Here is a 117,026-nt window from a genome sequence, read left to right as displayed (position 1 = left end):
TGATCAGGGAATTTAATTTAGTGAATAGAAGAAGAGAAAGGCATGCATGATGTGCAAAAAGCATTTGGATAACAATGGACCCTCCTCTGATAGCATATCATGCACCATTAACATACGTCCTGCTATTTGCTTCACCTTTAAGGCTACTACTCGGAGAACGTATATGAAAAGATATTCTGCATATACCATACTTGAACATACATTATTACAAAATACATGCTTCATTCCTCCGACCATCCATGTGATATGTATTATTATATCAACGCAACCAACTACATGATCAATTCTTTTTGGTACAACCCTATGATGCCAACAACTATATCACTCATTCATTATCCTTACAATCTACCATTAAAAAGAGTTATTAACAAGATACAATCTCATAACGTAATGGCTACATATGATGACCCTACGTCCTATTTTAGAGAAAAATATTGGTTCAGTATAAGTCACTATCTTGAAAAATCAAATTGTAACTAGTGATTGAAAAGTGTAATGCTTGGTTTATTATTATCGTAGACATAATGAGTCAGGCACTGAAACGATAAATAATTCACGACAGTGAGGTACTACTACTGTAAAATTTTAATGAAATTAGATACTGAAGTGGTTAATTACAATCTCAAGCTTTGGATTTATTCATTTCCTAATAATCTAAACATGGAGAATACGACAGTTTCCTTTTCATTTCTAAACAAATGCAAGTAAAGCCAGTATTTATGGCTTGACTATGATACGTGCTTCAAATGTGCGCACCGTTTAAAAAAGAAGTGCATGGATAAAGGGTGATGGATTGAAATTGGAGTGTGATTACCTAATAGATATACATACGAGTTATAAAACAATAACATACTTACGACTCAAGGACAGAGCCTTCAACAATTTTCCATCCTGGACCTGAAAAAGACATCTCATATCTTGTTGTGTAGGTTCTGCTGTTAGAAGCATCATGTTGTGGATGGCCTACGGCATTTAGGTGAGTAGACTCTGTGAGAGTTGTTTCCACCACTGCACGCTGCCCATTCTGTGATATGGTCACACTATCGATGTTGAGGTCCTCCAACATGTACTCATAGGACCACCCACGCTCTGCAATCTCAGCTGCACGATCAGTCCATACCTTCAACATCTCACCGTCCAAAACCTACCAGGTCATAACTTTCAGCAAAACTTCGTACACAAACAAATATAATTGCCTCAAGACAGTTGCCACCAACAAAATCAACACAATCTTTTTACTGGTCCAGGAAAAAGAACATACTACAAATAATAAAGTACATTCTGAAGTTGCCTCTAAATATCCCATAACATGGGACTTTGCCAAAATGTGATGATGATGCGTTTAATCGCCTGTAAGGGCTCATGTTATAATTTATAGTATTTGACCTGATTTGGAATTTCCGATCTGAAATAAAATTTACAAAGGTTCCTTCTCTATAACATTAAAAGGATGATGGAAATGCAACAACCATCTAAATCAGTGTGAGAGTTGGATAGCAAAGGGAGCAGATTGAGAAGGGAGAATAAATAGTTTATTAGTTTTGTATAAGGTGTTCTGCTCATAAATAGCCATCAGTGATACAAGCAACCCAGCCCGTTCAAAAACAAAAAACATAAATATTATGTAATTATATTATCTACATTAACAATAATAGGTCTATGGACAACCAGGGTCATCCAAAAATCATTGAGACCAGCCTACAATTACCCTAGTTTATTAACTTTAGGGGATTTTTCAGTGGCCGGATATGGAGCCCCTATCATGTGTGATTGAAGGAGTAGTTGGTTTATTATAAAGATTGTGTAGTAATCAGTTTTTAATATCCGTAAAACAAAATATAAAAGTGCTTCCTTTTCAGAACTCCAAAAGCATGGCCTACATGATAATGCATCATACCAATTGAGAAAAAGGTAAACAAGCTAAAGATGAATAATTGCACAGGTGTGACTGCATAATTGCCAGATTTAACATAACCAAGGGGGGAAATCAATTTACATAGATCATACCCTCGCTCCAATATGCAGATAAGTTAAATATTATACCTCCTGCAATCTTTCTAGGCAATGGTCAGGTCCGAAAGCTTGGGATTTTATACTTTGCCACTTGCGAACTAGAGCTTCTGCAGCCCTTGCATCCATTTTTGGTAGTTGAACTCCTTTTTCTCCATCTCCCAATGAATCTGTGCAATAATAAGCAATCAATGCATGAAGCCATGATTTTTACCCTATGAACTTACAAAAGCTAATTTTGGATATGCAGCAAATAAATCATTCAGATCATCTATAAGAAATTATAAGGATTGATCTCCCAAATTGCAGATATCTCCGAAAACCATACCTAAGTTGACAGTATCGGATGAGATTGCTGAACCAGTCATTTTATGAAGCACGGGCGAGCCATTCCTAGCAGGTAAAAACTTTAGACCAGCCAAAGTTACAAGTCCAATTACAACACCAGCACACATGATCTGAACACTTGCATTTTTAATTTCATCGGTAATAAATTCACCTTCAGTTGCCTCAGCAGTATTTTTTATTCCAGAAACATCAACACTGACAGAAGAATCCCCATCTGATAATATCAGAGGATTCTCACTTCCAGAAAAGCTAAAATCATCTTTCTCACTGTTTTCTAGATGTTTCACAATTTGATCTTCAGAACCAACAGGAAACACCTTTTTCAAAGCATTTATTACACTAGCCTGAACCTGGGTAATGACAGCAGTAGCCTCAGCTCCGATTTTTACTATGGCTGCAGCAGCAGCTAAGGGTGAATGGCCAACACCCTCCAGCCTTTCTAGATATCTAAGCACTGTAGGGTCATCATAATAATCTCCAAGCTTGAAACTTGATTCTTTTGTATCTCTAAACCTAGGAAACACCACCTCCATCAGCCATGTTTCTAACAATTTACAGAGTCCGGGAAGATCACTGTCTTCATCCCCCTTTGCATTTTCCATAATAAATTCTATAATAGATGGGTTTCTATAAGGAGAACTATCGGTATCTAGTCCCAACCATGACCTACATTCATCGAGCTCCCCAACAAGCAGTGCACAAAGACCCCTTTCTAAAGCAAAATCAATCTCTCTCTTCTCACTGGGAGTATAAACAGAGGGAGCGTTCCTCAAAGCTGTAACCTTAGTCTGTTGAAGTTGTTGGAACAAATTATCAGCATCTTGGATAAGATGCGGCTTTTTACCCACAAAGGCTTGTGCAACAAGAGCAAGTGCCACTCCGTAAGCTTCAAAACTTTCAGCTGGAATATTACTTGGTGTGGCAACAAAAAGTTCAACCTTCAAAAGAAGATTTCAGGATAACAAAAAGATAAATGTAAATTCATCTATTAGTTGACAAAGAAAAATAGAAAGAAAAGTCTGAAAACTTTATTTAGGAAAACCTGTTCGGATGCTGTCATGTGTAAGAATGCCTCATTCATGAAGTCTTCACGGGTGTAACCCCCAGCAATGGCAGCTGCACCCCCTCCTCCAACTGCCCACAAAATGTTACGAACACCAAGAAGACCTTCTTCTCTCCGCGTTCGATGTTCATCATCAAGCGGCAAGGCTAAAAGTTCCAAAACACAATGTGGGGTTATCTCTTCTAGCGTCTCATCTATTTGAGCTTGCAAATCGGGAGCTAGGCTGGTTGCTCCTTCTTCCTACATAATCAGGGAGGTTATTGTGCAGTATATAGCAATGCAAGTACAACATAGAAATCTTCAAGATACATTATTATATGCAAATTATGTTATAGCACATTAAATACAAGAAAATTTATAAATTTAATAGTACAAAGCTTCAAAAGAAATTATATACTAAATGCTTTTCATTCACAACAGGTCTCTAAGACCATTATTGTCTATACAAAATGACAGTGGCTTGGTTTGATATGACAACAGCAATCTATGAAATCATCAACATGATAACCTTTCCACATTGGAGGTTCAAAATTGTATTGGAAGAATAAACAAGAGACACAGTAGATGAGGCTCAAGATAGTAGTGCCACCCCGAGAGTCTATTTCTGACCCACAGGTCACAACATTGCAACGTTACCATTGGACATTTGCAACAATGCTTGCTCTCATAAAATTATGACGAAAGAATGGACCAAATTTAAAATGCACATGCTCTATAGCTTGTTAGCATTCCCCCAGTATTTAATGTGTTACTCCCTCCATTCTTTATCATTGTCAGTTTGGAAGATGATTTTTGTTCTTATTTGTCTCTCCTTTTCAAAGCCAAGTATAATTAACAACTACTTTGTCTATTATACCCTTCAATAATCTAATTCTTGACAAATTTATACAATTGCAGTAAATGAGTAAAAAATGATGGAGAGAATGCTAACATAACTAAGGAGAGAGAAATAAGTTAACTAGAGCAATAATAGAGAAGTTAACTGGCATATGTGCCATTAAAAACACAATTTAAATGGTGAATATAAGTTATCATGGCCTTAGAATGTCATATCAAGAAGTTAAATTGTAACAGAATTTGTGATTCGACAGACACCAAATATACATGAAACTTTGTGATTCAAAACACTACAAAGAACCTTTTTACTATCCATGCATAAATTATTTATTCTATGAACTACTTACTCAACGTTTAAAGAAGCAAACAGAACATATAGGACTGTGAATCACCTGCAAAAGCTTCAATGCCCTCTCAAGCATCTCACAAGCTGCAATGAAATCTGGTTGGGGCAAAGCCATGGCATCCCTTGAGAAGTCAACAAAAGCAAGCGCCATAGCCAACACAACATCCTGCTTGAACGTCTTCGGCAACCTCTCTCTAAGCAAACCCTGCCCAATCTCAAGCACAAGCTCCGGCTCTCCGGCTTCCTGCAACACGCACAACGCTCCAGGAACCTGCCAACCAACCCCTTCAGCTATCAGTGAACCAACTAAAAATCAAACTACATTACGTTAAAAAAAAAATAGAAAATAGAAGAAGCCATGGTTACAGTAATGGTCCCTGCCATAGACATGTTAATTTTTCTTCGCCTTGCACAAGTTCAATTGTTCAATTTTACATTCAACATTTAAAAGAAACACTCATCAAAAACTCTATGCATCGCCAAATAAACATTTCTCTTAGCGACACAAATTCCACAATTAAAATAATGATATCAAACCCGCTAAAAAGAAGAAAAAAAATGGAGACGTCAAATTCACGAAAAATAACTACAGTAAGAGAATTAAAAGTTCAATTAAGCTAAATAGAGTCAACTACTTTGTCGAAAGGGATTTGAGTGAGAATGGCGGCGTCTTCATCGTCGACGAGGCCTTGATTGTACTCTCTTCTGGAAGCAGGATCCGCTAGGGTTTCGCACGCGGCTTGGAGGATTTGGCGGCGGCTAATTAACGCTTCGTTGCTGAATGCATACTGAGGAGGCTTCGAGAACTTCGCTTCGTAGGCTCTGCGAATGCCGTCCCCTAGAAAATGCGACTCCGCGCCGAGTATGCGGTACAGGTCGAGCGGGATGGAGACGTAGCGCTCGGGCGGGTCCAGTCGCGGAGGGACGGAGGAGGGGCTCAGAGTGGCGGTGGCGCCCGATGAGGCGTCGCCGAGGAATTGGAAATCGGCAATGAGGCGCTCCGCCCATCTGCTGGTGGCGCAGGTGGCGGAGAGAGAACCTCCGCCGCGGCCGGCGACGGCGGAGGAGGAACGGGGCTTATTAGGTTTTGTAAAACGGTTAATTGTTGGGTGCGGAGCGCAGAGAGCGAGGCCAACGCGAGGTAGCAGCGTTTCCATTACACTTAAAACCCTGTTGTTTGCTACACTCTACTCTCTAGAGCATGTCGCAATGAAAAAGGTTTTGAACAATTTTATATTTTTACACAAATTGGAAATTTAATAAAATAAATGTGAATTGGATTAAGTAGAATGTGGCCAATTGACCTGTTACTTTATTTCAGTACTGCTACCATAGGTCATATATTAATAAAATATTGTTTTTGTAACATATAATTGAGTTGTTTAAGCACTTTTTTTTAATTGTTTAGTATTTGCATTAATGTAAGTGAGAAATGTGAAATCTTGAAGAAAATTAGATATATTATAATTTAAGAAAGTTGGCCTCAATAGAATTTTTAAGTGGATGGAATTGTTTATGAAAACCATTGGATAAGTTCTCACTGGTAATTAGATTTGATTATTCACTGTTTAATTCAATCATACATAAAAGATTAATTTTGTTCTTAAACAACATAAAATATTAACTTTTATTTCTAATCAAACACACGCTTCAAAAAGCAAATAATAATTGGAATGGAATGTACGATAATTAACGTGTTTCGTGAGACTGATAATATTATAGAAATTAATATTATATTTTTATATTTTTATTATGATTTTAAGAAAAATGAATTATGATATATTTAATTTATTTTTGATGTTTAGTTTAAAGTTTTATGTATTTATATTTTTGTTTTTATTTTATTTTATTTTATTGTATGTGTGTAGAAAAAAAAAAGTACGCATATTCCTTTCTATTTTTTATAATGAAATTAAAAAACTAAAAGAATAGAAGTTATGTATAAATTTTATTTAAAAAAAGCGAAGAAATTATGCTTGATATATGCAATTTCAATTTAAAAATAAAACAACACAAGTTGTTTGTCATAAAAGACTACTTAAAAAAATATTAGTCATCTTTATCGTAAAAATTGTAAATTGTCTTTGGACAAGGTCAATAAAAAAATGCTAGTCATATTTGTTTCATATGACTTTAATTAATTCAGACCATTAACCAAATTAAAATTGTGCACCTCGAATACAGTGTGCAAAAACAAATTTTGAAAGTTATTTTTTGCCAACAAAAACTCCTTTGGAGTTTTAAATTTAAAGTTCAATTCGCAATTTTTAAATACAATTTCTTTGATATAAAATCATTCAATTTTAAAACACGACTTACTTATTTAAATAACAAATTTTAAATTTGGTTATTCCGGTAATTTTTGTGAAAGATTATACCAAAATGGTATACTTTCCTATATTTGATCCTTAATAGAAAATTTTCAATCTAAGATAATACATTTCTGAATAATTTAACTGATTTAAAAACTAATTATTTCTTTTCGAATAAGACTTTCAACATAAATAATTTTCTCCAAAATAATTTAAATCAAACATGCTGCAAGAATTCTCGAAAAGTCTATCTTTTTTCATTTGGAACACTTCAAAAAAAGCAAAATGGGGCCAAAGGTCTTGCCTCTTCAATACAGCCAAGAAAAATGTGAAAGATAAGAAATAACAAATATACTCTTCACTCAAACATATTACATTATTTAAATTTCATTTTTTTTTTCTTATTCTTCAACCAAACAATTGAGATTATCAAAAAATAACAGTATACAGGTAAACAGATATCGTATTTACATTATAGTTGTAGTTGATTATAAATTTTCACTTATAACACAACAAATAAACAACCTAATAACAAGTTATAATGAACACATTTTAGTAATAAGATTTATATTACAGGTCATTATTTTTTAAAATGCCCTTTGAGATGAAAAAACCACTTAAGCATGACAGGACATGGCTTGAATTAAATTAATTAAGGAATTTAATTTTTGAAACAGTAAATAATCACAGACAGCACTGCACAGGAAAGAGATTATACTCTATGCTGAGATTATCCATTCAGGAAGGGATTCATGGTCTGGATCAGAACTTAGAAACCTGCGGCAAGCGTAAAACACAGCTGAATGAAAGCCACTTGGGTTGTCAATGAACACAAAGTGCCCGGCCTGTTACAATTGAATGAAGTTTGTTAATCTAAATAAGATTGAAAAAACTACACTATTTGGGGGAAATGGAGAGAGTGAGATAGATACCTGAGGAACCCTAAGTATTTCACAGGGAACCTTCATATTTTTGCGAGCTTCTTGAGCTCCTTCATAATTCATCCAGTCCTGAAAACCATATATGAAAGTTGTGGGAACCTTCCACTCTGATGCCCTGTGAAACCAGAAAAATGAAGTTTAAAAACTTCACACATGCCGTGAGAACATGCAGTAGTACACCATGTGTAAGAGAAGAGTAGATAATTCGATGCAATACACTGATAAAGTTTTGACACAACCACTGCTAAAGCCAATGGTCATATGGCACAGCCGTAGAAAACTACGTACTCAATCAAACCTTCATAATACAGAATTTTGGATATTCACATAGGATTTTCAAACCATAGAAAACTTCGATTTGTCTCAGTCTCGTTTCATATGATAAAGTAATTATCATCTGGAATCTGAACAACCTTCCAATTAGAGACATTGTATTTTGATGTCGAAATGCAGAAATGAAATGTTAATTCAATAATCAGTATAAGAGGAATGTGATCAACAAACCTGTCAAGAAGAGGCGACCTCGGCAGTGCTCCAAATGAAAATAGATATTTTAAGCACAGCTCGCCACTAGCTTTTGCTGCTAAAGTATGGTAAACATAATCTGCAGTAGCAAAATAACACTGAGTACTCCAAAAAAGAAGGGAAAAGAAAAGATATGTACCCTCACAACTAAACCATGTATGGTTATCTACGTCCAGCGTACCTGTCAGTAATCCTGATTCAGATTCTGTCAGCATTTCTCCAGTTGTATGTGTAACAAACCTGGCACTGGTATACTTGCGGACCATATCAGGACCCCAAGGACCTAAACCCCTGCCAAAAAATATGAGAAGAAAATATTAAACAGAGATAACACTATACAAACAAATGTTAACATGTGAAAAGAAAAACCAAAAAACAAAAACTGTAAATCACATTCTCTTCTATATTTGTATTCCTGTGATCAATTCTCAACTTTTTCTTTAATCAACCCCTTTTCTCTACAACCAACTCCCCAATATATTTAATAGGAATATTATGATTCAAGAATTCGCTTCACCAGAAGTTAGGTTCAATATGACAGACTAGACCAAGCAAAAACTGTTCTATCCAAAAGTATTTATATGTCCATGACTTGACGGATTATATTTAATGCCACCAATCATTCAATAAAGAGACAATGTGAATTGAACTCCATATATGCCTACTTCAGTAACAATGCCATTAGAAAACATAACAAAGAATCCGAAGTACAGACGTGAAAATGTGGATAAATATATGGTGCATGTTATCATCAGATATAAAATTAATTTTAATAACAACTTACTTGAAAACATTTTAAAGATTTTGGTGTCCATGCATGCATCTAGTGATCACCACATTGTTGTAATGAAATATCAGACGCAGCAATTTAACAAACATTTGAAACCCAATCATTTAGAGAGATGATATACAAGCATGCGATACACCACCAAGCCGAAAAAGAACTGAAATGATAAAGGAATGGCTTTTATTTCTAGTGTCTCTATATTTTACATTTTCTGAATGATATTTCCTTCATAGCTATAGATTAATAGAAAGGATAAAGTATAAATAGAATAGGATGAAAAAAATAGGGACCTGGTAAATTTTACCTGATGATTTTCTGAGGCGTAAAATTAGATTCCCATATTTGATTCAGGATTGATCCCTTCCAGGTAGTTAAGAACTTTGTAATTCTCTCTGATTCAAACGAAAATCCAGCAGGTCCCACCAGAATCAAGTGTTTTACATGTTCGGGGTGCTATATATAAGTTATAAGATATATATCAGTACAACAATCTTAAAAAGAAAACCAAACAAGTTTTTTTAATGCAATGCAGAAAGAAACTCACCTTAAGTGCGTATTTGGAAGCAACATAACCACCAAAAGAATGCCCTAGTAGTATAAAATTGCTCAGGTTTTTGGCTTTTCTCCATTCCTCAAAAGAATCAATGAACCACGCCTCAGTTTCTGTTGTATCAAGAAGTTTAGCATTTTGCACATTAATTTTCAAGTTAAACAACAGCATTAAACATTCCCAATTCCAAATCAACTCTGGCACTGACCTTCAGTACTTCTGCATGAAAAGTCAGGCCTGCTAGATCCACCCCAACTGCAAAAAGCGTTACTTAATGAATAATCAGGTTGCAAAAAAACACTAATTTGCAATCATGGATGAAGTGAAGCCAAAGCTCACCCAAGCTGATCGATAGCAATAACTCTGAAACGAGTGGCAAGTGCATCAAAATTACGAAAAAAGAAACCCTGTGACGCCGCATATCCATGAACCATTACCAACGTAGGAGAATCATCCTTACTGTCAAATGTGACAGTGTTAATAAACCGTGGTTCATTGCTCGATGAACGGAACCATCTAACTCTGGAATCAGGTGGACCAGAACCAATATTAATCTGTTCTTGAACATACGGAGTCCTGTCCAAAAAGAAAAGAAAAACATCACAACCTTATATATATACAACTTAATTTTACAATTTCAGGCTAAACACCCTTTGTTGTTACTGTTACTCGAGGAGTAAAAGAATCCAGCTTATCCTGCTAATGCCCCAGCAGTTATTTAAGATGAAGTTACCGCAGTTCTTCAGTTAGTTAAACTTAAAGTACCAATCTCATTCACAAAGAAATTGTTGTATGATCCGAAACCATCATGTGTATGCTTCCCACCTATCTCCTTAGAATAGGAATGTTAACAAAATATTTCTTCTAGCATATTCTTTCTTTAGCTAAAATGTATCGAACATTACAAAAATCATCAGTGAGATTAAGTAAAACCCATAAAATTTTTTGAGATTTCCAGATTGACCAGGGTGTGTTTCAAAAAATCGAATTTAACAATATGTTGTTAGTATTTCTCTATTAATCAGCATCAGGAAGAACAATATTCAGAGATTTAAAAGCACAGCAACAAGTGAACCACATCCATCGTCAGAAGAGGAAAACAGAAGGAAACAATCAGTTCATAAAAAAATTGTCAACGATTCGCGTTTAGTGCATAAAACAGGTGGCAATTGCAGAAACAGAAAAGAAGGATTTAGGTTTGGTGAAAAACGTACTTGACAAGTGAGAGAAGCCGCTTTTCGGAATTGATGATGTGGTCGGTGGAAGTGGGTATCCAACGTAAGACGGAAGGCCAAAAGCGTCGCGAGGTTGTCGTGGAAGCAGAAACAGCAGCAGCAGCAGAGGATTCGAGGTTGCTCTTTCCAAGGTCTTCTGCCATTCTCATAAACCAACGAGAACGAATTGCGTTCATCCAATAACAAACAAACCAACTAAGTGTTACTCTGTTTGGTATCAGAGTGGTTGAAAAGTTAGAAATGATTGTGAACAAATTGAGAAAGATTTGAAGCAGAAAAGAGAAGAAGAACTGTCAAATTACTGATACTGAAAGAACCAAATGGAGCAGAAAGAAGAAAAAGGAAGATGGAAGAAAATGCTTACGCGCGCAATGACGCATTTGGACCTCAATTTTTAGTTATTTTCCTAATAATAACAATATAAAATACTTTCTTAATTACAAGGAAGAACAACAATGTTAGTATTTTAATAATCGATTATTATGATTTTAAAAATATATAATTTTATAGCTGTTATATTTTTTTTGGCTGTTATTATATTTTCTGGGTATTTATCAAAATTTTGGGAGCTACAAATAAGAAAACAAATCCAAAATCTATGAACAGGTTTAAAATAGAAATAAATTTGAATCACATTATTTATTCTTCTTCTTTTTTTTTAATTTAGAGTCTCAACTCTTTACCAGAACATTATATAAGATATTGAAAAATAAAATTTGAATCACATGTTCGTAAAAAAGTTAATATTATCACAATTGAGATATTAAGATATTAAAATTAAATAAAAGAATCGCACAAAAGTAATAATTAAATAGTTTGTGTACCAAAATATGGTTACTTTAAAGAATAATTTTGAAAAGAAAATTGTAAACCAATTTTTCCGTTGTATAGTTGTGAATATTTAATTAATATTTATATATATAGTTGTAGTTTATGGTAAATGCTAGAAAACAAACCAAAAGAAATATTAAATATTGTCAATGTAATTAACCTACTTAAATTATTATGTTATTAATATTTTTATATGAGATGTCATTTTATTTACTTATTAAAAATAATAACAGGACGGTAATAGCTATGGCTCTAATATATTATTTCCATATAAAATTATTAAAATTCATTCTTCAAACGTTATAAAAAAATATGAGCAAATTTCTCGTTCTTTCATGTATTTACTATATCATTATGCAAACAAAAGATAAAAAAAAAGTTACATATTTTTTAATCAATAACAACTTCTTTTAAAAAAAATATTATTATTGTATTGTAAGATACATATATCAGTTAGAAACACATATACTTTACCATAATAATGTATATTTAATATCCTACAAAAAATATATACTTAATATTAGTTAGTTTTTTATGTATCAATTCTAAAGGAAGGTAGACTTGCACCGCACACAAAGGCTACATGTGAGTCATAGAGTCGTTCGTTAATTTGACTTTTCATTTATTTTAAATTAGTTTAGCTGCTAATGATGTGGAAGATATTTCAACATAAGGTGACTCAAAACTTTTAGTGAGTTTTAATTAAAAAAAAATTGAATAACATTTTTTTTTATAAGCTACAATAGTAATGTATATTTAAAATTTGTTGATACTAATAATGTTAACAACAAAAATGAATTATATACGCTATTTTAATCAGGGATATCTTATTTAATACAATGTGAAATACATTGTTTTTACTGATTGTTCAGAAAGAGGGAGCATTATTTCATTTTATTTTATCACAATACAGATATCTCATTAGATCCAATTGGAATATTTTTATTTGATTATTGACAAAAAAAAACACATTTTTAAGATAGAAATAATATTTTATTTCGATTACCCAAAAATTTAAGTTTTCTTCAAATCTTAAATTTCAATTTATATAAACATGTCTCAGGTTTTAAGCTGATGTGTATAACTCTTCTGATGGAAATACTCTAAGAGTAAATAGTTTGTAATAAATAGGACACCATTACTTAATCTTTTTTATACCATGTGTCGTGTAAATTCACTGAATAAATTTTGTTGCTTCAAATCCTAACTTTCTAAAACCAATCACCTAAGTTTTCATATAATTATTTTCTCAAATATAAATTACTTATACTCGAAACTTGTTGCTAAGAGTCAATATGCTAATTAAAACTCTAAACCAAACTATTTAATAGAAAAATATCTGTACATAACGAATTTTTATACAAAATTTTGGAGTTAATGATTGTTAGCCCAGAAAACTGGTAATTCCGTCATTCAGCATCAAACATATAGTATTACAAAACAAATGTAAATATTCAAGTAAAAGCCAATAACAGAGGGTAGCTAGCTTAAATGAAAAAAATGAAATGCAAATTATAAGTAAATGAAATACTTCAAAAGAGTGTCATAGTTTCATCGCGTAGATTTCACAGCACCACAACCTGTGTTGTACTTTGCCGATGCAAAACTATTATCTAGAGTGTGATCTTTAACATCCAATGGTTGGCAATCCAACTAAATATGAAAAATAAATTGAAACAACCTTTCGATTCATCTATAAAGGTAATTAGAGAGAAACAGCACTGTAAAGATTCAGAGATATCATCAGAAGCAGTGAAGCACAGAGATCAACACTGAGAGAACGTAATATTTTTTTACACAAGGGAACTCTGAAGATCTAGTATGCTGTGACATGAAATCTATGCATTATACAGTATTTGAGTTTTTTCTTTTTCATATTTTTTCTGACCTCTGTCGAATGAGAATTCAAAATCCAACATCAAACCTAGAAACATAAAGCCAAAATGGTTATAACAAGATGATACAACAAAAATGTGTATTATACAATACTATACCATAAAATGGTACAGTTTTAAACGATACCGAATCATACCAGAAATGCGTCCAATATAGAGTCTGAGGGTAAATTTTCCACTGGGGTATGTAACCAATTTGAAATAGCATCAATAAAAATTAGGGTCATTCCCCTAATGAATAAAAAAGGTATAACCAAGCAAACATCACAGATATTCTTGGCAACCAATGTTCACAATAGGTGCAACCAATGAGGGGAATTCACAGTGGAATTCACAGAGGAGGGGGGAGACTGCTGCAATGCAAAGAAAAAAAGGTACTCACCCCAGTGGAATTTAATTTCCCCACCAGCGACATTTTTTAATCCAATATCACATACTGGTGGCTTGAAGACAGTCTGCAGCAGAAACAAAAGCAATAGAATCATAACAAGGCCATCCACCTCAACACTTTAGAATGATACATACAGGTAAGAAAACAGAAGAAACCTGAAAATTTGTTATGAAGAAGGTAATAGTTCCTAAATACATCAAAACAGAGGGAAAATACAGAATACCTAGTTCCTCCCATTAGTGAATGAAATGATCTTTCTCAGCCTAGAAACCATAGGAAGAGCTGTAAGCATAATTAGTACAGGAGAACGACCATATAGAACAGCAGCCCAATAATTACACACAAAGTAAACAACCATATAAAATGTCTTGGGCTGTTGGCCATCCCACGGTGCAGTCCTTTGAATCATAATTATAGTTACATTGACGAGCTTGTTTTGCAAGGAGGCGATGTATCTATTAATTATTTTAAGCACACATGAGGAAGCTGACTAAACTATGAGTAAACAGGGTGTTCGCACATGTGCAACACAGACGTACAAGAGAATCAGATAGAAGAAAAATAATTGGAGTAACCAAGTATCTTACAAAAGTTGGCATAATTCTTTCCCCTATTTGGAGAATGAAGAAAAAAAGTTAGTAATTGATGTTAAACTTAAATAAGAAAAATGTTTCTAGTTGGACATAGAAAATGGATATGTATGCTTGTCATCACTAGAACAATGCTAAGCTGTACAAATTGAAGAAATTGATAAGGTCATTTAATGTCTTGCCCTTCAGAAACCCCTTTAATAAAAATGGGGTCTAGGTTTTCAATCCTCAAAGGAATAAACCTCAATGAAAGATGATGTATTACTCGACAGATGAATGCAACCTGCCGTCATCTTCAAACCTGCCAATGCCCATCACCCTCAACATCCAACTGATATTTTCAATGAGTCTGCTTAGGTGTCGAAGTCTGGTTACTGGCAATCTACCAGCTGTATTTGGAATGCCGTTCAAGATTTTGCTAAGAAGGAATTCCATAGAACCCGCTTGATGTGAATGGATCAAGTTGTGTCTTTTTAATTATACCTTCTAGATCATTTACATAGGCAGATTGAGGTGCTCATATGAGATCATGCTCATTGCATCAAAACTGTGAGAACTGAAGTAGGAAGAAGAACCAGACTTTGGCAACTGTTACAAAAGACGTACAACAAAGTACAAACAATTCCCATCCAAAGAACATTAAGATTTCACATCTGATTTCATAGTCATGTGCCTCTCAATCAGTATATCCACAAAGGAGCGAATCTGCATGTTAGGCATCAAATGAAAGTCAGTGAGAAAGAATAAAGTTAAAAGGGCATGTCAGAACTATATACATATTAAAAAGTAAAATAAGAAAATAAATAAATGATTATGGGCATATTTGATTCCTATATTTAAAATATATTCCATTTAAAAATATTTTTTACAACAGCAGTATTAGAAAATTATGTTAAAAGTAATTCTTTTTTCAGATTTAAAAAAAAAAAAAAAAAATCAGAACATTTTTGTTTAGGTTTACTACTATCAGTCTTCTATTACTCATATTATACCTTAAACTGTCCCATCTTTTTCCTCCACTCCCACACTCTAAACAATAGTTTTCTATAATAGCTTTTAGAAACTACAAAACAAAAATGCGATCAAACACACCGTAACGCAGCTAACCCAATCCAACCCCCACCCCACAAGAAGCTGGAGTCCAATCAGTAAATCATGCCAACATAAGTTACATGAATCATATTTTCTAGAGAAACAAGTCTTCTGCAGAAGTATAGCATTAGCCGTACCAGTAGATAAAACTATGACGCGGGAAGTAACAGAAAATTACCTTATTCTTCCTCTTAAAATCTAGAAACTCACGTACAGTCATGGCTTTTTCTGCGTCTGTGGCTTGCTCCATGACCTGAAACTTGTACCCACAAAGTTACAAAAAGGATGAAGAGCATATTTCACTGAAGATAAAATTCAAGATCAGTTAATCCCTATAACCTACTGCCAACCAGGTCACAGTAACACTTGCTTAATTTAGCAAATAAACAGTGTTAGAATATAGAGAAATATTTAAAAATACATTTTTCATATTTCACCAAACCTTTGTTTATCCTCTGGAATAAATTACCTGGTTACATTCTATTACAAATTACAATCAATTACAACATTTCTTAACCTTATCATGATCTGTTCTCCTAATTCTGAATATATCAAACACTTAATATCAAATAGCATTTCACTCTCTTTTACCTCTGGCTCCCTCTATACTTAAAAAACATAATTTCAACAGAAAGAAACAAAATGCAGAATAAAAATTACCTTTGTTGCACTTTTCTTCATTATAGCCTTGTATCCATCCTTGTCTAGTTTTCTTGCCTTATAAAGGGGCATAAGCAGTGATGCAACATAGTCCACAACAGCCTGTTTAATATGATCTGCTGCTCGGGAATGACTCTTCAGGGCCTCCTTATTTACAGTAACCTGTGAAATAGAGCTCTCATTAGCGACACCATCACGCTTCCAGCTTGGTAGCTTAGAACAGGCATTTGAGTCCTCCTCGTCCTTCAAATGAATAGTTGGATTAGAAAAATAAGAATCTGCAGCAGCTGCTTGAGATTGCCATCTCTCAATGGCATGATGATCTTTAATTGCAACACCACCAGCTGTGTCAATCCAAGCTTTCGTATATATGGTGCTGTCCCCAGCAGCACTTTCTCCTGAGTGCTCCCTGAAATTCAAATGGCTGGCAATCTCATTTGAATGACTCCTCTGTGAGAGGTTATCAACTGGCATTCTGGAATTATCAAGATTGACACAAGCAGCAGAGAAATCAACAGACCAATCCCTAACTCTGCAATTCCTAGAATCAATCTCTGAAATACAGTCTTGCCTTCCAAAAACACCACCTGACCATCTTTTTCTACTATCACACTCGTCATTTTGTGAAGACTGCTCACGTCTAGCAAATTTATGGAATGAGGGTATCTTAGGAAGCTGTAACAGCGAATTGGATCTGGCTTCTGCAGAAGCATATGCCTGCAAAGACAAACCATAGATTCTTTTAACAAACATGACAACCAGTTACTGACGTAAGTTTTCCCTATTATCCTATCTTCTTAAAAATAAGGGCGCTTCAGATAAATAGAAACAAATATGTTAGCAAATTCAGAGAAGAGTATAAAATTCAACTGAAAAAATTAATAATCTGCTAAAAGAAACAACGACTCAAATAGAATGTTCAGTAAAAACCATAACCAAAGCAAATTGTCCTCTAGCCAAATCTTATAAGTATGCACACTAACAATGCAACAGCATAGTGGCATGAAAAAAATCTAAACTCAAGGACAAAGCACAAGCACAAGCATCTGAACAAGTTTTGACATCAAAAACAGGATTAAAATTATTCAAATAAACGTGAAAACATGAATTAAAATAATATCCAATAAAATTCAATTTTGCCTAGTGTGTTAATACTTAACATATGTTGAAGAATTATTATCTAAACACAGTTATTTTAGGCCTTGTAGAACCACACATATATACTATACATTTGTTATTAGAAAGTGGATTTGGGCCCAATATAATCCAACAAAGTTGCCAAAATATTTCAAGTCTGAATGACCCAGGTTTGTGAATCAAATGAGTTCACTTGAGCTGGAAATCTGATTTCTTCTATTCAATAAAGAAGCTGGGTTGAATTACAAATTTAGTACATAAAAAACAATTTTATTAAGGAATCTTGAACAAAGGCTCATAATTCACATGATTCTTTAAAATTTCTAATATCAAATACAAGTTGTAAAAGGCAGGGAACTGGCAGAAAAAGAACTAACATAAAGACACACATACCGAGCAGATTAAAACTCTAGCAAAACCTTTTTACAGCAAAATCACATTATAATTCTGCGCCTAAAAGCTCATTATATTATGAAATCTAACCAATTTAGCTTGAAACTATCAACTGATATTCAGAAGAAGCACTATAACAATACACTTATGACATTAAAATCAAATATCCAAGGGAAACAAACCTCAGCAGCAGCAAGAGCTTTAGCACGTGCAGCCTCTGCAGCAGCTATAGCAGCCTGTTCTTCTTCAGATATAGCACAGTGGTTATCCTCCTCTGTAACCACTCTGTCTATTGAACCTTTAGACCTGGAAGAACTGACTTCATGCCTTGAGTCATATGCTGGAAGCTGTCTTCCTTGTTTGCAGTGCAACTTCTTCACATGGGCATAGGAAGGTGAATTGCTTCCAGCAGAGGTAGGATTCAGCAAGCCTCCTTTATTCTCATTGGTACCATGATATGTGCCCAGAGGTGGTTTTCCCGAGGCAGAATCTTTAACAGATTTTCTCTTAGATAAATCTACTGCAGTTGTTTGTCTTGTTAACTTTAATCCCCCATTAGAAGCTTTTTCCTTGCGAAAAACTTCAAGCCATACATTGACCAACTGGCTTGCTATAGCACGAATATCGCGGCTGGTATGTACACAAACTTTTTCCTTCACTGTTTTTCCCATTCCTACACCCAAGAAATAAAAAATAAATAAACACTAATACAGGGGAAACAGCAGATATTGTATTTCCACGTGACTTCATCCAACCAGAATCATCTAGAGGACCAAAAATATATCTTCCACTATAATTCATAGTTTCATTAGGCTGATTAGATAGGAACCGATACTAATAAGAAAAGAAACAAACTAGGTTTGACATCAATCTAAACATATATCCCATAAAGTGGTACAAATAAAATTATTTTCATCTCCCACTTGAACAACTATTTCTCCCTCGAAAGTATTACAAAGGGTACAGCACATAAGTAAATAAACAAAACCGAAGATAAACTAATGAAATAAATAAACAACTACCTGATAATCGTACAGCAAGAAGATCAGTTGAAACACGGACAAGAAGTCGCAAACAGTGCCTCAAGAGTTGGGTCCCATCCTTTCCCATTGAGTCCTGCATTTAGATATGAATTAGAAGCCCATAAACTAAGAAATTACATAACCCTAAGATCAATAGCATGTTGGGTCTAGCGGACTGGGGGGAAAAACAGCCTCATTTTCAAAATCTCTCACAAAAATGAACAGAAATAAGGTATTATTTCTTCAAAATAAGCTGAACCAAACACACTAACACGCTTTACTTTGTAATTGTGAAAATGGATGTACAGTCAATCAAAAATATATTACACGGAAGTTTAAAAAATGCATAAAGTGATATCATAATACCAGTATCCATGAATTGAGAATGGCTAGCCCCTCTTTACTTCCAGCAAAAGACTTCAAGTTTCCAACAGGAAGAGTTAACAATTGTTTAGCCACGTGCAAGCGTCCAGCAGTGGTTTTCGTATTAAAGAACATTTCCCTTAACAAAGCTTCCCGGGTTAAAATTTGAGCACCATCTAAAGAGTTCTTGTACATTATGTTAGAAAGTTCTACTGCATCAAGTCTCTTTATGATATCCCTCACTTCATCCCTTTCAGTGTCTAACTGTCCCCGTGAAGCTTCCAATGCCTCCACCTCAGCAATATAATCATTTCCAGTGCTCAATATGTCAATTATGCGAACAGACTCTCGTAGTCCACTCATCATTGCACCACCAACAGTATCTGGGTGCTCTTTGCAGGTTGCTTCACCAGCAAAAAACAAGCAGTTATCAACTGGTCTCCCTAATATATCATAGTCTTCTCCTGAGGCTCCAACTGCAACATAAGAATAAGCACCATAGCTAAAAGGATCCCTACCCCAATCAGTCACAACATAGGCAACAGGATCTGGAACTGAATCCTGTCCAAAAAGTTTTCGGAGAACCTTCAATGCATGTTTAACATGATCGGAAGAGCTCAAGCTTACACCATCTATGGCTGCCTTACCAACCACTAATGCAATAAGGACAGGAGCCCCAACTGTTTTCCTGACATTCCAGAACATGAAGCAGTGACCTCTACTGTTTCTCTCCTCAGCTGTCGCTCCAAAGTAGTCCACGGCATCATCCCAAAATACACTAGGAAATTCCAAAGCCACTTTATTTAGAACTCCATAGCCAAGACGCTGAACAGAAGAACATTTCCACTGTGGCAAAGGAGGGGAGAATTGTATAGTTTCAGCCTTTAAACAGCCAAGTGGAACAGTAACAAGGACAGCATCACCAAAGAACTCATTGCCATTTGATGTAGAAACTTTGACTTTATAACTTTGACCTGGTTCCTTGATACCATACGACACATTTGTTACAACGTGGTTCAAGTGAATTCTAATTCCTTCTCCCAGAGACTCAACAACGGAACTGTAACCCCCTTTAATCATACAATGAGCTCCGCCAAAACCTCCATACACATCATCTTGATTCCAGTAGGGAAGAGAAACATCATTAAGTGAAGCAGCACAACCATACTCCAAATGAGCAAAGTGCCAATCCATAACCCTCCTCTCCTGAGGGCTCAAAATCTCCTCATCAAGCTTTTTTTCCACAGAACTGTCCCTTTTGGAATCAAATGGTCTATCTGCAGAAATTTGTTCAGTTTCTTCACTGCTTTCGGTGCGTGCCATTCGCCGAATCTTGAGGGCATATTCTAAACCATCTTCAAGAGACATTTTCATTGCTTGTTCACCTTTCTGAGCAACAACCAATACCATGTCATCTATAAGGGTATTATATTCAGCTTCAAGTGCTTCATCCATATCTGCAGGAACTTTTTGTTCTGTCACTATGTCATAAAGAGGGCAATCACTGTTCAATACCGTCAACTCAAGGCCCAACTGAGCACAAATCAACGAGGAAGGATCTGGTCTTCGCTCAGTTGCCACATCAGCCTCAACACCAGTTATAATGCTAGCTCCAAGATCGACAGGGACAGAAAGTGAGGAGTGATCAGTAAACACACGACCTCCTATCCTACTCCTAGCCTCAAGCACAGTTACAGGAAATCCTTGACGTTGCAAGTGGCGAGCAGCAGTTAACCCAGCAGGCCCAGCTCCAATCACAATTACTCTCTTTCTCGGATCTAAATCAGGCTGCAGATTGTCACCTACCTGACCATCCCAGACAGATTTAATGCAGGTAGAGTCATTGCTTTTTTCTTTAGCTATCAGAGAAGTTAATTTGCAATCAGCAAAGTTGGAAGAAGGAACGGAACTGCCAATAGTTCCATCCTGAAATCCATCATTTTCCTGGTAATCAAAAACTTTTCCTTCTTCCTGTTGTGATATGTTTGATAAATCCACCTTCACTTCATTACTGTGGCCCATACCTTCTGTAGCTTCAATTGTTAGGTCATTGCAATCCTTTCTTAGACCATTGTTAATCTCATTGGAAGCATCTGACATTTTAGTCTGGCCAACAAGAAAGGAAACTCCATCTTCAGAGTCAACCATTGAAGCAGCGAGACTTTCCTCAAAACCTTTTTCTTTTACCAGTTTATAACAGTGCCTTCCACTACTTCCAACATTCTCCTTCTGGGAGGCAATTCCAACATTTATATAACCCTGCCAAAATTGTATTATCATGTTTAAATTTCAATTACAGAAGATAAACACCAATATGCTGTAATGTTTCAGCCAAAACAAACATGTAAAGAAAAGGCTCAATTATCCTATGTTTGGCAACAAACTAACCATTTTTTTCTTTCAAAACCTCTCAAAAAGATAGCCAAATAAAAAGCTGAAGCAAACAAACTAAATATTCATCTATATATTCCTCTAGTAAGAATGCAAAGAAAACAAAAACTGAAGGCCAACCAATATAACTAACAAACTTACATACTGATCGAGAAATGCATAGACCTCCCTAATAAGAGAAGAACGAGGACTTCCATCCTCAGAATCGGTATCATTAACTCCACATTCAGCAAGTGGCAAAATACGTGTGACATCTCGGCTCCACAGACTTAAAATTTGATTTCTGCAATGAATTAAATTAAATGAGGTGAAACTCGTTACAACAGGATACCTAGTTCAAAATAAGTGTATCAAGAGATGTAGAACAGTCCCAGATTACTCCTCTCAGCATGATATTCCCATGAGAAGTTTAGAGTATTCATCTATGACAAGGTGCTTCTACAGATCAAATATTATATAATCATAAAAAATGTCTCAAGTGCTTACACTGAAGCACTATTTAATGACCCAGCATTACCAAACACCCTCATAAGTTATCCCTATTTTTGAGCAGCAATAACATAATCCAAAACAGAATAAAATCCCTACACAACAAAAATTAGTTACAAAAAAAATCCAGATAACATAATTAAATAGCATAAATAAAATAATAAAACTAAACAGTTCAATCTATATCACACACTTGGGCCAAATTCAAAAAACAATAGGGATAAATCCCATGATTCCCATCATTTGAAGACTAAATCAGTACACGACATTTCACCAAGAAACAGACTGATGATGATAGTATTATATTGTACAACTAGTAAATATCAAACAAAATTATAGAAAACTTCTGAATATAATAAATTAACAGTAGTTAAGGGTAGCAGAATGTGTATGTATCACAATAGAAGTATTCCCAACTCACAACTAGCTAATCATGTTGAAAATTTAAGAGAAAAGTAGTGATGAAAACATCTGCTTAAATCTGCCTGTGAAAGGCTGTCGCAAATAAACTTTTAAAGGAGATAGAAGAGGAGAGATGGAGGATGATATTAAGACCAACAAGCAATAAAAATATTATAAAGTGGAACACACAACTACATAATATACAAGTAAACATGAATTCCCATATAAACAAAAAAAGAGGGAGAAAAATTCCATTGAATATAGGAAGTAGGCATAGTAAACTTTTCCAGTTCCAGCAAATACAGGAGGAAGGCCCTTCTTAAGCAGACAATGTACAAACAAATATCAAATCAGAAACAATGGACAACAATGAGGGAAAAATTGAACCAACCACAGCATCTCACCAAAAGTACGAGTTTCTTTTTACATGTTCAGCTCCCAGCCCAACTAACCATACATGTGAATCATTAACCAGAAACATATCCACATAAAGCAAACTTCATTATCTAAATTTCATTCTTAAGCAACTAAAATGAACAACACGTTGAAACATGACTCGTGAAAGGTAAAAATTAAAAAAATATATATATATATACAATTTTCATGTTTAAGTAACTAAAACAAATAACATTTGATCACCAGGCTCAAAGAATCAAAAAGTATTCTCTGTGTTTCAAGCACAAGACAACAAAAACCCAAAATATTGAAAAAATAACATCTGTGCTGCAAAAGGAAAACTGCAAATTTTCTGAACACTTGGAAAAAACAATTGCAAGCATATGAGAAAAACCTGTTTGAAACCACAATTACCTGCAATCCAAATATTCCTTGAGACCACCTTTTCGCTTCAAGATCTCTTTAAACTTTATTTTCTCGATTGGACCAGCTTTACGGGCTTTCAGCCCAGCTGATACTGCCACTACTGCAACATTTTCAGAGTCTTCACCAGTATTCAAAGAGGAATCATGCTTCATTCTTGTTTTAAGAGTGCGTTCAACATCTGTCATAACTTGACTTTCATTTAGAGCTTGATCATTAATTAAAACTTCCCAATCAGCATCCCCCTCATATGTCATGTCTCCATGCTTGCGCATTTTGGTCTTTCTCACCAACCGCGGAATGCTTGAAATCTTACCATCATTATCGACAAAATCAGTCACAGAGGCATGGTATTCTGCAGAGATCCCATTTTCATCTGGAATTGAAGATTGAAGAGAGGATCCATCTGATTGATTTGGATCTAAAACTGAGCTACATTTCAGAATAGAAGCAGTGGGGTCTTTTGGAATGTTGCAAGCTTCTACAGGTTTCTCTGGGTAATTTGATTGGGCAGCCAACTCAGCTTCGTTAGACACCATAGAAGAACCACTGACAGTTACATCATTTCTTTTAGGTGAAAAACCTTGAACAAAATCATGCACTTCAGCCTTTGTATCTAAATTACTATAACCACAGAAATTTCTATCAGAAACAAACTCAGTTTCTGATTTTCCAGCTCCATCTGCTTCCATATGGCCTCCATATAACTTTAGAACTCCATTACTTGAGGATTCCTGAAAATCTTTTCCAGAAACCATATCATTATTCTCATTCAATGCATTTTCAGTTGATTTAATCAAGGGTTCAGTGTGCGAAGATTTCAAGACATTTTCTTTCCCTGCAGAAGTAGAAATATCACGTTCTGAAGCAGTGTTGCTTGCCTGTACTAGGTCATCAGTCAATCTATTCTCAAGCTCCCGGACCTCAGTAAATTGTCTTTCCCCTTCCCCCAGTTTTGAGAGAGATGCAGTATCAACTATTTCATTGTTTAACATAGAAGATAAGTTATGTAAATCACCACTGGTAACAACACTTTCCTGCAGTGCAACCTTCTTCTCAGAATCACAAGAAATATCTTCAGATTGTACAGCACAAGAAAACTGCTTCCCATCTTCACGGTAGACATCATTTGACTGATTCGATCCACCTGGAATGTCCAAATCACATTCACCCTTAGCAATTCCCTCTTGAAAACAGTCGTTAACACACTTCTGGTCGTCCACCACGGATGTGACAACCGGTTCAGACGTTTGAGGCAAAGCATCATCAGACATGGCATTCCCCCCAACCAATTTCGAGCCAGAAGCAGATCCGGATCTACTTTCAACCACACCATCCACAGCTTCCACAAAACCTCCAGAGCTCAACCCACTATCCACCTTCTGAATCCCCTTTTTCTGCCTCGAAACCCCACGAGATTTCCTAGCAGAGCTAGACTGTGCCTTGTGAAAAATCGTAGACAACGAATCTTCCATGTGTTGATCAGAAGAATCCTGCATCTGTATGTCCTCACCACCAGGCACCAAGGCCACCCCTTTCTCATCCTTACCCTTAGCTCCCAATCCAACCAATTCTTCATCAGACACATGCAAAGCAGGACTTGCTCCTCTTCCAACCCCAGATCCCTGATCTCTTTTAGGACCCTTCAATCTCTTCCTAAAGCTAGCCAAGGTATCATTATCATCCATACCCCCCAAATCCTCCTTCTCCCTAACAGCCTCACCACTACCACTACCCTTCCTCTTGGACCTCTTCAGCTTAAAGATTGAGCCAATGGGCTCGTCGTCGTCAGAGTCAAAACCAATTTCCTTCTTGGATCGCTTCTTCCTGGTCCCAGACCTAATATCCTCTCCCTCCATTTCGCAACCCTAGTTTTTCCAAACAACAATTTCGGAACGATTCCTTTATGCCGTTGCTTTCCTCCACTTACCCATCACCAGATTAACAACCCTCGCGCTTCAATGAACATAATCGAAATCCTAATTCAAGAAAATCGAGTAATATAATACCATGGATAGATAGTGAAGAACCGGAAGCTGGAATAAACAAAAAAATAAGAAAAAACACACAGCACACTTAATGAGAAAATATTTGGATAGGGAAAGGTAAATGCATATCAATGTAAAAAAAAAAACAAAGGCAAAATAGTGAGGTTCTGGCACCTGCGTTCTGCAATTGCTATTATGTTACGTTGTGTGTTGAATCGTATCGGAGAAAGAAAGAGACTATGGTGTCTCTCTGTGAACTGCACGGTAACAGAGTAACGGCTTCTCACGGCAAGGGAAAAACGTTCATGACCTTAACCGTGACCACTGAGGAAGGAGAATAATAATAATAATAATAATAATAATAATAATAATAATATATTATTGTTATTATTAAGATTGGAACAAATATTTCTTAAATTATGTCCTCTATATTAAAAATTATACTCATTTTTATTCCAGAGACATCAGCTATTAAAAATTATTTGTAAAATTGCTGACAAATAATAAAAACTTTATTAGTTTTGTTAAGTGAAAATTAGTTTTATTCTAGAATGTTTTCATTTATGAATTATGAAAGTCATTATTAATTATTAATATACATGAAGCAAGTGAAATTCTAAATTTAATCAACACCTTCAAAATGTAAACAGGTTGAAGGGATTAGAAATCTAAAATGGTGAACATGGAAGAACAGAATTCAAGTTTTAAAATTATTAATATGGAACAATTTTAGATTCAGGAACAATTATGAAACACTGGTACTTTTCAAGAAAAATACGTGCAGAAATTTACAAAACACTAATACTAATTAACATTAATATCAACTTTTAATACGTAAAAATAAATAAAAAACATTAATTTAATTATATTAACCATTAATAAAATCCAAACAAAATTTACATAATTTCGTTAGTATTTAATTTACAAAATACTAATAATCTATCCAACTCTCATAGTTATTGAGAATATTTGAATAATCTTGGAAAAATTTAGACTCTAAAACAAATATGAAACACCAATACTTTTCAATAAAAATAAGCGGAGAAATACCAAATTGCACAGTGATTTTATTTTAATTCAATATTTAAGATTTAAATCTAGTTATCTCAAGAACCTGAATTGAACTTTTCTTTATAAGAAATTAAAGAAATTATAGGTCGGATTATAATTCAAATTTTTATTTTAGGTTTAAAGTTTTTTTTTTCCTATCTTGTTTAATTATTGTTTGCCAATTGATACTGTTTAATCTAAGAAATTGTGATTTTGACCACAGGAAATGAAATAACGCATTTCAACAAATTCTACATGACTCAAATAAAAATTTCAACCAAAAAAATATCCTCTGTGGCTTAAAATTATAGTCATGAACTCCATAATCTAAACTTAAACCCAAAAGATTGTACTGGGCCAGAGCACAAATTAAGCAACTGGGCCGAAACCCAGTTTTCTTTCTGCAACCCCACAATATCTAAATACACTCCATAATTTTTAAATAGCCTACAACTGATTTCCGGAATCCTTGTTCGAAAAATGTGTTGGAATAAGCTTTCCCGAATTTCAAGCACATGATTTATACAAAATGATTTTTATAATATAAATTTTTGAACAAACTTTATGAACGTTTTCTGAAACATGATTTCCCGAATTTTCTTTTTATAAATACAAAAATTTACTTTTTTGTTATGATCATTTTACTCATCTTGGATGGTCAAATATAGTTATCGATGTCAAATAATTCATTTTGAAACAAATTATGATAAAAATAACTACAAATGTCAGAAAAAATTGTATTCACAGATAAAACCTTTAATGGTATATTCAACTTTAAATTAAAAAAATAGGTTTAAATACTTTTTTGTCCTCATTTTCGTAGTGTTTGTTGCGGATGGTCCTCATTTTGACAGAATGTTTAAAATGATCATCATTTTTACCGAATGTTTAAAATGGTCCTCATTTTCGCAATTCGTGTTTTATTTGATCCTTTTCTGTAACGCCGTTTAAATCATTAATGGAGCGCACGGTTTGTATTAGGGTGTGTTACGTGTGATAATTAAATATTTGGGGATAAATCAGTGAGCTAGGGTTTTGGTAAGGAATGTTTGGACAGTTGGTGAGTTTTGACAATGTTGTTCCTCCATTCCCAATTGGTGTTGCTGCAATCTTCTTCTTCTTGCAATCTCATTATATAGGTATGTTACGGTCTCAATCTTCTTCCTTTACCTCTAGTTGTAATCGTTGGAGGCAACCGTGTAGTATCACTTCGTGCACTGTTGGTGATTCAACGAGAAATGGATTAACCCCGATTTGTAGCTTCGGAAAGATGTCAGCTTTGAGGATGGCAAGAACTCCAAAGAATATTGGTAAAAATTTTGGGTACAATCTGTTTTTATTTGTGTGCTAATAATAAATTGGTTTCAAAATTTTTGGTTTATTGATTTACAAAGTGGTGGTTCCAATAATGTGGGCTGCAACTTTTTCAAATGGTAGTGTTGATGAAAAGGATGTCATCATCATGACACAAATGAGGCAGATTAATGATTTGGATAAGCCATTGAAGGTTGCTGAGAAGAGGCTGCAATTAGTAATAGGGTTCACTTGTGTTGTTATTGTATTATTTGTACTGTTATTGTGTGTAATCTTTTAAAGTCCAAACTGTTGTGTACTATTATTAAATGAAGAAATGAATTAGTTTGATTATGTTGATATTAGTCCCAGCATGTTCAAAATGACATCTTAATATGAGCATTGAAGTAAGTGATATTGATATAAGCTTGGAAAAAATTAAATTGATCTAAGTCTGGAAGAAATTAAATTCATAACGTTAATTCATCCTCATCAAAATGCACTACATCAATGTTTGTCAAAAGTGAAATTGAACGAAGTTTAAGGAAAGTCAAAATGCAGTACATCAATAAAAAATTCTACATCAGAAATTCCAAAAAATAACTAAGACGTTTGTAGCTATTATCATGGCCTCCTCCTAATCTGTAATTTCATCCTAAACTGCTGAGATGGTTCTTTTGGTGTTGGTAATGGTGTTGTTTGACTCTCCACTTCACTCCTTCATTCCTTGGTGGTTGAGTTGTTTGAGTTTCAGTCGTTGGTGCATTCTCAGCAGTTTCAGCAGTTGATGCATTCTCAGCAGTTGGTGCATTCTCAACAGTTTGGGCATCTGGTGCAGTCTCAACAGGTGTTGCAGTCTGCTCATCCACCGACTTATCTGTATCTGGGCAATTGTTCTTGTTATGTCCAATCTGACGGCATATGCTAAATTTTTTTTATGACCTCTTTTGCTGATTTGTGTGTTATCCTTTCTCAACTCTCACTCTTCCAACCTTCTTTTTTTTTTGGGTATTCCTGGTAAAATCCTCTTATGTAGTGCATGGACATCAGGGTAGGGAGTTCTTTCTCATAAGACTTCACCATTGACTGGAAAGATGATGGATTGATATATTTCTTCGTAGATGGATCTCCTGAAGTCCTTAACATTGACATTGATGAAATTCATTGCTGTAATAGCATGGCAGCAAGGGATATTCATCATTCCTTACCAAAACCCTAACTCACTTATTTATCCCCAAATATCTAATTACTACACTTGTACAGTACACGTAACACACCCTAATACAAATTGTGCCACCTGTACAATGCTCCGTTAATGATTTAAACGGCGTTACAGATAAGGACTAAATAAAACACAAATTGCGAAAATGAGGATCATTTGAAACATTCAGTAAAAATGAGGACCATTTTAAACATTCTGTCAAAATAAGGACCATCCGCAACAAACACTACGAAAATGAGGACCAAAAAGGTATTTAAGCCAAAAATATATATATAAACATTGGTTTTGAATAGATTATATTTTATTAAATGGATTTTAAAAAATATTAATTTCTTTGTAAACTATCATTTATTACTATTTAAATAAACTATTTGGACTTTGTTTAAAATTTGTAAATATTATTTATCGTGTTTTTATTTAAAATCATAGTTAAAATATATTGTTAAATATTTATTTTTATTTTTTATTTTTTATAAATATTCATGGATATGAAAAAAGCCCACCATATCCGCATAATAAATATCTGCACAAATATAAAAACAAATACGAAATAAATATTTGTGGTATAAACCGGTCGTTGTCATTCCTAAAACAACAAGTATTCCTATTCATACAACTATTCCTATTCATATGGAGGAGGTGTAGTTAGCAATAATCTATTCCTATTCATACAATTATTCCTATTCATATGGAGCAGGTGTAGTTAGCAATAATGGATGTACGGGAAGTAAAACCACTAGAAATAAACGAAACAGATTTATAGGATACAATCCAAAATTGATAGATTCATAAGAAATTTTTTTCAAAGATAATAGTATTTAATTGAAACACATGTATGAGTTAAAGTTTATCTATCAATGTATGACATCTAAAATTTAAAATTAATTTAATTCATATCATTTAAACTTTAGAAAAAAAAGAGAGAAAAAGAAAGCACTATTTTCAATTTTTATTTTCTTAAAAATTATAATTTAAATTAATATATCCCTGTTAGTTCTATATGAGATGAAGTCAAATTATTTTATTCATTTGGGTTAAATATGTTTTTTGTCCTTAAAGTTTCAATGAAATTTGGAATTAGTCCATCTTCAAAAATTTTGACAAATTTAGTCATTCATCTTTAAAAATGCGTGAATTTAGTCATTTTAACCAAATTTTGTTAAGTTTATCCGACGTTTTAAGCGCATTTCATGATAATATTTGAATTATTTACACTGTTTGACACATTTTCGCTTAAATGTTAACTCAAATATTATTATAAGATGCGTTTAAAATGTCAAATAAACTTAACACAATTTGATAAGAATGACTAAATCCTCGCATTTTTAAAAATAAAGGACTAAATTGATATAAAGTTTTGAAGAGAAACTAATTCCAAAATTCACTTAAACTTGAAGAACTAAAAACATATTTAACCCTTAAAATATTTAGCAGACAAATATACAAGATTTTGAATTAAGTGAGCAAGAAGCAAATATTGTTTATTGAATTATTGAATAATTATATTTTGACACGTAATTTTTTTTTACAAATACAAAAGTTTAATTTTTGTGATTATTTTACATTGTAAAATAAATATAATGTATGTTATTTTATTTTTGCAACATGTAGGGCTAGGTTCGAACAAAAAAACTGTGCAAAAAGTGTTTGTTATGAAAGTACAAATGCAAACAAAGAAGAGAGTGGAAGAGATTGATAATAGAAGCTCCATGATCGAAAAGGTGGACCAAGATGAACTTGGTGATGGAGACTCCGAATGCCACATGCGTGCAAGTATTTATTACACTTATTCTTATTTACTTATTTATTATTATTATTATTATTATAACATTATTATCAAATATGATTGATTAGTCTTTAACAAATTATCGATCTGCTTTGATTAAAATAATTACAAATAATAATTTCTTCTTTCTTTCAAAAACCGTGACGTGATTAGGCTGCTTTGAAGCGTACAAGCAATTGTATATTAAATTTGAAAAATATTTGTCTTTTATGTATTTTTCTTTCATATCAACACTTGTGTCACACTACCCACATAAGATATGACCTATACTTCCTTTGGGTGTAAATACCTAAAATTATAATAAAGTAAAGTAAGATTCAATACTATGAGAAAAACCATATTTTTTTTCTTCTTTTTTTCACTTGTTAATAAAAGTAAGGAGATCAGATCAAAAAATTATTAAAAGAAAAATAAGTACGAGATACTTTCAATCTTTTTATTTCCGTGTATTTAAAGTATAATTTCAAAATTAGAAATATTTGTAAAAAAAAAATGAAATTATCATTCCTACGTATGCTCTCTCGTCTATTTTTTCATCACATTTTCCTTCATCACTTTCAATTTTATCATGAATATTATTATTTTGACATTCGATAAATTTTACACACATTTTATATCCATTATTTTATTTTTTTAATCTCTATCCAAATATCCCTGAAAGTAAATTATGAAGTTGTGCATATAATATAAAAGAAAAAAAAAATCTTTTCTAATTTGGTCTCTTTCTTCTTCTAGTTATACCATACAACATGACTTTTTTCAAGCAAATACCCTCCATTCCAAAAACAGAAGTTTATAATTTTTATTTTAACTTTCTACAAAATAGTAGAAAAAAAAAGTATTTTAAAGGAAAAATGATAATTTAACAAAAAATTTTTTGAAAAATGACAAACTTTATCTTTAAATAAAAATAAGTATTACTTTATTATTTTATTTTTAATAAAAAAATAAAAAAATAACTTATTTAATTATATTTATAAAAAATTTGTTAAATTTACCAAAATAAAAATTTATCAAAAAATAATGTTGCATTTAAAAATCATAAAAAAACAGCTATGTCTCGAAAAAGAGGGAAAAAAAAAATAAAACATTAAACCGAATGTTTCTAATGTTGGAATGCTAAAACTAACATTTCATATCTCACTTCAATCATCATCATTCTTCACTCAACATTCATGATCGTGATTCTTCGTCCTTATTACCTCACCATTTCACTACTTATTCTCACTTCACCAAACTCATTCTTCACTAATCCCCATACGTAAACAAAATGAGACAAACTTTTTCAATCCTCTTCACAACTCTCCTCCTCGCCACCGTCACACTCCCGCCGCCGTCTGCCGTCGTCTCCGCCGCCTCCGGCCAGTGGCAGCTTCTCCAGAAAAGCATCGGCATTGTCGCCATGCACATGCAGCTCCTCCACACCGACACTGTCCTCATTTTCGACCGCACCGACTTCGGCCTCTCCAACCTCTCCCTCCCAGGCGGCCGCTGCCGCCACGACCCTAACGAAAAGGTCGTCAAAACAGACTGCACCGCCCACTCCGTCGAATACAACGTCGCCAACAACACCTTCCGCGCGCTTTTCCTTCAAACAAACATATGGTGCTCCTCCGCCTCCGTCGCCGCCGACGGAACGCTGGTTCAAACCGGCGGCTTCAACGACGGCGAAAGGACTGTGCGAACATTCTTCCCTTGCCCCACCTGCGACTGGAAAGAAATCCCCGGCGGCCTCGCCGCGCGCCGCTGGTACGCCACCAACCAAAAACTCCCGGACGGGCGGCAAATCATCATCGGCGGCAGAAGAGAATTCAACTACGAGTTTTACCCGAAAAGCCACGCCACAGCCAAAAACATCTACTCCTTACCCTTCCTCGTTCAAACCAGAGATCCTTACGAAGAACTCAACCTCTACCCCTTCGTTTTCCTCAACGTAGATGGCACCCTCTTCATCTTCGCCAACAACAAAGCCATTCTCTTAGACTACACCAAAAACGCCGTCGTTAAAACGTTCCCCAACATTCCCGGTAACGACCCCAGGTGCTACCCTAGCACCGGTTCCGCTGTTCTCTTACCCTTACGTAGTAAAAACCCAGACTTTTCTTTTACCGAAGCTGAGGTTGTAATCTGTGGCGGAGCCCCGAGAGGGGCTTATAATCAAGCCAAAAAAAATCGTAAATTTATCAGAGCTTTGACCACCTGTGCCCGGATTAAAATAACCGACCCGAATCCAACCTGGGCCGTGGAGACAATGCCCGGAGGTAAAGGTAGAGTCATGGGCGATATGATTCTCCTTCCAAACGGCAACGTTTTGATCATTAACGGTGCAGGTTCCGGGAGCGCTGGCTGGGAATTCGGGCGCGACCCGGTTCTAGATCCGTTACTTTATTACCCGGATAGGAAACCCGGGTCGAGGTTCGAGATTCTTAACGCCAGCAATATTCCTCGAATGTATCACTCAAGTGCGATTTTGGTTCGTGATGGAAGGGTTCTGGTTGCGGGGAGTAACCCTCACGTGGGGTACAATTTCTCGCACGTGACTTTCCCCACCGAGCTTAGTGTTGAAGCGTTTTCGCCGCCGTATTTGGAAGCGGCGTTTCAGAACGTGCGTCCGAGAATCGTTGGTCCGGTGTCGGGGACGAGGGTGGCCTATGGGCAGATAGTGAAGGTTCGGGTCGCCGTGGCGGGCAATCCTTTGGTTCGGAGTTTGGTGCGGGTGACGGTGCTGGCGCCGCCTTTCAACACGCACTCGTTTTCGATGAATCAGAGGATGCTGGTTCTGGAACCTAGAAACGTGACAAACGTTGATGGACCAACAACGTTTGAGATTGAGGTGACAACACCGGGTTCACCCGTTCTTGCACCACCCGGTTTTTATCTACTGTTTGTGGTCCACCAAGAAATTCCAAGCGAAGGAATTTGGATCCAGATACTTTAATCTTTATCTCAACAAAACCCTAATTTAAAAAAAAGAAAAAGAAATTCATACTTATAAAACCTTATACTATTCATGTCTATAGTTTCTAGGGATATAACTATAACATCCTAGTTGCATGTGGATAGAAGGATTTGGTATGGTCGCTGGAAAATGTCCGTGACTAAATATAAAGATAGTCTTTAAATTTCAGTGCAATGTAATCAATAAATATTAAAGTATTATTGTTTTAATAGACATATTATGTTCCTTCTGTGGATCGATGATAAAGTACATTTTTTTTTTAAATATTATATATACTGTGTTGAATGACGTATTTTAAAAGACAAAGATAATGCATAATCTGTGCATGTTTGACATTGAAGATCACGCCCAGTGGGTTTGAGTTTGAAGCAGAACAATTGCAGTCATGTGATGCTGTAAACAGAACGCTAAAAATGACAGCGACAAAGTGGGTAGAAGCATATATGTTGCAATAAGAAATCAAAAATACAAATTTCTTCATGTAAGTAAAAGCACGAAACATGTCTCGAATTTAGATTTTCTTTTGGATTCTTTTGTGTTGTTTTGTAGTGTATCTTTATAATATATTAATTAATATTAATTTTTTGACGTTTTAAAATATATTAAAAAATATTTAAAATATCAACACAATATATTTTGAAAAATGGTTGTTTGAGATCATTTGATAACTATTTGATAACTTGTATAAAGATAAATTAGTCTTAACAAAAATTAACTTTTATAATTTTAGAAAAAAGAGAAAGTAAATAGTTATGAGGGATAATATCAAATGATAATAATGAAAAAAATGATGTCAAAATACCAGTATTCCTGTATTTTTAATGTTCATTAAAAAACAGCACAAAAAAATTCAGTAGAAACAAAATCAGCAAAGAATGTAAATTTGGAATTTGTGGTGTGTTTATTTTCAGGTTTGAGATCTGAATCGAGTTAACAAAATCTTGAAAGTTGAACCTCTTTGTCTATAAAATGTATTTACGTTTCCATTTAATGATAAAATGTATAAAATGGAAGTTACATTAATAGTAACACAATACATACTTTTATATATTCGTTACATTTATCTTCTTTAACTTAAATCCAAACATAGTAGTTGTTTATGAAAAAATATAATGAAATATCAGTACATATAAATTCCAAAAGAAAAAATAAATAAAAATTTTATAGTTGATTGAAATAAAAAGAAATTATAAATTTGAGGATGTATTTTTTATTTAATAACTAATTTAGAGGTGAGATTTCCTAAAATTTGATCATTTTTATTTGCATTTCTAAAACTTGTTAATTAATCATAATTTTTGTGTTTGTTTAATTATGCAAAGAAAAACTAAATTCACTTACAACAAGACTGAATTATCTGAGATATTCATATGCTAGATTAACAATTTACACGTATAAGGTGTCTTTTAAAAGAAATTATTTTTTCTCAGCAAAATTTAAAGGAAATTTTTAATCATCTTATAAGACATTCTATAATTTTTACATGATTTGTAATATATATTATATTTATTCCTATTAAACATATGAGTATTTATGCTTTATATCAAGGAAATGTAAGAGTTTTATTAAAAAAAACAACAATTAACAATGAAATTTAATTTTTATTTATTGAAAAAATCAACTATGTTAAATATTTCTATTATAATTATATTAAAAGTACGTTATATTAAAGAGTTATTCAAATTAGCTTTAACAGTAATTTAAATCTCTAAATATCCCTATTCTACTATTTCAATTATACACCCAATTAAACAATGAAAATGCTCTCAAATTCAGGTTAATGAAAATGTACTTTATTAAAATTTGGAAAGTGTTGCTGCCTAAATAAATCTATTAGATCTAAATCAATTAGATCAATCGTGTATCTGGACTTTTGTGATTAAAAGAAGCTTAATTTGATTAAATAAAAAATAAATAACAAACTGAATCAGAGAAATGTACACAATCCTCTTTGTTCTTACACTGGAAATGTTATTATTTTTTATTTACAATAACCTCGTTTAATAAATTCAAAACCTGTTTATATTTAGTGAGTTTGGTTAATCAAAATTATCTTTTATCAATTATCATATCCAACGAAGAAGGGGTGACATAAACTAATTAAAGGGTAAAATATGTTTTCGGTCACTCAAATTTCAGTGAAATTTGGAATTAGTTCCTCTTCAAAATTTTTGACCAATTTAGTCATTCATCTTTAAAAATACGTGAATTTAGTCTTTTTAACCAAATTTTGTTAAGTTGATATGACGTTTCAAGTGCATTTCATGATAGTATTTGAATTGTTTACACCGTATGACACATTTTCACTTTAATGTTAACTCAAATATTATCATCATAAAATGTGTTTAAAATGTTAAATAAATTTAACAAAATTTGGTAAGAATGACTAAACCCACACATTTCTAAAGATGAAGGATTAAATTAGTATAAAGTTTTGAAGAGAGACTAATTCCAAAAGTCACTGAAACTTGAGGGACAAAAAACATATTTAATCCCTAATTAAAAAATATTTACAATAATCCAGTCATTGTTCGATCTTTTAAACATATTATCGAGCACGATTTATCATGAAATTTTGAATAAAAAAATAATTTAATCCTTTATGATAAATCTTTCTGGAAAATCTCTAAGTTTAGGTTTAATATTGAGTAAAGTTTACAATCATATAATAAACACATTATATTCAAATTTTGGGTTATAAGTAGTTTTGTACATCTCTGGAGGTGGCAATGAATTTTTGTGTGTTGTCCTTTATTATCTATTGAACATAAAATATATTATGTTGGTACTTTAACAATATTTTTAATATAATTTAAAATTTTAAAATTAGGGTAATCTTCAAAGACACATTAAGAAACGTTACAGAAAAAACTCAACAGAAAATCTAAATTCATAATAATCACTCCTATATTAATCAACAGTATTAAGATATCAATTTTTGTTATACATGGGAGACCTATCTGACCTACCTCTACCTATGAAAGGAGAACTCTCTCGCGAAGTATACACTTTCATTCTTTCTCTTCCCTTACATCTAAATTAAAAAACCTATTTGTATTTTTAATGACTTGAGTGTCGAAAGATCTTCCGCAGGTGAATCATCCTCTATGCATAGATAGTTAGTTTCACAAATCCTTAATATTTGAAAGATCCGAACTCTTTTTGAAAAAAACGGGTGTCAATCTGTTATGTAGGTTAAACTAGAGGTAAGATTCTCTACTGGTTTTTTTGGTGCTATTTTCTGCAGAGCATTAAAAATACATTGTGTTAGTATTTTAAATAAATTTTTAATATATTTTAAAATGTCAAAATTAGTAATAATAAATGTAATATGAAGTCATAATAGAAGAACTGTACAAAAAGAATTCTGTAGAGAATCCAAATTCGTTAAACTCAGATTTTGTTGTTGATATCAGTGATATCATGGTGATAAATATTGAAAGGAGAGTTGTTGAGGTCTACCTATCCCCTAATATTAATGACATACCTAAGTTAGTTACAACTACATACAATGTTCCTTATAAACTTTAGGGATGCAACAATTGATGAAGCATTTGATCGGAAGTTTCTTTATTTCCAAAAGTAAAACAAAAGTGGTATCATATATGATATGGTTTGTAAGAGTGTATGAATCCTTTATCATTTTGCTTATACCGTGAAAATTCCAAACCATTTATCTCCAAATACTATCTGTTTGAGTTTGTTTTGAAATTTTCATGATATCAATAATTAGAAAACCTTATCTCAATGCATGGAGTTTCTCAGAAATCAATTCCAAATTCCAAAAGAACAGACACTGACACCAACAAATTTCAAAGATAGATTGAGTGCATTACTCAATAAAGAGCAAACTGTGTCAGCCTCATTTCTCTCTGTAAGAATAAAGATCCACAATATAATATCATAATTGTTACAAGGATTGACTTTTGGTTAAATTTTAGTTCGTCTTTTTTCTATTTTAGATTGGATGACGGAAAATAAGAGGGTGAAAAACAAACGTAAATGAAGAAAATTGTAGTAAAATATGGCATTATTTGTATTAGGTAAAAAATGGAAAAAAAACACAATTATCATGTTTATAAATGTATGGATTGATTTAAAAAAGAAAACATATTTTATGTAATACTAAAAAAAAATCCCCATTAAATATCAATTTTAAAAATAAAAATTAGTTAGTCAATGTAGTGACAAATTTATATATCAATTTATAAAATTAAAAATTATTAGTTACTAAAGTAATTACAATTATAAATAAGAAATTATAATTGGTCACTAATTAATTAGAGACTAATTTAAAAATTAATTTATTTTTGTAGTTAAAACTTAGGTAGCTAATTTTTAGTGATTAATTTTCTTTGATAGATATAATTATCATAGCTAATTTTTAACAATCAATTTAGTGATCAATTATAACTTTTTATTTATAATAGTAACTACTTTAGTAACCAGTAACTTTTATTTTTATAAATTGATATTTAGATTGATCATTATAATTATTAATAATTATTAATCATTAAAATTAATTATTATTTAAAAAATTTCTTGTAATAACTTCTTATAAAATAATTATGCAATCTAAAATGAAGGTAAATTAAATATTAGTACTTCAACCACTTATTTTGAATTCAAATTCAGTTAGAATTTTATAGTACAAAAGTAAATGATTAATTGTAGTTAGCTTAGTTAATTGATTAATCTTGTCTGAACTAAAATAATTTACATAATTGATTATGATAATGACACAAGTATCAAGTTTATAAATTGATTATGATAATGACACAATTATCAAGTTTATAACCGTATGGGTTGATTTAAAAAATAAAAACATGTTCTATCTATCTTTTTATAAAATAATTATATAATAAAAAAAATTGGCTAAATTAAATATTAGTACTTCAGCCACTTCTTTTGAATTCAAATTCAGTTACAATTTTATAGTACAAAAAGTAAATGATTAATTGTATTTAGCTTAGTTAACTGATTAATTTTGTGTAAACTCAAATAAGTTACATAATTGATTATATAATGACACAATTACCAAGTTTATAAATGTATGGGTTTGATTTAAAAAAGAAAAAACATATTCTGTCTAGCTTTTTATAAAAAAATTATTAGTACTTAGACCATTTCTTTTGAATTCAAATTCAGTTACAATTTTATAGTATAAAAAGTAAATGATTAATTGTATTTAGCTTAGCTAATTAACTCAAATACTTTACATAATTGATTATGATAATGACACAATTTTCAACTTTATAAATGTATGGATTGAGTTAATTGATTTCTAAACTCAAATAATTTACATAATGATTATGATAATGCAATTATCAGGTTTATAAATGCATGGATCAATTAAAAAAAGAAATAAAAAACAAATGTTAGTTAGCTTTTTTTGTAAAATAATTATACAATCTAAATTAGGTTAAATTAAATAGTAGTACTTAAACCACTTCTTTTGAATTCAAATTCAGCTAGAGTTTTATATAAAAAAAGGTAAATAATTAATTATATTTAGTTTAGTTAATTTGATTAATTTTTTCTAAACTCATAATTTAAATACTTGATTATGACAATAACATAATTGATCATGATATACTGTATGAAAACAATGTTTTCGGCTAATATTATTGATTAAAAACCATGCATATACTGTATTTCATAAACAATGTATGAAAATTATGGTTGTCCTGTGAAAAATTCAAAACCTTAATCTTTAAAAATAATAATATAATTGATTATGTATGTCTAAATAACCCCTCAATTATTCTACAAGCAACTTTCCTTAAATTTGAAGGAAGCAAATTGCTTAGTGCAAATTACTGTCCATCATCACTCTCTCCAACATTGTACCCACGGATTCAAACAAAGGCTTAAAATTGTGAAACACAGATATAATTTAACTCTTGAAACACTAAAAGATTCTGTTTTTTATATTATAGGATATAAGAGATTATTTTTGTTTTTACAATATAGTTGAAATCGAAAAAAATAGTGCTGCTTTTGTGACAGTTGAGTTTGACGGAGGAGTGTGTCTGAATATTGATTCACGGGTGCATCATATAAAAACTGATTCACTTCACGGGTCACATTTCATTCACGGGTCTTGCTCATTTCTCTTTTTTTATTCTCTAAAAACCCATAGCTTTTGCGATTCAATCTTCACTATTTAAATTCACCTTATATGTTCTCGTCAGAGCAAGCAAATGGGCTAAGCTAATAATCTGTAGGCCCGTTTTCCTTTTCCCGTTCCCTTTCAAAATTAAATACAATACAACAAAATTATTACACAATTTTCCATCTTTCTTTCACGCAGTTTAAATCCACAATCTAAAATTAATTAAGTAAATGCGTTTCTTTTACATTAATTAGTTATTTATATTAAACATAAAAATAGTTCATCACATTTAGCAATATAAGGGATTTAAAAACAGTAACGACTTCATTGTTCGATAATATTTTCCATCATTGAAACAAAAAACACCTTTAATTACCGAATATGAAAACTAGAATTTCACCAAAGTAATTTTTAATTTCACGAAAAAAAAATGGACAATAAAAGTCCACACAAAATCATGCTGATCTAATTTATAAAATCATGCTAAACAAAAATTAGATCAAGAAGAAACCAATCTGAATTTTAGGTAGAATACAACAAAATTCAATTAGTTAAAACAAATGATTAATAAAACTATAACTGATACAATCAATAGGAGTAAATTACGATTAAAAAAATGAGTATCTCGGTATATAATCTCAAATTGGTGTCTATAATAAAAACTAAATGATATCATTTGTTTATATAAAGACGAATTTCACCATATAATCAGAAAACTTTTTTGAACCCACTTACATTGCAAAAGAATCAGTAACTAGAAAGATTTTATTCTCAATCAAACACCATACCAAATCAGTAATGTTTTCTAATAGCGAGATTCTATTACTCAAATATCAGTCTTTGGGATGTAGAAATGCTACGAACTAGTTCATATATTCTATCTTTTGTACATCACATAAGAAATCTCGGATAAAACTAAAACCCTAAAAGCAAGAAATATATTGCGAAACAAAGAAATACAAATGCTTCATAGAATTGGTCTAAGCACGTTCTCCACGGATACGACGCGCCAGTTGAATATCTTTGGGCATGATGGTAACCCTCTTGGCGTGGATTGCACACAAATTGGTGTCCTCAAACAAACCAACCAAATACGCCTCAGCAGCTTCCTGAAGAGCAAGAACGGCGTGGCTCTGGAACCTCAAATCAGTCTGTCAAACACAAAACCAAAACACAGTCAATTTCAGGAAAACATCAAAAAGGAAGAAAGTACGAACAATTTGAGCTTTTGAAAACATAACAAACCTTGAAATCTTGGGCTATTTCACGAACCAGGCGCTGGAACGGAAGTTTACGGATAAGCAGCTCTGTGCTCTTCTGGTATTTTCGGATCTCACTGAAATCAATAAACGAACAGATTAACATTACTGAAAAAACATACTGGGGACAAATACGATGATTAAGAACGAGAACGAGAATTACCGAAGAGCGACGGTTCCAGGGCGATAACGATGAGGCTTCTTCACTCCACCGGTAGTCGGTGCAGATTTCCTTGCAGCCTACAAGAAAATCATAAATCAATCATTAAATACCCTTCAAAATCTTAAAATTAGTTAATCGGAAAAACAAATTCTCGAAAACACTTGGTCAGTTGACAAGAATACCCAATTGAATCCGAAAAACGTCATCAACAGAAACCTAACATAGGAAAAACCCTAAATGACACTTGAATTTGGAAAACCCCCTTTGTTTATCAACAGCAATATGAAATTCAACTTGAAAAACTTCAAAATCTGAAACTCTAGCGTATGAAAAACTTGAATTTGAAAAACCCTACGTTTATCAGCAGGAAAATGCAATTGAATTAAAAAAAAAAACTTCGGAATCAGAAACCCTAGCATAGGAAACCCGTAAATTGCACATGAATTTGAAAAAACCCTTTGTTTGTCAACAGGGAATATCAATTGGATAAGAAAAACTTCACAATCAGAAACCCTAGCATAGGAAAACCCTAAATTGCACTTGAATTTGAAAACCCCTTCGTTTGTGAACAGGAATATGCAATTGACTATGAAAAACGTCGAATTAAAAAGCCCTAGCATAAAGAAACCCTAGATTGCATTTGAATTTCAAAAACTGTCCGCTAAAGAACAAGAATATGCAATTGACTTCGAAAAAAACATCACAATCAGATGAAATCGAATACCTTGGTGGCGAGCTGCTTCCTTGGTGCCTTTCCACCGGTGGACTTACGGGCGGTTTGCTTGGTACGAGCCATCGGAGAAGAGAGAAAAGGGAAAAGAGAAGATTGGTCTTTCGATTACGCAAACGAATAATGTCTGAGATACGAAAGTTAGAGAGGAGATTTATGTATTTATATAAGCATGTGTAATACGAGGGTTAGGTCGGTTTAATTAGAGATAAGCGAGCGTGGACTTTGAATATTTTTAACTATTAATGATCGCGATCCGTGTGCTCGTTTCTCATTGGTTGGATTGTGAAGATAGGATTGCCAGCGTGGACAATTTGTGTTTCTTTCGTCAAAACTTTCGCTTCGCTAAATCTATAGGCCCCATGACGTATTATGTTACCCTTAGATTTACCCAAAAAAACACAAACTATAATATTAAAATATGAAAAATACACTTTGAAATCTTTAAACTTAAGCTTTGTTTAGAAAAGATTAGTTTATGGTTAACAAATTTCAATCTTATGAAGTTCTAAGTTAACAGAATTCTTTATTAGATCAGAACAATTTAGTAAAACTGATTACAAATTAATTTATTACTACAAAATTGCACACACAACAAAAATATAGCAACATAAATTTTATTATATATTAAAAAAATTATATATTCTAAACAAAAATATAGTAATATATAATTATAATTTGAGATTTAAAAGAAAATAATTATTTTTTCTAGATTTTTTAAAATTTTATCTACTTTTTTACAAGGTTTATATATGTGTCTCTGTGTCTCAACATAAAAAGTGTGTTGGAGATATTGCATCATACATAAAGATGAATACAATTCGGCCAAAAAGTTAGTTATAGTTATATTAACAAACATATTTGTGTGTGTATATTAACACAATATATAGTCAAACATCAAAAAGTTTGATTATCATTTTATACCATATATCGACAAAATATATGGTTAGTCTATTTAAATATTATATTAGTGTTATTGTTATGATGATTTATCATAAATATTGTAAATTTCTATTATCTTTATTTTATAACTTTTTGCAAGTTTAATTGGACTTAAAACTCACTTTTTGAGATCATACCAGGATCTTATGAAACATATCATAGGGAGGTTTATTGTTTTTTGGACATATCATGTCTCACTATGAGACCACTATTTCTATTTATACCCATTAATCTTCAGTCACACGCTTGATATGTATATGACTCAACAAAAAGGGATATGTTGGAGATCCCACACAAATTAAAGATACCGCAAATTTGCAAATTATCTGCAAATCTCACCCTACAAACAAGATTTGTAAAATTTAGTTAGACTTAAAATTCACTTATTTTGATAGTTGAATGTAAGCAAGCAAACACAAACACAAACACAATTAACCATTTAAGTTTTATCTTGAACAAACAATTAATATTTTTTGTTTAACATGTGCAAACCTTAAGCATTTTACATTACACGTTAAATTTTAATAAATATTTATTTTTTCCTTGTAAGATTATACTCTCCAATTTTTGTCAAGAAGACGATGTAATGTCTTATTAACACCAAAATCTCTTTAAGAACATGTTAAGTCCAATATTTTTACATTTATACGTGTAGGTACACAGACTAAGAGGTCGTGAAAGTTTTCAATATTCTAATTTCATCCAACTAAAAAGAATTGTATGGTAATGTTTGTGGGCAGTAATATGATTTCATGTTGTTTGGAATGCATTGTGATTTAAATACTAATTTGGTCTCTATTTTTATATAGTTTATTCAATTTGGTTTTCATTAAAGCATTCGATAGGTTCACAATTTTCGTTAATTTTCTTCAATTTAGTCATTTTCGCTAACATCGTCCAAATAATTAATTGTAAAGTTACAATGTGACATGTTACTATTATGTGACATTTGCACAACCTAAGCAAAATTTGCACATTTCTTGTGCTTTTGGACATTCCTGCATTTTTTCCAATTTATTCTTTTTTGTGCTAAAGGCAGAATCCCAAATTGTTAAAATTGAGGAACAAAACAAAAATTACAATTTGTGTATGAAAATTCTGGAGGTGAATGGAGTTCGATTATGGAGGTGAGGAAGGTGATGAGGATGAAGGTGAGGAAGATGGTGATGTGTGAAGGTGAGCGTGTGATGAAGAAACGAAGGAGATAAGTGTCACGTAATATAATGAAATACGATGTACACTCACCATTAATTATTTGACTAAATTGAACAAAATTGATGAAAACTATGACCTGGTTGAACACAGAAAATAAATAATGACTAAATTGAACAACCTTGATCAAAATGAAAATTAGATTAATATTTAAGCATTGAATTATTAACGTAACAATTACTTAGCAATAATTACTAAGTTTTAAATATTGAAAATCTCATAAAACATGACATTCATGTTTAGATGGTGTCAGAAAAATAACTAAATTGAACAAAATTCATGAAAACTATGACCTGGTTAAACACCGAGAAAAATAATAACTAAATTAAACATTAAACAACCTTAATCAAAATGAAAAGTAAATTAATATATAAGTATTGAATTATTAACGTAACAATTACTTAGCGATAATTGTTGAGTTTTAAATATTGAAAACCTTATAAAACATGATATATATAAACTTCACTAAAGGAGACCATGAGTCATTTGTATTACAATAGTTAAAATAATTAAATTAAGTCGACATACATTAATTACACAACAATACTAAAATATAAATATTTAAAATGTTAATTTTTGAGAGATAAAACTCAAATGATCATAAAATTTGAAAATGTAAAGAAAATGATAACATTTATCATAATTTTTTTACTTGTTCATTTGTTATCAATTAATAGTTTTATTACTAAGTTTTTAATATAATATTAAAAAAACCTAGTTTAAAAATTCAATTTAAATATCTAATAGTAAATATTTTCGACCATCCAAATTTGAAGAACTTATAATATTTTAAATTATGCGTCTTTGCCAAAAATAAAAAATATATTTTACTTGATAAAAAATATATTTTTCTATAGTGATTAATCAAGACAAAATTAAATAAAATGACATATAAATTTCTTACGCACAATATAATTATTTATATTAAAATAAATAATAAAAATATTAGATTTTATTTAATTATTGACAAGATTAATAATTTAAAGAAACAAAGAATAATTTATTAGATATATGTGATATTTTTATAATTATAATTAATTAAGTCAGATATTTATTTTTGTTATATAAGTGATAATAATAAAATCGATTGTTTTGGTTTTTCCAATTTCAGTAGTTAAGATCCGTCAATATACTCACATTATCATGTGGTTCATAAGAATAATAAATTTTTGTATCTGTTTTGAAAACAAAAAATTTCTCTATAAAAAACCATCAAAATTTATTAAGGTGTGGGTCTTTTGAATTTCCTACATCAAAAAGTGTAAAGAGAGTTTAAGAATAATGAGATTTACAAAAAAATTAAAAATATCTTATAATTATAATAAATTGTTATTATATCTATCACCATTTTAAATATATCATGATATCAAATAGTATACAATATTATAAAATTGAATCTATAACTAAAAAGTATTTAACGTAATTATAAAGTATCTATAATTATTTTATAAAATATTATAAACAATGTAATTTAATAATAAGTCATAATTTACTTAAATATGATTTCATATTATAATTATTATTGTAGTAATAATTTTATATTTTATGAAATGTATTTGTATATGCAAATAAAACCAGTATCTGTTTAATTTAGTTTACAATTGATAATTATATATAAAAATTAAGGAATCTCTCATATTTAAACTCATAATTTATACTCATTATATACTTCATTATACTACATGAAAATATCATCGTCTTTTCTTCTTCTTCGACTTTAATTTTTTAGACTAACTTTGTTTAAAATCAATTTTTGTACCCATCTTGCAAAGTTTAGAAGTTTAATTTGTTAAATATAATTATCATTTTTAAATAGACAAGGTACGAATATTTAAACACATAATTCATAACAAGTATTAAATAAGTATTTTTAATTAATATACGTAGGTATTTAATATGAATTTTATAATCATCCATCTATTTTATTTTAATATCTTTTCAAAAATCAGGTGACAAAATAAAGTTATCAAGAACAAATACTAGGAATCAAAGAATTCTTTAAAACTTTATTTGATATATATTTATAATAAAAATACATATTATAAACATATATTAAATAGTGTCTATATTTAGAGATGTCAAAATGGGTTTCAACCCGTGAGCCAATCCGGCTCACCACGGGTTCGAGCCGGGTTGGGTTGAGAAAAATTTAACTTTTTAAAAAGTGGCTTGAATCCAACCCGGCTCACTTAACCCACCAACATTTTTTTTACAATTTTTTAAATTTTTTTTTAAATTTTTTTAATAATTATTTACTACTTTTATATTTGTTCACAATTTAATATTTGTAAATGCTAGAATGTTGCTTAATTATATTTGAATAGTTTGAATGTTTAATTAATTTGATTGTCAAGTTATATATATATATATATATATATATATATATATATATATATATATATATATATATATATATATATATATATATATATATATATATATATATATATTGTTACTTTAATCTTTAAGTATAATCTTTATAGTAAATTACTCAAGTAACTGTCTTATAAACAATTTTTTGTAAAATTAACATGAAAAAAATGTATAGTTTTTTTATTTATATTTTGTTGAATAGCATGACAGAAAATTTGTAATATTAGTCATGCTTTCTTAGACTAATGGATATTTTCTTGGAAATAATTCTTCATACATTGGTGGTGAACATGATCAAAACATTGATTTTTTATTTTACTATGATTTTTATCTTAGGGGTTACTTAAAAATTTATTTAAATATTTAAATACTAAAAAAAATAAATAAATAATTTTTTTAGGTAGGTTGGTGAGCCAACCCACTTAACCCACCAACCCGTGGTGGGTTTAGCCGGATTACAAAATTTCTGGCTCACCAGAAAGTGAACCGGGTTGGATTCACTCATTTTCAACACGGCTCGTAGTGAGGCAACCTGTTTTGACATGTCTATCTATACTTATGGATATAATTATGTCGATAAATAAATTAAGATATCTAATAATTAAAAATAATAAAATACAAAATCACAATGATAATATCTTAACACTTCTATTCATAAAAAAATCAAAATGAAATTAATCAGGACAATTACATTATTTTTGATATTTTGTTTTTGTGAGAGAATGCTGAAAATTTTATTTGCTCTAACTAATTGAGTTCTTTTGTGTAATATAATGGGATGCAAGGTTAAAGACCGTTCATTATACCAATTTTGATAAAAAATCATTGTACCAATTTTCATAAAAAATCATTGACGAAATTTTTAAAAAAAACCAATTACATAAATTTTTATAAAATCAAAACCAATTTAAAAGTTAAAAAAACTAAATGACCAAATTGAAAGTTAAGCGAACTAAGTAACCAATTTGCACCAGACAAAAACATAGACTAAAATATTAATTAAACCATATATAATTATTAGTTAATTTTCAAGATTTTTATAAAATTAAACATTTTTAAGAAATTTATAGAAGAAATTTAATTCAAAAAAAAATTATATATTTTTATATCAATAATTCATTCAAATTTAATTTAAAAAACACTATTCATTTAACATGTTTTACCTTGATTACAACACCACATTAATCACATCCCACACAAGTCATGCAATTAACAAATTTCTAGAAATTCACATCCCACATTAACAAATTTCCTTAGTGGTTATTTCAATCACCATGTCCGCAACAAAATTATACCTTAGAACTTCTTTTAAATTAATATATTGCTAACTAAATTTGGATTATTACTTTTTTTTAAATTTGCATACTTTTCAACCAAGTCTTCTCATAAATTAAATTGCTTGTAATAATCACAATATTCAATCTTTTTAATATTTTAATGGATGGAGAAGTTATCCCTCATTTCAGTCTCATTTTACATTGATTACATTTTAACATTAAACACGTAGTTTAAAATAAATACCAAAAACTTAAAAAAATCCAATTAAGCCATAAAATTTTGATAATTTAATTTTGTATCTCAATTAACTTGATTATTTCATTAGTGACATCTTCAATGTTTTAAATTAGTTTTCCAAACACATTTCAAGCGTTGAAGGTAAATTGATTTACTTATGATTTAGGGTTTATGGTTTAAAAGACTCCCAATTTTGAAAAGCTAAATTCTTTTCACATGTTAAACATACAAATATGGAAGTTATTATTCAATACTATCTCAAATAATTCATATTTCAAAAATCTGCTTTTAGAAAATAATGCTTTCAAACATTTGGATCAGTTTTCTTCTCGTGCTAAAGAAAATAGACATTCATATAAATAAAAATTAGAATTAGGCAAACAAAACCAATTATGAAAAAAAACGACCAAGAACAAAAATTACAACCAGAAACAAAAACACCTACTACTTGTATGGAAGCAAACACTGCGTCAGATTACAAATTTTCATCACCTGCTATATCAGCCAGGGATAACTGTAAATTTAATACTTCTCATCATCCACAGCGCTGCTTAGTTCAAACAGATCAACATTGACAAGTAGTAACAAATGATAGGAATGATAAACAACAAAACAAACAATTTAAAAACAAAAAGAAAACAATATTTTAAATCGGATTCAGTAGCCTCAGACCGTCCTAGTTCAAAAATTTTCAACAAAAATGCGAAAATTCGCATTTCATCTAGTTATAATATCTGCATCATTGACCACTGCACCAATCAATCAGATACAAACTTTGAATATTTTAAAGACTGAGAAAGCAATGATTAAAACCATTTCAAACAATGAATGAAAACACAATGATGTAATATAAACAAGAAAGCGGAACAAGAAAATTGAATACGTATGAATGCGGCATCAGATCTTCCTATTCAATGAAAAGTATTCATCGCGCTCAAATCACAGTTTGAGTACTCAACATTTCGAAAGATTCATCAATTGGCGTCATGTAGAAGAAGCATATTGATAAAACCAAAACGATTGAGAGAAAATATAAAAGAGGAAGGAGAAGAGAGGATCTGCAAACGAAAACTAGGGTTTATAGAAAACCAGGGAGAGCAGCTTCACTTTATAGGACGGGAAAGGCACGCTGATACGAAAACCTAATCGATGGCTGTGGTTGTATGCAAGTTTACAAGCTCTCGAATTTGTGGGCCGGTTAATGATCCTTTGGCCCAATCTATCTGTCAACAAGAATTTGGGCCACCAAGGCCTATCTTAGATGGGGTCCTGAGTTGAGCCTCTTTTTTAACATTATGGACAAATCAAGTAATTACGTGATTGAAACAAATTTCTATTTGTAATTAACAATTTAATAGTTTATAATTATAGTAATATTGATGTTATACTTATCACACTAATATAATTTTATTTTAAATATAACGTAATTTCAAATGGCATATAATATTATCAAATTTAATGTATAATTAAAATGATTTAATATAATTTAAAACCTATGTAATTTTCTTATAAAATATTATAAATTGAATAATTTATACTCAATATGGCTTCATATTATAATCAATATTTTGAAATATATTTACAATAAAGTTAGTATTTATATAAATTTTATATAACTTAGTTTAAAATGAATATTATACATAAATATTATATAATTAATGTTAATTATAGAATTTTTACTAAATATCAAACAACAAGATGCACTACATGATGATCAGAGTAAGATATTCATATAAAAGCGTTTGTTTTTTTTTTCAGTTTTATTTATTTGTATTATTCAATCAGTTGAATTTAAGATTTAACATTAGAGTCAATGAAAAACAAAAAATCATTGGGTAAGATGTTTAAAGTCCACTTCCACTATTTAATACACAATTAAAATTTCATTTTTGTATTTGTTTTGGTTTATTTTTGTAGTCTCAATTTTCCTTAAAAAAATAAATTTGTACCTATATAGGAAATGTCAAAAGTTTAGTTTGTTAGATAAAAATGTCATTTTTAAAGTTGTGAAACCGTTGGGATAACAAAAATTGAAACAACGTATAATTATACATATAGGAACTAAGTAATTTAGTTATTATTTATACGAAGTCTGATGCATCCGTACTTCAATTTGTGTTACATATTCATATTCAACGTGTATTTATATTTGATACTTATCCATACTTATAAATGAAATATCTAATATATAAACTAATAATGTTCTTATGATGACAATAATTTTTGAACTTTTATGTTAAAAATATTAAATATATTTGATTTTAATTTCGATTTATACAAGAATAATCATATATTTCTCATGTTCTTTAAAAAATTTGTATATTTTTCAATATGTATGTATCACATATCGTATCCTATTATTTTTAAAATTAGTGTATCAGCGTGTCAGATACGTGTCATATCTCATACACATATTGTATATGTGAAGTATTGGAGAAACTTTCTATAAGAATTACTTATCTTTTATATATATATATATATATATATATATATATATATATATATATATATATATATATATATATATATATTTATAAATACCATTTTTAAATAAAAATTATGCAATGAAATAAATCATTCTCACAAAAATCTTAATACTTTCTTTTAATGTAATTTTATTGAAAATGTTATTTTTGAGAAGGGTGTGATAAGTAGTTGTGGGGAAATCTAATTGGCCCACACTGTTCATTTTTTAATTGGTTTGATCTATTAAAAAACAAATTACTTAAGATGTATTTTTATTTTAATCCATGTAAAAAAAAAATAAACTCATTTAGTTCAGATTCCATTAACTTCCCACCAATCTTACGAATTTCAAATCTATATTTTTATCGAATTACTTTCTAAATTCATACTTGGTTTAATAAATTAGCTATATTGATTGCAATAAACCATTGAAGTTATATGGGTAATTCTCATAAACAGTTATATCTACAAATGTTTTTTTTAATCATTTTGAGTTATTTTTCATGACTTTTATATTAGTTAGTCAAAGACTTCAAATAAATATTCAATTTTGACTTTAGCACACATGTATTGATTTTTTTTATTAATTTGAGTAAATTTCTAATTTAAATATTTTATTTTATACATATGACCCATTACAATAATAACAAGTAACAATGTATTCAACTTGATAGAATTAGTCTAATATTTGTAGGATTTTGTTAATTTTAAAATAATATTATATGTCTCACTGTATATATTTGTTAGGCTTAAGAGAATATTTAAACCTATTCCACATTCCTATTACATCTAACATGTACACATTATCAGTGATAATAGTTTGGTAAAAAATCTTAATAAATATATAATAAACTCAATACAATAATACGCACACAACACTCATTAACTTGATTTGTATCTTGAAACTCATATTTATGAAATATGTATTTTTCTTTATGTATTTTGTCCAACATCAATTTTTCTTTATGTGTTTTGTCCGACATCAAAGAAGCTAAAATTTGCATTGTTTCAATATTTTATTCTTCAGTTCTAAAATCTTAAAATAAGGTTGACAATCTCTTTTAGCATAATATTATTAAGTTTGAAATATGTGTACAAAAACGTACAAATTAGTCACCTTTAAAAATCATGATATTTAAATATATTAATATTTCTTTTAGTGTTGAACTTGGTCATTGTATGTATCATTTTGAACTATCATGATTCAAATATAATCAAACTTCCATTTATTCAAACAAATTCAACAAATTTAGTCATAACTTTTCATAAATGACTTACTGCTCAGTAAAAAATCTTTTGTTTTTGTGCAACTTCCGATTATTATTAAACAACTATCAAGATATCAAGACATGTAATTTTGATTAGGAGTCGATGTTAAACTCTTTCAATTATACTTTATTTACATATCATAATGTTATAATGTCAAATGATAGGATATGATACTATTGAACTTAAAATCTTGATTGTAAAATATTTTATTACTTTCCAAGCTTTATAACCAAAAAAAACACTAAAATTTTAGGTTTAATTACTCTCTTAGTCATTGTTTATGTCCAAAAATATAAAATTGGTCCTTCAATTTTTTTAAATTTCAATTTGGTTCTGATTTTTAAAAAATCAATGCAATTTAATTATTTTTGTTAAATTTTTTGAAACAGATCAAGAATTATTTATCAAAATTGAAGTTGTTAATAAGAATTATTTACTTTATTGATGTAATTAACATAATCATAGTGTCAGTTTTGATAAAAAGAATCATTGATTCGCTTCAAAAAATTTAACGAAAAGAAGAAAATTGCATCGTTTTTTTAAAAATCGGGATTAAATTGAAACTTAAAAAAAATTGAGAGACCAATTTAAATTTTTTTGACAAAAACATGGACAAAAAAAATAATTAAACCAAAATTCTATAAACATTTTAACTAATTTAGTTTTTCATGATAAAAATTTGGTCAGATATTTTTAAAAAATGAGAGTCAATATTTGCCTTTTTTTTTCAACATCTCAACAAATACTTACACATTAGAGTTATTCCTTTCTCATGTCAATTAAACATATCACAACAATTGCATTGAACTATCTTATTTTACTTAGGTTCTAGTTGACTAAAATAATTACATTTTTTTATCAAATTTTCAGTCTTTCACAATAAGAAAAACTCATTGTAGTAAAAATAATTTATTGAATGGATTAGAAAATGAAAAACTATGATAAAATAAAAACCTTTCATTGAAAGAAAATGAATAGTTTAAATATCGAAAACATAAAAGTAAAATGTGAAGGAAAAAAAAAAAACAGAAATAAAAAATATTCCTATTAAAAGTACAACAATCAGAAATATAGCTTTTTGTAGATAAATATGCATCATATGTGTATAACTTACATTGTGATTCACAGCATTAAAGTCTTTGCCAACCTTTAGAAAAAAACAAAAAACACGTGTGCCATCAAACAATTGTATTTATTACCAAAAGTTACGACAAGAAAAAAATAAAATCAGAAGTAAATATATAATAAATATTCCGTATCAACCAGCAGATAAAGAAGACCCCTATTACTAATAGAAGTCAACTTGTAAAAGCGTGCACTTTTCGTAAACAGATAAAACAATTACCACCATACCAACAAATATCTCGGACAACAACGAATGAAACTTTGAAGAACCTTCAATTATTCAAGTTAAATATATTTTGGTCCCTTCACCAAATTTTAGAATTAGTTAATTTCAAAATTTTAAATTAATTTAGTATTTTATTTTTCGAAATACGTAAATTTAATTATTTTAATTAAATTTTATTAGGTTTATTTAATATTTGTATGCATTTTAGGACTGTATTTGAATTGTTCACACTATTTGATATATTTTTGTTTTAATATTAAGTCAAATATTATTATGAAACGCGATTGAAATGTCAAATAAACTTAACAAAATTTGATTAAAAAAACTAAATTTACGTATTTCAAAAAATGAAGAAATAAATTGGTCTAAAGTAAAGTTTCGATACAGACTAATTCCAAAATTCACTGAAAGTTAAAGGACAAAAACATATTTAACCCTTCATTTTAACAAAATTTGATTAAAAGAACTAATTATACGTATTTCAACAAATGAAGGATTAAATTGGTCTAAAGTAAAGTTTCAATATGGACTAATTCCAAAATTCACTAAAAGTTAAGGGACAAAAACATATTTAACCCTTCATTTTATTTTGTTCTGATAGCCACTTATAATTCAACAAATTTCTCACATTTAACAATATTTCTTAAATACTAGTAATTTATCGCTAGAAAGACAATACATATAACAAACAAAAATATAAATTATATTAATTATTTTAAATAATACCTTAAATATGTTTTTAGTCGTTATACTTAATCTAAAATTAAAAATCTTCTATGTTTCGAATTTTGATCAAAAAATTTAAAAAGTAAATAGATATAGTCATTAACCCAACTGTAAATTTTGTTCATAATGTTAAATTACTTTTGAATTTGATGTGACTTTACCTTTTGGCTTTGTAATCATTTTTGTCATTTTGGAACATGTATCAAAATTTAGAATATGCATATATTTTAATTTTGTGTGCAAGTCTAGAGACTAACAACATATTTAATTCCAAACAACATACAAAACAATATAATGTATTAAATAAACAAGATAAAAACTAACTTATGGCAAACTTTTCAATATGAAACTTCAATGTAAACAAAAGTAATACAAGAAACCTAGTTTAGTAAAAAATTAAAAATACTAGTTTATAATAACAATATATATTCTCTTCGCTAATAAGGTGAGTGATATCATAAGAAAGTCCTAACAGACAAAATAAAAAACCAAGTACATGAGATAAATGATATAAAATCTCCTCTCCAAGCTAGTTTGTATCTGAATATTTGTAGACAACACATTTTACTTTATTATTGTTTTGACTTTAAGTCAGTTGAGACAAATCAAATTACAGCATTCAAAATATTGTTCACTTTGGAACCTAAATTTTTTGTTACGGTTTTTTTTTCTTAAAAGACTCTTTATAGTGTTGAAGAAAAAATATGTATTTAAATGCGTTTCAATCAAGGGCTAAAAAAGTTTTCATCTCTACAAACAACGTCAATGTTTCAACCTTAAGTCTGTTCAAACAATATCGTTATGATCAATTAACGCATCCAAAGTATTGTTCTCTTTTAAACCTTGAACTTTTATAATTATTTTTTGCTTAAAAGACGATTCTAAAGATTGAAAGAAAAATATGTCATTGAGTTCAACTGTAAACTTGTTGCATGTAGCATTAATTGTCCCGTGACAGAAGACCAAGTGGACCGGATCACAATAGAATCAAATCATGACGCTGATAAGTATGAAAAATACTTATTATTTTTATTTTATTGGACTTCTTAATTGTACTTAATCATGTGTTTTGTGGATAGTTTTAGGTTGTTTTTAGGTTCTTTTAGGTTAGATATATTTTGTGTTATTTTTGAGATTATTGTATAGGAAAGTGAAGGATTGGAGAAGAAGTGAAGTTATTCTGTCAGGACCCAGTCGCCCAGCGAAATGGATCAGTCGCCCAGCGAGTGTTCTCTTTCGCCCAGCGAGTGATCACCGGTCGCTCAGCGAGTAAGTCATCTCGCCCAGCGAGAAGACGGTTTTCTGAAGTGGTTATAGTTTCGAAAACTTACACGAAACGGTGTGCTGGAGTGTGGGAACGCGACAGAACCATAAAGGAGACGAAAAAGCGCCATTCTAGGGCAGGGAGACTTCACAACAATTCATCCATTCCATCAAATTCATCCATACTTTGTTCTAGATGCTTAGGAGTGACTAAACTCCTCCTTCATTGGGGTTGGATGTAATGAACCTATACTCTATGTAATTTTCCTATGCAATGTAATCTCTTTCGTTGTTCATATGTTTTATCTCAATTATAAATGTGCTTGATGGAAATCCTTGCTATTTGGTTGTATCTATTTATTGGAAAATGAATTAGAACTTAACCTTGGATAGAACAACCATGAGATTGGGTTCTAGGAATAGACGTAATCTATAGGTCATTCTATACATTAAATCTTAATGCAAGTAATGTGTTAAAATAGTTAAGGAATTAATATTTTGACATATTTGACTTAAAACTTACTTCTAAGGAATTAGTGGTTAGTAAGCTTATGATGAGGATGTTTGAGCACGATAGAGAAATTGTGTAGGAAATATTGCGTTAGTATGGTTCATGAAATCCAACCTTGATGAAATGTTTCTTAAATCTTTTTATAACTTTAGTGTTTATAAATTTTGCATGTTGTTCTTAAATTAAATCAATCTTTTACTTTGACGTTATTGCTAAAATTAGTAAATAATCACACTTAGACAAACGAACACAAATCCCTTGGGAAAACGATACTTGGACTTCCATTTTTACTACTTGTAACGAATTGGTACACTTGCCAAAGAGTTAACAAGTTTTTGGCGCCGTTGCCGGGGATTTGATTGTTTTTGATTTGTTTGCTTGTGTGTTATTTACCAATTTAGGCTGCTACATCATTTGTACATTCATTTTAGTTTATAGTTTGTATATATTTAGTTTGTATATGCTTATTTGTCTTTTCTAGTGTTGTTGTTCTGTATGAGAAGCAGGATTCGAGCTGATAATCTACTATTTGATCCTGAAATTGAAAGAACAGCTCGTAGGAACAACAGTAGAAGACGAAGAAGAGGGCAAATTCAGAGGGTTAAAGAAGAGATAGAGGCAGCATCTACATTTGACCAAGCTATCTTCTCCTCAACTGATCCAGAGGGGGAAGAAATGGCTGGTGAAGGACATGGTGATAGGCATGTTCGCCGTACTCTGGAGGATTATGCTTCATTCTCCACCCCTCTTAATTTCAGCAGCATCGCACGACCTGTGGTGAATGCTGCCAACATGGAGATGAAGCCAACTTTGATTCATTTGGTCCAGAGTAACCAGTTTCATGGCCATTCACATGAGAATCCATACACCCATTTGGCTACTTTCTTGGAGATCTGTAATATAGTGAAGATTCACCAAGTGCCAGATGAGGCCATCAGATTGAGTCTTTTTCCTTTCTCTCTGGCTGGGAATGCTAAGGTTTGGTTGAACTCCTTTCCTGAGAATAGTTTGACTGACTGGGAGGATGTTGTAGCCAAATTCTTGAACAAGTACTTTCCACAGTCAAAGGTCAATAAAGGGAAGCAAGAAATCTCATCCTTTCAACAAGAAGACTCTGAGTCATTGAGCCAAACATGGGATAGGTTCAAAGGCTTGTTACGAAAAACCCCTACTCATGGTTTTGACATGCCTATGCAACTTACTCTATTCCTTGGTGGATTGCAATCTCATACTAAATTGATGTTGGATGCCTCAGCTGGAGGCAATATCAAGTGAAAGACACCTGAGGAAGCCCATGAAATGATTGAGAATATGACATCTAATGATAATGAAATGCAGAATGAGAGGGCCACTTCACAGAAAAAAGGAGGTATGCTAGAGCTTCAGTCTCAGGATGCAATATTGGCTCAGAACAAAATAATGACTCAACAGCTTGAATCAGTAATGAAGAAGCTTTCTCAATTGCCTAAGGAACTTCAGAATGTCTCACAGGCTCAGCACCAACAAGCTGTGCAAGGATGTGGGTTATGTGGTGGAGATCATCCAAATGGGCAGTGTGTTATGACGACCAATTCTCAGGAAGAGGTTAACTACATGGGAAACCAAGGCCGTCAGGGTAATTATGGTAACTACAACCAAGGTTGGAAGCCTCACCCAAGCATGGGCCAGCCTGGACCTTCTAACAGACCTCCACCTCAATCCCAACCATCTTTGAATGAAAGGACCACTAAACTTGAGGAAGCAATGCAACAGTTTGTGCAAGTGTCTATTTCCAATCAAAAGAGCACGGAGGCATCTCTCCGTAACTTGGAAATGCAAATTGGGCAACTTGCTAAGAAGTTGGAGGACAAGCCAGAAAAGAACTTTGGGGCTAATACTGAGGTTAACCCCAAGGAGCAGTGTAAGGCTATTGTTACAAGAAGTGGTAAAGTGTTAGTAGAGAGAGATGTGATAAAAAAAGAGAGTGAGAAAGAAAAAGGAGAGACGAGTGGAGAGAAAAGTGAGAATGATGAAAAAGTTGAGGGAGAAGAAGAGAAAGAAGTGGAGAGAAAAAACAGTGAGAAAAAAGAAATTGTGAAACCACTTCCTTATCCCAAAACCCACTCTAGAAAAGAAAAGGAGAAGCAGTTCTCTAGGTTTTTGGATATCTTCAAAAAATTAGAGATTACCATTCCTTTTTCTGAAGCTCTCCAACAGATGCCTTCTTATGCCAAGTTTATGAAGGACTTGCTCACTAAAAAGAGGAAGTACATTGAGGATGAGACAATTGAAGTGCAAGGTAATTGTAGTGCAATTATTCAAAAGCTCTTGCCTCCCAAATTCAAAGATCCAGGTAGTTTTACTATACCATGCACCATTGGGAAATTACCCATTGGAAAGGCATTAATTGATTTGGGAGCAAGTATAAATTTGATGCCTCTTTCCATGATGAGAAGAATTGGAGATTTGGAGGTGTAACCCACGAGGATGACACTTCAATTGGCTGATCGATCTATTAAGTGTCCATATGGTGTTATAGAAGATGTATTGGTGAAAGTTGATAAGTTCACTTTTCCAGTGGATTTTGTCATCTTGGATATGGAGGAAGATACTGAGGTCCCTCTCATATTGGGGCGCCCATTCATGAAGACTGCCCGGGTGATTATTGATGTGGATGATGGTCATCTAAAAGTTCGTGTGCAAGATGAAACTGTGACTTTTAATGTCGTAGAGGCCATGCAACATCCAAGTGATAGTGGCAATTGTTTCAGAGTGGAGGTCTTTGATGAAGTGATTGACAGAGCTAAGAGTCAGATGCATGTAAAATCCTCTCTTGAGAGAGTTTTGACTGATTCTTGTGATGATTTGACTTTGGAGGAGGAAGCAAAAGTGGAAGAGGTTACTATGCAGTTGGAAAAGACTAAAGAAGTATCTTCCACTCATGCTAAAGTGGAGAATTTGACAAAGGAGAAATCTGATGATCAAGACAAACTTGAGTTGAAAGTATTGCCAGATCATCTCAAGTATGCCTTCTTAGAAGACGATTGTAAGAAACCGGTGATAATTAGCAGTGCACTTTCACAGTTTGAAGAGCATAGGCTTTTGGAGGTTCTCAAGGCAAATCAAGGGGCTATAGGTTGGCATATTTCTGACTTGAAGGGGATAAGCCCAACCTATTGCATGCACAAGATCATGTTGGAGAAGGACTACAAACCCATTGCACAACCACAAAGACGTTTGAATCCCACTTTGAAAGAGGTGGTGAGGAAGGAGGTGCTGAAATTGTTGGAAGCAGGGATGATATATCCTATTTCAGACAGTTCTTGGGTAAGTCCTGTGCACGTTGTGCCAAAAAAAGGGGGAATAACTGTTGTCAAGAATGAGAAAAATGAGTTAATTCCAACTCGCACAGTCACTGGGTGGAGGATGTGCATTGATTATAGGAAGTTGAATCAAGCCACTCGAAAGGATCATTTTCCACTCCCTTTTATGGACCAAATGTTGGAACGGTTGGCTGGGCAAGCTTTCTACTGTTTCCTGGATGGTTATTCAGGATATAATCAGATAGTTGTTAATCCAGAGGATCAGGAGAAGACTGCTTTCACGTGTCCTTATGGTGTATTTGCTTATAGGCGAATGCCTTTTGGCCTTTGCAATGCACCGGCCACCTTTCAAAGATGCATGCTAGCCATTTTTGCTGATTTGGTTGAGAAGAGTATTGAGGTATTCATGGATGATTTCTCAGATTTTGGTCCATCTTTTGATTCATGCCTTGAGAACTTGGATGTGGTTTTGAAAAGATGCATTGACACAAACCTTGTGCTGAATTGGGAGAAATGCCATTTTATGGTGAGAGAAGGTATTGTGTTGGGCCATAGAGTTTCTTCCAGGGGAATTGGTGTTGATCATGCTAAGGTGGATGTCATTGAGAAATTACCACCTCCATCAAATGTCAAAGGGGTTAGAAGTTTTCTTGGTCATGCAGGTTTCTATAGAAGATTCATTAAAGATTTCTCCAAGATTGCTAAACCCCTGTGCAATCTCCTTGTTAAAGAAGCTCCTTTTGAGTTTTATGGTGAGTGTTTGCAAGCTTTTAATAGCTTGAAGGAGAAACTAGTTTCTGCCCCAGTGATAATTGCACCAAATTGGACTCAAGAATTTGAGTTGATGTGCGATGCTAGCGATTATGCCATTGGGGCGGTTCTTGGCCAGAGAAAAGAGAAAGTCTTTCATGCTATTTATTATGCCAGCAAGGTTTTAAATGGTGCCCAGCTTCATTATGCCACAACTGAGAAGGAGTTTTTGGCCATTGTCTATGCATTGGAGAAGTTTAGACCTTACCTTATTGGGTCTAAAGTGATCATATATACAGACCATGCTGCCATAAAGTATTTGTTGTCAAAGCCGGACTCCAAGCCACGGTTGATTAGATGGGTTCTCTTATTACAGGAGTTTGATTTGGAGATTAGGGACAAGAAAGGGAGTGAGAATGTAATTGCAGATCATCTCTCTCGGTTGGTAAATGATGAAGTAACATGCAAAGAGAGGGAGATTTATGAGACTTTTTGTGATGAAAGCTTGATGCTCATTCAACAAAGGCCATGGTTTGCAGATATGGCTAATTTCAAAGCTGCAGGTGTTCTCCCTGAAGATCTTTCATGGCAGCAGAAGAAAAAGTTTTTACATGATGCAAAACAGTACCTTTGGGATGACCCTTTCTTAATTAAGCTTAGTGCTGACAATCTTTTGAGGCGGTGTGTCACTGCAGAGGAAGCTGCATGTATCCTATGGCATTGTCATAATTCGCCATATGGTGGACACTTTAATGGAGAAAGGACAGCCACCAAGGTGCTCCAATCTGGTTTCTACTGGCCCACTTTATTCAAGGATGCTCATGCTCATGCTAGGAGTTGTGATAAGTGCCAGAGGATTGGAAGCATTTCAAGAAGAAATGAAATGCCACTGCAAGCAATTTTGGAAGTGGAGGTGTTTGACTGTTGGGGCATTGATTTTGTTGGTCCCCTACCTTCATCGTACAGTAATGAGTATATATTGGTTGCAGTGGATTATGTCAACAAATGGGTGGAAGCAACTGCTTGCCAAAAGAATGATGCCAAGACAGTTATTAAGTTCTTGAAGAGACAAATTTTCTCACGGTTTGGAGTTCCTAGGGTCCTCATAAGTGATGGTGGATCCCATTTTTGTAATGCTCAGTTAGCCAAGGTTTTGAAGCATTATGAGGTTAGGCACAAAATAGCCTCTCCTTATCATCCTCAAACCAATGGCCAAGCTGAAGTGTCCAACCGAGAGATAAAGAGAATTCTTGAGAAGACTGTGGCATCATCCAGAAAGGATTGGTCGGTGAAGCTTGACGATGCTCTTTGGGCATATAGGACAGCCATGAAAACACCTGTGGGGCTGTCACCGTTCCAATTAGTATATGGCAAATCTTGTCACCTGCCGGTGGAGATGGAGCATAAGGCTTATTGGGCCTTGAAATTTCTTAACTTTGATTCATCTTTGTCTGCAGAGAAAAGAAAGTTGCAGTTGCAGGAACTTGAAGAAATGAGATTGACAACATATGACAACTCCAAGAGATACAAGGAAAAGGTAAAGCTCTATCATGATAAGAAGCTTTTGAAGAGAGAGTTTCACCCAGGCCAGCAAGTGCTACTTTTCAATTCAAGATTCAAGCTCTTTCCTGGCAAGTTGAAATCAAAGTGGTCAGGGCCATTCACCATCAAGGATGTCAAACCATATGGCGCAGTTGAACTAATGGATCCTTCTTCTAGTGATCCAAATAGAAGTTGGATAGTAAATGGTCAGCGCTTGAAGCATTATTTGGGAGGTGAGGTTGAACGCCTCACCACTATCATTCACTTTTCTGATCCATGAACTGTTACCCGTCAAGCTAGTGACGTTAAAGAAGCGCTAACTGGGAGGCAACCCAGGGATGTTGTTTGCTATTGTTTGTAGAATAGGTTTGCTTCAGTTTGTATTTGTTTTTGTACTGTTTTGTTCGCCCAGCGAGTGGTGTCGCCCAGCGAGTCCGTTTCTGCAGAATCTGGTTTTCAAAAAATTATGCAGACTCGCCCAGCGACCACCACTCGCCCAGCGAATAATTGCGTAAATTTGCCTCTGGAGCAGTAGCTGGGCGAGCCACTCTCGTCCAGCGAGTGTGGCTAATTCTGAATTCAAAAATCTTACACACTCGCCCAGCTAGCACGCGCCGCCCAGCGAATAATTGAAACATTTTTTTTGCTCTGGAACAGTAGCTGGGCGACGCTCCTCGCACAGCGACCAAGCTTAAAAAAAAATAATAAAAAAATAAAAAAATATAAAAAAAAATAAAAAAATAAAAAAATTTCGAATTTGAAATTGGAGGGAACTGGGACGCTCGCCCAGCGAGCTGCGTCAATCGCCCAGCGACTGCGACAGACTTTAATGCTGTCAGGAGGTCGTTGGGTCAAATCTGACTTTTCTGTAAACGAGGCTGCTCGCCCAGCGAGTAGAGTAACTCGCCCAGCGAGTGTGTCTCGCTGGCCCTAAAAACCAGATTTCCCCTCTTTTTCTTTTTCTTTCTCTTTCAAAGAAAACCCTAGCCGTTTTCTCTTCTCTCTTGAGTGTGAGTTGCGCAGCTAATTTGTGCTTCCTCCTTGCCATTTCACCTTCTTCTTGCACTCATCTTCATCAAGGTAAGTATTTATCATCTTCTTCTTCCTTTTTCTTTCAATAATTTAGGGTTTTCTTTAGGATTTCTCATTGTGTATTTTGAATCTATAAAAGTTTGTGTAACTTAGTGTTGTTTGAGTATTGCATATAGAGCATTGTGTGTGAGTACTGTGTTTGCAATTTTGATTGAGTCACGTTCGCCTAGCGAGCTTGCTCGCGTTCGTTCTGAGACACTGTTAATCTGCTGCATGTTTCATCACTCGCCCAGCGAGTTGCTTGCCTAGCGAGTCTGTTACAGCAGCTTCTGTTGTTGCTGCTCGCCCAGCGAGTTGCTCGCCTAGCGAGTGAACCTCTGCAGCACTGTTTTCTTTTGTTATGTTTTGTGTGTTGATATTAGCATTGTTGTTTCTAACCTTGTTTTGTGGAACAATATCTGTGCTGCTTCTGTGATGTTAATTGTGCATATGGCTCCTCCTAAGGCATCTCGGGATTCTAAGAAGCGGAAAGTTACTCGAGGGTCTTCGTCCCGTGCTCCTCACATTGATTCCATGGACGAAGACGCCGAGTTTGAGTATGATCAGCATAAGTTTACATCTGAAGCTGCTGCAAGGAGATTTCTGGAGATCATGCATGTCAGTATCTTACCAGAGAGACATGTGAACCTGAAGGTGGGGGAGTTTGATGATTTCAGATTGGAGCTGGAGAGACGACAGTGGCATAGAGTGCTGGGAAACCTTCCAAATGAGGTTGATGAGGTCCTTGTTAAGGAGTTTTATGCTAATGCCTACAATTCGGATGGTTCTTTGCCACGTCAAGCCAAGGTCCGGGGCAAAATGATTAAGTTTGATTGCAAGGCATTGAACACCTTCTTGAAGACTCCTATTTTTCCTGCTGATAGGAACACGCCTTATGGAGATTTTCTGAATGAAGATAAGGACTTTGAGGCTATTGCAGCAAGATTGTGCCTTCTTGGCGAGTCCTATGTGATAGGTGTTTCTGGCACTCCGGTTCGCATTCTGCGCAAGCATCTGAACTCCTTGGCACAGATGTGGAGTGTTTTCTCATATAACAACATATCTCCTAACACTCACACCTCCGATATCAATCTTGAGCGATCGTACTTGGTTTTTGCGATCATGACCGGAATTGAAATTGATATTGGAGCTGTGATATCACAGGAGATTGCCCTCATTGCGAGTAATGCTACCAAGCTCGGGTTTCCGGCACTCATCACAGCCTTATGCAAGGCAAAAGGTGTTGTTTCAGACACACCAGTATTGCTTCGTCTCCAACCCCCTATCAATAGTCGGTTCATCTCTAAACATTGTATGAACCCAGCAGTTGATCATGTTCCTGCACCTAGGCCGGTTCCTCGCCCTCGTCCACCGAGTGTACCTCGTGCCTCATCTTCTGTTTCTGAAGCTACTTTCCAGGCAGCCATGAGTAAAATGTTTGCTAGGCAGGAGGACATTTGGGATAGCCAGCAAGCAGTTCGGCGTGGCACACGATGTATCATGGACAACTTGCATAAGTTGTCTTTGGCTGTTCCAGACACTCCAGATGATTATTTGATGACTGGTGCTCAGTTTGATGAGTACATTTCTTGGCCTCAGGGCAGGCCTGAATCTCAGTGGGGGGGGGGTGGTACTGCTGCTGACTCTGATGATGGTGATGATGGTGTTGATGGTGCAGATGATGCTGATGAAGCTGAGAATGCTGTTGAGGAGGAGGTTCCTCCTGATGATGATGCCTGAGATGTGTCGTGTTTAGATGTGTTGTGTTTAAGACTTTGTTTAGTTGTTTAGTGATGTTTAGTTTTGTTATGGGTTTAGTACTTTGTTTTGTCTAGACTTTATTGTTTAGTTGTGGAGTTTATGTTCGTACTTGTGTTTGTATTGACATTGTGATCTCTGTTCATATAACCTTGCATGATCTTTGGTTATTTGCTTGCAACTTTGAATGATTGATGAAGTGTTGATGTGGTTGCAATGTGATTCAGTCCTTATCCATAGTGAAATTTGGCTCAACGAATGAGATAGTTGATTGTTGACATATGTGCTTGGTGAGAATGCTAGGAAGCTATCATTGCTATGAAGTTAATTTTTGCATGATTCTTTGAATGCAATCACACACACTTGGTTAGGGATGAAAAAGGCAATTGTTTGTTGTTATGTAATGAAGCTACTTGGCCAAATAGCTAACCTTTGTGCATAATGTGAAACCATTTTTGAACCCTTTTTGAGCCTTGATGTACCTTGATGTATTGTTTCTCTACCTTAAGCCTTGTAAAATTTTATCTTACCTTACACCATGGAAGAAGAGAACAAGTTTTATGTTGTGAACATGGGTATGAGTGGAGATTAAGTTTGGGGGAAAGATGTGATTGAGAAAGGAGAAATTGTGATGATTGAAAAAAAAAAAAAAGAGCTCAACACTCTCAATTAAAAAAAAAGAAAAGTTTTTGTTAATAAAAAAAAAAGAGAATAAGCAAAGGCAAAGTAATGAAAAGGGTGCATGAAATGAAATTGTGAGGTTGAGCTATGAAAAGATTATGGTGGATTGTATTGTTGTATATGGGGAGTGAGGATATTCATGAATGTTTGTTTATGCATATAATTGTTCTCCTCTTCCAGGTGATTTGATTCCATGAAAAACCATAATTCTTTGTAGCCAGGCCAAGTTTTAAGCCTAGAAAGACCTTTTGATCTAATTCAATGTGTGTGAAGTGTGTGAATGAGATGATGTGCAAAACTTTGATGGATTGGATTTATGGTATGCTAGTTGTGAGATTGTGTGGCTAACACATGTGTGAGGAAACACTGACTTTTGTGTGATTTAGTGATTCTCATTGTTGATAGTCATATTTAATTGTGGATTGAGGAATTGATTTTCATGGAAGCACCACATCATATCTTCTTGAATTTGAGGAATGCAAGTGAATGGTTTTTGATATGTGTAAAGGGGATTATGTTATGAGATCATATGTCTTTGGTTCATTGTTAAGTAGAGTGTTTTGTTTATGTGTTTGTACAGTTAGGTTTTCTTTTCATGAGGACATGAAAAAGTACAAGTTTGGGGGAGTTTGATAAGTATGAAAAATACTTATTATTTTTATTTTATTGGACTTCTTAATTGTACTTAATCATGTGTTTTGTGGATAGTTTTAGGTTGTTTTTAGGTTCTTTTAGGTTAGATATATTTTGTGTTATTTTTGAGATTATTGTATAGGAAAGTGAAGGATTGGAGAAGAAGTGAAGTTATTCTGTCAGGACCCAGTCGCCCAGCGAAATGGATCAGTCGCCCAGCGAGTGTTCTCTTTCGCCCAGCGAGTGATCACCGGTCGCTCAGTGAGTAAGTCATCTCGCCCAGCGAGAAGACGGTTTTCTGAAGTGGTTATAGTTTCGAAAACTTACACGAAACAGTGTGCTGGAGTGTGGGAACGCGACAGAACCATAAAGGAGACGAAAAAGCGCCATTCTAGGGCAGGGAGACTTCACAACAATTCATCCATTCCATCAAATTCATCCATACTTTGTTCTAGATGCTTAGGAGTGACTAAACTCCTCCTTCATTGGGGTTGGATGTAATGAACCTATACTCTATGTAATTTTCCTATGCAATGTAATCTCTTTCGTTGTTCATATGTTTTATCTCAATTATAAATGTGCTTGATGGAAATCCTTGCTATTTGGTTGTATCTATTTATTGGAAAATGAATTAGAACTTAACCTTGGATAGAACAACCATGAGATTGGGTTCTAGGAATAGACGTAATCTCTAGGTCATTCTATACATTAAATCTTAATGCAAGTAATGTGTTAAAATAGTTAAGGAATTAATATTTTGACATATTTGACTTAAAACTTACTTCTAAGGAATTAGTGGTTAGTAAGCTTATGATGAGGATGTTTGAGCACGATAGAGAAATTGTGTAGGAAATATTGCGTTAGTATGGTTCATGAAATCCAACCTTGATGAAGTGTTTCTTAAATCTTTTTATAACTTTAGTGTTTATAAATTTTGCATGTTGTTCTTAAATTAAATCAATCTTTTACTTTGACGTTATTGCTAAAATTAGTAAATAATCACACTTAGACAAACGAACACAAATCCCTTGGGAAAACGATACTTGGACTTCCATTTTTACTACTTGTAACGAATTGGTACACTTGCCAAAGAGTTAACAGACGCTTAGACTTGTGTTATACTCTTAAGTGAAAAGGAGTTAAATTTTGATTAATGATTATAACTTTTGGCCTAATGGTAAACGTTCAATCCTAACAAAGATTATATAAGAAAAATCATCATAAATATTTACTATTTTCTTTAAATCCCATAAAAATATTAATACACAAATGTTTTTTTTTTTTTGTAATACAATTAACCGATAACCCATAAAAAAAGTAACTACTTTTTTTGTTCAATACATTAGCAACGTCCATGACAAAACTCAATAATTTTATTTTCTCTTTGTGCTTAGAATTTTGAAGAACAAGTAAAAGGAGATAAACACAAAACCAAAACAAAGTAGCAAAAAGGAATGGTGATAGTTACTTTGAGAAGCTCAACATCTACAATGATGATTAAGAGAGGAGGGTTCCATCAAAGACCACTTTCAGAATAGAAACTGAAAAATCGCAGATGTTTTTTCTTTGACGAATATAAGCTACAAGTGTAGCCATAACCTTAAGCTTTATTCCATGTGACACGAAAACATTTCAACAACTCTTGACATGATATGTGTAAGACACATTACCTAATTAATACAACTTTATTTTAATTTCAACACCTTGTATTGGACCATTGAAGTGGCCAACTCAACTAACTATTAAGTCTGACCTAAATTTGTATGATGAAATTCATGCAAGTGCCCAACTAATCTACCAAGAGTTGCATTCAGCTTTATTTTTCTTTATAAAAGTATAATTGAAATTGCTATATTTTTATTATTAAATTTTAACAATTTTTTCTTACAACATGATGTATCATCTTTTAAATAGTTTTAAAAGATTGAAAATGAAGAAAATGAAAAAATGAAAAACTATTTAGAAGATGACACCTAAAATTGTAAGAGAATGTTGTCAAAATTTAGTAGTCAAAATACATGTTTTTTAAGTATACTATTTTTTTCAAAGTGTACTTTTTTTCCTTTTAAGAAATGAATATATTTTATTTTAGTCAATTCGATAAAAAAAATTCAGTGATTAATAATCGAAATTATAAATTGGCATTTTATGCTTATTTATTGTAATTTCATATTTTTAAATAGTTTGTTATGATTAATAGGGTTGATGGTGTTGAGAGATGACAGGAAATCACTTTGTTTTGATTGTTTTAATGATCTAGAGAAAAATTAAAGGATTTCTTCTTCCTCTTCTTAAAAACAAGGTTTTTTTCCCTTTTAAGTTTATAAGTGATTGTAATTTTTTTTTCTATTTAGTGAACTTTTTATTAATTGATTAGGTATAACGATAATGAATTTTAAAAAGAGGATGTGATAATAGTTAAGTTGACCTCTGAGTTAAAGTGAGAATAAAATGAACATAGAATTCAGAATTTTCTGTTAGATTTGTTTGATATCTTTCTCTTTGAATATTAAATGTATTAATTTTTAAAAATTATTTTAATATATTTTAAAATTTTAAAATCGGTGACCATCAAACTATTTTGAATAAATAAAAAAAAAAATCTAACAAATAATCTAAATTTGTGTAACATACTTACATTACCTATAAAGGATTTAAACATCGAATCAATAGAAACAAAAATACTCACTTGAAACATGCAGAAATTATAAAGATAGATAAAGTTTAAGTTCAAATTTGAATTTGAATATTTGAATTGGCATTATTAAAGTTGTCATTTAAGTGATTTAAAATGTTTATTTTACTCTTGGTAAAAAGATAAACGTGTTAAGTAAATAAAAAAAAAAACAAAATTAAGGAATCTCTATTTTTTTTTCATTTTTATCTTATTTTTCTAATTGAGTAAAAAGTTAAAAAATTATAATCTAGTACCAAATTTGATTTAATAAAATTTTGAGTAATTAAATTTGCACGAAAAGAAAAAGTGAACTTCAAATTTAAGTCTTACACATAATAAAAAAATATAACTTAAATCCATGTAAATATTTATTTAAAAAACAAACAGACGGAGAAAAACTTAAATATGAGATGGTTGAAACAAATATGGGAGTAAAAGTATATTTGAAGCAAAAATTAGAAAAAGAAACCAAGTAAATGGAGTTACTGATTAAATGAATTATATAAAATAATAGTCACATACAATTCTCATATTTGACTAAAGTGGCAGAATATTTAAAATTGTTATTTTCTAGTTTTTGGTATTTTTATTTGTATATCATATATATTGGTCAATATTTTACACCACATCGATTCAATACATGTTTACTTGACCGTTAGTTTTGACCATAAAACAAAAAATACAAATTTAGTTGTTTTTAATAAACATAGTTGATTTTTTGTAACATATTTTTAATTGGGCCTATGGTTTTTGGGTTAAAAGGAGGACATAGCTGAAATAAAATAATAAACTGCGTAAAAAAAAAAAAATCATAAACGTTGATCCAAACATAGAAAAAATGTGACGTGTGGAAACGCGTATGTTGTGTCTACATCAAAACAAGATGTAAAGTTGTTAAAGCATATTTGACTAATTGGGAGTTTCCTATTACGTATAGATTTCGAATCATTTAGATAACAAATAAATAATACTCTATACTTCTACACCCCATCATTACCTACTAATAAATTTATGAATTAAATCTTATTTTAAAATCTAAATTTCAATATTGAAACTTTCATAACTTATATATCTTAGTTTTAAATTTTAAAAATCGAATATAACCATTTTAATTCAATTTAATTAAAATTTTGTTGACCTATTAAATATTTTAAACATTATGAATAATTTAAATATTGATATGAAACATTTTGTTGACCTATTAAATACTTTTTTTAACATATATTAAAATGAAAATATTTTAAATATTATAAACAATTTAAATATGATATAAAACATGTTTGTCATTTAAAAAATTACTATAGTAAGGTAAAAAAAATTATATTTTTTATTTTTTAAAATTTGAAGAGTAAGTTATACCAAAAGATAGAGAATAATTTTATGAAAAAATATAAAAATTACGTAACACGTCAAATTAATTTAACAAAATTTGATTAAAATAACTAAATTTACACATTTATAAATATAGAGACTAAATTTGTCTAAAATTTTGAAAAAAAAATAATTCTAATTATTAAGTAGTACTGAAAAAATTAATAAATAAAAATATATTTAACCATATAAATTAATCTATAGTGTTTTTTTTTATCAAATTAGTTTTATCAATTAAAAAGTATGATAAAAAATGATAATTAAAATTTGAAGGTACTTTTTTTTGTTTTTCATAATTTGATGTTAAAATAATAAAACGGAATCCGGAAATGAAGGAAAAAAAAAAACAATATCCGCGTTCCAGCGAAGTTGACACGCGCATGCCATTTATTTCACGACCAGAGGAGAAAAAAGAGACAATCACAATTTTACCTTCTACCACACACAACACAACCACATCATCATCTTCGTCCTCCGACACTTCAGCTTCTCATGTTCTTCCTCTAGAAACCTCTTCCGCACCACCGTGGAATTTTCCTGCTTCTGTGACACAAAACACACACTCTGCTTCTGATATAATTTTACTCTTGTCCTTGTCACCGTGCTGCTTGCAACAAGATAGGGTTTGCACTTTTTAATCTGCTCTGGCTATGACCAGGTACACAAAGTACTGTGTTAGTTAGAACTTTCTGCAATTATTAGCAATTTTTTCACTACACTAGCCTAGCTGAACTGTGTGTAAGGATTTTGAAGCTTTATATGTGTTGATTGGTGAGTATTGTTGATTTTTGAGTAGAAGGGTTGGTGATTGTTGAGTCAATGGAAGGTGTTGATCAAAGTAATATGAAACGAAATGGTGGTGTATTTGGTTCATCATCAGGGGCAAATCTCAGGCCCCCAAATCGATTGAACACTGCTGTGCCTGTTGGTCAATTGGGTGTTGCTGAGAATCAGAAACCCTATGGAATACCACCCTCACACCCTAATACAAATATTTCACCTTCTTCACCCTATCCTCAGTTTTTTGCCTCCCAATCCCATTCCAATTCGGTTTCTCAGCGTTTGGGTTCTCCCAATTTGAGTTCTGCTTCATCCCATTCCAGGTCTCTGTCTCAGCCCTCTTTTTTCTCTCTGGATTCCTTGCCCCCATTGAGTCCTTCTCCTTACAGAGAGCCCTCCCTTTCTGACCCAATTTCAATGGATGTGTCTGCTGAGGAAAGCTTGGTTAACCCACATGCCCCTTTGCCTAATCGTGGTCCTTCACTTCAGCTTGGCCATTCTCTTCCACCTAGGAAAGGACACAGGCGATCCAGCAGTGATTCCCCTTTGGGAATTTCTGATTTTATTCAGTCTGCTCCTCAGTTGGTTCCCTCCAGGACTTGGAGTGATCGTGATGTTTCTAGGGGAGGGAACTCAGGATACGAGAAACCGATTCAGTTAGTGTTAAAGGAACCGATTAAGAGCATGGACCGTGGTGTTGATGGTTTCGCTGGGGAACTTGTGGTTGGGAGGAAAGAGGATGATTCTCTGGATGATTTGTTTAGTGCATACATGAATTTGGACAACATTGATGCTCTGAATTTTTCTGGCATGGAAGATAAAGATTTGGATAGCAGAACCAGTGGTTCCAAGACTGTTGAAAGCAGTGATAACGAAGTTGAGAGTCATGCAAATGGGAAAACAACTGGTGCTCAAGGGGCTAGTTCAAGCTGTTCAGAGGACAGAAGGGAAGGAGTGAAGAGGACTTCTAATGGAGACATTGCACCGGGTTCCCGACACCGGAGAAGTTACTCTTTGGACAGCTCCATTGGAAATTTTCATATTGAAGATGAATCACCTAAGCTTCCTCCTTTGCAAAACCGGGGTGGTCAACACTCGCCTAGCAATTCAATAGAGGGGAAGACTTCTGAAACAAGCATGGAGTTTGGAAATGGTGAATTCAGCTCGGAGGAGCTAAAGAAAATAAAGGAGAATGATAAGCTTGCTGAAATTGCCATGGCTGATCCTAAGCGTGCAAAAAGGTAATAATAGTCTTCTCTTTTGCTGTTTTTATGTTCTTTTCTCTTTCGGTGGAAAACAGCTAAGGCTCTAAAATATTTGTGTAGGATTTTGGCCAATCGGCTATCTGCTGCTCGCTCAAAGGAGCGGAAGATGCGATACATTTCTGAATTGGAGCTGAAAGTACAAACACTTCAGACAGAGACAACCACATTGTCCACTCAATTTACCAAATTACAGGTGCGTGCCTTCTGAGTTCTGCCGATATATTTCGTCAAATTGTCATCTATATTTTACTGTGATGAATAAAATGTTCCCTTTTATCATTCCTTTATTCTTTTTCTCCCCTTTCTTTTGTTGTGCTTGTCTGCAGATGGACAATTCAGAGCTTAAAAGTGAGAACAATGAGTACAAATTGAGGATTCAAGCCTTGGAACAGCAATCCCAACTGAAAGATGGTATGTATATACATTTTTCTTCTACTTAATGTATTAGCTCAAATCTGCTTTAGCTTATTCGAACCTGTAACGTGTGAACATTGTTGTTTCTCTACACAAATCACTTTTATATATGATCAGTTCAATGATGTCTGTTTTTCATTTAGCAAACGGATTTTATGTGCTAACAAGGTATACTTCATGACAATTTTGTAATGAATACAGATAAACTATTCAAACTTGTTCTGGTTCTCAATATGTAAATGACTGATGCTAAGTAACTAAAACTCGAGTGATTTACTATCCAATTATATTCAGGGTACCTGCACAACTCACCTTTGAAATCTACCTGTCTAGCTGGAATTTACTTTCATTTTTACAAATGCTTGTAAAGTACATTTTGCACCATTTTTCTGATGTTCTGTTTTGTTTGTCATACCCTCTTTAAAACTGTATATTTAAAGATATTAGGGCCATTTTGCCCACATATTGTGTCACTAAAACACCCTTAGTGCCAAATAGAAAAAAATAAAAAAGACAGAAAACGAGACTTGGAATGAAAGGCTTCTCGGATAGTCAAGGTTCAAATGTTCTTAAAACACCCTTATATTTTGATGTTTTGATGCTTCATACAAATGGTGAGAACCTGCAGTGACCATGATTCTTACTACAACTTTTTTTGGCTTCATGCCTATTGCCTCTATCTGCTGTGACTTCTTTCATGATTGTTGCAATCATAGTGTAAACTATTATCTCTAAGACCAAGTCACTAGCATTATATTTTTAGCATCTTATACTTGTAATTCAGAAATATGTATCCTCATATCATCATCTCTCCCTTCAAATACTTTAGCTGTGCAACAAAATTTCATCTGCATGCTTATTTTGGCAGCTCTGAATGAGACCTTGGATGCCGAAGTGCGGCGGTTGAGACGCACGGTTGCAGAACTCGGTGGCGAGTCCCTCCTCTCGAGCCGCATGGCTCAACAGCTTGCTATCAGCCAACAAATGTTCCCGTTACAGCACCAGCAGCACCCTAACCAGCTTAGACATGCTCAACTGCACAATAGCCATTCCCAGGAACAGACACAGACTCAGTCACAGCGACAGAATGGCAAAGCAACAGCCTACTGATCACATTGGTTGCCCTTCAAAACTCTACAACCATATATATACTCAAGGTTTGTGATTTGTGAATCACAGCACACTGCATCACCAAGTTCAAGTAAAAAAAAAAAGACTCCACTCAGAATCAAAAATAAAGTTTAGATATGTTGATTTTACTGCCCAAGTTTAGTTACTATCTGTAAATTTTATGATGATTTCGGATTGATTTCATTAGGATTTATGATTTATTTTATTAAGATTTGTTTTTATTTACTTAAAAAAAATTCTTTCTTCTATTATGGCGAAGATTCTATCATTAATCGCGGTTCATTTTCTATTTTTTCTTACATATTTAAATTTAACAGAAAATGATTGAGTATGAATGAAATATGAGCGTTCAAATCATTTTGATATTTACCCATTTTACATAACTCTCTATTTACATGTACTCAATCTTCAAACACTAGAAGGTGAATATATTAATGTAATTCCCTTACGCTATTTTTTGGAATGTTGTAGTATTAGTAGTGACTATTATAATTAACTTTTGTCATTTTCATGTTTGCACCATGTTTGTAATACATTGTATCTGGGTGAAGTAAATGACATTCCAACAAATGAGAATAAGACTCGCACTGAGTTAACACCGTTTAAAATGTTGATATGATTGGATAAAAAGTACTTATAGTGACATGTTGCTTAGTGAATTAGCAAGTGAATGGGTTGAGAATAGATGAGGATTTCAGATAAGGTTTGAAATAGTATTTTTTCATTGTTAGACTTATGTTTAGCTTTGGTGCTTTGTGTGTATTAGAAAATGAGTTTGCAAGAGTTTGTTATTTCCTTATGAACAATAAATATTTAGGTAATTTAAGTTATTAGCTGATTTATCTTTTTTTTTTGGAAAATAAAATTGGGTAGAGTTGTGTATACGTCTATTTGTTGTAAGTTGTTTGATGAGTATTGTCTTTTTGTTTGTCATGGATAATATATTCAAAATTGTTCACTTTCAATTGAATTGAATGGATGTTTTAATATTTTGTTGTAAGTTTTAGTTGTTTAATTATTTTTATTTATTTTTTCAATTATATTAATTATTATATTTTATATGCTTTTAGAATCAATCCCAATAGAAACTGAAGAGAACTATGATATCGAGAGAGAAACTTTAATATTGAATGAAAAAAAACACATAAAAGAAACACTTTAGTACGAAGATATTTTTATAAAGTAAGATAGGAATGAAAATTTTGAACTCACATTTATGCAAATTAAGCTCGTATAGTTTACAGAATTTTGTCATATTTAAATTTAATTCCTTAAATTAAAACTTTTTTAAAATCCTATTTCAAATAACGGAAACATCGTAAGTTGCAAAATTGATGTCGGATTAGTTTTTATTGACTTAAATAAATATTTAAAAACTATATTAATACCGATTAGATTAAGATAAATTTTAAAGAATATTATTGATAAATAACATTAAAGTAGTAGGATAATACCTACTTTCGTTCAGATGTATCAGTTTAGTATATGCTCTTCAAAATGTGTCAGTCTAGTCCAAATCTTTGAAAAGATGTCTTAATCAATTTTCTTTTAAACAAAGATTACTAAAACCATTAACTTAATTATGAATTTTACCATTAAATTTTAATGTAAATATTAATATTTAATTTTGTACGTTATTCTAAACATCAATACTGTGTTAATAATTTTGTGCTGAAAATAACCTAAAAATTGAAACATTTTTTTAAAAATTAAGATTCAACTGACATATTTTTAAAAATGAATTTCAGACTGACACGTCTAAATAATAATAGATATCATCCGACTAATTAAACCTGATAAAATAAAACAAATTTAGCATTAACACACTACGTTATCCTCTTTTTGGCAACCACGTAAAGGTCACTTTTCTTGTGCATTGTTATTCCTGGTTTCACTTCCGTGTCTAACATCTCCTCTCTGTCACTCCCAGGGCCCACTTCCCAGTCAAAAGTGTGGACCAGATTGGCAAGAGCGAGCTCAACGTTGACCATTCCCATGTGCTTCGCCGGACACATTCTCCGGCCACTCCCAAACGGCAGCGCCTCAAACTCCTTCCCCTTCAACTCCATCTCACTCCCCACAAACCTCTCGGGACAAAACTCTTCAGCCTTTTCCCAGTTCTCAGGGTCCCTCGCTATACCCCACGCGTTAACGTACACCACAGTTTTCGCTTCAATTTCGTACCCTTCTACGCTGCAACGCTCTATCGCTTCCCTCGGTAACAGAAGCGGCGACGGTGGAAACAGTCTCAACGTCTCCTTCACCACTGCTTTCAGATATGGAAGCCTTTCAATGTCGTCTTCGTTTATGAAATCTTTCTCTCCGAACAAGCTTCTCACTTCTCCTTGCACCTTTCTCATTACTTCACCGTTCTTCAACAGTGCCGTCATCGCCCAAACTATCGTCGCCGACGGAGGGTCTGTTCCCGCTATGAAGATGTTCTGCATGCACCAGTTTTATGTGTTTCTCATTCAACATAATAATATTAATAAAATAACACCTTTACTTTAAAAAATATATATATATATATATATATATATATATATATATATATATATATATATATATATATATATATATATTAAAATGAATTAATTAAAAAAGTCTAAATATTAGTTTTTTATCAGGTATTGGAAGAGGGTAGGAAAATAAAAAGATGTCCATACAATTTTTTTACTTATAGAAATAAGGATTTTTTTTCACTTGTAGATGAATTTATCTTCATTATTACAAAAATGGGAAAATTTTAAAAAAAATTATAAAAATAGATAAATCGTGCCGCTTCCACACCTTTTTTAAAAAAGAATTCATGTACTCCCCACATTTTTCCTTTTAGTCGGTGGTTAATTGGTCAAATTAAGAAATTGTATAGGTGCCACACATTTTTAAATATGAATATGAAATTGCGGAGGGGTTAACCATTTCTTGTAATTGAATAAAGGAGTGCATAAATTCAAAAGAAAAAAAAAGTGTGAAATGAGGAAATTTTCTTTATTAGAAAACGTGTGGGGTGTGACAGTTTCTCCTATTTCTAGTTACACTCCCATTTTTCCTTCCAAAAGTCATCTACAATTTATTTGTGATACGTAAATGACATGTGTGTACTATCGATTAAACTATACATGTCCTAACCTTATAAAAGATCCTCAAACCAAACATAAGACTTCCAGACAATCATCCTCTAGACAATCATCCTCTACTAAATACATAACGAAATGGATCCATCAAATCCGAATAAACTCAACAAATATTCTTACTATCATATCGAAAGGCTTCATAGAAGCCAATGTCCATATCGATAAGATATTGTATACCATATATGCGCCAAAAGTCTTGTTCAAAGACACTCTGGATTGCACTATGGTGAGGTGATCTATCGGAAGGAACGTGACAAAAACAATGATGAATATCATTGTCTAATACGACGAATCTATACTATTTTATTTTATTATATTTTTTTGAAAAATGTAAAACTATTTTATTCTTGTACCAAGTTGTCAATAATGTAAAACAACTTTTTTTCAAAAGTATTTCCAGAATAATGTAGGCAATGGAAGAGAAAGTTGAACGAGGAAGTTACCATGAGCACGGCTTTTATGTGGTCAAGAGTGAGATGAAACGAGAGCGAATCATCACGAAGAAGCTGAAGAAAGATATCGATGATATCTTGCACTTCTTTCTCGTCATCACCATTTTCAGCCATGGCTGAATCCATGTGCTCGAAGATGACTCGTTCGTAGAACGCATCCAACTCCTTGAACGTTTTCTCAAGCCGCCGCATTTTACCCGTCAACCCATCAACCCAACCCAGCAACGGAAAATAATCCGAAAAGAAAAACTCAGTCAGCAACGCCTGCGCCTCGTTCAGCAGAACCTGCAACCGGCTCCTCCGCTTTCCCTTCCCGACAACTTCCTCCTCGTACTGGCCGACGTACTTTTTCCCGAACGCGATTATGCATATCAGAGAGCTCGTGAAAGACATGAGCACTTCGGTCAGGTTCACGACGGTGCCCGAGGCTTCGCGCTCCGAGAGCTTCCGAAGCATTTGCGCAACCTCGTCTTCTCGAACGGAGCGAAAGGACTGGACGCGGTTGGCGCTGAAGAGGTGGACGATGCAGAGTTTCTTCAATTCCCGCCAGCATGGGCCGTAGGGCGCGAAGCCCAAGTCGAGCCCGTTGTAAGAGAGCTTTCTGAGGCCCACGAAGGCGGGCCTGGTTGCGAAGTTGAGGTCGTGGGTTTTGAGGATTTCTTTGGCGACTCGGGCGGAGGAAACGACGACGGTTTGTACGGCAGCGAGACGCAGCGACATGAAAGGGCCGTAGCGTTGGGCGAGTTGCCATAGGGAGCGATGTGGGGCTGAGTGATGGAGTTGGTGAAGGTTACCAACGAGAGGAAGCGATGGAGGACCTGGTGGTGCTGCAACTTTCCTTTTTTGGGAGAGAATAAAGAAGAAGATGAAGATAAAGATAGAAGATAGAGAGAGAAAAACTAACAGAGCCATATTGAAACTTGAAACTACTTCTCCTACTAACTATACTACATTTGAAGTTGGTAATTACTTAAAATATGGAAAATGATTTTTTCAATATTAAAATTTTAAAACTTTCGTTTATAATTTTAGATGTATTTTTTAAATAATTTTACATATTTTTATTTTTTATTCTAATATTTTACAATCATTTATAAAATAACATCTTATATTATAAATTAAAATTATCAAAATTAAAATATTATTATCCTAAAACTTTATTACGTTTTTTGTCAAAGTATAATTTTTTATTTAAGAAATCTTACCCAAATATTTGGTAACTACTTAAAAATCGTTGTCGAATGTTTTTTAAGTTTAGAAGATATTTTCCAATTACTATTTAATAACATTTTCGGAAATGAAATAATTTAAGAGGAGTGCATAGTTTACATTTTTTTTAAATATAAAAACAAATTAATTGGACTTAAACACTAATATACATCTTTTACTTTTTTTTTCTAATTCTTGCTGAACAATAAAAATACACAGTAGATTTTAAAGACAGGAAAAAACAACACATAAAAAATTAATATAAAATACAAATTCCTTTACTGACATCAGTTGAGTTGATTCATAAATTCCAATTTTTTTACACTTTTAAAATAGGATAAAAAAATTAAAAATATTTTTACATAATTATTTTTATTATAAAAAAATGATCATTTTAATGTTATTATATTTAAGAAAATATATTTCTAATTTGTTATAGTTTTACACATTTAGTAGATGTAATATATTTTTTTTCTGTATAAATTATAGAATGTCATTACTTTTTCTAAACCCATAAATGTTGAATCTGTTGCCTAAAATTTGATTCAGGTGTCATTTTACTTTTTGATAGTATATTTATTACATTATTAAATGCATGTAATAAATATACTATCAACGCCATCTCTTTTTCTAACTTTTGTCTAAGATTTTAGAAAAAAACAAAAGAAAAATATGATAAATTTAATCGAGTTTAATAAAATAAATTATATGATTTTAAAACATTTATTTCTTTTGTCACACTCTACAAAGAAAATTCTAATAATAATTATGATTAAAACTAAATAATCACTATAATAATTAATTTAAATATTAATTTATAATTAAAATAATTTTTATTATAAATAAAAAATTATAATTGATAGTTATTTATTATGAATTGATCTTTAAGTTTGTCATTAATATTAATTACTAAAGTTTTAACTGAAAAAAATTAATAATTAAAAGAAATTATCGTTGAATTTTTTTATGTAACTATAAAAATTAATTATTACTTAAAAATTTTAAAGTGTCTCACCGAAAGAGAAAAGGGATTAGTTATTACTTTCTTAATGCTGATAAGGTAATTACAAATTTATTATATTATTTTATAGGTTAATTTATTTAACTAATAAGTTGTTTTAAAGTGGTCTATTTAACAATTTTTTATAATCTATTTTATTTTATATTATCCTTTATATTTTGATAATTTTTTTTTATTAATCATAATTGTTGTGGACAAAAAACCTTAGACAACTATAATAAAAGGAAAGCTTCTCTCAAGAAGTGTCATGGACACGGTTTAATACGTAATTAATGAATAAAAAATTATAATTAGTTGTGGTATTAAATAAATTATGACTTTAATAATTTTTAATATAATTTTATTTTTTTAGAGAAAAAAATTGTTCAAAATTCTTTTTAATCATAAAAAAAGATTAAGGAAAAAAATTAAAAATAAAATAAATATATTTTAATATTGTTAAAAATTAAAATACAATTAAATATAAAAAATATAAATTAAAAAAAAACAAAATATAGTTTGTTTCTTTATAAAAAATAATTAACATATTATTATCTTTATTAAAAAAATAAACAATATTTTATTTTTGATTAATTAATTTTTTAATTTTTAATTATATTTAATATTTAGTAACATTAAAATATAATTATTTATTGTTTAATTTTTACTTGTGCGTCAAATAAATTATTATTTGTAAAATACTTATGGACATTTTTGTCTTTTACATGAAGTAAAACTACAATAACAATTAAGGTAATGATTCTTTCAATATTACAATTAATTATGAACTTTTATAAAATTTAATGTTTATTAATTATACCTTAAATGGTATCCTTAGTTTAGGGTACTCGTGAACATTCTTCAAAAAGAAAAAAGAGAATATTAATTGGTACCCTTAAAATATTATTTAATGTGTAATTAATAAACATTGAATTTTGTAAGAATTTATACTTATTAAATGAGTTCTAACTTTATTAATTATTAATACAATTTTAATAAATTTTACTTTATTTATGCTGTTTGTTTGTGAAAAAATTAAAGACAATAACAATAATAAAATTGGATTATTTTTAAAAATTCAAGACTATGATAAAAAAAAAAATAAAAGACCAACATAACACTTCTCCCAAAAAAAATTTATAAAATAAAATATCTTCTAAATTATATGAATATGTTAATAAAACAAAAAATTCCTAAGAGTTTGGGCCGATAACTTTGTTGTAACTTTAAAACTCTCAAATAATTTTAAAATATGTATCAGGTCCATAAGCAGTTTATTTTCATAATCTAACATTCGAGTCAGACCAGAGACAATCAAAACCGTACAAGTACCATAACTATGGTTGGTGTTGTTATCCAATTAAAATTGGAATTTGCTTTAGTAATATGTATTTTATAATGTTGTTGTTGTATTACAACAAAATTATTTTGTCATTTTATCAATGTTTAGTAATTTATGAATATAATGTAGTATATCTGTTAAATCTCTTGCAACTTTGTCTATAAATTGAAGTGTTCTTTTTCCTTGAAACATTATAGTTTGTGAAGATTTAGAAAATGATTGATAAAAAAATAAAGATGAAAACTAAGGGTATTTCATTGATGATAATGATGATGATTATGATGAATGTTTCATTTGCGCAAACTGAGTCAACAAAAGTTGGGTATCGTGAAATCGTTTGCAATTGGAAATGTTTTACAGAATGTTCACCTTTAATGATAACTCTTCCTTTTTTTAGGTTATGTGTTAAAAGTTGCTGCAAAAAATGCTGCAAAAGTGATTCCATTGATATCAATATTACTGGTATTTATTTATTCCTTTACAAAATCACTTTCTTTATCATTTTATATATATTCTCTGAAATTTTAATAAATATTCTTTTTAATTAATTTTATTTGGCAGATGCTCGAGATCTTAAGGCTTCTTCGGAGATTTCTTGTGCGCCAGAATGTCATAACAAGAAATGATATCCATTCTTACTGTAACTGAAATTTTTTAATCAATAAATAACAGTTTGTGAACCCTTTTATTATTATTTTTTCATTTTATTATTATTCATTAAATATGTTTTTGTCCCTCAACTTTCAGTTAAAATTAGAATTAGTTTTTTTTTTCGAAACTTGGATCTAACTCAGACCTCTAATTTTAAAAATGTATGAATTTAATCATTTTAATCAATTTTTGTTAAGTTTATTTGACATTTCAAACGCATTTTTTAACTAACATTCAATTAACATTAAGGTGGAATTATGTCAAATAGTATAAACATCTCAAATGTTATCATAAAATGCGTTCGAAACTTCAAATAAACTTAATAAAATTGAGTTAAAAAGACTAAATTTACGTACTTCTAAAGTTGAGGGATTAAATTGGATAAAAATTTTGAAGAGAGATTAATTTTAATTTTTACTAAAAGTTAAGAGACAAAAACATATTTAACATTATTATTATTATTATTTTTATATTTTTGTTGCAACTCAATATACCACATATAAACGAAAATAAATATCCCTGATATTGTTATGAATGGGAACATAAATAAATTTGAAGTATCTCAATTCTATTTAACGTTACTATCTCAAAAATATAATTTTTCATTATTTTTGTTGTCTATTTGTCGATAAATATAATTGAATGCAATTACGTAAATAAACTTATTTATTATATTAAAACCGAAATATTGGTATTTATTCTATTATTTTTAATAAATGTAAAAAATATTCAATTAACAAATAATATTTAAAATGACATGCATTTAATAAACTATTTATTATATGCGTTTAGTGACCTATTCAACATATGATAGTTACGTATGTACCCTTTTGGTTCTTTTATATGTTTTCAAGGATATTTTTTAAAATAAAAAATATAAAATTTTTTTTTATTATAATAAAATAGTCGTATGATTCCACATTTTATCATTTTATTTTTTCCGTATAACATAAATACATCTAAATTATTTTAAAAATATTAAGAGCTATGAATATAACTGAAAAAAAATTAAATATAGTATTCAATAAATAAAGTAAACAAATTTGTGTTTCGTGATATCGGCGCGAGCATTCTAAAGGCGGTAGCTCAGCTTCCAAATCGATGCAGAAGAAAAATAAAAAATAAAAACTGAAAATTTTTTATAATCTCTAAATAAATAATTAAAATAATTTTTATATTAAATTGATCTCCAAATTTGTTATTAATATTAATTATTAGGATTTTAGTTATTAAAAAAATAGTTTTTAAATAATAAATTAATTTTTAACATATATTTGATCACTATTTATTATTTAAGAGTTTTTTTTTAAATGCAGTATAATAAATACGTATAGTAAAGTCTTTATTACATTTATTAGATACGTGTAAATAAAATAAAATTCTAATACCGATTAAAGAAAATTAATAAATATTGAATTTCACAAATATTAATAGTTATTTGTGATATTAAATTAAATGTGAGTAATTTTATTTTATTTAAATGATAGAAATGCACTTACGTGTTACACACCTATTTAATATTTTATTTGATTCTTAACAATAAAAGTTAAAAAATAATTAAATAATTATAAATGTTGCTAAAAGTTAAAATATAATTAAATATAAACTTTTTTAAATTAACCAATAATGTTAAATATCTAAAAAGTAAAAAAAATAATAATTAAAATATCAATTAAAATTTTTATTGGATTTTCTTTAATTTTTGGATGATCTTATCTTAACAAAATATTTTGTATTATAAAAACAAACAAAATTTAAATATTTGAAATTATTAATTATAAATAGAAAAAGTTAACAATATGTAAGAGGTATTTTTTTCTTACTTTTTAATAAAAAATTTAAAAATTTGTTTTGTTTCATAGAGTTATTGTTTAAAAATTTTAAAAAATATTTTTATTTTTATAAAATCTCTTATATGCATTAATATGATTTTAATTAATAAAGTTAATTATTTTGACTTTTAACGTAAAAATGATGAAATTAATACATATCAGCTATTGTATAACCGGTGCCTATTGTATAACCGGTGCCTAAAGGCATTGACTCCATAACATAATATGATAAATTCAATACATTAAATGCATGTAATAAATATTATATTTATTACTTTCTTAAGGTTGATAAGGTAATTCAAATCACATTATTTAATTATATTTTAAATTTATATAACAAGTTTTATGAAGAAAAAAATTTATTTTCTAAACCATATCCCTAACACAAAATAAACATTTGAAATTTATAAAATATCTGTTAATAAAAAGAATAAAATATCTTTTTAACACTTAATGGTCTTTCGATAAAAGCTTAAAATGTGAAAATGTTTGAAAAATATAGTTTTTAATTTTTTCAAAAAACAAAAATGTCTTTAAAATTTCTAGTTATTTAGTTTATATTTTAACTATTTTTTTATAAATTTTTTAAATATTTAACACTATTTTTTGTTGTTTTTTTATTAATTTAATTTTTTTTATGTTTAATTATATTTTAATTTTGAACGATATTAAATTGTGATTATTTTATTATTTTTAACTTTAATTGATATGCATCAAATAAAATATTAAATACAATTATATAATATTTATGAATAATTTATCCTTTAAATAAAATAAAATTTGATTAATGATTATTAGGTCATAATTTATTTAATATAATAATTAATTATAATTTTTTATAAAGTTTGATGTATATTAATTATTCTGTATCTTTTAATTTATTGGTTAGCATAACCCTTTCAAATTTATTATATTAATAAGTTGTTTTAAAGTCGTTTATTTTAACATTTTTTTTAGTTTATTTTATCTTTATACTATTCTTTGTGTTTTGATAACTATTTTTATTAATTTTTATTAGTGTAGACAAAAAACGTTAGCAACTATAACAAAAGAAAAAAGAGAGGGTACAATATATTAAATACATGCATTAAATTCACTTTGTTTTTATTACTCCTCCATTTATTTTTATTAATCTTTAAATATTTTTTTTTTGAATGTATAAGAAATTATCGATTGAAATAAAATACTTATGAAGTGTAAATTATTTAAAAATTTGAATATATATGAGAGTGTAATTGATAAAAGAGTAGTCTATGTGCTATTAAACTTTTACAATCGACGAATAAAAAATCTGACGCTTTAAAAAGATTTGAAGGACGATAAATAGTACTTCTTTAATCCTTTTTATCTGTTTTAATTATCGGAAAAAAAATTATCTCTATTTTTAGAATTTTAATAATATATTTATTATTTTTTTCTATCATAACATTAGATTTTAATTTTTTAAATGATTTACAAATATTTATTATGAAATATAGAAAGATAAATTGATAAATATGAAATTCTATTACTGTTTTATTAGAACAAAAATATTTACATCATGTCTTGATTTTTAAAAAAGTTATGTATATTGGAGGACAAAATAAATCAATTCTTTTCCTGAAAATATAGGTGGAGATGGATATTTTTAGAAAGAAATAATATCAATGAAATATGAATCTCACCTAGACATAAGAAATTGACATCATTCATAATCCAAAGCCTTAAAGTTTATAGTTCTTTGTTTGACTCTCTCATTTTTACTTAAATGTGAAACTTAAACTTAAATTTCAAGAATAAAAAAAATAAATAATCTAATTCAAAATTAATAATACTTTAAAACAAAAAAAATTTAAGTCTTGAAACCGTGTAGTTGTCTTCTTATTTATAATCTCTAAAATTTTACATCATATATCTCTAAACCTAAGAATATTATAATAGGTGTCAAAAGAAATATAATAATTATAAGATATATGTGACATCATTTTTAATAGATTATACTACTAAATAAAGTTTCACACAGTTATAATAATGAGAAGCACTCAGATGAACATAAAACGTAGGAGAGGTAACTGTTACAGTCATCTAGAAGTGTACAGTGAAAACAAATTTAGGCATACTACTATGTCATACACAACATAAGAGAAAGTTCACAGTCATGCAAAAGAAAAGCTCCTAGAGCTAGGGATTACAAGGGGCACTAGGGCCATAGACTGCTCCTGAGAGTCACACAACAAATTCCCTTAAGCTGCACCACTGCTACCACCAGGCCTACTCCCAGAGTTTCCTCCATCTGCTCCCACCAAGGGTGATCATCGCAAAAGAGAAAAACACAACAGGAACATAAACAGAAAATGCAAGGGTAAGCTAGTGCAATTTAATCATATTATGATACAACGGACAAGTGCTTAAACATTCCTTAACATGCTACACCACAAACACAGGGCATCATATTGTAGGAAACAAGCAGGACACTATGACTCAATTATCCGGATAAATATATTAGGATTGGATTCACTGGACGCTTGCACTTGTGGTGGCCTCTACTGCTCTGCAGAGCCATTGCCAATGGGTTTCACCCTACCACACACAAGGTTAGCCTTTAAGCGTCTAAGGCCATTATCCTGCCATAGACTAGGGCCTCCCGCTACTCTCACCACTTGGGTCAGTTTGCTCTACATGAGACTCACTGACCCTTTAGAGTTTCGGGATGCGGTCCTTACTTGAATCCATATCTCAATATACATACTACACGCCACCATGAAGTCTCCCCACGAGACTCATGGAATTACGCCTATATGACACCAATCTCATGTTTCATATCTCATAACCACCACTTGTTATCCCGACATTCATTTCTCATGCACATTCTCAACCAACCAAACAAAGTTTCATATATTACTCATGCTACCAAACAAATTTCAGTGCATACAACTCATACAACTCATGGAATCACACCAAAATCTTGCATGTTCGAGATAATTAGCCACACCCAAGGTAAACAGGAATCCAAAAACATAAAACTACACTATTCTCGCCCGGGGCTAGAAGCCCTCGCCTAAGCTGCAGCGACTGTCTCGCTTAAGCTAGGCCTTCTCGCCTAGGCGAGACCTGGAACAGTGGCACTCTGCGAGCATCTCGCTTGGGCGAGACCAGCTCGCCTGGGCGAGATCACCCTTCGCCCCAAATCAAATCCTTCGCCTGGACGAGGACGCAAACAGAGCACATCAGGTTCTTCTTCGAGAACTCGCTTGGGCGAGGTACTCTCGCCTGAGCGAGACAACGCATTGCTCAAAGACAAGGGCCTTTCGCTTGGGCGAGTTGCTCGAGTAGAACCTGGGTGAGTCTCAGGCGCTCTCACCTAGGCGAGACGAGCTCGCCTGCGGCGAGATCGACAGTTCTCGCCACTGTCCCCACACATGCAGCAAAGTAACAGTTCAATCCAACACCCAAAAACACATGCACCCAGTTTCAATCAATTACACATACTTCTCAAGCTTATAAACATGCAACAAACCAAAAAGACACCCAAAAACAGCTTTGAACGGTTAAATCTAGCTTCCCTTACCTCTGTTTTGAACACCAAACACAACAGACCCTAACTAAGGGAATACCTCTGCTCCAGAAATGCGAGTAACGAGCTGAAACGTGATTACCAGGATAAAACGAGGTAAATACATGGAACCCTAACCAACCAACATGCTCAAACAGTGAAAGGAGGGAAAAGAAGACCAAAGGCTCTAGAGTTTGACTTACCAGGAAGTACAGGGTCGATTTTGTTAGCTCAGGGTGGAAGAAGATTGTGCCCTAGCAGAGCACCTAGCAGCAGACAGGAGAGGGGAAGGAGTTGTTTCTGAAAAGGTGACAAACGAAAATGAGAAGGTTGAGTGAGGTATTGTGGTTCTACTGTAGGACTGGCCTTGGGCCTACAAAGAGGCCAGGCCCAACTCATAAAACTGAAAAAGGGGCTTACAATATATATTCTTTTATATCATAAGAATATGTTAATAAAACACAAACTTTCTAAGAGTCTTGAACCAACAATTTTGTTGAATCTTTAAAAATTTCTAATAAATTCAAAATAGACATCACATGCGTTTGGGTGGTCCAGAGACAATTTATCAATATTTAGATTTGAGCCTCAAACAAGTACCATAATTACGGAAGGTGTTGTTTTACAATTAAAATTGAAACTTTGTTGCTTTAGTAATTTATATTCTACAATGTTGTTATTATTTTTGTGTTTTTTTATGAATGTTTAGTAATTTATAAATCTATTATATAATTTATTTTTCTTTTACCTACGAATTTTTTTGTCAAAGTCAGTTATGTTTATCTATCAAATTTTTGTAGATAATCACCCATGAATTTTTACTTTATTCACAATCAATTTTCGTAGATAATAGATAATTTTTTGTAAATAATAGTCAATTTTCTTATAGTGTACAGTATTTCTGTTACATCTCTTTCAATTTTATTCTGCGCCTATAAATTGATATGCTTTTTTCTTGAAACAATACAGTTTGTGAAGGTTTGGATAGAAAAATAAAGATGAAAACTAAGGGAGTTTCAATAATGATGATGATTATGTTGGGTTTGATAGGAAGTGATTACAATGAAGTTGAGTCAAAAAATGTATCTAATGATGTTAATTGCAAAGGGAATTGTGTATTTGACTGTTTTCCTTTAGTGCCACTTCCTACTTTATATTTGTTATGTGTTCAAGATTGCTGCAAAAAATGCTGCAAAAAACATTATAAAGCCTCAAATTGCAATTCAATTTGTATCTTAAGCAACTCCATTGATATCAATACTGGTATTTATTTATTCCTTTACAAAATCATTTTATAGATATTCTCTGAAATTTTAATAAATATTCTTTTTAATTAATTCTATTTGCAGATACTCGAGATCTTAAGGCTTCTGTGGTGAATTCTGGTTTGCAAGAATCTGAGAAGAAGAAAAGATTTCCATGATTGCTGTAATGGAAAATTTTTAATCAATAAATAACTGTTTGTGAACACTTTTACTATTATTTCCTTCATTTTATTATTGTTTTTATATTGTTGGTGCAACTCAATAAACACATATCAACGAAGATAAACAATCGCGGATAAATAAATTTGAAGTATCTCTATTCTATATTTAACGTTACTATAAATTTTTTTTATATTTTTTGATAAATATAACTGAATGTAATTACGCAAATATACTTATTTATTATATTCCAACAGTAATATTGGTATTTGTTCTATTATTTTTAATGTGTAAAAATCGTCCATAAAAAATAATGTTAAAAATATTATATGCATTTAATGAATTATTTATTGTACGCGTTTAGTGACGTATTTAATATACGATATTTACGCATGTACCCTTTTGGTTTCTTTATATGTTTTTAAGGATATTCTTTAAAAATAAAAAATATATTTATTATAATAAAATAGTTGTATAATTTCATATTTTATATTTTATCTTTCCGTAAAACATAATAAAAACATGTAAATTATTTTTATAAAAGGATAATATTATAATATTTTAATAATAAAATGTCAAGCTATGTAAAGTTTCTAAAGAAATTTTATTTTTTATAAAACTTCTCTTAATCTTCTTTTTTTAATTTTGACTCCAATCTTTATTTGTTTGAAAACAAAATATCATATATCATTTTTGATTAGGAGTTTTTCGAAACCATTTGAACAAAGAGTTGAATAGAGTAAGCTTTTATTTTGTTCTTATTTTAGACAATTTAGCCTTTGGGTTGCATGTGAGTCTAGGGTGATGCATGTGACTTAAGGTGACTCTTAGTAAACCTCTGTTGCTCTATGATCATGATGTTATGCTTAAAATTATAATTGGGGTTTTGATTGGTTGTTTAGATGATTTTTTGTTGTTTAGAGTTCTAGGGAGCAGTAGTGTGAGAAAGGAGAGATTGACGTGAACACTTTTTGATGTAAAATATTCTACATCCAATAGAAAAATAATGATGAAATGAACACTTTTTGAACTTTACAATTTTTTGTGTTATTATCAAAGGAATATTTTGATAAAGTTGAATAAGAGTTGACAAACAAATAAGCCAAACTTAGGACAAGGATTGGACCACTCTAAAAGAAGATTGAGTGGTACGTGTTCAAATGCATTAAAGTAAAAGTTCATCATTCGCTTAAGTACCCTTAAACCTGTACAACTCAAAAATCTTCTCCTGAGTGCTCCCCATCAGATGCCTACCACTAAAAACAAAGACTTGTTCAAAAAGTACCACTAAACCACCACCATTTCATCCCCAAAGATGAAATCATAAGTCAAAAGAGTGTGTGGACATTTTCTTTTTTAGTAGGAATGAAGAGAGAACTTATGATTGTAAATATGAAAGAAAATTTATGTCGATTACATCCTAAACCGACGTAAATATTGAAATTAACTTCTATTGGGATTGAATCTAACGTTAAATTTCTAATTAGTTACAAAAATATCACTGCATGTTTTTACGTAAATTTTTGCATTACCTGATGTGAAAGTTGTGGCGTAAATATGTGATTTTGTGTTAATAAGAACCAACTTAACGAGAATATAAAAAATATATCCTAGGATCATATAGTTTTGGAATACACATGCATTAGTTTGGCATGTATATCATATATATTATTTTAATTTCATCTTTTGAAATAATTGTACTAATATATTAAGTTATATGCTTTTGAACATTAATCATGGAATCTCTCATTTTAGTATTGTGTAATTAAAAATAAGATGTTACAAATATAATTGAAAAAAATAATAAATTTGATATTCAAATTCTCTCCCTATTATATATATATATATATATATATATATATATATATATATATATATATATATATATATATATATATATATATTGATATATATATATATATTGACAACTTCCCGGTTAACTTAGTTAAACTATATTCAAATGAAGTAAAACCATACAAAACTTGTGTATATTTGAGAACAAAATAAGTGTGATTTTTTTCTTCTGAAAATACAGGTGGAGGTGATATTAGTGCAGAGAAAACTCTCATATAGTACTCTTCTAGTCAAGAGTTGAATATTCTAAATTGAAGTTGAGAGAGTTGAAAAAAAAAATGACTGATTCAAAACTATTAATACTTTAAATCAGAAAATCAAGTCCTTAAGTCTTGAAATTGTCTTCTTATTTATAGACTCTAAAATTTTACATCATGTATTCCTAAGTCCAACATTATAATAGTTAACAAAAAATATAATAATTATAAGATAAAATATAATTTAAATCATAAGAATATATTAATAAGAGTCTTGGATCCAATAACTAATTTTATTGTATCTTTAAAACTCTCCAATAAATTTAAAATAAATATTACATGTGTTTGGGTGGTCTATAGACAATTTATTAATATTTGGATTTGGATAGTACTCCACACAATCGAAATTGTACAAGTTCCTTAACTTTTGTTTGTGTTTTTTATGCATGTTTAATAATTTATGAATATATTATAGTATTTCTGCTAAATCTCTTTCAACTTTATTCTGTGTCTATAAATTGATATATATGTCTTTTTTCTTGAAACATTATAGTTTGTGAAGGTTTAGAAAAAGATTGATAGAAAAATAAAGATGAAAACAAAGGGAGTTTCAATGATGATGATGATGTTTATGTTGGTTTTGATAGGAAGTGATTGCAATGGTTCATTTGAGTCAAAAAATGTGTCAAATGAAGCCAATAATTGCACTGCGAAATGTGTATTTGAATGTTTTCCTTTAATAGGACTTCCTACTTTCTATTTGTTATGTGTCAAAGGTTGCTGCAAAAAATGTTGCAGAAAACATTATAAAGGCTCAAATTGCAATTCAATTTGTGTCTTAAGCAACAACTCCATTCATATCAACAAAACTGGTATTTATTTATTCCTTTACAAAATCATTTTATAGATATTCTCTGAAATTTTAATAAATATTCTTTTTAATTAATTTTATTTGCAGATACTCGAGATCTCAAGGCTTCTGTGGTGAATTCTGGTTTGCAAGAATCTGAGAAGAAGAAAAGATTTCCATGATTGCTGTAATGGATATTTTTTAATCAATAAATAACTGTTTGTGAACACTTTTACTATTATTTCCTTCATTTTATTATTATCTTTATGTTGTTGTTGTAACTCAATAAACCACGTATCAAAGAAAATAAATAATCACTGATATTGTTATGAATGTGAACGTAAATAAATTTGAAGTATCTCAATTCTATTTAACGTTACTATAATTTTTTATTTTTTTATATTTGTTGATAAATATAATTAAACGTAATTACGGAAATATACTTATTTATTATATTAAAACAGTAATATTAGTATTTGTTCTATTATTCTTAATAAGTGTAAAAGTCGTCAACTAGAAAATAATGTTTAAAATATTGTATGCATTTAATGAACTATTTATTATACGCGTTTAGTGACGTATTCAATAAATGATATTTACGCATGTACCCTTTTGGTTTTTATATGTTTTCAAGGATATTTTTTAAGAATAAAAAAATATAATAAGAGAGTTGTGTAATCCTATATTTTATCATTTTATTTCTTCCCATAACATAATAAATAGATGTGAATTATCTATTTAGTTAGTTCAGTTGAGTTTGGTCTCCTAATTATATTTGGATTCAATTTAGTCTTTTAATTTTTAAAACGATTTAAATTAAGATAAAATAAAGTAGAATGCTAAGATTGTGAAGTTGATGTTGCTTTCTTTGTTCCTTTATGCTACCTAGATATACCAATTTCCTTCCTTGCCTTTATCCCAACACCAAATAAAAGTTTTTGTTGATGTTTGCATGTTTTTGAAAACTCTTCTCTTGAAATGAAAAGTAAAATCAAATTGTGTGCAATCAGGAGTAGAAGAAGGACTAACAGAAGAAGGACTAACACACACCCTTGTACACTAATGTGCTAGGATTGGTTCCTTTGATTGATTTACCAAAACCTTTTGACATGGTTGTTAGTGTCTCATAAAACATGTGTAGTAATTCTTGCACGCACTTCTATTGCACTATCCTTCAAGAGTTTCATAAACATTACATCAATATACAAGAAAAAAAACTCTAGACTAGAGTCTAAAGAAAAGTTAGATCATGCAACCAAAGAAAAGAAAGCTCCCAACAAGAGTGGAAAGATGAGTAACTAAATGGTTAAGAACCTCAAACGTATAACTAGACACAAATACCAATTGAAATATAAGAAATAAACTTTTAGTTTTTTTTTATCAACAAAGAATAAAATTAAATTAAAGAGAGCGCTTGAGGGGTGCTCTAACCCTTTAACAAAACATTTTGCACATATTGATGTACTAGGTTGGCATCATAGCTCCACCAAACAAAAAATTGTTCCAAAACCAAATTTTTAGGTATTTACTAGTGACGCTTGTCCAATATATAACTTCCTCATGTTCTACAAGTCATTTTTGTAGTATTTTAACATGTTGCACATGATAGACTGAATTTATTATCTCATGTTTGCTTTTCATGAAAAAATACTAAAGAAAGTGAAGGGTTTATTCAAACAACAAATATCTAGGTCAATTATTCAATCAAATGATATTGAGCACGCTTCATATCTTTTCTTAAAAAACAAGTATATTACTTTTTTGCAAAAAAATGTACTCAATTTCATATATAGCAATTCCATCAATATCTCTCTTGATAGTTAGGGTAGTTGGGGGAAAGAGTCCACATAAATCAGAAAAACTAAAATATACTAATGGTTAAAATATTAATTTTCGAATGTCATATCTATTAACAAAAATGTAATAGTAAAATTATTTCGATATTTGTTAATACTAAATTGATCTAACCACCGTTTTCCCTAAATTATTTCTATAAAATGTAATATCAATTTAGTATTTTTGCCAATATTTATATAAAAGCAATGCATTGAACTAACTTTAGTTTTATAATTTTTTTTTTCAATTTAATTCCCTCTCGCTTGAAAGTAACAAGCCCCACCCTAGAATCCAAATGTAGGAGAATAGGGTATAGCATGTTATACTATGTACGGAATGACATTATATATAGAGAAATGAAAAGTGGGATTTGCATGTGCTTCAATGTGAATTCACCACAAACAACAAAATCTTTATATTAAGATAAGAATCTTTCGTACCCATATGTGTTGATAATTTAGAATATGTACCATCATATGATTCTGTATTAAGAATATCATACCTTACAATTTAAAACCTTAGTTCCATATGCATGCACATCTTGAATTTTTAACTTCATTCATCAAGAAAGTTTTTAATCCTAAAAACTAGTTCAAGTCGGTTCGTATCATCTCATTTTAGGTGTTTTATTTTGTCAAGACAACTTTTTTTTTTTATATAACAATATATATATTTATTATTTATTAAAAAAAAAATTTTACATTAGCTTCATAAAATAATCAAATGTAGAAACAAAATAAGTAAATAATTTAATTTGGGAACGAAAATATATTTAACTTTTAATTATAGCAGGAGTTACGATTTTAGATATTTAATTTAATTTTGTTCTTTTATATAATTTAATTTATATATTTAACAAACAATAAACCAAAACCGAGGGTGAGTTCATCGAAATCAATTGGAGATATAAAAATGTGGTCTTAGGGCTTTTTAATTTGTCACTGCAAAAGCATAAAACACTTTCTTTTTGAATTCCACGTGCTGATTCTCTTATTGAAGTCTTTTATATACGTAATAATAAATTAATAATAATATTGCATGCATGTTGGTACTTTTAACTGTCAACAACTTGAACTTTGAATAACTATAGCAAGATAATTTCGTGTCTCACATTCCATTAACAGAGTCGGAATTATATATATACCACGTTACATGAAAAATAATAGACTAAAATTAATGTATTATGAAAGTGCTTTGTAAAATATTATATCTGAGATTACTATATCTATGATTGATAATTAATTTAAAAACTTGAATATTATATATTTTGAAAATACAACTGAAAAATAACACAGAAAAATGAGTAGATAATTCGAATTCGATAAAAGCAAGATTGAATGAAGCATGCACAACCTAAAAGATAGTTCAATTTTTCTTTAAAACAAGAAAAAGTTGAATTTTGTCCCTGTATTTTGTTTGGAGCAGATGACGTTTATCTAACAGTTGTTTGGTTAGGCGTTGAAACATTTGATGTGTGGCTTGATTCCCAAATTGTGTGATGAAAATTGGTTCCATTGCAGCCCTAACATGAAGTATCCATTCAGGTATTACCTGCTCCATGCTCTTTAACCATGGTGCTGGATCTGTTAGCTCCATTCTTTCAATGCTAAACCTTCCATTCTTTTCTATAACCTTTCTCATCTCCTCTGGACTTGGTGCATAGTAAGGAAAATTGAAGGAATCAACTTCAGACTCATCAAATAGCCCCTATCAAAAAAAAAAAAAAGAGTAACATTAGGGTTAATTAGTTTTTTTCCCGACCCGATCCAAGTCGGTCTGTCAGCATTGCTAGTGTCAGGTCTATAGAGGGGGTTTCATTAGGAGATACAATATTAATGAGACCTGAGTTCAACCACATAAGACATTGACACCACTCTCAACCCAAAACCTTAAGACAATGGGTTTATGGATCTTTATCCTTATATAATGTTCTACTTTCTCATTTCTAGTCAATGTAAGACTTAGACTTACATTTAGATTCCTAACAGCTAGGAACAACAACCATATTTTCTAGGTATTGTTTGCTTTGTAGCGTGAAGCTACTCTACAATTTTGTCCTTAAAAAACACCTCCAAAGGGTGGATAGAGATTTAAACTGCGTTTGACCTCAACTTTTAAGTAATGTGAGACTTATTGAGTATACCAGAATAATTTTATGTTATTATATTATTATATACCGACATGCATGCAGCACATGGAAGCAAGAAATGAAAGAGCATGGTTTAAGAATTTATGATGTGATTATAACATACCTCCTTGGAAAGCTCCATGAGGATAGATCCCATACAATCAAACAACATACCATTGATGATGTGAGAATAAGGCATGCCATTGGGAACACCTTGCATGACTATGACCAACATGCCACCTGGCACAAGTTCCACAGCCCTAGCATCCAAGAAGTTCCCTGCATCCCTAGCAAATTGAGTTGCATATGCATCAACCACTTCCTCGGAAGCACTTGTGTAGTGAATTCTACCTTTGTTCCATGCAGGGTCGTTCAACTCTTGCACGACTTCAGGTGACTTTGAAAGAAAGTGCAGGGCGTAAGTTGAATATGCAAAATGAATGGATGATTGAGGGAACAAGCGATTGTAGAAAGAACCAGGAACCCCACATGCAAAAAAGTTTCTATCTTGAGGCAAAGAGGTGAAAAGGGTGTTGAAATCGTTGGATGGTAGATCGTTGAAGAAGACATGAAATTCTGGGTTTGTTTCGGTGTTTGGACACTGGCTTTTGTGCTTGTGTTTCATTGCTTCAAGCACCTTGTGTGCATTCACGAAGGTGTTTGGACCAGTCGCACACCCAAAATCCGCCACACGAATAATCATGTTTGAAGCAGAAGCTAGCTTTTTCACATCCAGCTTCTTCTGGATTTCTTCTTCAATCTTACTCTCTTCAACACTTGAACTTCGTTTCTACAAGAAAATTGTGTTTAGAATTACATAATTTTTCAACATTTGCTATATCAGTTGCTTGTAAGATTAAATTTTCATATGTAGAATGATTTACATAATTGTGTAGTGAATTAACCTATATATATATATATATATATATATATATATATATATATATATATATATATATATATATATATATATATATTATTCTGAATATTTTAATAATTTAAATGGAGATGGAGATACGACGGAGATATGTATATTTCTATACACATTTTTATACTTAATTGAAAAAGTCGAGATTTTTCATATTCAAACTTATACCCAATCAATGTAGGGATTCTCCGTCAAAACAGGAACGCGTTCAAACAATACCTACGTATACGAGTTTATTTGTCAATCTCTAATTATACATATGATTTGTGTACATGGAAGAAATGAGATGGAAATTTTAATTAAATATTTAATAAAGAGAATATGCGATTACCAAGTTGTGTCCCTTTGGTCCAAAACTTTTATAAAAGTTGCTGGAAACATGTTGGTAATAAAATATTTTATCTGCTTCAAGTTCCGATAATTAGTTAGCAATTAAAATGCTTTTATCAATTTAGAAACAACCATTTGACAATTTAATTATGGCGATTTTATGCGTTGGGAAATCTGGGATCTGTCCCAATTGAATGGTGAGAAAATTGACAATAGCAATGAATTAAATTTTGAGAAGTGTAAATTAAAAATAGGAATTCAAAACTAATTTTGTTTGTGTTTTTCCTTGAAAGAATTAATTAAAAACATTAATATCATTGTTTCTGTTCATTTGTCAATCGAACTGAAATGCATATTTACTTTTTAGAATTAAGATAAACTAATCAGTGAGGATGGAAAGTATAAACCCTAAAAAGTAGATTCAAAGGTTAGAACAAAAACAAGAAATAATTGGTGTTTCTTTTATAAAAAGGACAATTAGGGATGCCAACTGCAATTAACTAATAATTAATTACCATGCTCATTAATTAAGCTCAACTTGATAAAGAAAATCTTAACAGTGACATGAAAAATACATAAAATAGTAATAATTAGTCTTCATCTATGATGCACATATATGATAAGTGTATCGGTTACGACATTATATGATATGTTGATACACTAATTCTGAAAATAATAAGACACGACATGTGATATATGCATATTGAAAAATATACAATTTCTTTTAAAAATATGAGGAATATATGATTATTCTTGAGTGAATCCAAATTAAAATCAAATATATAAAATATTTTCAGCATAAAAATTTATAAATATTAACATCATAAAAACACTACTGATTTATATATTAGATACTTTATTAATAAAATATTCTAAAATATCAAACGGATATGTGTCAAACACAAATATATAAAACAAATTAAAGTATCGATACGTTTTCTTACACAGTTCTAATGTTAAATTCCACCACCTATATTAATCTGAATCCCAAAAGGAAAACAACATAGTAGACAAATTACTTTCTCATAAACCTTATATAGTTCAATGGAAAATTATATTTTACACAAAATATCTCACACAACACTCTTTTTTCAAAGCTTCCTCACAAAATCAAGTGTAAAATAAAAGGAAAATATACTCCAAAAGCTTTTAAAAAGTTCTTCTTTGTGGTATTTGCCTTCCAAGTTTCAAATTCAAAACTAAAGGGTAACAATAACTTCAAAGTTTAAATGCATTAATTGGTATTCATATATAATAACTCTTCAATATGAACACACACATATATGAACCTTGAAAACAATGTGAGATCTATGTACTTAGAATATTCCATAGCTCTTCCAACTTAAAAAATTTAGAATCTCCCAAAAACTTTGTAACTTTTGATGTGTGTACCTGAAAGTAGGAATTTTTGGAGTAGCTGAATGTGCCACTTCCCCCATTTGGTGGTAATGTGTTGATCACCATTTTCACTTTGTCATCTCCAAAAATTTGGTGTGATTGATGATCCATTGTGAAGAACTCTGCCATTGCATTCATCTATGGAAGAGTTTATATAGAACTAAGCATGCATTAATGTAATGTGATGAAGTTTATTTACCTTTTTATCCTTTCATGGTTTTCTGAGGAAGTTCAGATTCGTTTTCGAAGATAAATTAAAGTATAGAGAGGTATAATATAACATATCAACCCTTTGGGACCATTTGTGCCATCATGATTCATGACCTTGCCTTCGAATAATATAACACATCACTATTCAACAATATTGAAACTTCATATCAATTGTTATTGAAAATGCTAATTCAGAAAAAAAAAATATTTATTCTTGGAGATGTATTGTCAACTAAAAATAAACTCAAATAATAATAATAATATAAGTAGGATATATGAATTTTATCTTACAATCTACTTTTATAAGTTTAACTAAATATTGTTGGGTTCATGTATATATATTTTCATATGGGTTATGGATATAGTCATTGAGAGGTTGTGGTTCTATATAGTTATATTATAATCTACTTTTATAAGTTTAACTTTGTCTATTATATCCAAGGTGGGACTTTTGACTCATACTTGGACTATTCTCAACTATCTTCCCTCAATGGTGAGTTCCTTGTTTTTTTCTTTTTTTCATATTGTATATTTATATTTCCTTTCAGGTGTATGAGTGATCCCTTTTTTATTGTGGTTATGCGGTCAGTCACTTCAGTGACCCCTTTTTGTGTTATGGTCATGCAGTCAGTCATTCTGAACCATCGATTCTGATACCACTGTTGGGTTATATATATATTTTTTTTCATATGGGTTATGGTTATAGTCATTTATACAAATACAAATTTTCATTTCACATATAATTTTAGAAATTAAAAACATATTTAACATTTTTGTAGATATTACTTGTTAATATGTTCTTTTATTACTAATAAAAATATAATAAATCATAAATAAACGTAGAGATGCTGCCCTGGAAGCAGGAGTGCATTTGATGATAAAGAAACAAAATGGAAAGATGCTTAGTTTAAGGAAGCAGCTCAAAAGAACAGTGAAATGCTGAGTTTAAGGAAGCATTTTAATATGTTCATTAAACATCACGCTTCGATACTCGTAACTTTTGAATAGTAAAAAACCTAACCCATTCACCAATCACACATTTTTTTTCTTTATAATTGATTAAAAATATACATATAAATGTTGATTGGTGATGATGGGTAATATATATATTAACTAAAAAGGAAGTCTTGCCTTTAATTAATGAGAATAAATAAAGTATGAAGCACTAATTACAAATTTCACGTTACCAAAGAAAGGAATCCACATTATTGTAATTCTATAAATAGCGGGTTTTGTACTGTTCACGTTAAAAAGCATATGCAAGGCAGAACTTTTAGGTCATAATATAGGTCATCCTGTCCTACACATAGCCAAGGAATAATATATAGTGTGGGTGTTGGGTAACCCCTTTTTTTTTCTTTTTACAAAAGGTAAAAAAAATATTTTTTATAGGAGTTTCTTGACTTTTAGTAAATTTTGGAATTAGTTTATTTTAAAATTTTGGACCAATTTAGTTCTTCATTTCTCGAAATACGTGAATTTAGTCCTTTTAATCAAATTTTGTTAAGTTTACTTGATGTTTCTTTCGTATTTCAGATTGTATTTTGAGTTGTTTATACGGTTTAACATATTTTTACTTTAATGTTAAGTCAAATACTATTATGAAATGCACTTGAAATGTTAAATAAACTTAACAAAATTTGATTAAAATGACTAAATCTACGTATTTCAAGAGATGAAAGACTAAGTTAATTTAAAGTTTCGAAATAGACTAATTTCGAAATTCACTGAAAGTTAAAGGACAAAAACATATTTAACATTTTTTATAATTATTTGATAAAATTATTTGTATGTTATGTATCTTTAAATAATTTTTATCCCTGGGTCTTTATTTAACTTTTTTAGGCTTTATATATAAGATTAAATATTTATTCAATATAATGAATATGACATGCTTTATTTTTAATATAATAAAAGAACTACAATATAACAGTTCTAGCTTCATTAATTAACAAACTTAAAGTTTTTGTATTAAATAATTTTTTTTTATTGTATTAAAAATAAAAAAATTTAACTATAGATAGTATAATTGAAAAAGAATAAGAGTTGTTATATATAAAAATTAAAATATTAAAATAACATCTATCGACATTAACAAAAATAATACATAAATATATAAAGAATGGTTCAACTAAACAAAGTTCAAATAAAATTAAAAAGAAAATCAATTTTATATTAAAGTTGTAATTTTTTTAATTATTCTAAAAGTAAAATATATTAATATTTATTGTATTGAACTAATTATTTATTTTATATTATTTGACTTCAGGCTGTAAAGTCAAAATATAAAAAAAAAATTGTTATATATAAAAATTAAAATATTAAAATTATATTTGTGGATATGTTAAAATGAATTACTTAAGTATGCTCCAAAAACAAAGTGAATGAAGCTGATATTACGCAAAAAGTTTTCGTCAAGAGTTTTTCTTTTCTTTTTCACCTTAGTAAGTAACCCTTCTCATAACTCTTTCCACAACTAACATAAGTGTAAGATTAATCGTTCATACTCAAGCAATATCTACATATATTCCATAAAACCTACGTTCATAGTTGTAATCAGTACCCAGAAATATGGAGTTATCAATTCAGATGCAACCCACTCAATCTGTATGCAGAAGAGTAGCTTCTGTTGGAGACTTTTTCCTTCTTGATTTGGAGAAGTTGAGGGTAAACACACCATGGGAAACTCAGAAAATGATCCCTTTTCATCCCTTCGTTGTAGGAACCCCAGTAACTTGGATGATAAGTAACATGGTACCAAGCAGAAGCTTTTGCATATGCATCATCATCATCACCACTTCCAGAATCCTCATTGAACCAGGACCGAGCCTCTTTCCTTAGGGACCTCACAGCCATGGTGATTGCTTCTGCATCCCTCCTTTTGTTGAAGGATTTTGACAGTTTCATGATATTACCGCTCAGGATTTCAGCTTCAGTTTTGATCCCATAGTAGTCCATAAGATTCCCCAACTTGTAGTCATAATTGGTTTTGTGATAGAAAGCATCATCAACATAATCCATAAAGCCATCAACTTCCATGTCAGTGTCATAAGACCTTCTCGCCACCTCCAGAGTGAAGGATGAAATAGAGTCACCACCACCACCACCACCATCACTTGATGAAATTGTTTCTTTAACTTCCCTGTAGAGCTTTCCTATTACATTCGGCGATTTGTAGGTGACTTTGTCAAACTTCTCCATGAAGTCAGGATATTCTTTGACATACAATTCACGAGGAATAACAGCAGGAACACCAGTTTTTGGAAAGTCAACTGCTGTTGAAAACAACTTTGCAAGCTCAAGACATTCTTTAGACATGGCCTTTTCTGGTTTTCTGTCAGCAAAGACAGTGTGTGCATTGGCAATTATTCCCAAACTGTCATTCACAATGTAATTGGTGAAGTACTCTTGAACATCCTGCACAACAAAAACAGTCACAAACTTCTATTCTATCCACAATTTTATGCTGCAAGACAAAACAAATACAAGAAGAAAGGAACCTAACACAATACATAATAAAAAATTGGCTATGGATGTGAAGCTTTGAGAATGATACCTCAATTGTCACACCTCTAAGCAGCTCTGTAGTTGGGGAAGGAGTATAATCCATTGGTTGGATTTGACTGGAAGGAATCAATTCAGGGTCCCAACAAACAAAGTAGATATCTCCATCCAGATCACTTCCCGAACATTCATTTGGGTGAGGTCTAATATGAAAAAATCAGTTATCAGAGTGTTGAAAAACTAATAGAAATAGAAATATTTAAGCATATTTATTACCTTGGTCCTTTTTGAGGGAAAACTACACAGTCCACCATGTGGTACAAGGCTGGCACATCCACAGCTTGACAAACACGCACATCACCAGGATGCAAGCAAGGGTTTTTGGCCACTACCACCTTACCATTAACCATATAACTTTTTGGCAAATCATAGGAATAAGAATCATCAGATAGATTCTGCAGCCTATTGCTAGAAAACTGCACAAATACTTGACCATATTCCAGGGTACAAGTTTCATCTAAACATCCCATCATTGCTCTTCCTTTAGGAATTTGAGTCGCAATTCCAACAGTTTTGATGCTCTAAACATTTGCAGCATCATTGAAAGGAAGGGTTCCTTATTAGGCTTGTAGCCACAAATGAGCATCTCCTTCAGAACATTGGTGATCTCCCCAGAAGACATCAAGTCCAGAACTTCCTGTGCCTTCAATGAATCTGTTAGTATAGTGTTCAGTTGATCCACAGCTTCTCTTTGTTTTTTCTCAAAAACATCATCCCTGATGCCAAGAGTGGATAACAGAGTAATTAACTGCCGATTCAGATAACAAGGCTGAAACTTACTACGACCCAAAACATCTAACTTGGTGTTATCTGAATCATACTTCCGCATGCTATTCCTCAGTGATAACATAAAACCTGATGTTGGATCAACAGCTACAACTCCTTTGTAACCACCGTAACGAATCTGAAAAGCAGATGGAGTGCAATCATAGCCACATTTTTTAGCCACACTCTTGGCAAATTCAAGAGATATTTTCCCAATACCATCAGAGAAGACATATTCCTTTCCATCAGAAATCCTCTTCACATCCGGAATAATTTCAATTTCATACCAAGGGACGCTTAGAGTTTCGGTAGATGAACCAAAAGATTGTCCCAGCCTAGCAGCATATTTTGCAATATTCCTAATCTTGCTAAAATCTCCCATCCAACTCCTTATGGATGCGGCAGTGTATCTCCCCGTAGGAGCAAACATCCAGAGAGAGTTTTCCCGCAACTGACTTGATGAGAATGCCAAAAATTCAAACCTCTTATCGCCAATAACAATGCCATTTTTAAGGATGTCAAGAATTCTTTTGTACAGGTTAGTTTTCTTGTTCTGTGCACGGGATGATAAATCAATTGAAAACAGTTTATCCAACTCCTCATCAACAAATGAAACACGTATGAAGTTATCCAAATGCTCATGGAAATGACGGAGAACACGATTTGATACGTTAATCTCTGGACCACAAAAGTAAACTTTGCAAGGTGTGATCTGAACCCTGCGAACATACACCAACCCTGTATCCAAAGATATTGCAGGCGACCGAGGAGGACGATTCTTTGAATTTGATTGAAGGTACCTTTTGTACTGATCAGCCAACCACTTTGCGGGATCATAACAAAATTCCTTAGAGTAGTACAATTTTTCCAAGGAATTTTCAACAAAGTCAAGCGGCATTCTGCGTGGATCAAGCAAGCGATAGAAGTCACCATTGAGTGCAGTTCCAGCAAGACATACGTGCTGAACCAATGAATTGACCTTAAACAATATGTCAAATGGTATTTCAACACCTTGAGGAGCAACAATGGGGACAAGACCCCGATTTTGAGAAAAGGGAACCCCTGCCTGTAATGTGTATTGCCTCTCACTCTGCTCGTAATAAGCAAATATATCTTTGAAATTTGGTAAATTCTGGGCACTAGGAAGCTCCACACATATGGCAGAGGACTGCCCAATACAACTACCCGTAGTGAAATCTGTTGTTCTTGTCCATTGCTCTTCAGGGACATCTTTGTAGTAGTTGTACAAAGGATTCTCATATATATTGCAAAATTCTTCAGGGACATCTTTCTCAAATATCCGGGGAGCACCAAGTAACTAGCAATTGAAGCAAAATGAACATACCCATCAATAAGTTCACTAAGAAATCAAATTTGTCTTAAGCTAATAAAAAAGCAAATTTGACTACCTGAATAAGGAGATAAGGTGCAATTTTATCCCGTGGTCGAAGCAGCTCAACCTTCCAAATGTTCTCGTATGAAAGATGAAGTTTGTATTGCACAGAGTCATGCCAAATTTTCAACTCCACTTTGCTCTTTCCACTCCCAAAACTTAAACTGACATCTTGCATTCTCTCCAAAACAGCAAACCCTCCTTTAGAGATCTGGCAGCCAAAATAAACTTTCACACCTTCCAAACTAGCATTCACACCTAGGTTTGGATCAATATCCCTTTCCATTACCCGAGCTTTTAAATAAGCGCTTCCATACAGCAATGCTCTTGAAACGTAATTAGCCCTCGATATCATAGATTCAGCAAGGTCTTCTGTGGTGAATTGAATAATAGCGAATGCTCTTGGAGCCGCACCTTTGCCATGTCTTACTTTCATAGTTTGGATAGTTCCTTCACCAGTTAAAGCCTCCACAAATATCCTCACATCATGCGCTGTAACAGAAATAGGAAATCCATACAACTCAATTGTTTTACCCATCCTAGATGCAAACTCCTTTGCCTTACCTGGACAGAAGAAAGGAAAAATTTAGAGTATGAAAGAGCAATGTCACATATTTGTATTAACAAGGATAAAGCAGTGAAAGATTCCGGATGTTATTGAAGTACATATACATGACACTATATGTTTAATGCACATATACACAAAATTTGTTAAATTTATGACCTCTACATCTGCAACAACTTAATGCTTCCCTATGATTGAAGTATCTCTAAATGACTAAACATAAGTTATATGTAAGAAATTTTCAGACAGTTCTTTATTGTATGTGATTATTCAAATATTCATTGCACATAAATCTGAAGAAAGAGTTCAAAACTAATGATTAAGATTGAAATCCTGCGTACTCTCAGAAGGAAAGTGGAAGTTCAAAATGTATCCTCCTTAACCAGAATTTAACCCAGAATGTTAAGAAAGTAACTTCAATATGCAAAAAGCCCTTACAGACAAACCATAGTCAGGAAAACATATGTATGATGTCATACAATGAAAAATGATGTCCATATAGATACCATATTGCATTCTTGAAGTCACTGAGTTTCCTAAAAAGGAACAGAACTCTTTTGCTTTAATTCTTAAATATGCAAAGAGTTCATATAGAACAACCATGTTCGGTAAAACGTTTCAGGAAATTGATATAACGAAACCTTTCACGCAATTTTCTTTACATTTTTCTTACTTTCTCACGGCATTACTTATGACAAAACTATAAATTTTTTTTTTCTCTTAACGTTTCCTTTTCCTCTTCAGAACCCGATCTTCCTTCCAACCAAAATACACCGAAAATTCATTCAGAAAAATATATCACCTTAGAAACTAACAAAGAAAGAAAAACCCATGAAAGTGGCTTAAACATAAAACCCATTAGGTTGTTTCAGAAAAACTATCTCCACCACTTGGAACACCATCAGAACCGCTATAATATTTTGGTATAAAATCCAACAAATATGTTGTTCTCCATTTTTCTTAAACTAAAAGACAAAAAAAACAGATAAATAAAACCTTACTATCAAACATGTCTTGGAAGAAGACCCAAAAAGCGAAAACAAAGAAAGAAATAAACAACAACAAAAATGCAACATCTTGTTAAAGAAAAACAAAAAGTTCTTCCACACTCAACACCATCAAGACATTCTCAGTGTGCAATGCATATCCTCACACTTCTTCATGAAACCATGAGAACATAACTTACTATCAAAGACAAGATAAAGTATAAGTAAGCATGATCAAGAACCCTCCCACGAGAAGGAGCAAAAGAATGAAGATTCTGAAACTGACCCACTAATGAAGACCGAAGGTATCAGCAATTAGAGACAAACTTAGAGTGAGAAAAGAGACGTCAAAGTCAAGCCACCAACAACAACACAGGCACTGCAATGGACACTCCTTGAAGAGTGGACTGAGTAAAGGAATTTATATAGATTTTCTTCAAATACACTTTTGGAATGATTACAAATGCTTGGATTGTAACAGTGTGGAATTTAGGTAGTTCAAAAAACACAAAGATCTCAACGGTTAACTTGAAAGGATTTCGGTGTAGCTTACCGCACCGGATACCGATCTCTTTCCATGTGTGCAAGTAAAGTGTAGCACAATGAGCTAAAGGATACAAACAGACATAAAAATAAAAATGGTATATTCATTTAATTGTGTCGTATGACAATTTTATAGAAAATATATATTTAAGGTGGTTTATTGTTTTTTTATTTAAAAATGTTATGATTTACTAATTATGTAAGAAATGTACAACTCTTGTGGTGAGAGAACTTGATATTTACTTAGTTTTCAGATAAGGAAAAGGATGAAAATTCTGTGAAGTTGTGAAAGTAGTTTATCATGTAACTTTGTATATATTGATATTTTGATATCTTAGGTTGAGATCATTTGTGTGTTGAATTATTGTGAGGTCACCAATGGTTGTATTGTTGCTTTCATAATATGTTTTGAGTTAGAATATAATCATGGGTTGAGTTATAATGTTGGTTGAGGATATGACATGATTTTTATATTGTTTAGTTATGAATTGTGATTGCCAGTTAATTGTTTGTATATTAATTCACTTTTATTTTGTCTGTGGGTGATTGTGATAATGATCGTATTTTATAGAGGAGTAACTAATCGTATAGGTGTTGGAGAATATACATGATCTTAGAACACTTAAGGTTAATATCTAAAGATATTAATCTTAAGTGTTCTCTTTCCAATAAAGTCTACTTGTAAAACAATAATTTTTTATTAAGATTTTCAATATAAAAAATGAAGTTTTATTTTAAATTATATAATTTATTTTAATTATAGATTTTAAGAAAAAATGGAGATGTTATAATAATAATAATAATAATAATAACTATAATATAATATTTAAATATGAATTTATTTGTTTTAAATTATAAAATTGATATAATGATTTATTAGTGATGTATAATAATAATGTTATTGTATAATTAAAATTTATAGTTAAATTTTTTAGTTATACAATAATAAATTACGTGAAATTTTATTCGTCTAATTCAAGAGTCAAATTCATTTTAACAAAAATTATTTTTCATGATTTTTATTCAAAAGCAAAAAAATATTAAAAAGATATAGTTTCCTATTCATGAAAAGAATAAAATATATTTCCCATCTAAATCAGAAAACATAAAGTTTATGAAATGGTTAACCTTTGGGTTATATATATATATATATATATATATATATATATATATATATATATATATATTAAATTTGTTAAGATTAATATATTATCGATAAAAATATTAAAATGATATGATTAATTAAATTTATGATTAAAAATAAATATATAATGAAATATTTAATATAATAAGAAGAAGTTATATAAAGAATTATGGTTCTCTCTTTTTCAAATAGTTATGCACTCTATTAAATTTTAAAAAGTGCTCTTTTAATTAATAAGTTTAATTACTTATTTATGATTTGTTTTTATCATACATACTTACAATTGTCAAAGCATGTTAATTTATGATTAAGTTTTTGAACCCTAATTACATAAACTATGAAAAATTGAACAGTAATTTTGAAAAATTGTGTTTTATTTATATATATATATATATATATATATATATATATATATATATATATATATATATATAAGTGGATCGAAAGGAAAGAAAAGGAGAACAATAGTAAACAATAATTAAATAATAAATTGAATAATCCGATAATAAAATACACATATAAGTACTAATCCGTACATCTTCACTTTATTGAGGGTTTTTTTTTCATTGATCAATCAAGCACGACTCCTTCTCCCACAAGCAGTTGTTAACTTTTTCTGCATCAATTATTCTTTGAGAAGACTAGGGTAAGGTTCACAAAAAAATAATTCAGTTACATCCCTCACATAGGTGATTGATTAGAAGTGAAAAAAATAGAAAACATCAATAAAGTCTTATATTTTTATATTAACTATAAAATCTTATATTTTTAAACATCAATAATTAAGAAAACAATAAAGGATACATAATCCAATTAACAAATAAAATTAATCAACAGAAAGTAAATTACATGAAAGTCAAATGTCATTATTCTAACCATCGAGATGATTGATCAGTCACATAAACACAACTTTCCATCAAAAACAGAACATAATCACCATGCAGCTATTACATGAGGGTTAAATATGGACGTGGTCTTTTGACTTTAATTGAATTTTAAAATTAGTTCATTTCGAAATTTTAGACCAATTTAATCCTTCATATTTTAAAATACATAAATTTAGTTATTTTAATTAAATTTTGTTAAGTTTATTTGATATTTTAAACACATTTCATAATAATATTTAACTTAATATTCGAGAAAAAAATGTGTCAAACAATATAAACAACTCAAATACAATTATAAAAAACATACAAAACATTAAATAAATCTAACAAAATTAAATTAAAAAAGAAAAACATATTTAACTCGTTACTGAATTATACCTCAACTGCATTAGCTCCTTTATCCATAAGATCAAGTTTTTTTCAACACCCCAAATGTCCTTTCACCTGAAAAAAGGAACGATAAAGGAAGATATGATCATAGGAAACCGTGTCAGCGTTAAAAATTCTTTAAAATATAAGAGACAGACCTGAAGATTGTGCCATTCTACGATGTTCTGCATGGAATTCATGTAATAATCTAGCAATCCACACTGAATTAGATGATAAAAACCTAACCTCCCTTTATAATATAGTTGAACTATACAAAATTTAGCCTTACCTTTAAACCATATTTGCTTTAATTAATTACCAAATAATGCTTTGAATGACAAGGGGTGATGGTAAAAAGAAACAAATGACAACGTTACAAAGTTATTAAATCAGTTAAATAAGGTGATGGAAATAAATACCATGTGCAGAATATATGCTGACTGAGTTGAATTGGAACGTTTGAAATTGCCTTTGTTTTCCCAGTTCTACGATCTGTTTCATCTGAAATTTCTTGTCTCACAGCAACTGCATGGGACATAAGAGAAGTGAGCTCAGATTCTAATGTTAAGCTATAGTATTGTTTATAATTTCAAATAATAAATATACGAATTACACATCCATAAAGCAAATGCCCGTCTAGCTCAGTTGGTAGAGCGCAAGGCTCTTAACCTTGTGGTCGTGGGTTCGAGCCCCACGGTGGGCGTCTTTTATTTTTTTCATATTAGTTTTTTTATTGTTTAATCTCTACAACATTTCAGTCTCAATATTTTATTGTCTGGTTATTCTTGTTATATATAAAACCAAGCTTTCCAAAATGAAATTTCTGAAGATTTTCAAAATGGGAATTTTAAGACGAATGGAAATGCATTTCAGAGCGAATTTTCCGAAACAAGATGTTCAAAACACATTTTATGTATTCCAAAAAGAATTTTCTGGAACAAGTTTTTTCTGCAATGCATTTTCTCTCTTTTCTTCTTCCTCTGTAACGTTATCCTTCTCTTCTTCCTCTTCAGCAGGAGCCATGATGGCAGTGGCAGCCGGCAACTACGATGCAGTGAATGTGGATATTCTAGTCTTTTTCTTTTAATATGTGGTAATAGTATAATGATAAGGTGCAGAAAGCCAATAAAAGTTTAGATGGCCAACTAGGTTGAAATGTGTCCAACTAACATGCAGGAAATTTATTTTGTCACAGAAAGTGGCTTGTGCGAGCTGGTGTTAACATTAAATAAATAGAATTTACATCATATTCAAGGTCTCACTCAATTTCATTAAAAATAATGACCAAACTCAGTCTTTTGTATGAAAAATTGAGTTTGGACAGATTATCCAAAAAAATTATAATTATAAATGAATATGTATATAAGAATTATTTTGAAGGTATTTTTGTAACAAGATTAGATATATAATTTCAGAAGCAAACATATACTCCGTGCATCACACGGATCAACCGCTAGTATATATATTAACAAACCTGAACCAAGACAATCACACTATCTGCGTATTACAGATATAAACTGCAAAAAGGAGTAAAGGGGGGAGAAAAGAGCTACCTATACACCACACCACTCAGAAATGCTGAAAGAGTGAAAGGTTAGTCCAAGTTAATTGCCTTCCATTGCCTGCCTTCTTAGCCGCTCTCTCTCTCTCTCTCTAAGCAGAGTAAACAACACTAGGTCAGAAGCATACCGAATCCTGCAATTGTTTTTCTTGTCCCCAATCCATGCCTAATATCAGTAACACTGGTCCTCTGCATGCCAGTTACAATCTTACAATCAATTGGACAAAAACACAAGGGAAAAAACAGAGAAGGCCAGAAGAATAATGATGCCTATCAAATATTACTCCCGAGCGCCACTGTAATACACTAATTGTCATTGGGTGCTGCGTGTTAATCCACCCCTTGTCACATTCCTGTGAAAATTAAAGACCCCATTAGTTATTCCAAATTAATAGGGAGAAATCGGAAGAAAATATAATGGTATCCCAAACCCAGTAACCAATATTTTGTCAGAACCAGTAAAGAACAGCCAGAAACCAAAGTGCATTCAGAGCATATGACCCGGTAAAAGGAATCCCCAAAATAGCAATTACCTTCCAGAAATTAGCTGTTGATGAGCACTGTTTACAGAACCCTTTACATTGCTGAAACGCTTTGCCCTGTTCTCTTGTTCTTTCTCTACGCGCATAGCAGCTACCTCCTTCTCCATAGCAGCCACTTCCCTTCTCATCTTCTTTGCCTCAACTTCCATTGCTTTGGTCAATGTATCTACCTTCCTTCCTAACATCTGGTAGATGATGGCATTGGAAACAATTAGCAAGAACTGTCATTTACAAATAAGAAGGTCAAGGATTACATCCAAACACAAAAATGGACCAAACACTTACCTCAATAGCATCGTCTTTATCTTTTAGGCTTTGATCTTTCTCATGACCAGCTTTCCTCAAGGCTATGACTTCCTTTTGCAGCAGGTCATATAAAACACTAGGAACACTATCCACTGAATCTACCGTTGGGAAGTCATTTTGCTTATCATCTGAATTTCCTTTCCAATTATCACTTGGCTCTCTCTCTTTGGTTTCTTCAAGAGATTGATTGAATGAGTAAATTGGAGGTGTTCCATTCAGCAGCATTTTACTCCTTTCCAGTGATCTTGTACCACCATCAAAAGATTTAGAAGTTCCTTTAGCATGCTTCAATACTGTGCTAGAGGATAGGGATGACCTCATATGAGAGGATGGTGATCTTTTAGATAAAAACCCATTAGAGGATAGTTTTGAGAAGTTATCAGCTCCTCCTAGGGATTGACGACGACCATTGCTCACACTTCTTCCCTCTGGGGTGCCACGAATACTGCTGTTAGAATTTCCTCTCAAACTCTCCTCTAGCACTTTAAGCCGTAAATGATATTTTTCCTGAAAATTTTTAAAAGTTTACCATGAATAATGGAAGAACTAATCACCTAGTTTAATACATAATAACCAGATTATTACTTTCAACTGTGCTTCAGATTTTGCAGCACGCTCAACTATAGCAAGCTTGTCACGAAGTTGCTGCATTTCTCCCTATACAAATGCAAATCAAAACCAAATGTGAGAATTTTATAACAAAGAAATATAGAGTAAATAAAGTCAAAAGTTCAACCACTAAATTTAGATGAATTGGCAGAGTAGAACAAAGAAAAGTACCTGCAAGAATCGTCGCTCTTCAAGCCATTGTTTGACAGGCATCACTTTATCATTAGCATCTTTCCATTCATTTGCAACCACTACCGCTACTCTGTTTGCTGTTACCTTGGCACGGGCCAACTCCCTGTCCAGTGTTTTTCTTTCTTCCTAAAGAGTGTCAAATAAACCAAACAAAAATAAATACTATCCTAACTACAGGCAATATAATCAAGAATAAAACAACTGGGAGTCTGAACTTGCTGAAGATTTTAACACATTACATTCATTTCTTGAACTTTCCGCTGATAATCTCTCACTGCATTTGCAGCTGCACCACCGGCAAGGACAGCCTCTTCTAGTTCTCTAACAGTTTGGGTGAGCTTTTCAACCTCTGCCACCTTCTGCCTATGCATTTTGTCCAAAATTTTATTTTCTTCCTGGGAAAGTTGATGACAGCCAGAAGGTAAAAATTACATTGTATGATTCTGATGCAGCAAGAGAGAGAATAATCATTCAAGATTGAATACCTGACAAATCTCAATCTGTTTAATTAGCTCTTGATTTTTATTCTGCAGATCATCCACCATTGAGGCTTTAGCCAAGGCAAACTGGACAGTCCTCTCAGCTTCAATTAGTGCAGCTTCTTTAGATTTGGTAAGGCGATCTAAAGCTTTGTTATCATCTTGTAGTTTAGCAATCTGCAAGGAATAAATGGAAGTACATATAAAACAATCAGTCACTATAAGCCAATGTCAGTACTACCATCAGCTCTTTCTCTGACGGGTTACAATATGAACTTTAACAAGGTAATACCTCTTGCCGAGCAAGCTTCAGTTCAGCCTCCAAAGGAGCAAGAATTGCTTCTATTGGAGGCATGTCATCATCTTTCTGGGCAGCATGGACCCTTCGAAGAGTGGCTTCAGCTGCAAATTGAGCTGCCATGGATGCTTTCTTTTCATCATTGATCTTTTTTATTTCAAGATTCTGCCAGAAATATTATATTCAGGAAACATACCACCTAACCCAGGAAAATGACTGTTTACTAAGGTTGATAGAGGCTTCATAAAATACCTTGCTTTCTAAAAGAGATTCTGTTAGTTTTAGCTTCCCTTCAACCTTTGATAGTTCTTCCGTCAGCTAAAATACAAGCAAAAGGAAGAGAAAAGTTACATTTCAAGTTGAGATAAAGCATGAACAAGACAAAGCATGGCAGAGATTAAAGCTGCAATGTGCTTAAGAAGCCTCGTGAAAAATGATGTAAAGAATGCTTAAACTGCAAAAGAAAGAGAAAAAACATGTATAACACCCAAAAATACCAACTGGAATCGACTTAAGTTGTATTTTATAGAAGAAATATGATTATGCAAACAAAGTATAACAGGACATAATAACATACTAATAACTCAGCTTAACTTGACAATAGCTCGACTAGGTCCCTTCGCTTCCAAAAATAAAAAACATATAAATTAATAAAATCAGACAATGAAACTATTAAATCTCGTGACTTCATTTACAGTATAGAACAAACACATTAAATGCAAAATCAATATTATCCAGAAGTGAACAGAAAATTAAAAATAATATAGCATCCATTAACCAAGGTAGAAAAAAATTGAAATGTTTGCTTTGATATTCATTTTTAGATTACATTTAAGATAGTGCACAATAGTTAATAATATATACTTTCAATATTAAGAAAAAATAGCAAGAGTTATCCTTTGTTAAAATACTCTAAATACTATCATCAATCTATTGAAATTTTATCTCACTCATTAATACAAAGGGAAAAAATAGAAAAAAAAATATTTAATACTTTGATAGTTTTTTCAAATGACAAATTAAATAAAACAAAAAAATCTTAAGCAAAAGATATGGAGACGTAATAAAATAAAGGTTATTTTACTGAGTGTCCTGGGGGTACTAAAGAAAATGGAAAGTATTAAATGAAAAGCACAGCTTTTGAAGTTAACAATGTAAATGTGTTGCTTTTCATCAACTACTTTTGTTTTTTATCCTCCACATGTGTCTTAGGGAACTCTTTGCGAACCAAACCCCATTAAATGAATCAGGTATTCAATCTGGAAAATGGAAAGTAAAAGCCTAGACAGTTTAGCAAACCACATTGATTTGAGTTACGAGAGAAGATACTTCAATGGGCAAACACGGGATGGTTAATTGATCAGGCATTGCCAAGCGTTGTAATGTTCATTATTGTATGGTACTTATTTTAAAAACATTAATAGGCTTTGAGCAATACATTTCTGTAATAATCAAGTCAACAGTGTTTATTACAATGTGTTACACGGCTCCTCAAAGAATAGAAACAAGATAGAGAAAAAAAACGTAGACACAACCAACTTCTTTCTGTATTATTTCAGCAGTCATCAACTCTGAACACAAACATCAGCTTATAAAGTAAATATCTTCCTTTCACACAGGGCATTCCTTGTCCCAACAACTGAAAACTCTCCTTAACCCACACCCCACAAAATAAGACAATATATAGACTTTCTAAAAAAGTCTAACCCCAACTAACTTCTTAACTACTTATATTTTTAAATTTCTTTATCTAATAGACTTTCCATTCCCTCTCATTACTTCCCCGCCTAACACAATGACTATGGACTGGAGTGAATACCAAATTTAACCTAAAAAATATGTTAAAGGGTAGTACTAGTTGTATCAATGCAAATGCCAATAGGGGATTGTTTGACACGAAGAACATTCTCTCCTGCCATTTTGTAAAACAAGTATCCATTATTTAGTAATGACTTAAACTAAAGAGAGAGAAAAAAGACAGAATAAACTTACCTCCTTCCTTAAGGGATGCTTGAATTATATTTTCCTCTCCTAATTTTAAGAAGTACACTCCCCTTACCCAAGATATAAATTGTGCAACACTTTAGTGCATCTTAATATAAATGAACTTCTTAGTGACATGAATAACTATAAACAAGCCTTCCTAAGCCATTTTTCCTCTCTCTACAACTTTCAGTAAGACTAACACTAATTTAGAACATTCTATTATTGAGTTTAAGACTTTAGAAGAAGAAATGATGGTTTAAATATTACTACTTCCAGCTTTGAAACTTTACCAAAAATCTTCATTTCGTCTTTATACCTTCCCAGAGTTGATACTATTAATAGGGATTCAAAAGATGCCAATGATGGTAAGAGACACTCAAAGGAACAAAATCATCCCTATGAAGCTTCTACATATTTTAATGGACTAAAAATATCTACAGAGAAGAAAATGTAACCCAAAAAATACAAAGAGAAGTGTAATTCCTGCATCCATTAGGAGAGGTGAACGTGTATAATTTATCCTGAAACATTAGTGGTATTGGGTAATAGATTTTTCAAATGTGACCAACAAAAGAGAGAGTTCAGCACAATGACAACAGAACGAGGGGTGCAAGACACTTTCTTTGAAAACTACTAAAAGAAACAGAATGCTAGAGAAATTGCTACACATAGCCAAAATAGGAAAGGTAGCATCAATGCAAACCAAAAGAGGTTGGTTGAACGTGAAGAGCATCCTCCAATGCAATCGGGACAAATAAACGGAAAGAATTGAACCCATTTTTTTACAGCAATAACTCCAACACCCAAACTTAGTAACCACACTGAAACATTTCCAAAAAAACCAACAATATGTTCACGCACACTAGGAAATAAATAACACTAGACCTTCGTACTTAACACCAACACCACAACCAGCCAGCAATCAATTGGAAATTAGTAACTAGCCTACTAGCATGTAACAAAGATGGATAATTTATTACAATCTTCAAATAAATAAATAAAAACAAAAACCAATCAACACAACAAAGAACAGCAAAAATGAACAACAACTAAAAAAATTAGCGGTAACCTCTTCAACGGCCTTTTCTCTGAGACGTTCAGAAAGCCTCAAGGCTTTGATCTCCGCCTGCGCTTCCGATAACTCCCTGTCCTTATCTGCAAACCCAAACACATAAAAACCAAAACTCAAAATTCAAAAACCACAAAAAATCACGGCGAAGAACTCTTCAGATCGAGCTGCATTTCCGCACCTCGAACTTCATTCTCAAGGCGATTGAGCTCCACCTTCACCGGATCCGAACCGTGCAGCAGGTTCATGAACTCGTCCGCGTCCATGCTCGGCGGCCTCACTCCTCCGCGGCGCCGCGCCGAGCCTCTCCCCTCCTTGAATGATCCCGACACCGACAGCGCCGCGCCGTCGCCGGAAACCTCCGCCATCCCCGATCTAACCGCGAATCCGAAAATCGAACTCCTCTCTCTCACTCACATTCAACTGCTCCCACCACCAGATTCCAAATCGCACGCAAGCACAACGAAACACGGATTACACACCATATATATAGAGCCAGAAAATCGCGACCTCGAAAACGGTGGTTTTAGAGAGAGAAATAGAGAGTACGAGGGAAAAGAAGATGAAGAGAGAGAGAGAAATAGATACTTTTGGTTCTTCCTTTCTTTCTTTCTCCTTGTGTTTATTTTGTCTTGTTTGTTTCTCTCTCTATATCTGCGATTTAAATCTGCTTTTCGCGTTTTAGAGAGAGACTTAACAAATGAATAAACAAACAGTGAGTTAGTGAGTTAGTGAATGTGAGGTTTGCGCTTTTTGCAGATAAAAAGGGTTTTTGGCTTTGTTAGCTGATTTTTTAGTTAAATAGTGAGAGTGAAACTTCACTGCCATTTTAACTCTTCCATGCTTAACGTGAGCTTGAAGCGTGGTGCGCACCCGTGCGAGCGATGTGGGGCTTGATTTTTTGGGCGGTAGTGCGCGCAGCGGCGTAGGTTAGTGGGATGAGAACTTAGTTGGTTTATCGTGTGCGGATAAACAACATTTACTTGTGGGATTTAGAATGTTTTTTATCTAAGTAGTTGCATAAATTGAAGGACAATTATACTATCAGAGCTGGAACCACCATCTAACAGTTATATTACAATAATATTATCATATAAATAAATGAATAATTAATGAATTAAATGAAATTAATATTATCATATAAATAAATGAATAATTAATGAATTAAATGAAGTTGTCACACAGTTATATGGGTAACTGATAAGGTTAGACATGGAATAAATTTTTCAAAATTCAGCCTAAATTTAATAAAATGGGTTAGATATATAATCCATATTAACTATATCAACTAACTTCTTTTTAATCTAATTTAAAATGGATTAAATTTATATTCAATCTATTCTATTAATTAGATTAAATCCGGCAAAAATCCGATCTAATATATTTGACTATTAAATATATTAAAAATACATCGAGGATTCTATTTAATTCAAACCAAGACTAAATTATGTTGACTTAGTTTATTTGACTTTACCTCAAACTTAAATTAACTTAATATGACCTAAACCTGTATTATCCCGTAATTATAATTTTAAATGAATGTAAAAAATGAAATATATATATATATATATATATATATATATATATATATATATATATATATATTCAACATTCAATATAAGTAATTATAAACTAATTAAAAATTAGCTTTCATTTGGTTAAAACTAATCTATGATAATGTATATGCACGAGTCTTTATTCTTTACGTGATGTAACTTTTTTATAGTTATTAATGTAAATTCTAAATTAATTTTATATATGATATATAATATTCAGAGATACTGTAAGAAAATAAAAGACATATTAATGTAATAAAAATAAATAAATTGATTAACTATTTTAAAAATGTACTAAAACATTTTATATATTAGATTATTAGGTATTATCAAGTGTTCTTGTTATATATTTTAATTAGTTTTTCGATTGTGTATATCTAACTTACACATAACAATAAAATCATTATATTCTATCCTAATGATTTAAAAAATGTAAAATTAATATAAGAAAACATAATCCTATAATTATTAGACTTTTTTTAAAACACGCAATCCTAGTTACATGTAAGAATCAAAATATGTCTTGTTGTCATTCGGTCTCAATCAGATACAATAACTATTAATACAAAATTTGTACTTAGTAGTTTAACCCCAAACAAAATTTATATTTATACAAAATCACTAAAACACTGATTATTTTTCTTACTTAGTTGTTCAAATTTAGAGTACACGCCAATTTTTTAGTTTTTTAAAAGAGAAAATCGATCCAAAATAATAATAATATATATAATAAATAAATGATAAATATTTTTTAAAACAAAATTGTTAGACAATGAAAAAAAGGAAATTATTATCACATATTCTATATTTAATAGTTTATTTGTAAAGTGTTATATGTAGAAAAATAATTTTTAAACTTAATTTTATTTTATTAAATTAATGACACAATTTTATTGATTCATATT

General features: G+C 31.4%; 10 protein-coding genes, 3 long non-coding RNA genes, 4 other non-coding genes and 2 pseudogenes across 20 annotated transcripts; 7 read left to right on the top strand and 12 right to left on the bottom strand.

The window, feature by feature from the left end:
• Positions 1–610: 610 nt before the first annotated feature.
• Positions 611–5,814, bottom strand: ARC6 (Chaperone DnaJ-domain superfamily protein). The gene is made up of 6 exons (XM_028084841.2): positions 5,240–5,814; positions 4,651–4,875; positions 3,401–3,661; positions 2,339–3,296; positions 2,044–2,180; positions 611–1,144 (listed from the first exon to the last, which is right to left on the bottom strand). The coding sequence occupies exons 1-6, from the start codon at positions 5,759–5,761 to the stop codon at positions 854–856; spliced, it is 2,394 nt and encodes a 797-aa protein (XP_027940642.2). The 5' UTR covers positions 5,762–5,814; the 3' UTR covers positions 611–853.
• A 1,547-nt stretch (positions 5,815–7,361) lies between these two features.
• Positions 7,362–11,282, bottom strand: LOC114193295 (putative 1-acylglycerol-3-phosphate O-acyltransferase). Its single transcript, XM_028083027.2, has 9 exons — positions 10,934–11,282; positions 10,059–10,295; positions 9,928–9,974; positions 9,714–9,832; positions 9,474–9,622; positions 8,564–8,673; positions 8,362–8,461; positions 7,849–7,972; positions 7,362–7,761 (listed from the first exon to the last, which is right to left on the bottom strand). Exons 1-9 carry the CDS (start codon positions 11,128–11,130, stop codon positions 7,636–7,638), a joined length of 1,209 nt encoding a protein of 402 aa, XP_027938828.2. The 5' UTR covers positions 11,131–11,282; the 3' UTR covers positions 7,362–7,635.
• A 3,325-nt stretch (positions 11,283–14,607) lies between these two features.
• On the bottom strand, positions 14,608–25,731 carry LDL3 (LSD1-like 3). Of its 3 annotated transcripts, none has more exons than XM_028085078.2 (9): positions 25,592–25,731; positions 23,421–25,465; positions 21,861–22,002; positions 19,332–21,587; positions 18,966–19,059; positions 18,126–18,616; positions 16,414–17,130; positions 15,932–16,012; positions 14,608–15,366 (listed from the first exon to the last, which is right to left on the bottom strand). In XM_028085078.2, exons 2-9 carry the CDS (start codon positions 25,286–25,288, stop codon positions 15,301–15,303), a joined length of 5,715 nt encoding a protein of 1,904 aa, XP_027940879.2. In that variant the 5' UTR covers positions 25,289–25,465; positions 25,592–25,731; the 3' UTR covers positions 14,608–15,300. The 3 variants fall into 3 exon arrangements, with proteins under 3 accessions (XP_027940879.2, XP_027940881.2, XP_027940880.2); XM_028085080.2 differs by having other exon boundaries at positions 15,932–16,006; XM_028085079.2 differs by having other exon boundaries at positions 23,421–25,408.
• Positions 25,732–31,935: 6,204 nt separating this feature from the next.
• Positions 31,936–33,960, top strand: LOC114193818 (aldehyde oxidase GLOX1 pseudogene; annotated as a pseudogene).
• A 6,683-nt stretch (positions 33,961–40,643) lies between these two features.
• LOC114194728 (histone H3.3) lies at positions 40,644–42,191 on the bottom strand. Its single transcript, XM_028085106.2, has 4 exons — positions 41,989–42,191; positions 41,265–41,341; positions 41,088–41,178; positions 40,644–40,993 (listed from the first exon to the last, which is right to left on the bottom strand). The coding sequence occupies exons 1-4, from the start codon at positions 42,058–42,060 to the stop codon at positions 40,823–40,825; spliced, it is 411 nt and encodes a 136-aa protein (XP_027940907.1). The 5' UTR covers positions 42,061–42,191; the 3' UTR covers positions 40,644–40,822.
• Positions 42,192–48,499: 6,308 nt separating this feature from the next.
• LOC114195729 (small nucleolar RNA R38) lies at positions 48,500–48,583 on the bottom strand. The gene has a single exon (XR_003606562.1). It is a non-coding gene; the product is annotated as a small nucleolar RNA R38 (small nucleolar RNA).
• A 116-nt stretch (positions 48,584–48,699) lies between these two features.
• Positions 48,700–48,783, bottom strand: LOC114195744 (small nucleolar RNA snoR20a). Its single transcript, XR_003606575.2, has one exon. It is a non-coding gene; the product is annotated as a small nucleolar RNA snoR20a (small nucleolar RNA).
• A 147-nt stretch (positions 48,784–48,930) lies between these two features.
• LOC114195741 (small nucleolar RNA snoR64a) lies at positions 48,931–49,010 on the bottom strand. Its single transcript, XR_003606574.1, has one exon. It is a non-coding gene; the product is annotated as a small nucleolar RNA snoR64a (small nucleolar RNA).
• Positions 49,011–56,039: 7,029 nt separating this feature from the next.
• Positions 56,040–61,809, top strand: LOC146884018 (uncharacterized; annotated as a pseudogene).
• Positions 61,810–62,117: 308 nt separating this feature from the next.
• LOC146884017 (uncharacterized) lies at positions 62,118–65,935 on the top strand. Its single transcript, XM_085665207.1, has 2 exons — positions 62,118–62,296; positions 62,753–65,935. The coding sequence occupies exon 2, from the start codon at positions 62,822–62,824 to the stop codon at positions 64,025–64,027; it is 1,206 nt and encodes a 401-aa protein (XP_085521333.1). The 5' UTR covers positions 62,118–62,296; positions 62,753–62,821; the 3' UTR covers positions 64,028–65,935.
• A 3,882-nt stretch (positions 65,936–69,817) lies between these two features.
• On the top strand, positions 69,818–73,269 carry LOC114194105 (bZIP transcription factor 29-like). Its single transcript, XM_085665697.1, has 4 exons — positions 69,818–71,428; positions 71,513–71,645; positions 71,779–71,863; positions 72,735–73,269. The coding sequence occupies exons 1-4, from the start codon at positions 70,227–70,229 to the stop codon at positions 72,974–72,976; spliced, it is 1,662 nt and encodes a 553-aa protein (XP_085521823.1). The 5' UTR covers positions 69,818–70,226; the 3' UTR covers positions 72,977–73,269.
• Positions 73,270–74,680: 1,411 nt separating this feature from the next.
• LOC114192989 (cytochrome P450 71A1-like) lies at positions 74,681–77,539 on the bottom strand. The gene is made up of 2 exons (XM_028082674.2): positions 76,578–77,539; positions 74,681–75,438 (listed from the first exon to the last, which is right to left on the bottom strand). Exons 1-2 carry the CDS (start codon positions 77,496–77,498, stop codon positions 74,824–74,826), a joined length of 1,536 nt encoding a protein of 511 aa, XP_027938475.2. The 5' UTR covers positions 77,499–77,539; the 3' UTR covers positions 74,681–74,823.
• Positions 77,540–84,622: 7,083 nt separating this feature from the next.
• LOC146884016 (uncharacterized) lies at positions 84,623–86,530 on the bottom strand. Its single transcript, XR_014983996.1, has 2 exons — positions 86,356–86,530; positions 84,623–84,892 (listed from the first exon to the last, which is right to left on the bottom strand). It is a non-coding gene; the product is annotated as an uncharacterized LOC146884016 (long non-coding RNA).
• A 564-nt stretch (positions 86,531–87,094) lies between these two features.
• On the top strand, positions 87,095–87,622 carry LOC146884015 (uncharacterized). Its single transcript, XR_014984037.1, has 2 exons — positions 87,095–87,415; positions 87,502–87,622. It is a non-coding gene; the product is annotated as an uncharacterized LOC146884015 (long non-coding RNA).
• Positions 87,623–90,068: 2,446 nt separating this feature from the next.
• LOC146884014 (uncharacterized) lies at positions 90,069–90,706 on the top strand. The gene is made up of 2 exons (XR_014984027.1): positions 90,069–90,499; positions 90,586–90,706. It is a non-coding gene; the product is annotated as an uncharacterized LOC146884014 (long non-coding RNA).
• A 2,907-nt stretch (positions 90,707–93,613) lies between these two features.
• Positions 93,614–97,212, bottom strand: LOC114195352 (S-adenosyl-L-methionine-dependent methyltransferases superfamily protein). The gene is made up of 3 exons (XM_028085783.2): positions 97,092–97,212; positions 94,566–95,231; positions 93,614–94,020 (listed from the first exon to the last, which is right to left on the bottom strand). The coding sequence occupies exons 1-3, from the start codon at positions 97,206–97,208 to the stop codon at positions 93,679–93,681; spliced, it is 1,125 nt and encodes a 374-aa protein (XP_027941584.2). The 5' UTR covers positions 97,209–97,212; the 3' UTR covers positions 93,614–93,678.
• Positions 97,213–99,661: 2,449 nt separating this feature from the next.
• On the bottom strand, positions 99,662–105,039 carry LOC114193529 (RNA-dependent RNA polymerase 1-like). Of its 2 annotated transcripts, XM_085665394.1 has the most exons (5): positions 104,867–105,017; positions 103,046–103,593; positions 101,088–102,954; positions 100,864–101,014; positions 99,662–100,724 (listed from the first exon to the last, which is right to left on the bottom strand). In XM_085665394.1, the coding sequence occupies exons 3-5, from the start codon at positions 101,342–101,344 to the stop codon at positions 99,888–99,890; spliced, it is 1,245 nt and encodes a 414-aa protein (XP_085521520.1). In that variant the 5' UTR covers positions 101,345–102,954; positions 103,046–103,593; positions 104,867–105,017; the 3' UTR covers positions 99,662–99,887. The 2 variants fall into 2 exon arrangements, with proteins under 2 accessions (XP_085521520.1, XP_085521521.1); XM_085665395.1 differs by lacking the exon at positions 99,662–100,724 and having other exon boundaries at positions 100,875–101,014; positions 104,867–105,039.
• Positions 105,040–108,153: 3,114 nt separating this feature from the next.
• On the top strand, positions 108,154–108,226 carry TRNAK-CUU (transfer RNA lysine (anticodon CUU)). Its single transcript has one exon. It is a non-coding gene; the product is annotated as a tRNA-Lys (tRNA).
• Positions 108,227–108,949: 723 nt separating this feature from the next.
• On the bottom strand, positions 108,950–115,220 carry LOC114194392 (microtubule-associated protein 70-2-like). Its single transcript, XM_028084578.2, has 11 exons — positions 114,747–115,220; positions 114,566–114,651; positions 111,763–111,828; positions 111,505–111,675; positions 111,219–111,389; positions 110,973–111,128; positions 110,713–110,859; positions 110,518–110,589; positions 109,912–110,439; positions 109,618–109,811; positions 108,950–109,437 (listed from the first exon to the last, which is right to left on the bottom strand). The coding sequence occupies exons 1-11, from the start codon at positions 114,931–114,933 to the stop codon at positions 109,398–109,400; spliced, it is 1,818 nt and encodes a 605-aa protein (XP_027940379.1). The 5' UTR covers positions 114,934–115,220; the 3' UTR covers positions 108,950–109,397.
• Between the last annotated feature and the right edge of the window lie 1,806 nt (positions 115,221–117,026).

The sequence above is a fragment of the Vigna unguiculata genome, chromosome 8 (genome assembly GCF_037176805.1).
Source record: "Vigna unguiculata cultivar grain cowpea cultivar isolate G323 ecotype 2 chromosome 8, ASM3717680v1, whole genome shotgun sequence".
NCBI lineage: Eukaryota > Viridiplantae > Streptophyta > Magnoliopsida > Fabales > Fabaceae > Vigna > Vigna unguiculata.
The sequence above is the reverse complement of the archived record's forward strand: the minus strand, read 5'-3'. Positions and strand labels throughout refer to the sequence as shown.

Coding starts and splice junctions, on each gene's coding strand:
- LOC114194728 (XM_028085106.2), bottom strand. CDS start 42,060: ATGGCTCGTACCAAGCAAACCGCCCGTAAGTCCACCGGTGGAAAGGCA. Junction 41,342..41,988: donor GGAAGCAGCTCGCCACCAAG/GTATTCGATTTC, acceptor ATTTTCTTGTAG/GCTGCAAGGAAATCTGCACC. Junction 41,179..41,264: donor CCTGGAACCGTCGCTCTTCG/GTAATTCTCGTT, acceptor TATTGATTTCAG/TGAGATCCGAAAATACCAGA.
- LOC114194105 (XM_085665697.1), top strand. CDS start 70,227: ATGGAAGGTGTTGATCAAAGTAATATGAAACGAAATGGTGGTGTATTT. Junction 71,429..71,512: donor GATCCTAAGCGTGCAAAAAG/GTAATAATAGTC, acceptor ATATTTGTGTAG/GATTTTGGCCAATCGGCTAT. Junction 71,864..72,734: donor GCAATCCCAACTGAAAGATG/GTATGTATATAC, acceptor TTATTTTGGCAG/CTCTGAATGAGACCTTGGAT.
- LOC114195352 (XM_028085783.2), bottom strand. CDS start 97,208: ATGGATCATCAATCACACCAAATTTTTGGAGATGACAAAGTGAAAATG. Junction 95,232..97,091: donor CCAAAAATTCCTACTTTCAG/GTACACACATCA, acceptor ATTTTCTTGTAG/AAACGAAGTTCAAGTGTTGA. Junction 94,021..94,565: donor TCATGGAGCTTTCCAAGGAG/GTATGTTATAAT, acceptor TTTTTTTGATAG/GGGCTATTTGATGAGTCTGA.
- LOC114193295 (XM_028083027.2), bottom strand. CDS start 11,130: ATGAACGCAATTCGTTCTCGTTGGTTTATGAGAATGGCAGAAGACCTT. Junction 8,674..9,473: donor ACGCCTCAGAAAATCATCAG/GTAAAATTTACC, acceptor ATTTTTTGGCAG/GGGTTTAGGTCCTTGGGGTC. Junction 7,762..7,848: donor AAATACTTAGGGTTCCTCAG/GTATCTATCTCA, acceptor CAATTGTAACAG/GCCGGGCACTTTGTGTTCAT.
- LOC114192989 (XM_028082674.2), bottom strand. CDS start 77,498: ATGGCTCTGTTAGTTTTTCTCTCTCTATCTTCTATCTTTATCTTCATC. Junction 75,439..76,577: donor ACATAAAAGCCGTGCTCATG/GTAACTTCCTCG, acceptor TGGTGCATGCAG/AACATCTTCATAGCGGGAAC.
- LOC146884017 (XM_085665207.1), top strand. CDS start 62,822: ATGGACGAAGACGCCGAGTTTGAGTATGATCAGCATAAGTTTACATCT.
- LOC114193529 (XM_085665395.1), bottom strand. CDS start 103,567: ATGGGTAAAACAATTGAGTTGTATGGATTTCCTATTTCTGTTACAGCG. Junction 102,955..103,045: donor CACCTTATCTCCTTATTCAG/GTAGTCAAATTT, acceptor TTCAATTGCTAG/TTACTTGGTGCTCCCCGGAT.
- LDL3 (XM_028085078.2), bottom strand. CDS start 25,288: ATGGAGGGAGAGGATATTAGGTCTGGGACCAGGAAGAAGCGATCCAAG. Junction 18,617..18,965: donor TCTTGCTGTACGATTATCAG/GTAGTTGTTTAT, acceptor TCTTGGGTGTAG/GAATGGGAAAAACAGTGAAG. Junction 16,013..16,413: donor TGAAGAAAAGTGCAACAAAG/GTAATTTTTATT, acceptor TGTGGGTACAAG/TTTCAGGTCATGGAGCAAGC.
- LOC114194392 (XM_028084578.2), bottom strand. CDS start 114,933: ATGGCGGAGGTTTCCGGCGACGGCGCGGCGCTGTCGGTGTCGGGATCA. Junction 111,129..111,218: donor AACAGATTGAGATTTGTCAG/GTATTCAATCTT, acceptor CAACTTTCCCAG/GAAGAAAATAAAATTTTGGA. Junction 110,590..110,712: donor AAGAGCGACGATTCTTGCAG/GTACTTTTCTTT, acceptor GCATTTGTATAG/GGAGAAATGCAGCAACTTCG.
- ARC6 (XM_028084841.2), bottom strand. CDS start 5,761: ATGGAAACGCTGCTACCTCGCGTTGGCCTCGCTCTCTGCGCTCCGCAC. Junction 3,297..3,400: donor ACATGACAGCATCCGAACAG/GTTTTCCTAAAT, acceptor CTTCTTTTGAAG/GTTGAACTTTTTGTTGCCAC. Junction 1,145..2,043: donor GCCTAGAAAGATTGCAGGAG/GTATAATATTTA, acceptor ATGACCTGGTAG/GTTTTGGACGGTGAGATGTT.